Source organism: Aedes aegypti, chromosome 1 (genome assembly GCF_002204515.2).
Source record: "Aedes aegypti strain LVP_AGWG chromosome 1, AaegL5.0 Primary Assembly, whole genome shotgun sequence".
Taxonomy (NCBI): Eukaryota; Metazoa; Arthropoda; class Insecta; order Diptera; family Culicidae; genus Aedes; species Aedes aegypti.
The window spans coordinates 74,252,934-74,397,112 of NC_035107.1; the positions used below are offsets into that span (position 1 = coordinate 74,252,934).

The 144,179-nt window shown below is 38.7% G+C and overlaps 2 protein-coding genes across 4 annotated transcripts; one reads left to right on the forward strand and one right to left on the reverse strand.

Moving 5' to 3' along the window:
- The first annotated feature begins 1,933 nt into the window (after nucleotides 1-1,933).
- LOC5569921 (cytoplasmic FMR1-interacting protein) lies at nucleotides 1,934-73,390 on the forward strand. 3 transcript variants are annotated; one of them, XM_021840084.1, is made up of 8 exons: nucleotides 1,934-1,983; nucleotides 3,086-3,395; nucleotides 20,076-20,990; nucleotides 32,383-33,156; nucleotides 48,386-49,765; nucleotides 59,872-60,110; nucleotides 60,179-60,326; nucleotides 73,083-73,390. In XM_021840084.1, exons 2-8 carry the CDS (start codon nucleotides 3,186-3,188, stop codon nucleotides 73,278-73,280), a joined length of 3,864 nt encoding a protein of 1,287 aa, XP_021695776.1. In that variant the 5' UTR covers nucleotides 1,934-1,983; nucleotides 3,086-3,185; the 3' UTR covers nucleotides 73,281-73,390. The 3 variants fall into 3 exon arrangements, with proteins under 3 accessions (XP_021695776.1, XP_021695785.1, XP_021695782.1); XM_021840093.1 differs by lacking the exon at nucleotides 1,934-1,983 and adding an exon at nucleotides 2,007-2,112; XM_021840090.1 differs by lacking the exon at nucleotides 1,934-1,983 and adding an exon at nucleotides 2,145-2,284.
- Nucleotides 73,391-79,341: 5,951 nt separating this feature from the next.
- Nucleotides 79,342-114,749, reverse strand: LOC5569920 (cytochrome P450 4c3). The gene is made up of 5 exons (XM_021840095.1): nucleotides 114,114-114,749; nucleotides 90,043-90,158; nucleotides 80,817-81,096; nucleotides 80,691-80,760; nucleotides 79,342-80,627 (listed from the first exon to the last, which is right to left on the reverse strand). Exons 1-5 carry the CDS (start codon nucleotides 114,334-114,336, stop codon nucleotides 79,682-79,684), a joined length of 1,635 nt encoding a protein of 544 aa, XP_021695787.1. The 5' UTR covers nucleotides 114,337-114,749; the 3' UTR covers nucleotides 79,342-79,681.
- Nucleotides 114,750-144,179: the final 29,430 nt, after the last annotated feature.

Genomic DNA, 144,179 nt, shown 5'->3' on the forward strand with positions numbered 1-144,179 from the left:
TCCAATGTTTCAACATTGGATATTCTATGTAACTCATTGGTACTATACCAGGGAGGAAGCCTCAGAATCATTTTCAAAATTTTATTTTGAATTCTCTGCAGAGCTTTCTTCCTGGTATTAAAACAGCTAGTCCATATTGGTACAGCATACAACATGATTTTTGAAAGTTAAATTCTTATCTAGCATGAGCCCTACACAGAGACGGAATTCAACTCAATTTTGGGTTGTTTCAACGCAATTCCGCAGTTGAGCCCAATAACTCAATTTTGGCTAAATTTCCAAGGTCCCCACTAGGTATATAATATGCTCATTTAGACGAATATAACGTTATTTTAGTAAAACAATATATTTATTCAGTGCGTTCAATGTTGCATGAGATCTCTACACAGTCTTGATGGAACAGCCATGCAATTGCTAATTTTTAAAACATTCCAAATATTACAATTTTTATTTTTTCACTATCTGGCCACTATTTGCTGAATGGATTTGAATTAAGAAAATAATGACGGAGAACCATTCCAAATTGAGGTATTTTGTTGATCATATTCACTGAAATCTGTTCCTTAACCACGAATAATTTAAAAAAAACTAACTTATTGCTGTTCGTTTTATCACTCCAAACAAGAATTTTATCTTTTTTGTACATATTTAGCTGTAAACTTCTTTTAGGTTTTACCAATAGTAAAAGTATTACAATTCAAAGTTAACCTAAATATAGGAAAATAAATATAAACTGGGAAACAACATTCTGTAACTTCAACAGAGAAATAAGTTAGTTTAAACTGTTTCCCAAATGTTTTTTGAGCGCTACAGTATTTCAAACTGTTGTTTGTCAGATTATCCTGACGTTTTCAGTCAGTAATTAACTATCAAATAATATAAAACTTTGTTTTTAATTTCTGGATTTTAATGTTTCGTTTTAGCTCAATTGTTGTGGAAAACAAATACAAAATTTAAGGGGGGGGGGGGGTGCTTGATATGCTACGTATTTTCCAAGAGGGGGTATCAGCATTTGTGACTAAATGCTACGAGGGGGGAGGGGGGTATAAAAAATCAGTGAAAAAATGCTACGTCATTTATGGACGGTCCCAAAGGAAATTTCCATTGCGAAAAGATCCTGGACCGACCAAGAATCGAACCCAGACACCTTCAACATGGCTTTGCTGTGTAGCCGCGGACACTAAAATTTGTTTTTTCAATTTGTTTTTCAATTCGAATAATTTCAATCGATTCAATTTTTCATATATTTATTTACTTTAGACATATTTATAGAGCCTTCCTTAGCCAAGTGGTTAGAGTCCACGGCTTAAAAAAAAAGCCATGCTGAAAGGTTCTGGGTTCGATTCCCGGTCGGTCCAGGATCTTTTCGTAATCGAAATTTTCTCGACATCCCAGGGCATAGAGTATCTTCGTACCTGCCACACGATATACGAATGCGAAAATGGCAACTTTGGCATAGAAAGCTCATAATTAATAACTGTGGAAGTGTTCAGTGAACACTAAACTGATAAGTAGGCTCTGTCCTAGTGAGGACGTAATGCCAAAAAGAAGAAGAAAAAGGCATATCTATCAAAGGCAAAAGTTCTGTCACTTCGCCTTGTGCCGTCTTCTCCAGGAAATGTTAGACTCTGGAGTGTACTATTAGGGTAAGGATGCATATCAATGAAAAAATGCATTGTGGTCATTATGGCGCTTACATCGACCATGCAAACATAGGCAGTACAGCACAAACTTCGGCATGTTTTAAATATTCCATCTGATGGATATTCAGAACCACTCCAGCGACCAAGATGGTTCCAATCAGTGGAAAATAATAAAATTATTTTTGTAATAAATTTTCACCATTGCCACATTTTTGTCTGCTAGTGTACCGCACAGCGCCACCTCTCGTCGAGCATTTTCTTTCCACCAGTCTAGCATGCCATCCTCCGCCCTTGATAAATGTGTAAAATTTTCGAGTGGAGGGCGTAGATTCGTGTACAGGTAACTATTTTCTCCAAAAATTGCGTGAAATTTGTGAAAGTTCCCGTGAAAAATATCACCGCCGTGTAGTGCCAGTGCGCGAGTGTCCGCGGAGTGCAAAATTCGACCGGGATAGTGCCGATCCGGCCGGTAAAGTGCAAAACAAAATCACCTCCCGAAAGGGAACTTGCGGAGATTCGATTTGTCATCCATTTTTTCTCTGGCAGCGGCTCTCCCTTTCGCCGCTATCACCCACCACCCCCGCGTCTGCAACCAGGTGGGGTGGGTTTGTTTACGTCTGTTTTACGCCGACTGAGCGAAGGTAAACAAACATCTCTTCGTCATCCTCGTCGTAAAGCGAAGAAGAAAAGTGCAACGTTTCTACTCGGTAGCGCATTTTGTATGTAATGCAATCCAGCCTCGCGGTTCGTTTGTTTTTGGAATGTGATTCGCCTGGGTGTAGTTAGAGGGGAGACTCCCCCCTGGCCGAAGGAAATTAATATAAAATAAATTCCAAATAATACTAATAATATCAAAACAAATTCCTACATACATTTCTGACAAAATTCTTAGATTGATTTCTATGAAATCATGGATAGCATACTTACAGGATTCAGGGCAGAATTGGTAAAAAAAATCCTACCTGGATTCTGAAAAACTTCTGAGCACAATTCTCACAGCATCTTCGACAATATTATTTGAGAAGTGAATACCTATTTTCAATCTACAAAAAAAATGTTGCTTTTAGTTTAACCAACAATTTTCAAAATTATCATGCTGAAAAAATGCGACTCGTCCTACAATATGTATTGTATCTGCAATTTGGCACACGATTAAGAAAGGTTGGACTTTTTCGTTGTACGATGAAAATAATTCAAGTGTTACGTCTGTTTGTCTGTGGGAAAGTGTCATTTTGTGAGAAATTGGTGTACATAGCCCCTTCCCTGAAGAAAATCCCAGCTACGCCCATAGCGAGTCGCGTGCGTTGCTTCGAGGATGACTTCCGATGGTGGTTGCACACATGGTGGCGGTGGGGTCCGTAATTGATAATCGAGTCGTTTAGCTCTGATTACGTTCAGCTTCACTTCGAGGGGAGATTCATTCAATGTTTCGTTTTTTTCAGGTACATAGCGAGCAGAGTGGCTTTGCGAGATTGGAATCAAGCCCTACAGTAAATCTACTGTTACTGGTCGAGTTGGCAGAGTGGTGAGAGCCGAACGGAAATGGCGCAGGAGAAGATTACACTGGCCGATGCGCTTTCCAACGTGGAAGTGCTGGACGAGTTGCCTCTGCCGGATGAACAGCCCTGTATCGAAGCGCAACCGTGCTCGGTGGTTTATCAGGCAAATTTTGACACCAACTTTGAGGATCGGAATGGATTCGTCACGGGAATTGCCAAGTACATCGAGGAAGCGACGACCCATGCAAATTTGGTAAGATTTGTGGAATGATTAATATAAAATAGTAAATATAAAAAATCATCTTATACGAATCTCAAGTTACATTTTCCAAATTTGTTTATTTGAACCTTATGAAGCTACTGTGAAATTTAGAGCAAAATTCATTGACTCCAATGGACAGAAGTCACAGAACAGTTCTTTACATTACATTACTCCACAGACGAAATCTTTTGCCAATTATGTTTCTATTCTTCGATAGAGAATAGCAGCTTGGATTAGAAACATTCTGAAACTGAAATGAACCTAGGCAAAACATATGATAAAACGACTTGTAAACGAAGGACAATTTGAATCGTTTGCACCAAACAAAGGGGGGGGCATACTGATCAAGGCACTTGAAATCAGTGATGCCACATACACAGATTTATTTGTAATTACACAGGTGTTTTCCTGTTCTTACCGACAGATATCTGTGAGTTGTGTTTAATCCTTCGACCTTAAGGGGGCAGGATCCGTCATTGATTTCGGAATTTTCAAATGCAGTTTTTTCGTTCAAAATTGAGAAAACTTACATGAAAATTTGTTCACTGTATTCTATTCTCCAACCGAAACACAGTGAACACGTTTTCATCGATTAATTTTTAGTTCTGAACGGAAAAACTGCTTTTGAAGTTTCGATGATGACGATGATTACGATGACGGAGCGTTGATCGTTAACGCTTGCCCTTGCGGGGGCGAGTGATGAGGGCAGGACCAAACATGTCGCGCGTCGGTCGATCAGTAGTGAAAAAAGTGCCGCGAAAGTTATTGTACGGTCATCCATGCTCATGCTCATGCTCTTGCCTACAGATATCTGTGATCACAGATCACAGATTTTTGAGTTTAAAAAGATTTTTAAAATTTCAGGATATTTCACGAGTTTAGGACACGGTTTTGAAAGATATAAATCAGAAATGCCATTTCTCTGTTTAGTTTTTTCAAAAACTTAAATATTTTAATATTTTAGAAACTATTACGTACCTTCAACTTACTTTTAGAATAATAATTACAAATTAGAAATTGTTGACATGCCTAAAACAGTGCATTTGCAAAAATTCTTTTTGATGTGAAAAATAAAAAAAATATATATTTTTGCGTCACAGATTTTTACCAAGATTTTTGGAGGTTGACTTAAGATAAAAAAGATTTTTTTAGCCGAAAACACAGATGAGAGTCGGAAAAAATGTGGCAACACTGCTTGAAATTTATGATGTTAGATCAGAAATTCCTCTTGAAATTATCGCAAGGACTTTTCTTACAGAAGGCCTGCGTAATTCTCTCCAGCAGGTTCCAGGAAGTTTAATTTTAAGACGGATTCATGCTCTCAATTTCTCCAGCAAAGGGGGGTCCCGAGGTTACGCTTTCGCTTCGTAAGCGGAATGTCATGGGTTCGATTCCCAACCCCCCACACAAAAAACTCCGTCCAACCACCAGAAGACGCCGCACGAAGGACCATGTATTGGGGAACACATCCATCCTCCGTCAGTATCGGATGGTGACTGAGACACACTGGCCCTCTTTGTAGGCTGTTGCCTCAAACGACACGGAAACATGGCAAAATGAACCACCGCACACCAATGAACTACGGCTATATGGATGGGGACGTTCCGATATTGCGAAGTATCGATATTTGATTCCGCAAGAAATGTTGGGTGAAAAATATTTAAAACGTAAAAATAAGTAGTTTTTTAGAAGTCACTTGACATTAGCTGTAACGACGAATACAACCATGATAAATATCTTTACTTCTATAAAGTTAAAATTATTTTGCTACATTTGGCACGAATATCCGGTAAGTTGGGGGACAATCCATACAAAATACAAATTCTATACTTTTCACCACTAATTGAAATACAGATCGTTGAATTGTTTTTGTATTGTACAACAATACACGAATTGCTAATCAAGACAATACATGAACAATATATCGTATTGTATTTTCAAAATGTATGTATGAGAAAATATCTAGATTTGTATTGTTACGATACTTAACCACCCATACATTATATTGCAAAAATCTCATATAACATACAGTGAACTCACGTGGTCCTCTTTCGCAAGTGAACTGTTCAAAACAATATATTGTACTGTAATTGTATTGTCATTTCATAATATACTGTATTTGCAATATAGTGAATGGTACTGTTCCAATACTTTATATTGTTTTTGTATTGTATTTTTTATCCGGACAGTGCTTGATGAAGGCAGTTATAGCCTGTATGCGCTAAGTAAAGCTGAAAGTCAAAGACAGTTGATCAAATGGTGAGCACGTTTCATGCTCTTATTTCAAATCTGTTGTATATTTATGACTACACATTTTATCGTTACAACGGTGGGAATATTACGTAAATATGATTATTCAACAAACTATGGATTGTTCGTGAGTGTCGGCATAAACTCTTTTCTAGTAGTATATAACTTCTGAAACGACTCTTCAATTAGGTGTTTTTCAAAAAAGAACTATTCTTAACCACGATCAAACTAAGACTGAGACTTTAGGGCCCGTCCACAAATGACGTAGCATTTTTTCACTGATTTTTTACACCCCCCTCCCCCCTCGTAGCATTTCGTCACAAATGCCGATACCCCCCCTTAGAAAATACGTAGCATATCAAGCAGCCCCCCCCCCTTAGTTTTTTTAATTTGTTGGTTGGGCTAAAACGAAACATTAAAATCCAGAAATTCAAATTTTGATATTAATTTCTGACTGAAACGTCAGGATAATCTGACGAATGATAGTTTGATATACAGTTGCACTCAAAAATCATTTGGAAAACAGATTAAACTAACTTATTTCCTGTTTAAGTTACATAATTTTGATTCGCAGTTCAAATTTTATTTGATTAAATTTAAGTTAAATTTGATTTGTAGTACTTTGATATTGTTAAAACCTAACACAAGCTCGGATTGATAAATCTAACAGCAATAAGTAAGGTTTCAAAATATTTTAAAATATATTAAATATTGATGTATTAGAGGATTTTTTTTTCGCGGTTGAGTAGCAGATTTCAGTGAATATGATCAACAAAATACCTTAATTTGTAAGGGACCTCTGTAATTATTCGCTAAATTCAAATCCATTCAGCAAACTAGATAGAGAAAAAAAAACATTTGTAATATTTGAAACTAACGATGTTTAAACAATCAACTTAATTAGTATTTCAACTAAACTTCACCATCGTCACCTATACTGATATATTCTCGCATAAATTGAAGACAAACAAGTTCAAGTACGCTATCTTTATTGGGAGCATTTGTAAATAAATAGACTAAAGTGGGGCAAAAGTTCGACCTCAGTGGTATAATCAAAGTTTCCAGGAAAACAATAGCAGTTAAAACAAAACGAATACTATACAGTGAACCTTCAACATATTGGCTATATTTTTGCTGAACAAACTTGTGTCAAAATATTTACCCATTTTTAATTATAACAGTTTCAAAATTGATTGTCTTATTGGAACTTTTGCCCCACCGGTGGGGCAAGAGTTCGAATCTAGTGTGGGGCAAAAGTTCGCTGGCTAAAACACAAAATATCGATCCTTTTATGACAGGCATACTTTACACCAGCCGTAAACTTAAGTTTGACGAAAAATACACACTAAATTTTCATCATAAAACTGCCCAAAACTGGGTTAATTGTAATATACTCAAAAATAGCAGTTTTTCGCAAAACTAAGTGGAAACGTAAAATTTTGGTGACAGTTTTCACACGATCAGACAAATTTAACTAAATTTGAAGATAATATGTGGATTTTAGGTAATTTGCAAATTTTTCCGTGATTTTATACATGGGTCGAACTTTTGCCCCGCTGATTCGAACTTTTGCCCCATTATGGGCCAAATATTGTTTGCAAGCATTTAAGCAAAAACTAATACACCTCAAAGCAACCTTACGATAGGCCTAGAAACGCCCTTACATAAAATATTGAAAAAGATTTTATCTTCAATTGGTTCCATGCAACGAAAGTTTGACCAAAAATTACAATATTCACGTCGAAAAACAACAAATAGCCATAACTTTTCCAAATCTCATTTGATTTTTATGATATTTGGATTGAAAGTCTCTTACTTGAATAGCATTCCAACCACCATGACATTTATAAGATTTGTTTTGAATTGAGCTAGAAATCTTAAAAAGAAACTCTTACCCCACTCGAACTTTTACTCTACTGAAATAAATTTGTAATGAACAACCTAAAAGGAACTAAAATGCACGAAAATACTGAATATGATGGTAAAAGAGGATTCTAGTGGTCCTGGGAAGATAATCCAGATTATTATTATCCAGGCTGTTTCATCAAGATCATAGATATATCAAAACAAATTGTTGAGTTGACTGAGTGGAGATATCCTGTAACACTTAAACATCTTGTTTTACTATAATAACGTTAATATTTACCTAAATGGGCATATTGTATTCTTTTGAGGAAATAAAGCTCCAACAAAAAATGTGTAATAAAGTATAACAGTTAATTTTATGTCTTGTTAATAAATGAAAAAACATTATTTTCCAAGTCAATGAAGCGTTGATTTTTACTTAACTTATTAAACTTTTAATTTATAAATTTATAAATCAAATAATTTGGACAGGTATTTGTGCAATATAAAATTCACATAACTATTTAAAGCTTCATAAAATCTGCTTAATTGTTAGGAAAATTACAAATTGCTTAGATATTTTAGAATTTTATAATATTGATGCTTTGAATGTTTAAAATTTTAACTTAAGGTAAAAAATTCAGACAAAGAAAAAATTGTTTGTCAAATTTTCTACTCTTTTTCACGAAATTATTCAAAATGCTACGTCCACAAGTTGAGACCCCTCCCTCCCCCTCGTCACACATCGTCACAAATTCGAGAATCCCCCCCTCCCCCCTGAAATGCTACGTCATTTATGGACGACCCCATTATTCATATTTCCTACACCAAGTAACTTCATTGTATATTGATTATTTATTGCCCACCGGATGGCCGCATTCCGGGGAGTGCTGATATAGCTGGTCGTTACCAGAAAGCCAGGTTGTTACCGGCTGATGCAACCTTTGGTGCCGGGATGGTTTTGCTGATGTCGCTCGTCGGTGCTGCGCTCGACGTAGAACCGCTGACGTCGGTTCTAAGAGCCGGGGCCGTATTTGGTAAAGACGGCGATGTCTCCAGGGAATGGCGGATCCCTGCGTTAACTGCTCCCTCCTGAAGAACGGACCGTCCCGGTACGTTACTGGGTTGGCGCCTAAGCTGGCATTTAAGATGGCTTTTGAATAGGCAGACTGTTAACATTAAAACAATACTGATTATTGCTGTGAATGATCCAAAATATGAAATTAAATGATTTTTATGTAGAGTATGAAGTTGATGCCGAGTTTGAAGGTTAATTTCCTCCAACTTTTGAAGAGTGACGTTCGCATGTATCGTTTTACTTATTATTTCTAACCCGTTTAGCGGGATTAATAGAGCTGGTTGCTTCCTAGTGTACTCTGCATCGGTAAACGACTGATCGTTAATTTTAATTGAACAATTTCGGAAGAATATTAGCGTTGTTCCCGAAATATTCTTGTTCGATAGTCCACAATTGGAAGTGATTAGGTAGCTCTCATTACTGTTGACAATTATATAATTGTCGGTGATTCGCTTAACTTGCTGTTTTAACGTCGCTTCAAAGAAATCGCAATGACTCGATACTCCTTTGAGAATTTTTGGATAACATGAATCTTTGGATACATCCTTAACTTGGTTTTGTTACATACAACAATCTGACCTACTTTATAGCATTTGCCAGTTATTAGGTATGATTGTCTGTCATTGTAGTGTACTTCAGTTGCTGGTAATCTGAGCACTTTCCCTCCCTTGGTGAATGGCTCTAAAAGATGATGCTCCAGTATACCTTCAGTTAACCTTGGTATATGTACGGTAAATACAATTTTTAGGTGTTTGTGTATAACTACAATTTCTAGGTATTCTACTACTTCATCGAATGTTTCGGTTATTGCATTTTCTTTTCTTAATAGTTCAGAGGCTTCAATAATTTCTCCAGTTGATAAAATATCCGTAGATATTATTTTTGACCTAGCTGATTGAATCGCTTCGAACATATTTCTAATGTGATTCTCAATGAAGTCCAAATTTAAATTCAAATTGAAAATTTCTTTTAGAATTTTTACTTCATTTGAATAATCTTTTCCCATTAGCATATCCTGTCTGAACTTAATGAAGTTTTTCGTTATAATGTTTTGCTGATCGTCTATTGTCTTGATAATGCGGTTGAGTTTATCTTGGATTTTGTTATTTATTCTAATTTGTTCATTATTTTCTGAAGTTAAGTTATAATTTCGTTCAATCAAATAATCTAATTGAGTATTATTTTTTTCAAGATCATTGCTATCTGGATTCCCTGTAATAATTTTAATTAAACTACCTATTCCGTTGAATAATCCTCTTTTTTGTCTTTTTATATGGATTCTCCTATATTAAAAATTTTTAGATCGTTGATTACAATTTTTATTCTGTTAATAATATGTTCTATAGGTGACAAATCAACTACATGGAATATCTTATGTGAGCCTATTCTTATTTGTCCAAATCCTAATTGTAATGTTATTACTCCTGGATTGTTTGACAAGTCGTGAAGCTGGATACTTTCTGAAGTTCTTGAAGGGGTTATAAACGTAATTACGAGAAGATCATCGGAACAACGGGTTTCATCATTTTGTTTGGACCTGAAAATTATTGTAAATTAGTGTTTTCTCTTTATTTTGATTTTGGATTTATGAAGTTTAATATTTTTTACGTCTATTATTGTTTTGTGTCGATTTGTTTGGACTTTTGTTTTCTTGAATTTTGGTTTGGTTTCTTAATTCCCTGAATTGTATTGAACACTTCAACGCCTTTCTCAAAGATGGGTGCCTCTTCTCTTGATCTGTTATGGTTTGTTTTTTTCCGCTGTTTTCTTAAGTTGGGTACTGATTTCATCAAGAATGTTTTCTCTATTTTCAAACAATTTTTCTATATTAGGTGGTAGTTCTTCATGTTCTCTTTGACCAAAAAGGACTTCAAATGGTTTATGATTATGGGCCGAATGTATAGTTTTATTATAAAGAGCAAGAGCTATTCTGTATATTTCCTTTTTGCTCAAATCATCGTATCTGTTTTGAATACATCGAAAAATTTCACTCAATGGCGAGTGGAATCTTTCGACAATTCCATTGGTTTCACTGTGGTTTGATGGTGTGAATTCAATTTCTGTACCCATTCTTTGTAACAAAGATCTAATTTCGATGGACCTAAGAGCTGGCTCATTGTCACAAATTATTTTTCTAGGATTACTATAGAGAGATAGTAACTTCATGAGACCTGCTCTTACGTCTGGTATTGATCGAGACTTTATTGCTATTATCATGCCAAAACGTGTAAATTTATCAACGGCCGTTAGAAAGAGATCTGGTTGGGATATAAGGATGTCAATATGGATAGTATCAAATGGTTTGGTAGGAATCTCCGGGGTAGGGTCAGGCGGGGCAAGATGAGCACCCTAAGGATAAGCGCGATTTAAGCCTACTTAAACGTTATTATTTTGAAAAAATTGGTTACCATCCTTATCTTTTACATTATTACTTTGACCTCCAACCATTAAAAGTTTTAAAAAGTGATAAATAGTTTTCCAAATAACACTTTAAAAAATAGCTTTTTTTATCATCGGTCAAAAAAACTGCGGGGCAAGATGGGCACCCCCATAAAAAGATGCAATTTACTAAAAAAAACTATTATTTTTCAATGCTTGCAACATCCCAAGATATTATCTTTAATATCTGATAATATTTATCTTCAACTAGCTTAGTTTTTAAAACTTTTATCAGAAAATAAATAACTTTTCATAAATTGTCAAGATTTTACTTAAAAAACAATTAAATTTGTTGTTTGTTTGTATATTTCTTAGAAAAATTGTTTTGTGCAAAGAAGATACCGTAAGTCAAGCTCACAGCTAAATATGGTTCTATAATTTTACACTTTTACTCAATTTTGAACATGGTGCTCATCTTGCCCCAAGGGTGTAAATTTATTAATATAATCAAAACAATTGAAATATTTTTTAAATTTGATAGAAAGTTTTGCTCTTGATTATCTACAGAAGATTATTCTATAACTATACGGCCAAAAACGTATGAATTAATTTGCTTACGCAACAAAAATATCACTTTTAAATGAACAAATCTTATATGAAAAGGTAATTTTTTAGACTTCTATGTATTTTGGACAATATTTACGTTGTGCTGTTGATTTTTTAGCTGAAATTTATGGCCATCATATCAATTTAATGATATTCATCAGAACCCCAAATAATGTACAGTCGAAGCTCGTTATAGCGACATCGCAAGGGACCGTCGGTATACGGAGATGTCGCTATAAAATCGTCGTTATAAAGAAGTTGGATGTCGTTATGGAGCATGGAGGAATAAAACGATCATGATATGTACTAAAATAGCTAAACGAATGTCGTTATATTGAGTGACTATTGAATATAACCCTAATGTCGCAATATAGAACGGTCGAAAAAGAGAAATGTCGCTATAAAAGTTGAAATTAGTATGGAAATTTGAAGGGACCATCGGAAATGTCGTTATAGAGAGATTTGTCGCTATAAAAGTTGTCGTTATAACGAGCTTCGACTGTATTGAAAAAAAATCGGTAGGAACGACACAAACTAGGGGTGCCCATCTTGCCCCGGGTGCTCATCTTGCCCCACATTCCCCTATGGAATTTAATTTTATAGGGATGGCGTTCATATTTATTTTCCAAGCACGTTTCGCACATATTCACGTAACTTTGAATCTGGCACTTCATGTTTGGAAAATAATATTTGTTAATCATTTGTTGGTGATTTTCTTGTGCTCCTCGGTGAGCGCGGTTGTGTATTTCCTCTATTTTGTCGTTTTGTTCCTCGGGCGTACGCAGATCAATCAGCATTTTTTGCAAAATTTTTACATTGAAAGTGCGGCATCTACTAAAGTAGTTCCGGTAAACTATTTGTAAGCTATTGATGATGGATTCATCACAAAGAATGCCGTTAGATTTCTTGGGAACCATGTTTAAGGTACCGCGGGGCAAGTGGGTAAATGGGGTAAGTGAAAACAATTGATATATTTTACTGAATATGTGAATTAACGTTTTAAACTCATGCGTAAACCTTTGAGGTCATTGAGAACATTACGATAGATAAGATATTTCTGAGATTTTTCAGCCATTATTGCATAATAGAGTGAAAAATTGTTAACCTGTCAACTGTTACTCCGTAACAAGTTGGCGGCGTACAATCTTATTTTAATATTTTCAGTGGAAAAAAGTTGCGGAAAATAATTTCCTGTACCACTTCTTAGTTGCCCTCTGTGACAGTTTCAAACTGCAATAAAAAAAGTTTTAGAATTAATTCGACGTTGACCTAAAAATAACTAAATTTAAACACCGTCAATTTTCTTATCAGGTGGGGCAAGTGAAAAGTTTATCATTAGAGAGTGAATTTGTGCTTTCTCTTTAAGTAGCCATAAGTAAACATGGTTCGCAATTATCATAGAAAAACATAACGTGCTGATAATTCAAGAAACACTATACTCAAGCGTCAAAAGCTATTAGAAATCATGGAAATTCTCTAAAAGATGTTGCCAAACATTACAATATCAATATGTCTACTTCGGGCAGCCAATTAAAAGGAAGACGTTGACTGAAAAGTTGCAATATTAGAGAACACACGGATATCTCGTGGAATGTCTATGTAAAGCTAGTTCAAAACATAAACATGGGGTATTGGTCTATCCACATTTAAAAGATTGTAAATACTTATTTGATGGATTCCGGTCCAAGAAATTATGTCTTCCGAAGAGTTATCCGACGTCATATTCGATTTTCTTAAAAACAAATAACGAGCGGTGGAAATTCTACAGATCAGAAATGCAATTGCTGTCCCATGATGTGAGAACTAACATTGGAATTGTTGCAGTTATAATGTTGTCGAATCATTTCAACTAACATGACTGAACAGAAGAAAATTGAAGTGAAAAGAATAACATTTTCTTTGTTTACATGTTACTTATGTTATTGTTCATTGGGAAGCCTTAACAAGTGTTAAAGCTAATAGAAATCATGAATATAACTGTTTGTTTTTGAATTTATTGTTTAAAACGGTAAACTTTTCACTTGCCCCACTTTTGGGGCAAGTGAAAAATAAGGAGACGTTTTTCAAAAACTTTTTCTGTATTTCTTTCTTTAATTTTTCATAAAAATCAATTTTAGCATGCTGCTTATATATGGTGGGAGTCAAGCTAAAAAATATACACAACCTCATTTGTTTCAATTTAGAGTCTCTAGAATTTGAAGAATCTCAACTATGCGAATTCCATTACCCACTTGCCCCACGGTACCTTAGTTTGAAAATATCCAAGAGTTTTACGAGTGAGAAGTCCGTCCTGGTTATGGTCCTCCTGTGGATATTCGGAAAAACTTGTTCGTAGGTTAGTGAATCTGGGTAATACAAAAAAAAAATAATTTGATTTTTGAAGAAATTTATTGGATTTTCCGGCATATAAATAAAATTCGTATCATCTGTGTCTGCGGAGTTACACGATGCTGAATCTGACTCTGAACTCTCTTCCTGTTCATTAGCATTTAGTTCATTGTTATTTATCCGAGATCGACCGTCAGCTACGACGTTTTGTCTACCTGGACGATACTTTACTTCATAATCGTATTCCTCCAGTTGCAGCCTCATCCGTATCATTTTGTCGTTCGGATCTTTCAACGAAAAGATATAGGTGAGAGGTTTATGGTCCGTATAAAGTGTGAACTTTCGGCCATATAAATACGGTCGGAAGTATTTGCATCCCCAGGCGATAGCCGTGAGTTCTTTTTCAATTACAGAATATGAAATCTCCGTCTTTGTTAAAGTTCGCGAGGCAAAGGCTACTGGTCTATCTTGACCAACAGGCCCTTGGGAGAGAACCGCGCCAATTGCAAATTTACTGGCGTCGGTTGTTAAAATAAAGGGTTTAGAAAAATCTGGGTACTGCAAGACATGACTGCTAGTTACAATTATTTTACATTTATTAAATGCATCGATAAACTTATCGGTATGTGTAATTTGAACTCCTTTCTTCGGCTGTTCTGTTAAAGGTTTTGTTATTCTTGCAAAATCCCTAATGAAACGGCGATAATAACCTATTGTACCGAGGAAACCTCGAAGTTCGGTTTCCGTTTTTGGGATAGGCCAGTTTTTTATAGTATCAATCTTATCCGGGTTGGGTTTTACGCCTTCTGGTGTCACCACGTGTCCTAGAAAGGCTACTTCTTTGCACAAGAACTCAGATTTGTCAAGTTGGATTTTCAGATTAAATTTCTTTAAAGCTTCCAGCACTTTACCGAGATTGATAACATGTTCTTGTAGTGATGTGGAAAACACAATAATGTCGTCCATATACACTAAGCAAACAGTTCCAATTAGGTCTCGCAAGACGTTGTCAATAACTCGCTGGAACGTTGAAGGGGCATTTTTCAAGCCAAATGGCATTCTAATGAATTCATATTTGCCATGTTCAACCGTAAAAGCCGTTTTAGGAATATCTCTCGGATGAACCTCGATCTGGTGAAATCCAGAAGCGAGATCCAGAGTGGTAAAATAATTACATTTTCCTAATTTGTCTAGTACCTCCGTAATGTTTGGTATCGGGTATTTATCGTCAGTTGTTCAATTTTCGATAGTCGACGACGAGTCTCCATTTTCTCTGACCCGAGGCGTCTAATATTTTTGGTACGACCCAAATCGGGGAAGACCAAGGTGAACTAGATGGGCGAATTATTCCTTGTTGTAAAAGGTCCTGGATTTGTTTTTGAACTTCTTGTTTTAAAGCATAGGAATATCTATAGCTTTTAGCGTGAATTGGAATATCATCTTTAGTGTTGATTTTGTGTTTAATAGTATTGCCGAATGTTAACTTTTCTGATTTTAGATGAAACACTGATTTATAATTTGAAACGAGGTCGAATAGTTTCCTTTTTTCTTCTGTATTTAAGTGATCCGTCCTGAGCTGAGAAAGCAGTTCTCTAGCTTTAAAATTTGATTCCGTTTCCACTTCAGGTTCAGGTTTTCAAAGTTATTTAGTTCGACAGTAAGAGGTTCCTAAAGTTTAATTTCTAAAGAGGCGTTGCTAGTATTGCACACTAAAACATTTGCCTTGTAATCTTTTGATGTATAAAGTCCAGAAATTATTTTTGCATTTGGATCAATTTCTAAATCTTCTTCGATCAAAAAGTCTCCATTTTGGATAGATGAGTGTATGCTCATGATTTTGGTTTCATTTGCGTTAAAGTTCATGGTGCTTGACTCAGGGTATTTTCTGTACATTTTAATTGTGGTTGACGGAAGCTTAAGTTCATTAGTTGGGGTTAGAATTTCTGCTTTTAATTCTTGTAAGGATTGGTATTCGATCAATCCGTCGAAGAACGGATGAAACTCGAACACAAAAAATATCAAAGGTTTTGTCCCGAGTTGCGATGGGAAAAGGTTGAATTTGAGGAACCTATCAATAACATGTGTTCCGCTAATATTTCGAACTTTGTGTGGAGCGCTATATCTGCAGTATTGATTGTTTACGTGACGGGGTCTAATATAGTTTTGATTAGCTCCGGTATCTATTAGAAATTTGAGTGGACCTTTGGACGTATTAGTTTTAATAAACGGAATGAAATTATTTATAATAGTAATAAATTTAATATAGTAATTTCATAGTCCATATTCATATTCATATCATATTATTCATATGTTCATATTCATCGGACCGAATGAATTTGGAATGATTTTTCGATGTTTGGATTATTTCGAGTGTAGGAACTTTACACTTTTTAAGACAGTCCAGAGTAGAGTCACAGATAACAGATGTTTATGCTAGAACAAAAAATTTCTGAAAACCTGTGTAAATATTCAAATTGAAACTCCTTGCAATCACTAGCGCCGCCACAGCGTCTTACACAGTTTTACAATTGGACTTCAACGTCTGTTATCTGTGGTAGAGTGTGGTCTTTCGATTCCGTTGCATGCTCCTGTGAGGTGAGCGACGGAATCCAAGCCAATCGTGTACGGTTCGCGTTGTGCGAGTGCAAAAAGATATTCATGTTCAGTCGAGGGATTGCCTAACTGGTGAGCTCGTTTCATGCTTATGATAACACTTTAATTCCATCCAGACAACGTTACGTTTATGTATTTTTTTCAAACAAACTACGGTCCGTCACTACAAGTGTCGACATAAAATCTTATTCCTGTTTCATATAGTTTTTATATACACATACCTTTCATTTTCCTTCACCCTTTGTATAGTTCGACAACCTGAATATCGACGTATTCTTTTAATCTTCTACCAATATCTATCATTTCCACAGCGAGATAAAAATTTAAAACTAGTTCTTAGGAAGAGTCGTATTCTTCCTTCTTTCCAATGGATCGTATCACCGACCAAAGGTGACTCTCAGATCTTTTTCCTCCCTCACTAATCAACATCTTTCCCGTGGTGATTGTGGAGATGCAGAGGTATTCTCGGTCTCTAGAAGCAACAATCATTATACACTAACATTTCTTCCCCATCAAAACGGACGGCGCCGTTATTGATCAATATTAATATGAGATCTGCTAAAATGTGCACTTCGAGAGTTAGCGGAAAGTCCCATCCCTTATTCATTTGGATCGAAGTGCAATACTTACAAGTTCCGATCAATTACGGAGTAGCAACCATTAACATGTACCTACAGTCAGTCTATGTTATGCCATGATATACTACCAGTCATGCAGTAGCATCTTTGGGTTCAAAACAACCCCCCCGCGAAGTGACAGATAACGCAATTTTTACGTACCTACTTGCAATGTAAACAATGGGGCCGTCCACCGCTGCTGGCACGATTTTTCACTATGGCAGATCGGGATTTTGTTTCGTTCTTGATGGATGCATAACAACGAGTGGAATGATATGAAATAAGGGCGAGTTTGATATTTTATTCTCCTAATGACATAAATTCAATAAAAGCACCAAGTTTTTTCACCAAATTAACCAAACAGCACACCAATTTGTTCGGAAAAGATTATATGGCTTATAAGTTTTCGTTTTGCGGAAAATAAGTCCATGAGAAATGCTGATTAGGTATTTCGCAAAGTAATTAGTTTCGTTTTTTTATTGGTTCTGCGTTAAGACTGATTTTGTAAGTCGCATTGATGCTCTAAGGTGTCGGCCAGGGTAGACGCATCACGCGAAACGACGCGAAAATTGCACGGGAAGGAATAACAATTATTAATAATGAAATGTCAAACTCCAAAGGATTTTCGCGTCGCTTCGCGTGACGCGTCTACCCTGGCCGACACCTAAGAAGAAGGCGCGGGCCGAAATATTATAAATTACACTGGAAACTGCAGGGTGGGTATATGATTGCCAACTACGAACAAAGCTCGCCTAACAATCATCTCACACGCGGGCAAGTCTAAAACGCGGGCCAAGCTGGGCAGCAAATGCTGATGCTTTTGAACACTCAACCAACGGGATGTCTAACAGCGTTGTGAGCCACACTAACACACTAACAAAACATGAACGGTAAACGTACCTCGTTGCGTATACATGCAATAGTTATTTACATGCGCATGTTTATTTTTCTTCTCAAAATTAACACTTTTTTCGTTATGTATTTTGATATTCTTTTGGCAAAAGCTTCTAAAGTCATCATTCTTGCTATTCTTGCCGAAAGATAGGGAGTCGATACCGGTTATGGACCCTTTGCGTATTAAGGACCCCCTACAGAAAAACAATATCAACACTCAAAGCAACCTTATTCCTATGAAATTCACCGGGGGAACTTCATTTGCATTATTAGTCAGCAGTTTCAGGCAAAATTTTTAGTCTTAGGTGCATAAATACAGAAATTTAAACAGTTTTGTAAATTAAACCACGCAAGAGGGTCCATAATAAGCATTTCCAGATGGGTCCATAATTGGCACGTCGGCAGCGAGCCGGATAACATGGGAATCAAATGGAGGGTCCATAATAGGAAACGTCAAATTTGACCCGGTAGGGTCCATAATAGGCATAAGGACAACAGTTTTCCAAAGGAGTATTTCACGGGCTAAATCGAATGTTTTGTGTGCCTCAAAAGCGCAATATGAAGTAAATACATGGAACTTATTGAAAGGCTGCACAAATCGAATATCCATACAAGATATCATTGCAGAAAAGCGTCAAGAATGAATCTCAGCTGCTAAGGGGTCCATTACTAGCATCCTATTAAAAAAACAACTATCAAAAAATCGGAAGATTGCCGCTCCGAAGGCGCAACAAGAGCTACTCAATTGTATCGCATAAATTGTAAGTGGAAATTGGTGCATCTGGAAAAAGATATTATTTTCCTTTCAAATTCGTTTGTTTCTTTATAATACATTTTTGAAAGTCGAAAAGTTAAAACAAATGTTAGTTTCCTATAGCGACCCCTAGACGGCCACGATATTTGCAATATTTTTATTAACAGTACTTTTCCACAATATCTTTACCGAGTCGAACCAGCTATGTTAGATTGTTCCGCACAAAAATCGCTGATTGGAGCTAACCCAAGAGCAAACCTGCAATATTAAACGACCCAAGTCAAACGTCAGATCGATAGATCCCTACAAGAAAGTGAGCTAATGTGCACGTATAAAGCTAAATATAATTTCAAGCTGATAACTAGAGTCAATTTGCCATAAATCATTGATAATCATAAATACAGTCGACTCTCTTTTACTCGATATTCCGTATTTCTATATCGAGTTGGATAACCATAGTAAAAGTGGGTTATCATGGCTATCTCGATGGTCCCTTAGATTGCACTGGTTTTGTGTTCTATAACTCGATACCTCCCTAACTCGATGGTTCCTTCAACATCAAGCTATGAAGAGTTGACTGTATCTAATATGAAGAAACGCAGACAAATTTGCCTTGTTTTGGATGACCAAGTCTCGCATAATCTGGGATAACGCCCTGAAAGCCATTGGTAACCATGTGTGTAGCTCGTTGTTTCTGAGCAAATGAATGAATAAGCATCCTTACCAACACCACTGGCAGCTAGGGAATGATCATTTCTTCACCATAGCGTTGTTGAATAATGTGTAACTCCATTCAAATGCTCAGAAACAACGAGCTACACACATGGTTACCAATGGCTTTTAGGGCGAGATCAGAAGTTATGCGAGAAGTGTTTAAAAAATAATTTCAAAAGCAACCGACCGGTTATCCTAAGGAGCTTACAGCATTCGGACCACATCACATCTCTATTCAAACCCCACTAGCGAGCCATACAAAATCTTCCCGAGGACCGTACAAAACCTTCCCGAGGGTCACAGTTTGGTGGTTAAAATGATATTACAAATGCCAAACCAAAATTGAACTTTTTTTAATTTTCATCAAGCATAATTATAATTTACGCCCTATTTCGAGCACATTCCATGATTCCATCGAGTTTGACAGTACCACGGACCAAAATTTTGCGGTACATTGGCATTGTACTGCAGCTGTCATGATGCTCCCGGGTTGGTTCAAAAGAACAAATTTAGAAGGTGTAATTCAAGATTTTTGCAGTTTGATAACTATGGACCATCCCAAGAATCAGTTTAAACTTTCATCATCTTTTCAGAATCAACTGCTGGACGAAGGTCAGAAGCACGCGGTCATGCTGTACACCTGGAGATGTTGCTCTCGAGCGATCCCGCAGCCCAAATCCAACGAGCAACCGAATCGGGTGGAAATCTACGAAAAGACAGTGGAAGTGCTGGCACCGGAGGTCAAAAAGCTGCTCAATTTCATGTACTTCCAACGCAAGGCCATCGAGGCGTTTTCCGGCGAGGTCAAGCGATTGTGCCACGCCGAAAAGCGCAAGGATTTCGTCTCGGAGGCCTACCTTCTGACGTTGGGCAAGTTCATCAACATGTTTGCCGTGCTGGACGAGCTGAAGAACATGAAATCCAGCGTCAAGAACGATTACAGTACCTATCGGCGGGCGGCACAGTTTCTCAAAGTGATGAGCGACTCGCATACCCTGCAGGAATCGCAAAATTTGTCCATGTTCCTGGCCACGCAGAATAAGATCCGTGACACGGTCAAGGACACGCTGGAGAAGATCATGGGCTACGAGGAGCTGCTCTCGGATGTGGTCAACATTTGCGTGCACATGTACGAATCGAAGATGTACATGACCCCGGAGGAGAAACACATGCTCGTCAAGGTGATGGGTTTCGGATTGTTCTTGATGGATTCGGAAATCTGCAACATTAACAAGTTGGATACGAAGAAGAAGCTGCGGCTGGATAGAATCGATCGGATATTCAAGAATCTGGAGGTGGTGCCGCTGTTCGGCGATATGCAGATTGCCCCATTCAACTACATCAAGCGCAGTAAGCATTTCGATCCGAGCAAGTGGCCGCTGTCCAGCTCGCAGGCTATCAGTCCGCAGGCAGACTTGATGGTGCATTTGCCCACGATTCGGGAGGATCACGTCAAGTACATTTCGGAGCTGTCGCGGTATAGCAACGAAGTTACGACGACCTATAAGGTGAGTACCGTGAATTCGGGGAAATTGATTTACGTGTCACACGATATCATTTCTTACAAAAGGGACATCTATTGGATTAAGGACTCGGGAAAGATTTCCAGTGAAATCCAATTTACCGTTTGTCAGTGTACAATTTATTTAACCGTCCATGAATCTTTTGAGAGATCGAAAGACAAAAAGCGCGAAAAGCGGTTTGAACTTTATGGCGTGATCGAGTAGTCAGTTTAATGAAGGATTTTGTGGCAGACGGTTGTGCTGGTTTGAACTCAGTTCATGTATATTCGGCCGTATGTATATCATGGCGGAATCGGCCGAATGTGAAGTGTTTTGTAGATCCGGACACTACATTGGCGCAGACGGTAGGAGGCCTATCGGAACATTTTCTTTTATCTCGTCATTTTCATCCACCAGCCTACTCCATTGCCCTTCCGCCAGGGAACCTACTCTTTCTCTTTACAGTTTGGTTCGCTACTGGGCACTTGTATACTATTCATATACTATAGCTATTCATCCACAAATATCCACCACCAATCCAGCGCCCTCGGTAGTGAATATGGGTGATCTGGGGGCCAGGGACGCGCTATCGAGAGACCTTCCAACGCTCAGCGGCAATCCGGCGGAATGGCCTATGTTCCATAGTGTATTCTACACGTCCACAGAAGCATGCGTTTAGTGAAGTAGAAAACCTCGGCCGACTTCAACGCTGTCTAAAAGGCAATGCTTTGGAAGCAGTGCGTAGCCGTCTTTTTCTTCCGGGAATCGAACCCAGACACCTTCAGCATGGCTTTGCTTTGTAGCCGCGGACTCTAACCACTCGGCTAAGGAAGGCCCCTTCGCAAACCTTACAACTTCCGTATGGGCGTCCGGAGCAAATTATCTACTCACTACTAACAAAAGTTCGAGATTTTCCTGCACCAAAGGCTAATAACCTGAAGACGCTGGTGACGGTCGGCTTGGCAGTGCAGAATGGAATAGGAACTAAATTCAGCGGAATCTCACAGGGTCCGGTATCTCCCATTGAGTGTAGCGCAGAACCCCAAGAAGCCCAGTTGGGATGCGGAAGCAATGGTGAACGGAATCTCTTCAAATAGTATGCTGATGAAGGGACCGGACCTCGTTGAGCCGTTACCAACTGTTTTGTATGGATTTCGAGAACGGCAAGTGGCTCTTGAGGAAGTTCTGCAAGAAATGTAACATCAACTAAAGATACGCTTTGAGGACCGGCAAGCATAGCGTTTCCTATATCGAGAAACCCCAACTGAGAAGTCTACGGTATTCATCATGGATGTAGCTACGTTTGGTTCCACAAGTTCGCCATGCTTGGCGGAATATATTAAGAATAAGAACTTCAACGCAGGAGAGCATGCGGTAGACTACCCGAGAGTAGCCGAGGCCATCGAGCGTCGACATTACGTTGACGATTATCTCGACAGCTTCGACGATGAAGACGAAGCATGTCGTGTGGCGGAAGAGGTGAGGACAATCCATTCAAGAGGCGCTTTCAACATCCGGAACTGGTTGTCCATTTCTTCTGAGGTTCTGCGACGGATTGGGGCAGAAAGCGATTGCCGTCAGACAAAACCAGACAAACAGATAGAGCTCTTTGCATGCTGTGGGACCCCAGGTCGGACGTTTTCGTCTATGTAGCCGCATTGGATTTGTCGATAATTACTCGCTGCGTTATGAGTAAGTACGATCCACTGGGATTACTCTCCCATTTTCTTATCCACGGCTGCGTAATAATCCAGGATAGACGATACTGTTGGAGAGGAAATACAAGAACGCTGGAAACGGTGGACTGGACTGTTCGAGGATCTCAAGAAGGTCAGCCATCCGTGAGCGTATTTTCCTAACGTAGTTTCATCAGAAATAGAGGATATACAGCTCCACATTTTTGACGACGCCAATGAAACGGCTTATGCCTGCGTCGCTTTTTTTTCGGACGAAGATTCGTGGAAAGTTCCACACAGCGCTGTCGGTTCCAAGACTCGAACTTCAGGCGGCAATCATCGGTTGCAGGTTGTTGAAATCGCTTTGTGCAAGTCACAGTTTGCCCATCAATTGGAGGTTTATCTGGACTGACTCCAAGACGTTTCACACATGGATTGTGACCTGTAGAATTGGAGAAATTTTGTCCAAACCGAGTGCCGAAGAGTGGCTGTGGAAGTGGAGAAGAGGTCCAAGTCTCGATCCGGAAAGTCGCTGCTTTATTGGGCCGCAGTTGCTCAAAGAACAACAGGATCAACCCACAAATGTTGAAACGCCGGGAGAGCAGAATGCAAGGCTCTTGCAAGACATTCAGAACATTTCTTGGTCGAATGGAGCCGCATTTTTAAAATTCGAGAGAATGGCGTGCCATTGCCTACACTCATCGTTTGGTTGGCAACTTTCGTAGAAAACGGTTAGGACTGACTGGCACCGAATATTGGCCACCTTACACGAGAGGAGCTGAACAAAGTTCAGAACAGCCCGTGGCGTTAGGTTCAAGAGGACGTTTTTCTTGATGAAGTGGCTATGTTGAAGAAGACAGCTGATGACAATCGGTGAGTGAAACTGATGAAGACTGGATGAAATGGATGAACACGATGTGATCCGAATGGACTCTCGACTTTGCGCAGCTAAATTCCTTGCGTTCGACGTCCAGTTCCCGATTGTTCTATCAGAATACCATCCACTGACGAACGTTTTGTTGGATTGGTTTCACAGAAGCTATCTTCATGGAAACAACGAAACCATCGTCAATGAAGTGAAGCAGCGGTTCCACGTTCCATCGTTGAACACAGGTGCGAAGTTCTGTATGCATTGCAAATTGAAGAAAGCAAAGGTTTCTGTTTCTCTGTTCATTCGACCATTCGACCTTATAGCACTTTAACACATGCAGCAGGAATAGCTTCGGAAAACTGCTTCTTCTAGCTGTCTTGATCATTGTTACAGGGGACCAGTCTTAGCAGAGCGCAGAGGGTTCGCCCAGTCGTCCCTTGATCGACACGCCATAGATGCTATAATTCCAGTATAATCTGAAAGACAGTCGAAGTTAATGCATTCTAGTACTCGGCATCACAGTTCAATGCACGTCGAGTGGCCTTCATGTCGATGCACTTACGAGTTATATATTTCTCAGGAGTATGCACGTCGTAAAACAACTGCTTAGTAACGAAGAGCCTCTATAACTATTTGCACCTTATTATGCAGGTGTCTAGATATATGCGTGATCCGGGAGATTCTCGTTGAAAAATTGTATCATCACTTAAATTATACAGTCGCCTCTCCACATCTCGATATCGAAGGGAAATCGAGATAGGGAAAGATCGAGACAAAGAACAAATTTTTGATAAATACTAGATTGAAAAACACTCCGTTGTCAAGAAAGTAATACACAAACAGACGTTATTCTGCGCTCCTAATTTGTTTTGAATCCCAAAACTTTGGTCTAGTAACCTTCGATATTGGTCATATCGACATACGGAGAGAAAAATGAGAACAAAAAATTGGGGTGGGTAATGACTGTTACATTACCGCGGGGTTGACGTAGAACTACTATGGACACAACTTCGATCAATTTTGGGTCAGACTCTTACAAGAGTGCGGTAGCTTTTTGCAGGTGATAGGATGTTTGATGATAGGTGCTGTGATTGTGAGTATTCAATAAGGGAGATCTGTCATTTGGTTTGGAAGCTTTTTCAGAGTTTCGGATTTCAGATTTCAAAGTAAAACACTTTAACCCTCTAATACCCAAATTTTTATTTTCGATTTAAGTTTTATTTTTCGTTATCTAAAATCGTTCTAAACACGTTTTGGGCATTTATTTATTTTTATTCGCAAATTTTTTAATTTTTGTTTTTGATTTTTATAATTTTTATTTTTGAACATCCCTAGCTTTTTTCATTTTTTTTGAAGCCTTTTCTAGTTGTTGATTTTTGGCAATAATAAAAATTGTAATTGTTACGGTATTTTGAAAAATATTAAATTTTTAATTTTTTTTCGGGCGTATTTTATTTTCCGTGTAACTAACGGAAAAACAGGTTTGAAATGATTTTAATATCACCAGGCTCTTCGTTTGTGATAGGTTAATCGTAGAAAAATATAAAAGCTACGATTTTTTATATATCACGTTAAATGAAGCCCAGGCATTTGTAGGTTATATAAGAATGCAATTTTTCAAACAATTTGTAAAAATACAAAAAAGTTTCAAAACTCATGAAAAACTTTTCTTATATGCGTGTTATGAGTCAAGGTATAAGCCAAAAATAAAATCATTTAGATTTCCGAGCTACGAAAAAATACACAAAATTCCAAAGTGTACCCCGTCTAAAGGCGGGGTTGGGTATTAGAGGGTTAAAAAGGATTTGATTTGATTATGATGTTTGAATAAGAGTGAAGTTTGAGAATGAGTGTAATGAAAGATTATTATTAATTTGTCATGTGTATGAATTTGTAAGTATACTAGTTTTGTGTTGTTATTGATCGGAAGAATTTTTCAGAAATTAACTCTTTTTGAACTCATTTTGGTGGTCCTGAAAAGGACCATTTGTCGTTCTGTGGTGCCGAGAACCAGTGTTTGGGGTTCCAGGTATAATCCAGTGTTGTACCAGATGATTGAGTTTGTTTGTTTGGTCGTCGCTTCCTTGTGTTGTTTGGTTGGGTGAACGGTTTCAGTTCTGGCTCCAGCTATAGTTTGCCAAACTCCTCCAGTAGATTAGATGTTTGATAGCTCGGGTGCTTTGATCGTGATAATCGGTCTATGGTACGAAAAGTATGAACAATATCGACTGCACACTGCACTTATATTTTTAACTAGTTGTCCCGGCAAACTTCGTCTTGCCATCAAGTAGGCTGTTGAAAAACGTCATGAAACGTCCCGTACAAAACGACAGTTTCGTTCAATCCCGTTTTTCTGACTTTTTCGTTCAATATCCTGAGCTTTCCATATACACAAACACGTCGGAACACTTCAGGAACGTAACTATGGAAGAATTTTCAAAATCCGCTAGCCCGTTTTCAAGCCATTTCGTGACATACAAACAGCATTCCATTTTTATTTATATAGAAGATAAACATTAAATCGTACAAGAACCACCTAATGTGGTCGCTTCATTTGGACGAGTTGCCAACTTCAAATTTATGAAATAGACAAATTTAATATTTTCTTGTTTGAAAACGTCAATATTAAAGTAATCAAATAAATCAAAAATTGGCCATAAAATGCTACGTCATTTATGGACGCTGCTTTGGGAGAATTGCTGCCTTTGGCGTGATGGAACTTGAAAGAATTGGTAGAGTTTGTCAAAAATAGTCCTTGCAGTGAAGTAACCCGCGACAAACCAACATATACCAATATATATATATAGAAAGCGTTGTGTTTGGATGGGCATCTAATTCTTCCGAAAAGAGGTGCACTTTGCGTAAAAGGACCACGTGATTATTGAGCTGAAATCGAATTCAGGTTAACTTCTGCGTTCATGAGTCCTCTCATGGCGTAGTGGTAACGCGCCCCAACTAGAGATCGGGGAGTCGTGAGTTCGATTCTCACTGAGAAGACGTGTAACTTTTTCGCAAATCTTCACATCAATTTGTCCATCTAATCCAATTGCAAATTATATGTAATGTTTAGCTTTTCGGTAGTTGTTAAACTTCCACTCGGCTGGTTAGCCTTAAACCACGATTCATAATTAAAAACAAGTATATACCAATTGCTGATCCTTGCTTTTGTCATAGGCGTACACGACTTCGGGGAAAGTTCCACCTTGCGACTTATGAACAATAAAAGCACAGGCACTAACCACCAGAAACTGAATGCGTTTGCATTTGATTAGGGGCTGTCCATTAATTACGTAAGGGTTTATGGGGGGAGGGGGATCTGAGATTTCTTACGCGCCATACAATTTATTTTTAATTTTCATACAAAAAATCTTACCATGGGGGGAGGGGGGGCTGAAAAACCCCAAAAATTGTCTTACGTAATTAATGGACCGCCCCTTATGCCGCTCAATTTGATACTAAAATTGCTATAATTCTCTATACAGAAGTGAAATTGGAATTTCAAAACCAAGAGCGTTACGTTTGCATACGTTTATACTTTTTTGCTGGCTTAACGAAATTCCTTGATTAGCACCTCAATCGAAACACAAGGCAAGGTCATGTCGTTTACTTACTGAATCCCACATACCTGCCCAAATTTATAAATAGGGGTGCTAGAGAAAAGTTGACGTCATTTGCTTTTCACTCTCCGCTTGGATCGCATCTCAGCAGCTGGCTTGCTCTGATCGGGCATGCTTCTCAGGCACAGACATCGATAGCAAAGGACCCCCCGTTTGTCGTGCTTCGCTCAAATCAAACTGTCGTACGAGAGAGAGAGAGAGAAGATGCCGTCCGAAGCCATCACCGCTGTCGCCGCCAAGAAGAAGAGGAAGAGGAAGCAGTTCACATAGGAGAATGAGATGGTTGTGACCGCCATCGCAGTCCTAAACTGTGATTGTGGCTGGCATCCGAGAAGAAGGAGGAGAAAAAGAAGGCAGTTGCTAAGCAAAACCCCACCAAGTATCAAAGACCGCCGTGATGAAGAAGACCCCGAAGATGCCGCCACCGCAAACCTTATCGGGCGAGGAGGATTTCAACTAGTGCGCCAATCAAACAATGTGTCCGTGTGACTCGAATTCAACAATTCAATCGGCCCTTTTCAGAGCCAACAAATGTGTTCTAAAGAGTTATTTGTGCAATATTTTCTAATATGTTTACCACATGCTTGCTATAATCTCTTAATTCATCTCGTAGCATCATACAATATCTGATTTATTACAAATAATCAACAATACGATAATTTGAGGATGTTTCCGAGGACGCTGCTCTAGTGTCGTCGGGAAGCGATAACAGCATGATGCTCATCTTGTAGATCCCTTGCCAAGACATGAATTTCCTATAGCTTATTTCCTATTTAGGCGGCATCCATTTATTACGTAACGCTATAATTGAAAATTTTTGACCCCCTCTCTCCCCTCCGTAACGCTTTTTGTATGAAAATTTTTAATTTTTTGTATGAGCCGTAACGCTTGAGCCTACTCCCCCCTCCCTCTAGAGCGTTACGTAATTTGTGGACGGCGCCTTAGCCTATTTCTTGGCTTTCTGATCTGGGAAATAGACTATATGACAACCACAGGGATTAAGTCGAAATTTGGAAAGGTAGCTCAGTCTTGAGCAATTCCACATACCCGAAGATTGGGAGCTTTTCAGATCAGCCGATCATGAGGCTTCTTGTAGTGGTGCCTGACGGGATTGTATCTTAACTGTACCGATGCTGCAACTTCCACGAGGAGCTCTTACTAGCTCGAAAGTTAAAATGAAATGAACCGAATGAGCTTGAGCTTGATTGGCCGCCCGTGGATGCTACTCCAGTATCGCCAGATCAGCTGCACTTACACAAGGAACCAACCGAATGACTGCTTGGGACTAACAGGCATCCTCAGTGTATAAGTGCTGGTGATCTTCTAATTTTAGGCAACAATGGCACCTGCCACGTCAGAATGCAGACCAATGAGGGGAAGGGGGAGGAATTGATGATGCATTGAACTGGCTCCCACGTAGACCGTATATTCCACTGCATCTACGCCAGTTCATGCGGGAGTGTATGGATTGGGGGAAAGGCATGGCAGAGAGGTTTGCTTTTGTGGTTAGCAGACTGCCTATGTATCAGGCGTAAGTAAGGCGTGCGCGTGGAAGTAGGAAGCATTAGGGAAACGGTTTCTTGTCCGTCTCTGGTTCTAGCGTTTGCTACGAACTAGTTTGAGTGTGATATATTTAGAATGGAAGATAGAAGCAAGTGAGAGATATACAACTACAAAGTACGAGGAAAGGGACGGGCCTGGGATTGAACCTATGACCTTCTGCATATGAAGCAGAAGCGGTAGCCATCAGACCACCAACCCCGTCAAGTTAAAATGAAATGAACCGAATCAGTCGAAAGTAGTATGTTTTACACAATTTGAATAGCAGACGATGTTCCTTCCTTCCTTATTCTTCGCCTTCTTCTGATCGACCCATCTAGGACATAAGGTATATAAAGTTGATGTCTTGGTTAGGGATTCACATATCTTTGAAAATTCAAATATTTCGGATAAATTCTGATAAATATTCTGATTCGTAAAAGTTATGGAAATTGGAATTCGAAATTCAATACAAGCGTTAATATGAATGCTCTGCTTAATATAATGACATTTGCAATGCATTTCTTTATTGAAACTAACATGTAGAAACATTTCAGATCAATAGATGCTTATTACAACTGGTCAAGAATCAGTTTAGTGAACAGTATTAAAAATCTGTTGCAATTTTAATACATTTCACAATTTCCGTACTCTAGAATTTAGGAAGTGTTCCCCCATTACATGATAAATCAGCGATGCTGTTTGAAATGCCATACAATGCTGAGTACTATGACGTTATTACGATCCGACGGCGCTGCAGCGGCGTCCACGAGTAAATTCTCAAAATTCATGAGATTATGTGAGATAAATTATGTGAACCAAATCAAGTTTTGTACAATACCGCTAGATTAAGATCATGATAGATAAATCAGGAAATATTATTCTATAAACCCTTTTAAGAACGTTTGATGGCTTTCAAAGGGCCGATTGAGCTTGTATGCTGTCACAGATGAATAGCACTACGGGATGTTAACAGTTGATTGCCATGGTTAAGCAGGGAAACCCCAAGGATAGTGTATATGTGAATAAGTTCTCTGTTTGTACAACAAACCAGCTGAATATTTCATGGGTGCACAACAGCAACAGGGTAGCGGATCACAGGGATTGAGTTGAAATCTGGAAACGTAGCTCAATCTTTTAATCTTGAATTTCACAAACCAGATGCTGTATTGACAGCTTGAAGGTTAACAGCTCAGCAGCTTTCTAGCAGCGAGGTACTTATCGCTAAGCAAGTTCGGAGGAGCTCTTACCAGCTCGAAAGCGGAAATGGAATGAAACTGAATCCGACGAAGGAAATATGTTTTATAACCTTAGAATAGCAGATGATACTCCTCCCTTTTGTGCTCTTCGCTTTCTGATCGACCAATCTGGGAAATGGGTATGTGCCAATAATGGGTTCGGCTTAGAATTACTTGAAAATTGCGGAGAATGCTAATGCGTGAGAAATTGGTCGAACATGAACTGCTGGAAGGGTTGAAATTAACTAAATATTCAATACGAGCTATTGATAATCAATAGTTTTCTTCATTATGAAGGTATATTTCTGATCCATGGGTGCCAAAATTAATACACTTGTTCAATGAGAATTTCTTTTCAAAAGCAATCTAAATATGTCGCAATTTTGTTACATGTGATAATTTTTCTAATCAAAGTGTAACCATAAAATATGGAACATCAAAGACGCTGTTGGAAATGCCACTCTATTTTACAATCGTTGTGAAATGTTGAGCACTCACCCGACGGCACTGCAGCAGCGCCCGTGAATACAGTCACAAATTGTTGAGTCATAAATTATTCATGACAAATAAAATTTTGTATGAAGCTGTGAATTTGATTTAGGAATATAAGAAGTCATAAATAAAGTCGGAAATATTTCTCTTGTTACCTTTTCCACTAATTGTATGGCCCTAAAAAGGGCTGATGGCTTTGTTAGCATCGATGCTCTTACAGATGAATAACACTGCGGGATGTTATCAGTTGATTGTCAGGGTCAAACAGGAAATCCTCAAATCAAATGTATAAATTTGAGCAAGTTATTTACTTATACGACGAACCAGCTGAATTTTTCGTGGCGTGGATGGCGCACAACACCAACGGGTAGTGGATCACCGAGCTTAAGTCGAAATCTGGAAACTTTGCTCTCTCTTTAAATCTTGCTGATTTGATCACAAGTCCAAATCTTGAAGCGCAGGGTCAACAGCTCCTCGGCCGATGAAATTTGCGGCGCCGATGACGATGGCTGGGTGAACGCAAACGAGCGGTGAACCACAAAGCGAGAATGACTCGCCCGACCGTGTTCACAGTTCGACCGCAAATTCTCCTGTGGACTGCTTCCTCTTCCTCTTCTTGGCGGCGGCAGCGGTGATGGCTTTAGCTTCGGACGGCATCTTCTCTCGCTCGCTCGACAGTTTGATTTGAGCGAAGCAAGACAAACGGGGGCGTCCTTCGCTATCGATGTCTGTGCCTGAGAAGCACGCCCGGTCAGAGCAAGCCGATCTGTTGCCTGCTGAGATGCGAGCCAATCGGAGAGTGAAAAGCAAATGACGTCAAATTTTCTCTAGCACCCCTATTTATAGATTTGCTTGAAATCAATGTTCTTTTTTAAAACAGTTATAAAACTATTTGGACAGGTATGTGGGATTCAGTAAGTAAACGACATGAACCTTTGATGTCTTGTCTTTCGATTGAGGTGCTAATCAAGAAATTTCGTTAAGCCAGTGAAAAGTTATAAACGTTTAAAATATTTCATGCCAACGTAACGTAACGTTTTGAAATTCCAATTTCACTCCTGTATAGAGAAGAAAGACGTAGTTTTACGTCAAAAATCAACAGAAACACATCGAGATATGGAGATATCGAGATAAGGAGGATATCGAGATATAGGGAGTGAAAATGTATGCAGACTGAAGGGACTTATGAAATCATCGACATAGGGAGAGATATCGAGATGTAGAACATCGAGATGTGGAGAGTCGACTGTACTTACTTAATATTACTTTTGAACAGCGCATTCGACGGAGCGTATATGAAGGATTGAGACACATTTCAAGAAAAATGAAAAGCATCAAATTAGCTCTAAAATGTGCAGTGCACGGGCGGTCCTGCAAGCATTGTGGCTCCTGCAGATAAGATGCACTACGACATGAGAAATCACCACGAAAGCTCGTTGACCAGCTGAAATTGAACCTCCCTCAGGACGATCTTTCTGAATAGCTTCGCATTTTCCGTCACGTCTGTTTTAACTGTTAGGAGTTTATGCTTCATTCTAGAACCACTGTAGTGATTGTGCGTGGTTTAGTGACAACTAAGTTGCTTTTTCACCTATAGAGTACAGCGAATGCTGTTCTGTTATTAAGACTACATAGTTGAGTTAACCAGTTCCGATATAAAAAGTGATCCACAAAAGAATCAACAGCTTTTTGACAAATTAATAGTTTAGACATCACTAACTAGATGTTAAACAGGATTCATGATCAGAAACATTGGGCAACATAAAACATAGTCCAGTAAGTGTGAAAATAAATACAAAGGTTTGCCTTCAATCGCTACTTATTTAGCTTGCTTTGCCATTCAACCATTTGTCAATTCGACCTTTTGGCATAGATTCCTGTTATACGAGTATAGGCAGAAGGCTAATAAACTTGATGTTTGATTATTAGAAATCCAACATAAATTTTTTTGATTTCTTCTTTCAGGATAACGCAACGGATGCAGAAAACAAAGCTACAGCTGATCTAGCGCTAAGAGGCCTGCAGTTACTCTCCGAGTGGACATCGGTCGTCACGGAATTGTACTCGTGGAAGTTGCTGCACCCCACAGATCACCACCAGAACAAAGAATGCCCAGTAGAAGCCGAGGAGTACGAACGGGCCACCCGCTACAACTATTCCGATGACGAGAAGTTCGCCCTCATCGAGGTGATCGCCATGATCAAGGGCCTTCAGGTGCTGATGGCGCGAATCGAGACTGTCCTTTGCGAAGCAATCCGCCGCAGTATCTATGCCGAGTTGCAGGACTTTGTGCAGCTGATGTTGCGTGAACCGCTGCGAAAGGCGGTCAAGAACAAGAAAGACTTGATCCGATCGATCATCATGTCGGTGCGGGAAACGTGCGCCGATTGGCAAAAGGGAACGGAGCCTTCACAGGATCCGGCACTTAAGGGTAAGAAGGATCCGGACGGAGGATTCCCAATCAGTGTTCCGCGGTTGAATGTGGGCCCGTCGTCCACCCAGCTGTACATGGTGCGCACGATGTTGGAATCGTTGATCGCTGATAAGTCAGGAGGCAAGAGAACTCTACGGAAAGACATCGATGGAGCTTGTTTGCTGCAGATCGATGCTTTTCACAAGCTTTCGTTCTACTGGACGTTCCTGTTGAGCTTTAGCGAGACTCTGCAAAAGTGCTGCGACTTGTCTCAGCTATGGTACCGTGAATTCTACTTGGAGATGACCATGGGGCGTAAAGTCAATGTAAGTTCTGATTTGGGTAAGGGTAATAAGGGCCAATTCTATTTGTATACAGGGTGTTAGGTTCGTGAGTGCAGACATTTTAAGGGGTGATAGAGGACCATGTTAGATGAAAAAAATCGTTCTACGGATATGGTCAATTCTTAACTGTTACCGAGTTATTAAACATTTAATGTTTTAGGATATGTTTGTCTTTAAGTGGTTATAACTTTGGAATAGTTCAACGAATCTCAATTCTCTTACTTCCATTTGAAAGCTAATTAAATTTCCAATCTATTAACAACTTTACATCTAATGGGTTTTGCAAATAAATTCATTTTTAAGAGCAAATAAGTTCAAAGGTAGTGATTTTTCTCTTGTTTTTGTCAGTTTACTTTAAAAAATGCGTAATAAATTTCATGCTTGTCTTAAGCAAAGTTGTGTGCTTCAAGCTGCTCTACAATTCGTTCTTTGACACCAAACTGCTATCTCTACGCGTTCTCTTGCAATTTTGATTTGAACACGCCACTTTGGGTCATAAATTTTGGTCCGTAAACGCAACAGGTAACAGTTCATTTCACCCCACTGTGTTGCAAAACTTGACGCATTGTTTGCATCCGCGCACAGCACACTTGATCTCAGGTTTAGGCAACAACAGCTTGGCGCGTATGATTAAGCACACGCTGCTGTGCGTTCTTTTGCATGCTGTTTGAAACTCATTTTTGTCCGATGGAAATCAACTTTTCAAAATGTTGAAGGAGTGTAGTAAAACATTGATCGGTTTGTTATTTTTTTGTTGATGATTGATCTTAATGTTTCAAAGTACTGCATAATAGTATTGATGAAACAACATTCAACATACAGAAAATGTTTATCTGGTTGATTCATATCAGTTTATTTGAAGGCTCTGTGCAATGTTCCAAAGACTGCAAGGATGCTGCTAAACATTTGGAAGCAGTAACACGCTTACGATACTTAAAAGCTTTGAATGTATCCCAGTCCCAATTTTACTGTGAATCTAATTCAACTGTTAACGCCAGGAGTTAAATTGTTTAATGATTCATTCAAAAATAACCTAGAAACTTTGCTAGAAGTTTCCCCAGCCCCATTAACTATTCAAGAATATCTCGAGAAATTAATTCAGGGATGCATCCAGACATTTAAAAAAAAAGTGTCTACACCGACGAATTGTCAAATAAACTCTTCTATGAATTTTTCAGCTCTTCTTTAAGAAATTGTTCATGGTAACACTCACCAAATTTGTAGTGGAATTCGTTTAAAAGTGCTTACTAAATTCATCCTGATATTTACTAAGATATTCGTGTTGAAATTTATCTAGGGATTACATCAGGAATCTCTCAGGTTCTCTTATAAAAGCAGAATAATCGTCAACAAATTCAAAATGGATTTTCTCCAGATGTTTTTTGAGGAATACATGTAATTTTCAATTCAATTCTTCTCAAATTATCCAACAAATTCTTCATAGAGGTGCTGAAAAATGTTTGAAACAAGAAATCTCATGAGGATATCGATGAATGAGTTGATGCAAAAATTGAATTCCAGGAATCCTTGAAAAAATCTTCAATAGACTCGATGGAAAAATGTCTGATAATATTCCTTGAAGAACCACTCGAAGTTTGGTTAATTGTGTTTACTTTAAAGATCCATTCCTCCAGAATTGATCTGGAAATTCCTCCAGAGTTTCTCCAGGAATTTTTCTATACATTCTTTCGGAGTTCTTCCAGCTATTCTTCCGAAGTTCCTCTGGAGCTCCACCGGTAGTTTCTCAACAGTTCTTCCGAAAAAGTCTCTAGAGCTCCACCGAGAATTTGTTCTTCGGCAATTCCTTGGGACTTCATCCGGGTACTCTTAGGGAGTTTCTTCTGGAATTACTTCGAAGCTCCACTGATTCTTTTTTTCAAACGTTGCTTCCTAAATTCCTCTGGAATCCCTCCCACAATTTCTCCGGAGCTCCTCCAGGAACTGTACTGTAGTTCCTTTAGGAATTTACACGCGAGTTGCTTCAAGAATCTGGCAGCTTCTCCAGAAATTCTACCGCAGTTTCTCCAGGAATCCTGCCGGTTGTTCCTCCGAGAATTTTCCAAGAATATACCCGAGAGTTTTCATGGAAGGCCTCCAGGAATTCCTCCAAAACTTTCTTCAGGAGTTCTTCCACAAATTCCTTTGAGAGGTCCTCCAAGAATTTCTGAGGATTCTTTTCCCGGGAATTTCTTCAAAATTTTCATAGGGAGTTCCTTCAAGAATCCCTTGAGACCTCATTCTAAAATTCCTGAGTTCGTAGGAAGTCGCTATGAAGAAAATCCAATGAAATTCCCTGTAGAACTCTGGAGGAACTCCGGAGGATATGCTGGATGGAATTCAGAAGAATTACTGCAACAATTTTGGAAGAATTTCTTTAGCAACTCCGGAGGAATTACCGTTGAAGCTACGAAGGAATTATCGGAGGAACTCTGAAGGAGCCCTGGACAAATTCGTACATAACACTTAAGGAACTCCTTAGCCGAGTGGTTAGACTCCGCGGCTACAAAGCAAAGCCATGCTGAAGGTGTCTGGGTTCGATTCCCGGTCGGTCCAGGATCTTTTTGTAGTGGAAGTTTCCTTGACTTCCCTGGGCATAGAGTATCATCGTACTTGTCAAACGAGATACGAATGCGAAAATGGCAACTTTGGCAAAGAAAGCTCTCAGTTAATAACTGTGGAAGTACTCATAAGAACACTAAGCTAGTGAGGTCGTTAATGCCAAAAAGAAGAAGAAGACTTAAGGAACTCCGGAGGAATACCATGAGGAACTCTGGGATATTTCACGGAGAAAATCTAGGGGAATTTCCGGAGTAACTCTTGAGGAATTCCTAGCGGAATTCCGGAGGATTTCCGATAAATTACTGCACGAACTCTGGAAAATTCCTGGAGGAATTGCTTGAGGAACTCCGACAAAAATTCCATGAGGAACTCTGAAGAAATTCGTAGCGGACCTCCAAAAGAATTCCTGGAGGAATTGTGGAATATTTTCTAGAGAAACTTCGAAACAAAATCCTGAAGGAACTATGGAGGAAATCCTGGAGGAATCTGGCTGGGTTCGACTGTAACTCTTAATCGATCTGATATAACGGCTTCGCAGTCTTTCAGAAAATAAAACAAGGTTTATAACTTGCCCAACGTTTCAACCCGGGTTGGTGTCTTGGAACTTTGGAGATATTTCTGGAGGATCCTTGAAGAACTCCGAGGATTTTCTGGAGGAACTCCGAAAGAATTCCTAGATCCATAAAGGGATTCCCGGCAAAAAATTTGAAAGAATTCTTAGAGAAATTTCTAGAGAAACTACGATGGAACTCCTTGAGAAACTCTGTAAGAATTCCTGGAGAAAATCCGAAAGAATTCCTGGAGAAACTTGAAAGCCCGGAGTACTTTGAAAAATTCCCGGTGGAGCTCTGGGGGATTTCCAGAAGGAAGTCTGCAGGAATTGCTGGATGAATGCCCAAAACAGCTCTGAAGGAATTCCTGGAGGAACTCTTAAAAAAATCCTGGAGGAATTCCAGATGAGTTGCTGGAGGAACTGGTTGGTAAATGGCTGGGCATGGCGTACCATTGGTACCTCGCGTACCTGAAGGAATAAAATAGACCTCTTTGTGCGGTCCTTAGCCTCTTGCCCAGCAACTCCTATCCCTACCTCCTCGCGGTACTGGCCGGGGTACGAGTAACCAACCCCCGGTGGGAACTTTGGTCGTATGCTGACAGGGAAGGGGGGGTTTGCTTTTGCTTTTGCTTCTGCAAACCTGGAGCGTCTGTACTCCATGTTAGGAGCGGCTCACAACAGCGTCTGTTCCCCATGTCAGGGGCGGCTGATCATCGTCCGAGTGCCAGAGAAGGACTCTAAGCTAAACTGCGCACTATGGTCCTCCGAACATTTAGGGGGAATGGTCCTCCGGAAATCTAGGGGGTTGGTGTCAGGCCCTGCAAGCCAGCCGTAAAAAAATCAAGCAACGAATAATCAACGAGAGAATACGAACCGGGACAATCGGCGAAGACCACAGCGACGTAAAGGGACTAGCGATTGGAAGCTCGGTACGTGGAACTGTAAATCTCTCAACTTCATCGGGAGCACACGCATACTCGCCGACGTGCTGAAGGACCGTGGATTCGGCATCGTAGCGTTGCAGGAAGTGTGTTGGAAGGGATCAATGGTGCGAACGTTTAGAGGTAACCATACCATCTACCAGAGCTGCGGCAATACACATGAGCTGGGAACAGCTTTTATAGTGATGGGTGATATGCAGAGGCGCGTGATCGGGTGGTGGCCGATTAATGAGAGAATGTGCAAGTTGAGGATCAAAGGCCGGTTCTTCAACTTCAGCATAATAAACGTGCACAGCCCTCACTCCGGAAGCACTGATGATGATAAAGACGCTTTTTACGCGCAGCTTGAACGCGAGTACGACAGTTGCCCAAGCCACAACGTCAAAATCATCATAGGAGATCTAAACGCTCAGGTTGGCCAGGAGGAGGAATTCAGACCGACGATTGGAAAGTTCAGCGCCCACCGGCTGACGAATGAAAACGGCCTACGACTGATTGATTTTGCCGCCTCCAAGAATATGGCCATTCGTAGCACCTACTTCCAGCACAGCCTTCCGTACCGATACACCTGGAGATCACCACAGCAGACAGAATCGCAAATCGACCACGTTCTGATTGATGGTCGGCACTTCTCCGACATTATCGACGTCAGGACCTATCGTGGCGCTAACATCGACTCTGACCACTATCTATCAAACTGCGCCCAAAACTCTCCGTCGTTAACAACGTACGGTACCGACGGCCGCCCCGGTATGATCTAGAGCGGCTCAAGCAACCGGATGTCGCAGCGGCATACGCGCAGCAACTCGAGGCTGCATTACCGGAAGAGGGTGAGCTGGACGAAGCCCCTCTTGAGGACTGCTGGAGAACAGTAAAAGCAGCCATTGACGATGCAGCTGAGAGCAACGTCGGGTACGTGGGACGGAGTCGACGGAACGATTGGTTCGACGAGGAGTGCCAGGAGGTTTTGAAGGAGAAGAATGCAGCGCGGGCGGTCATGCTGCAGCAAGGGACCCGGCAGAACGTGGAACGCTATAAACGGAAACGGCAACAGCAGACCCGCCTCTTTCGGGAGAAAAAACGCCGCCTGGAGGAGACGGAGTGCGAGGAGATGGAACAGCTGTGCCGGTCTCAGGAAACGCGTAGGTTCTATCAGAAGCTCAACGCATCCCGCAACGGCTTCGTGCCGCGAGCCGAGATGTGCAGGGATAAGGATGGGAGCATTCTAACGGACGAGCGTGAGGTGATCGAAAGGTGGAAGCAGCACTTCGATGAGCACCTGAATGGTGCTGAGAGCTCAGGCAATGAAGGACGGGACAACGAAGGAAATGCCTTCGTCAGTACTGCGGAAGATGGAAACCAACCAGCCCCCACTTTAAGGGAGGTTAAGGATGCCATTCACCAGCTCAAGAACAATAAAGTTGCTGGTAAGGATGGTATCGGAGCTGAACTCATAAAAATGGGTCCGGAAAGGCTGGCCAGTTGTCTGCACCGGCTGATAGGCACAATCTGGGAAACAGAACAGCTACCGGAGGAGTGGAAGGAAGGGGTAATCTGCCCCATCTACAAGAAAGGCGACAAGTTAGACTGTGAGAACTTTCGAGCGATCACCATTCTAAATGCGGCCGACAAAGTATTATCCCAGATCATCTTCCGTCGTTTGTCACCCGTAGTAAACGAGTTCGTGGGAAGTTATCAAGCCGGCTTCGTTGACGGCCGATCGACAACGGATCAGATCTTTACTGTACGGCAAATCCTCCAAAAATGTCGTGAATACCAGGTCCCAACGCATCACCTTTTCATCGATTTCAAGGCGGCATACGACAGTATCGACCGCGTAGAGCTATGGAAAATCATGGACGAGAACAGCTTTCCCGGGAAGCTCACGAGACTGATAAGAGCGACGATGGAAGGTGTGCAAAATTGTGTGAAGGTTTCAGGCGAACACTCCAGTTCGTTTGGAACCCACCGGGGACTACGACAAGGTGATGGACTTTCGTGCCTGCTGTTCAATATTGCGCTAGAAGGTGTTATGCGGAGAGCCGGGCTTAACAGCCGGGGTACGATTTTTACGAGATCCAGTCAATTTGTTTGCTTCGCGGATGATATGGACATCGTCGGCCGAACATTTGAAAAGGTGGCAGACCTGTACACCCGCCTGAAACGCGAGGCAGCAAAAGTTGGACTGGTGGTGAATGCGGCCAAGACAAAGTACATGCTAGCTGGTGGGGCCGAGCGCGACAGGGCTCGCCTAGGTAGCAGTGTTACGATAGACGGGGATACGTTCGAGGTGGTCGACGAGTTCGTCTACCTTGGATCCTTGCTGACGGCTGACAATAACGTTAGCCGTGAAATACGGAGGCGCATCATCAGTGGAAGTCGGGCCTACTATGGCCTCCAGAAGAAGCTGCGGTCAAAAAAGATTCACGCCCGCACCAAATGTACCATGTACAAAACGCTCATAAGGCCGGTAGTCCTCTACGGGCATGAAACGTGGACGATGCTCGAGGAGGACCTGCAAGCACTTGGAGTCTTCGAACGTCGGGTGCTTAGGACGATTTTCGGCGGAGTGCAGGAGAACGGTGTGTGGCGGCGAAGGATGAACCACGAGCTCGCCCAACTCTACGGCGAACCCAGTATCCAGGAGGTGGCCAAAGCTGGAAGGATACGATGGGCAGGGCATGTTGCAAGAATGCCGGACAGCAACCCTGCAAAGATGGTGTTCGCTTCGGATCCGGTTGGTACAAGAAGGCGTGGAGCGCAGCGAGCTAGGTGGGCGGATCAAGTGCGTATCGATTTGGCGAGCGTGGGGCAGAACCGAGGATGGAGAGATGCGGCCACGAACCGAGTATTGTGGCGTGAAATTGTTGATTCAGTGTTATCTGTGTAGATGTTAACTAAATAAATGATGAAATTGCTGGAGGAACTCCGGACAAATTGCTGAAGGAACTCCAGAAGAATTGCTGGAGATCTGCTGAGGAATTTACGAGGGCAATCTGGAAAAAATCCTGGAAGAATTTCTGAAAATACTACGGAATAACTCCAAAAGGAGCTATGAAGGAAATCCAATGGAATTCCCTGTGGAGCTCTGGAGGATAAGCTGGATACAATCCAGAAGAAGTACTGGAAAAACTCCGGAGGAATTTCTGGAGCAACTCAGAAGGAATTATCGTTAAAGCTACGAAGGAATTCTCGGAGGAACTCTGAAGGAACCCTGGACAAGTTTCTAGAGAATCTCCAAAGCAAATCCCGGAGGAACTACGGAGCAATTCCTGTAGGAATTCGAAGGCGTTCTTATAGAAACTCCGGATGTGTTTCTTGAGGAACTGCGGAGGCGTTTCTAGAGGAATGGAGAAACTAAGGAGGAAATTCGGAAAAGTTAGCGTTGGAGCTCCAGAGGAACTTTTCAGGAATAACTGGATGAGGAATAGCTTGAGTACCTCCAAAGTATTTTCTTAAATAACTTTGGAAGAATTTCCAGTGGAGAATTTGTCGAGAAGTTGCTGATTGAAATCCAGATGAATTGCCTGAGGAAATGCGGAATAATTTTTGGAAGGATTTGAAAAAAATCCTGGAGGAACTCCGGAAGAACTTCACGAGGAACTCTTGAGGAATTCCGGGAAGGAAGTCTAGAGGAATTCCCAAAGAAACTCTTGAGACATTTCCTGAGAAATTCTGCAGAAATCCTCGAAGGGAATGTAGGGAATATTTTGAAGTAGCTTCAGAAGAATTCCTTGTGGAACTCTTTTGCATTTCCAAGGAATTATTTGAGGAACTCTGGATAATTCCTGGAGAAATTCCGAAAAAAGGAGGAACCACGGAAGAAATGCGAAGGAATTCCTTGTAGAGCTCCAAAAGAATTCCCGGAGGAATATTTGGAATTTCTCCAGAGGCATTTCTGAAGGAAATTCCTAAAGGAAATCTTCGGCGAGGAATATCTAGAGAAAATTCCCACAGAAATTCCTAGGAGAAATCCCTAGATGAATTTCCTGCAGCAAATCCTTGGAGGAAATTCTGGATGAATTTCTGTAGCTAATCTCCAGAGCTATTAATGGAGGGATTTCGGAGGAATTGATGTAAGAAATCCCCGAAGAAAATTATGAACAATATCTCTGGATGAAATTCCCGGATCAATTCTTGGAGGAAATACTTAGGTCTTAGACGAATTCTTGGAGGAAATCTCCGGAGGAATTCCTAGGGAAAAACCCCGGCGGAATTTCTGAAGATATCCCTGGAAAGTTTTCTGAAACAAATTCTGAAAGAAATACCCGGAGAAATCGCTATTGGGAATTCCCTGAGGAATTCGTTGAGAAAATCCCGGAGTAATTCTTGGAGGATATCTGATGCAAATCCCAAACATTTCCTGAAGGAAATCTCTGGAAAAATTCTCAGAAAAATCGCCGATATACCTTCTGAAGAGTGAGAATTCATCCACAGAGGAATTCCTAAAGAAAATCTCCGGATAAATTCTCTGAAAAAATGCCCGAAAGAATTTCTTGACAAAATCTTTTGAAGAAATTCCTGGATAAAATAACCGGAGTTTTTGGTGGAAATCAACGGAGGAATTCTTGGAAAAAAACTATGGTGCAAATCCCCAGCGAAATTTCTGGAGCAGATCCCGGATAAATTGACTGAAAAACTCCCAAAAAGAATTCCTATTGGAAAGCCCCTAAGAAATTCCTGGAGAAAATCCTCGGACAAATTCCTGGAGCACATTTTACACCGAGGAATTGTAAAATGAGGGATATTCTACAATAGATATACTACAAGATCAAATATTAGTCGAAGTGGTTTATGTTCCGAACAGAAAAATATTCTTAAACTGCTTGATTTGTTTTTGTTTTAAAGTTCCTTAATTCCTTTTTTCAGAAAAATGGAAGGTATTTTGTGAGCACCATTATGAATGCCACTACATCTATTTACAATTCCTGGTTATAGGCATGCAAGAATTGCTAGGAAAATATCTGGATTTATTTCTGAATTACTTTCTTAAGGCATTCTTGAAAAATTCATTGAGCTGAGGAAACTTCCAACATAATTTCCAGGTTATTTTCGAACGAATCATTAAAAAAAATAATGAAAAATTCCTGGCAAAATGTTTTAAAACATTTCTGTAAATATTCTTGGAAGAATTTTTTTTTAAATATCCTGGAAGTATCTTTGAACATAAAATCCATGATGAATTTTGAGATAAGTTAAGATGGATGCTAAAAACATTTATTATCATAAAATCCTTAGGGAAATTTTAAAAAACTTTTTTTGCAAAGCATGTCAATTTCACATTTGACACGAATCATGTTAATTTGCAGTACGTAACCATTTTTAAAGTGCACATCTCATTCAATGGCTAACGCAGTGAATGTGTAACAGGTAGAATAAATCTAGAAATGGATTTATAATATCGCAAAGACACTGTCAGCTATTCGCAGGAATTTCTTAGGGGCTTCTTTTGGGGACTTTTTCAGTGAATTTATCCGGGATCTACTCCAGAAATTTCGCTGGGGATTTGCACCAGAGATTTTTTCCAAGAATTCCTCCGGTGATTTCCACCAAAAACTCCGGTTATTTTATCCAGGAATTTCTTCAAAAGATTTTGTCAAGAAATTCTTTCGGGCATTATTTTAGAGAATTTATCCGGAGATTTCCCACAGAAATTTCTTCCGAAATTTCACTCAGGAATTTCTTCGGCAATTTCAACGATTTTTACGGGGATATCCCTCAAGAACTCATTCGGAGATTTTCTCCAGGAAATCCCCAGGAGATCTGTAATAGCAATTCCGCCGAGGATTCCTCCAGAAACTCGTCTGGCAATTTTCTCTATGAATTCCTCCGGGGATTCCCCCAAGAACTCTCCCGGGGATTTTCTCCAGCAATTTGTTTTTGGAATTCCTCCGGGGATTACCCCCAGGAATTGCTACGAGAGGTACCTCAAGTAGCACCTCCGGGGATTTCTTTCCGAAATTCCTCCTGGGATTTCCTCCAGAAATTCCTCCGGAAATTTTTTCCAAGAATTCCTCCGGAGATTTTCTTTAGGAATTCCTCTGTGGATGAATTTCACTCTCTCCAGGATTTTTCGGGGATTTTTCAAAGAATTTTTCCAGAGATTTCCTCCAGAAAATTTTTGGGATTTGCATCAGATATCCTCCAAGAATTACTCCGGGGTTTTCTCAACGAATTCCTCAAGGATTTCTCCGGGTATTTCTTTCAGAATTTGTTTCAGAAAACTTTCCAGGGATATCTTCAGAAATTCCGCCTGGGTTTTCCCCTAGGTATTCCCTTGGAGATTTCCTCCAAGAACTCGTCTAAAACCTAAGTATTTCCTCCAAGAATTGATCCGGGAATTTCATCCAGAGATTTTGTCCATAATTTTCTTCGGGGATTTCTTACATCAATTCCTCCGAAATCCCTCCATTAATAGCTCTGGAGATTAGATACAGAAATTCATCCAGAATTTCCTCCAAGGATTTGCTCCAGGAAATTCATCTAGGGATTTCTTCCAGGAATTTCTGTGGGAATTTTCTCTAGATATTCCTCGCCGAAGATTTCCTTCAGGAATTTCCTTCAGAAATGCCTCTGGAGAAATTCCAAATATTCCTCCGGGAATTCTTTTGGAGCTCTACAAGGAATTCCTTCGCATTTTTTCCGTGATTCCTCCTTTTTTCGGAATTTCTCCAGGAATTATCCAGAGTTCCTCAAATAATTCCTTGGAAATGCTCCAGAGTTCCACAAGGAATTCTTCTGAAGCTACTTCAAAAAATTCCCTACATTCCCTTCGAGGATTTCTGCAGAATTTCTCAGGAAATGTCTCAAGAGTTTCTTCGGGAATTCCTCTAGACTTCCTTCCCGGAATTCCTCAAGAGTTCCTCGTGAAGTTCTTCCGGAGTTCCTCCAGGATTTTTTCCAAATCCTTCCAAAAATTATTCCGCATTTCCTCAGGCAATTCCTTTGGATTTCAATCAGCAACTCCTCGGAAATTTCTCCGGATTTCCACTAGAAATTCTTCCAAAGTTATATCCTTTGGAGGTACTCTAGCTATTCCTCATCCAGTTATTCCTGAAAAGTTCCTCTGGAGCTCCAACGCTAACTCCTCCGAATTTCCTCCTTAGTTTCTCCAGAAATTCCTCTAGAAACGCCTCCGTAGTTCCTCAAGAAACACATCCGGAGTTTCTATAAGAACGCCTTCGAATTCCTACAGGAATTGCTCCGTAGTTCCTCCTGGATTTGCTTTGAAGATTCTCAAGGAACTTGTCCAGGGTTCCTTCAGAGTTCCTCCGAGAATTCCTTCGTAGCTTTAACGATAGTTCCTTCTGAGTTGCTCCAGAAATTCCTCCGGAGTTTTTCCAGTACTTCTTCTGGATTGTATCCAGCTTATCCTCCAGAGCTCCACAGGGAATTCCATTGGATTTCCTTCATAGCTCCTTTCGGAGTTATTCCGAAGTAGTTTCAGATATTATTCTAGGATTTTTTCCAGATTACTCTCGTAAATTCCTCAGCAGATCTCCAGCAGTTCTTCTAGAGTTCCTTCAGCAATTTGTCCGGAGTTCCTCCAACAATTCATCCGGAATTCCTCCAGGATTTTTTTAGGAGTTCCTCCAGGAATTCCTTCAGAGCTGTTTTGGGCATTCATCCAGCAATTCCTGCAGACTTCCTTCTGGAAATCCCCCAGAGCTCCACCGGGAATTTTTCAAAGTACTCCGGGCTTCCAAGTTTCTCCAGGAATTCTTTCGGATTTTCTCCAGGAATTCTCTCAGATTTTCTCAAGGAGTTCCATCGTAGTTTCTCTAGAAATTCCTCCAAGAATTCTTTCGAAATTTTTGCCGGGAATCCCTTTATGGATCTAGGAATTCTTTCGGAGTTCCTCCAGAAAATCCTCGGAGTTCTTCAAGGAGTTCCTTTGGAGATCCTTCAGAAATATCTCCAAAGTTCCAAGACACCAACCCCGGGTTGAAACGTTGGGCAAGTTATAAACCTTGTTTTATTTTCTGAAAGACTGCGAAGCCGTTATATCAGATCGATTAAGAGTTACAGTCGAACCCAGCCAGATTCCTCCAGGATTTCCTCCATAGTTCCTTCAGGATTTTGTTTCGAAGTTTCTCTAGAAAATATTCCACAATTCCTCCAGGAATTCTTTTGGAGGTCCGCTACGAATTTCTTCAGAGTTCCTCATGGAATTTTTGTCGGAGTTCCTCAAGCAATTCCTCCAGGAATTTTCCAGAGTTCGTGCAGTAATTTATCGGAAATCCTCCGGAATTCCGCTAGGAATTCCTCAAGAGTTACTCCGGAAATTCCCCTAGATTTTCTCCGTGAAATATCCCAGAGTTCCTCATGGTATTCCTCCGGAGTTCCTTAAGTCTTCTTCTTCTTTTTGGCATTAACGACCTCACTAGCTTAGTGTTCTTATGAGTACTTCCACAGTTATTAACTGAGAGCTTTCTTTGCCAAAGTTGCCATTTTCGCATTCGTATCTCGTTTGACAAGTACGATGATACTCTATGCCCAGGGAAGTCAAGGAAACTTCCACTACAAAAAGATCCTGGACCGACCGGGAATCGAACCCAGACACCTTCAGCATGGCTTTGCTTTGTAGCCGCGGAGTCTAACCACTCGGCTAAGGAGTTCCTTAAGTGTTATGTACGAATTTGTCCAGGGTTCCTTCAGAGTTCCTCCGATAATTCCTTCGTAGCTTCAACGGTAATTCCTCCGGAGTTGCTCAAGAAATTCTTCCAAAATTGTTGCAGTAATTCTTCTGAATTCCATCCAGCATATCCTCCGGAGTTCCTCCAGAGTTCTACAGGGAATTCCATTGGATTTTCTTCATAGCGACTTCCTACGAACTCAGGAATTTTAGGATGAGGTCTCAAGGGATTCTTGAAGGAACTCCCTATGAAAATTTTGAAGAAATTCCCGGGAAAGGAATCCTCAGAAATTCTTGGAGGACCTCTCAAAGGAATTTGTGGAAGAACTCCTGAAGAAAGTTTTGGAGGAATTCCTGGAGGCCTTCCATGAAAACTCTCGGGTATATTCTTGGAAAATTCTCGGAGGAACAACCGGCAGGATTCCTGGAGAAACTGCGGTAGAATTTCTGGAGAAGCTGCCAGATTCTTGAAGCAACTCGCGTGTAAATTCCTAAAGGAACTACAGTACAGTTCCTGGAGGAGCTCCGGAGAAATTGTGGGAGGGATTCCAGAGGAATTTAGGAAGCAACGTTTGAAAAAAAGAATCAGTGGAGCTTCGAAGTAATTCCAGAAGAAACTCCCTAAGAGTACCCGGATGAAGTCCCAAGGAATTGCCGAAGAACAAATTCTCGGTGGAGCTCTAGAGACTTTTTCGGAAGAACTGTTGAGAAACTACCGGTGGAGCTCCAGAGGAACTTCGGAAGAATAGCTGGAAGAACTCCGAAAGAATGTATAGAAAAATTCCTGGAGAAACTCTGGAGGAATTTCCAGATCAATTCTGGAGGAATGGATCTTTAAAGTAAACACAATTAACCAAACTTCGAGTGGTTCTTCAAGGAATATTATCAGACATTTTTCCATCGAGTCTATTGAAGATTTTTTCAAGGATTCCTGGAATTCAATTTTTGCATCAACTCATTCATCGATATCCTCATGAGATTTCTTGTTTCAAACATTTTTCAGCACCTCTATGAAGAATTTGTTGGATAATTTGAGAAGAATTGAATTGAAAATTACATGTATTCCTCAAAAAACATCTGGAGAAAATCCATTTTGAATTTGTTGACGATTATTCTGCTTTTATAAGAGAACCTGAGAGATTCCTGATGTAATCCCTAGATAAATTTCAACACGAATATCTTAGTAAATATCAGGATGAATTTAGTAAGCACTTTTAAACGAATTCCACTACAAATTTGGTGAGTGTTACCATGAACAATTTCTTAAAGAAGAGCTGAAAAATTCATAGAAGAGTTTATTTGACAATTCGTCGGTGTAGACACTTTTTTTTTAAATGTCTGGATGCATCCCTGAATTAATTTCTCGAGATATTCTTGAATAGTTAATGGGGCTGGGGAAACTTCTAGCAAAGTTTCTAGGTTATTTTTGAATGAATCATTAAACAATTTAACTCCTGGCGTTAACAGTTGAATTAGATTCACAGTAAAATTGGGACTGGGATACATTCAAAGCTTTTAAGTATCGTAAGCGTGTTACTGCTTCCAAATGTTTAGCAGCATCCTTGCAGTCTTTGGAACATTGCACAGAGCCTTCAAATAAACTGATATGAATCAACCAGATAAACATTTTCTGTATGTTGAATGTTGTTTCATCAATACTATTATGCAGTACTTTGAAACATTAAGATCAATCATCAACAAAAAAATAACAAACCGATCAATGTTTTACTTCACTCCTTCAACATTTTGAAAAGTTGATTTCCATCGGACAAAAATGAGTTTCAAACAGCATGCAAAAGAACGCACAGCAGCGTGTGCTTAATCATACGCGCCAAGCTGTTGTTGCCTAAACCTGAGATCAAGTGTGCTGTGCGCGGATGCAAACAATGCGTCAAGTTTTGCAACACAGTGGGGTGAAATGAACTGTTACCTGTTGCGTTTACGGACCAAAATTTATGACCCAAAGTGGCGTGTTCAAATCAAAATTGCAAGAGAACGCGTAGAGATAGCAGTTTGGTGTCAAAGAACGAATTGTAGAGCAGCTTGAAGCACACAACTTTGCTTAAGACAAGCATGAAATTTATTACGCATTTTTTAAAGTAAACTGACAAAAACAAGAGAAAAATCACTACCTTTGAACTTATTTGCTCTTAAAATTGAATTTATTTGCAAAACCCATTAGATGTAAAGTTGTTAGTAGATTGGAAATTTAATTAGCTTTCAAATGGAAGTGAGAGAATTGAGATTCGTTGAACTATTCCAAAGTTATAACCACTTAAAGACAAACATATCCTAAAACATTAAATGTTTAATAACTCGGTAACAGTTAAGAATTGACCATATCCGTAGAACGATTTTTTTCATCTAACATGGTCCTCTATCACCCCTTAAAATGTCTGCACTCACGAACCTAACACCCTGTATGTAAAGTTATGGGGATCCTTTCCTTAAGTGACCCATTTCGTCCACCCATCCTTACCATCTTTATGTATTCGAATGTAATGACCGCTTCTTTGCTTCCAGAAATGTACCGTTCGTCACCAGCACAACGAGGAGTGCAATGATCTCATCACGATGGAAAAACGCATCCAGTTCCCGATCGAGATGTCAATGCCCTGGATTCTAACCGATCACATTCTCCGCACGAAGGAGCCCTCCATGATGGAGTACGTGCTGTATCCGCTAGATCTCTACAACGATTCAGCCCTGTACGCTTTGACCATCTTCCGGAAGCAGTTCTTGTACGATGAAGTGGAGGCTGAAGTCAACCTGTGCTTCGATCAGTTCGTGTACAAACTGAGCGAACAGGTCTTCGCTCACTACAAGCAGCTGGCCGGAAGCATCTATCTGGACAAACGATTCCGCGTTGAATGCGAAGTGCTTGGTATCAACTTCCAATCTCACCCGAGGAACAATCGCTACGAGACTCTTCTCAAGCAGCGGCACGTTCAGTTACTCGGTCGCTCGATCGATTTGAACAAACTCATAACCCAGCGAATCAACGCCGATATGCAGAAGAGTTTGGAGTTGGCGATCTGCCGCTTCGAAGCCAGCGACATAACCGGAGTCGTCGAACTGGAAGCGCTGCTTGCAGTTAACAAGCTCTGCCACAAACTTCTCTCCCGATTCCTTGCCCTGGACGACTTTGACGCCATGCTGAAGGAAGCCAACCACAACGTTCTTGCCCCGTACGGCCGGATCACGCTGCATGTTTTTGTCGAACTGAATTACGATTTCCTCTCGAACTACTGTTACAATGCCGCCACAAATCGCTTCGTTCGCAGCAAGCTTCAAATCCCATTTTCCGGGGCCATCACTCGCGAGAAGGCTCCCGTCATGTCCCACTACTATCTGTGGGGCTCTAAACCCCTGAACGCGGCTTTCTCCACTCAGTATGGCCAGTACACGGGCTTCGTCGGGTCGTTCCACTTCCACGCCATGTGCCGGCTGCTGGGATACCAAGGAATCGCCGTCGTGATGGAGATCATCCTCAAGGACATCGTCAAACCGCTGATCCAGGGCAATTTGCTCCAGTTCACCAAAACTCTGATGTCCGCGATGCCAAAATCGTGCAAGCTTCCCCGGTGCGACTACGGATCGCCGGGAGTGCTCAGCTATTACCAGGCGCACCTGGTCGACATCGTGCAGTATCCGGATGCGAAAACCGAACTGTTTCAGCTGTTCCGTGAGTTGGGCAATTCGCTGCTGTTCTGTCTGTTGATCGAGCAGGCCCTTTCGCAGGAGGAGGTGTGCGATCTGCTGCACGCGGCACCATTCCAGAACATCTTGCCGAGACCGTACTGCAAGGAGGGCGAAAAACCGGAAACCAAGCAGAAGCGACTGGAGACGAAGTACTCATCGCTGCAGATTGTGCCGAACATCGAGAAGCTGGGAACGGCCAAGGTAGGTTGGGGTTGAGATTTTTATTGCGGGAAATCTGTTTTTAATACATTTCGACCTCTTTTTACGATCATGATAGACCGGAAGTTAAAATAGGTGTTGCATGATATGCAGTCTACCGATGCACACATGCTTATGTGTATCTGGCAACTCTGCTCAGACAAACTAAGCAGAAGTTTAATATTCCAAACTCACAACAAGACAGTGAAAATCGAATATTCGGCCATTTGGCCAAATGCCATCTGGTCTAATAATGAAACACAGTCAGGTTCTCAACAGTGCTAATGAGTTGGGTTCAGGAGTGTGCACCAAAAGTGCATTGAGGGTTGAAACGGATATTCTGTCACAGTACTTGGAAGTCGTAGAAAACCTTGAGGATCTGCAGCTTATCGTGTATTCAGCTGCAGTAGCTGTAGTTGAGACGTTGGGATTGCGAACGCGCCCGCAAAGAGAAGATGGCTCACAGAAACCCATATGAATGCGACGCCTTGAGAGCCGAATCGCCACACTGCGGTCAAAGGTTGGTCTATTAATACAGTACAAGCAGGGGAATCGGTCAACGAGATTAATTCGTCATGTTGCTGAAATTGTTAGACCCGCAGAGCTCCGAGATCTCAGAGAAGTCGACATTACTGAGATCCTCGACACCCATGTATAGCGGTTGAGTGCTCTTGCGAAACGATTGCGACATTATGGAGAATGTTCGAAGCGATAGGAACAAAACCGGATGTTCAACATAATCTAGAGGGAGTTCTACAACTGCATCTGAAATGACAAGGTCGATTTTGGCGAGGGACTTCCAGAGATTGGCGACGTTACACAATTTTGAACCAATTTATGGGAGAACCCCACCGAACACAACGGCGATGTGATGTGGTTAGCAGAAGGAGAGAGGCAATGTGATGGAATTGGAGACATGGCTGCGGTCGTGGTAACCGCTCAGGATATACGTGAAACTACCCGTTATACCAGGAATTGGGCTGCACCAGGACCTGATTTTATGCAAAATTTTTGGTATAAAAAACTCACAACGATCTATGGGCGGATGGCGGAATGCTTCAATACGGTACTAGGAGAAAACACGCAGCTACCGGAAGCTATCACCAGGGGTGTCACATTTCTTCTGCCAAAGGACCAAAACACAGCTGACCCAGTGAAGGACAGACCAAAAACGTGCCTTTCAAGTCTGTATAAAGTGCTATCGTCGGTAATAGCGAAGAGGGTTCAAGCCCAATGTGACGCCAACAACTTGACGACCGAGGAACAGAAATGATGTCGCAGAAACACGCAAGGCTGCAAAGATCATCGTCATCGTAGATGCAGTCATTGTAAAGCAAGCTACCCAAAAGCAAAGGAACCTGAGTATGGCGTACATCGAACACATCCCTACACATTACCGACGGTACAGCCACAGACAAACAGACGTCACACTCTCATCGATGTCCATCGACCACCTTTTTAACGGTCGATTTGAATAAATGGTAGGTGGCCAACTCACCACCCGCAGCGCTCGCGTCGTTTTTGTTCGTGTTTGACGTTTACACACTACCGCCACCTGTTGGCTGATCGGCCAAACACACCGATTTTAGCATTGGGCGTATATGTTCTCGCGACTATGATTTTTATCGAAATTTGTTCTAAGTGTTACGTCTGTTTCTCTGTGGTACAGCTGTGTTACGGTCCAGGACTCTCAGCATCAGGAGGGGGATTTTTCAAGGCGACACCTTCAATCCGCTGTGGTTTTGCCTGGCCATGAACCCCCTCAGCAAAGCACCCAACCAATGCAACTATGGCTACCAACTGAAAAGTGGGGAAAGGAATACAAAAGTTACCCACACCTTCTATATGAACGACCTGAAGCTATTTGCGGAATCAGTACACTGCCCATAACTGCATAACAGTCACATTCGACATTTTTGGCAAATTGGAGTTAATACCATGGAGAGTCATCAAATGATAAATACTTTCGATCAACTTACTGAAATCTGTGAGATTGTTTTAGAAAATTCGAAAAAAATACCAAGTTGTTTTGTCACATTGACAATTGTAACCGCATAACAGTCACATTGAGATTATACATGAGCCTCATAATGTAGTAGCAACGAAATTTCTATCAGAATTATTTTCTGACCATTCACCCAATATGCGATATGAGTTGTACAAAATTTCAGCCTCAAATAAGCTCTTTTGAATTCTCAATGATTTTTTGAAATTTTAGTTTCCTCCCATACTGCAGTGAAATGCAAACTTAGTATCCCATTTACTCAATGCCTACTTTTGTCGAATGTTACAAATATGCAGTTATGGGCAGTACAGAGGCTGCATCAGCTGTTGCAGCTAGTTACGACATTCAGTAACGACATCCGGATGGAGTTTGGTATTGCCGGTCAATTCAGGAGGAGATTCGGAATATGGTTGAAGGTGAAACATATAAATACCTCGGATTCCTGCAACTTAGAGGTATTCGTCACACGATGATCAAGAAGGAGCTGCAGGAAAAGTTCTTGTCACGTGTCAATTGTATTTTGAAGAACTTTCTGTCTGCCGGCAACAAGGTGAAGGCGATCGACACGCTTGCTGTGCCCCTGTTGACGTATAATTTCGGGGTGGTAAAGTGGACCAAGACTGACTTGGAGGCGATCGAACGAGCAGTACGAGTGGCGTTCACCAAGCATCGAATGCGCCCCCCAAAATCGTTCATTGAGAGAGTCACCCTGCCACGTGCAGCAGGAGGAAGAGGCATCACCGATATCCTGGCACTATGTGTCTTCCAGATCCAGCAGCTGCGGGCATATTTCGTAGAATGCCAGAACCGCCACGAAATTTACCGCACTGTATGCGAAGCTGACCACGGTTTCAGCGCCCTGCATCTGGCGCAGGAGGATTACCAGCTGAACTGCGACATCAAAACCGTCGATGAGATGATCGCATCGTGGAAGCAGAAGAAGTTGCATGGAACGCATCCCCCATCAACAGGAGCTCGAACACATCGATAAGGTGGTGTCAAACACGTGGCTGGTGCGGGGTGATCTCGAAGACGTAGAGGACCGCTGTAGGAAGTGCAATTCAGTAGGGGAGACTATCGAGCATGTCGTTGCTGGCAGTATAAGCTGGATCAGCCTACCTCGATCGTTACAACGAAGTTGCCAAGATTGTGCACTAACAGCTTGCTCTTAAGCACAACTTGGTGAATCGATTTGTATTTGTACTACTACAAGTACCTGCCTGACCTGGTTCTGGAAAATTGTTGCATAAAGCTGTACTGGGATCGCAAGATCACAACGGACGTCCTCATCCGTGCCAACCGCCCCGACATTGTAGTCTACGACAACAGGATGAAACGATATTCAATCAACGTTCTCTAACAAGATAGCAAAGTACCACGACTTGGCGGAGGAGTTGAAGCAGATGTGGCACCTAGAGGACGTCCGTATAGTTCCGGTAGTCCTCTCAGCAATCGGAATTGTCCCGAAATCTCTCCTAAGGTTCCTAGTCGAGCTGGAATTGAAGAAGGACCTACACATCATCCAATAAGCGGTGATTGTTGGAACCTGCAGCATAGTCAAACGGTTCCTGAACCAGCACAACTGAGAAGCTCATCCAGCAGACTCATTAGGATAAGTAAACCGATAAATGAGATCCACAGATCCAAATCCCCTTTGGCATACAGATTGCCCGGGGTAGGTGAAAGTTTCCAGCATTTTTTGCTGAGAAGTGCCAAAATTCTATAATAGTAATTAATAATAAAAACACCTTTAAATGGCTTATAACCATTTTCAAAATGTCTGTATTTTAAACGGCTTAAAATGACTCGAAATGACTTAAAATTACTAAAAATGGTCTAAAACGGCTTCAAATGACTAAACATTTAAAATAGAATTAAGATGGCTTAAGATGACCAAATTCAGCTTAAAATGACTTTAAACGGCTTGAAATTACAAAAACAGCCTAAAACAGCTTGAAATAGATTGAAACGGTTGAAAACGGCATAAGATGACTTAAAAATAGCGGTACTTTGGTGCTTGAGACAAAATCTTGTACCGCATGTTCCGCTATTAAATAGACAAAATTGATTTTATTTCAAGTTTAAACAAACGTTGTCGACAAAAATTCCTTACCGAATTATAAGGTCATGAACATTCTCACAGATCCCTGAACACGAATTTCGAACTTGGCAGATTATAACAAATATTTAGCAGATCTAGAGGCAGATAAGTAGCTTACACATTTCTAGACAAGATTTTGACTAAAACTTTACGAAAACCTTGGGCTTGATTCTATTAAAATGTTAGGCAGCTTTGTCACAAAATCTTCTCACACAATCTTCAAGGGATTTCCTACAGACATCTGAGAGAATACCTCTACATTTTTAAAAGGATTTTGAAATGGGTCTTGTTGAGGTTCTGACTGAATCCTAGGGACAATTTTCTTAGAATACTTCTCAGGGGCCTTCCTTAGCCGAGTGGTTAGAGTCCATGCTAAAGGTGTCTGGGTTCGATTCCCGGTTGGTCCAGAATTTTTTCGTAATGGAAATTTCCTTGACTTACCTGGGCATAGAGTATCATCGTACCTGCCACACGTTATACGAATGCGAAAATGGCAACTTTGGCAAAGAAAGCTCTCAGTTAATAACTGTGGAAGTACTCATAAGAACACTACGCTGAGAAGCCGGCTCTGTCCCAGTAAGGACGTTAAGGTGCAAGTAAAAATGAAGCAAATGTCAAAAATTAAAAAGCAGTTAAAGATTTCCTCCCGGAATCCGGGAATTTCTCTGTTAGAGATTTCTTGTAAGATCTTTCCAGAGATTTTAGCAGAAGATCCTCCGTAATAATCACTTTCGATATCTCAAAATCCTTATCAGCCCGAAGGTTAGTTTCTTCGGTTCATTAAGTCATTACTGTTGTTTGTACAACACTGTTGGAAAAACCTCGCTTTTCGCTCACAACAGCAGTGTGGTGGTTTTGACAGTGTCGAACCGCGAGACGATTATAGGTTAAGGATCTTGAGATACAGACAATTGAAGAAAAGTTGTTACTAGCGCCACCTAGCGGAAAAATTCTCAATCATATTTTTCATCGTCAGAGAGCCCTTGATCTGCTAAATAACTTTGCCGAACACACAAACCTTCTAGCTCATTTGGACGATGATATATTCGTTTCAGGCCAATTTTGGACCTCTCGTATCCAGGCTAGGAAAAGGAGAAGAGTCAGGGGGAATGTCTCACCCAAGAATTGTAAGACCGACTAACCGCATTTAGGGTAAATGATGGCTTCGGCACCCTGAGGGTATTTTCGGCAGCACTAACTTAACGTCCTTGTTTAAATTTATCTATGAAACAAGAGTTAACTTCAATGTACTCAACACATTCCTTGAACTATAATCTTCCATGTAAATCATATCTTTCACAAAAATATTATATAACATAGGTTTTATCATTAAATCAAATAAATGCTTACGAAATTATTGTCATTCGTGAGCTGCCGAATAAAACAACACAAGAACAGCTTACAAAAACTCACCACTTTTAAAGGTCCAATTCTCAGCTCCAATGCCAATTTTTTTACACAAGCTACGCACCGATCACTTATGCACTATTGAACTTTTGATTTGTAAGTAAAGCACTCGAAAATACTTAATTTTTATGCTTTGAATCACAAATTGAAATTAATGCACTTTGATTTCCTCGGCAATCAATTTTTATTACTGGACTAGGTTGCCAGAAAACCATATTCAATTGCGGTGTATTTATTATTCACGATTTAAATTCAAAGAAAAAATAGAACACAACTAATTAATTTATTGGAAATAGCCAACAAAGCATGCATTGGTAACAATTGAACCTTTTAATACTTTCTTATTAGTAGATTGTAGGGCATAATCTTCAATACACTGAGAAACATATACAATATACGTCTTTTAATAGTTGAACTATTTTGGCAACACTCCTGTTTTTCTAGGCAATCAGAGGATGATGTTTTTGTGTCAAGTCATAAGTGAATTGATTTGCAAAGGGCCTATTCTGATTTTCTTATACACTGAAAATAATAGGAACGCAAATCAATTTTACTGGCAAAGTTTGGATTTTGATCCGAATGGATCCAACAATGTTCATAAACCAGAAAAAAATCGTGGAATATTGAAAACAAATGTGCAAGTATCGTCGTTCGGGGCCAGATTTGGCCAAAAATGTGTAAGTCCTCATTTATTTTTGAACAAATTTCGCAATTTGACTTGATCTGTTCGGCTAAAAAAAATGTATTCTCATTGCAAACATATATTTCACGGTAGCCTCAGGCAGGCATCAAAATTATCAGATAGACGATGATGCTATCATCTATCTGATAGACAACTGATACTACCAGTTCAGCCAGATGATACTAACACTTCTTGTCCATCCTGATAGTATCACTGAGAGAATGGTTCCTATCAGAGATAGAAGATAGAGTGATAGTATCCCTATCCCAAAAAAATCTTATGATAATACTATCAGTACAACATCTCTAAAATAACAATGATAGAGGTTTTATCTTTATCAATTGATAAAAATAGAATAAAAATTGTTGGACGATTGGTATAGAAAATTAACTAAATTCCATATTTAGCAATCCAATGTGGCGGCTTCAGGAGTGTAAGAATTGTTGGAAACCCATGCAATATGGGTATTTTCGGAACGGGCACGATGAGGATATGACGAAAATCGATATTCGACGCCATTTTGAAATCCAATATGGCGGCCTCCGGATTAAAAATTAAAAACCCATGCAATATGGGCATTTTCCGAACGAGCGCGACGAGGGGATGACGAAAATCGATGCTCGATGCCATTTTGAAATCCAAGATGGCGGCATCTGGTCAAGGAAAATTGTTGAACCCCATGCAATATGGGTATTTTCGGAACGGGCACGACGAGGGGATGATGAACATCGTTATCCGACGCCATTTTGAAATCCAAGATGGCGGCATCTGGTCCAGGAAAATTGTTAGAAACCCATGCAATATGAGTATTTTCGGAACGGGCGCGACGAGAGAATGACAAAAATCGATATCCGACGCCATTTTGAAATCCAAGATGGCGGCCTCCGGTTTGGTAAAATCATTGAAAACCCATGCAATATGGGTATTTTTGGGACGGGCGCGACGAGGGGATGATGAAAATCGATGTTCGACGCCATTTTGAAATCCAAGATAACGGCCGCCGGATTAGAAAAATCATACCTCGATATAACGTAACCTCTTTATAACGTAACTCAATATAACATGAACAAAAACATGATTTATGAATGATACATGATTTCCGTCATACCCTCATCGTGTCCATTCCAAAAATACCCATATTGAATGGGTTTCAATGATTTTACTAAACTGGATGCTGCCATCTTGGATTTCAAAATGGCGTCGAACATCGATATCCGTCATCTTCTCGTCGCAACTGTTCCGAAAATACCCATATTGCATTGGTTTTCAACGATTTTCCTTAAACGGAGGCCGCCATCTTGGATTTCAAAATGGCGTCGCACATCGTTTTCCGTCATCACCTCGTCGCGCTCGTTTCGATAATATCCATGAGAACATACCTTGATTTATTTTTATTGGCTTTTTCCCATTATGCGCAAGATTTTGGTTTCAGTATTTGTATCAATGATAGGATAGATAGGGATAGCTATAGAATTTTGCAAATAGTATATTTTCCCCAAAGATAGATGATAAAGATATGCTTGATCCAACAGTGATAAAAAATGCTGATAGTATCTCCATTCGTCTATCAATTGATAGAGATAATATAGTCTATCTTATATTCATCATTTTTCAAGAAGTGATAGTATCCCCGTATCCCTATCACTACCCATAGTGATAGTATCATTTGATAGTATCAAAAGATAGACGTTATAATGGTAAATGAGAGGGATAAATTTGAAGCCTGTTACCTGGAATCGAACCAAGAACCTTGTGATCGATATGCTCGTGCGCACTCCCCTCGTCTATCGGGTTTATGGACAAAAGGTCGAAATTGATTTGCTTGGTGGAAAATTTTTCCTTCTTTGAAAAAAGATTTTCGAGTTTTTGTCTCCCCTTTTTTGTTCTTCAACCTTTTGTCCTTTCGATCTTTTGTCCTTTCGGCCTTTTGTCCTTTCGACCTTTGGTCTTTGGATCTTCTGTCCTTTCGACCTTTAGTCTTTGGATCTTCTGTCCTTTCGACCTTTTGTCATAGATTCTTAAGGCAAAATGTATGAATTTCTATAGTCCAGATCGCCGCATGTAGAATTGATACGCAATAAGAACAAATCAAGAGAACCGTGCCATTCCCTCCTCCGCAACGGTCCTTGTATGAAAAAGTAAATTTTGTGTTTGAGCCTACTCCCCCTAACCCTAGAGCGTTACGTAATTTGTGGACGGCGCCTTAGTCTGCACAAATTTAGTGGCGTTGTGTATTCAATATGACTCTCAGCTATTCTATTTATAGCTGCAATGCTGTTATCAGTGTAGTCTGTATTTTTCTGCATTCGCCATTTCAACGAGTAGAACATAATTAATGACGTTCAATTTCAGGCATTGTCAACAAATACGAAAAGTTACCAATACATAACCTAGTTTTTGTACATTTTTGGATTGCCGAAGAGATCAATTTTGTTGCCGACAATAATTGCATTGCCGATAAAAGAACAAGTGCCTCGTGACTTTGGTGAGGAAAAATAGACGATTTAGAGAACAAAATAGTGTGTTGTGCATAATAATTAATAAATTAAATGTGCTCAAGTGTAGTTCAGGGTTCTCCTGTTAATTGTTGTGCTTTGTTGTTGTGTATAATTGTCTTCCTAAAAGTTCAACTGCTTAGGCTGCCGACAATACGTAAGTTCCCCTACTTCAAACTTTATGTCAAATGAATTGAACTACTAGTCTCCGAGATGTGGCAATTTAAAATTTAAAGTTTCGTTTCAGGTTTTTAAAAGTTAATGGATTAAAATTGTTCAAATGGCTTAAACGGTTTAAAACGGCCTTCAAAATTGGCTTTCGACTAAAAACGGCTTAAACTGTGCATAAGGCGGCATCTAAAAATTACGTAACGCTCTAGGGGGAGGGGAGAGTATGCTCAAACGTTATGGTTCATACAAAAAATCGAAATTTTTTATACAAAAAGCGTTACGGACGGGGGGGGGGGGAGTTGTTCAAAAATTTTCAATTTTAGCGTTACGTAATAAATGGATGCTTCCTAAGGAATCAACTATAACAAACGTAACGTTTTATAGAGAAAATGTACATTTATGGTGCGCCCGTTCGATTTTGACAACTGTACCGTTCGCTCCCAACATGTAGGGCAACAATTGGGTTTATTCTACGAGTGGCGTGAGGTGAGAATTGTCGGACTCATATAGCGAGGTGACCATTCTCGATTCGAGTGAAGTGACTCGCCGTGTAAATCAAATGGAGGGTCACTTCACTCGAGTCGAGTATTGTCACCTCGCTATACGACATCGACTATTCTCACTTCACGCCACTCGTAGAATAAATTCAAGTAAGTTACACTTCACACCTACGCCGAATTTATAAATCCTATTCAAGTTAAGAAGTGTTTCCAGTTACTAACATTTTTAGTATCATGAATGGGGAACCGGAAAGACACGTAACGCTATTTAATGTTAGTTTATCAATAATGTCAGGATCGTCAGATCTAAAATATGTACACTTAATTTTACCTGTACAGTGTTGTCAGTCATATTTTTTTTATATATTTTTCACTTCGGAGGCCATAGATACCCTCTCTACTTTTCTGAACATTCAATTTTTCTATTTCGCTGCAGTTTTGATATATTGGTCATTTTTGAGGTTCTGGTCATTGTTGCCAATGTCAATAATTTTAAATCATTATCCTCGGTATTATCTCTGTGAGGCATAATCACAGCAAAAAAAAATACAAAAGTTTTTCTAATACCTATGCGTATTTGCTGTCTTGCAGTGGTTTTAAATCAAATTGAGGTAAACTTTTACTTATCCAAACAGTATTCCCAGCTAACTAATACATTTTAAGTACTTTATACGACTGAGTTTTTGATCGATAGAAAATGGTTGTAAACAGATATTAACGTGTATGTTACTTATTTCCCACCCAACAGCAAGCGATGATCGCCCGCGAAGGTGACCTCCTGACTCGGGAACGGCTATGCTGCGGACTCAGCATCTTCGAAGTCATCCTCGGCCGCGTCAAATCATTCCTGGACGATCCGGTGTGGGCTGGTCCTCCGCCGGTCAACGGCGTGATGCACATTGACGAGTGCTCCGAGTTCCACCGGCTTTGGTCGGCGCTTCAGTTCGTGTATTGCTTCCCGGTGGCCGGAACCGAGTATACCGTGGAGTGAGTATAGATGGAGAAGATGAGTGTTCCAAGGACATTCGAGTTCAACGCATGCTTTTATTTTATAGAGAACTGTTCGGAGAGGGACTTCACTGGGCCGGTTGTGCAATCATTGTTCTTCTGAATCAACAGCGAAAGTTCGAAGCGCTGGACTTCTGCTATCACATTTTACGCGTGCAACGCGTCGACGGCAAGGACGATACCGTGAAGGGAATTGTAAGTATCGGTGTAATTCTGGTTGAAACCAGGCCGCCATCGGAACAATTCAATTCTTTGTCCATTTTTTGTCGTTGTTCGAGAGAATATGCTAAAACGAGATCCTTATTGGTTCAGCCAAATTGGTGAAAACTTCGTAACAGTTTGCGAAAATACTCAATTTTTATCAATCGTAAGGGTTCACATGGGAAACTTGGTGGCATCGTATAGAGGGAAAATTGTGTTCTTGCGTTGACGGAAAAACCAACCTCATTTCACCCCAAAAGCATCGATAACACTGTTCGACAAAAAAAAAATTTTGGCTGGATCAGGGACGCGGTTATATGGGTCTTGAAGTGCAAGAAAAGTGTAGAAAGAGGCCGTTTTCAAAGCTTGAAAATTTTGCATTTTTCATCAAAAAAAAGCGTAATAAGCAAAATATCAATATATTTTCAAATTCAATTATACAACCATTGAATTAGTCAAACCAATATTTTTTAGCCCTAGATCGCTTCAGGGAAACGTGCACCATTTCAGAAGAATATTGGCATCATTTTTATATATGAATTTGGAATGTTAACGATCATTAAACAAGGATATGAGGTTGTGCACCATATAAATACTACTTATTTTTTCTTTTCCACACATCTGGTTCATTATATAATAATTATTATAGGTTCAAGAAGACGCTTGATTAGTATTTAATTTTTTGCTCCATTTATAAAGCAATGAGCAATGCAATCCAGTAACATTTGATTTCAACAAGGATACGAATACGGAAAATTGATGTGTCTGTTATGTTTATATGGGCTGGTTGGTCTAATAAACTCTTGGCAGTAATACAAAATTAGGTTGGACACTGACATGTAAGTGGTCTTACATGAGCTAGTCGGTTGATCAGGAGCCGATGGCGAAGACTGTGAAAAATGTCATAATTATATTATTTGCGATTTCCAAAGATTTTTAAAGGTACTCATTAAGAATAGATTACCTATCGTGAGGTCCATTTGTTATCAGAATATCCCTAGAAATTACAGACTAACGTAAAATAGCAACCAATAATTCAGTAATCAACATTTCCACATTTTTTGTGACAACATTTGACAGCCACTCAGGCAGGCATGAGATCTTTTTGATTCAGTTTGTGCACAATACTAATCATTTGTGAAAACTGATTTAGTGGTAACATGCCTACTTCTTACTTGTAAGATGATACAATTTCTGGTTAAACCATTTCCGATTTTTTTGTTGGTTCTACATTTTATATATTTTTCGGCAATTTCAATCAAAATTTCAAATGGAGCGTTAGTTTCTTGTTCAATGGGATGTTTTCTTCAAATGAGTTTAGTTGTAAGCATATTGGAAACATAAAGAATTAAGGTTAATTTTAAACTCGTCTCCCATATAAGGACAAACGTGTCCATTTATGAGCCCCCATTCCCATATCCTCGAAACGAGTAAAATGCTTTTCAATTAAGTGAAGAAACAATTTATCCATACATTTGTGATAAACAATTTTGCGAAACTTCACGTAATTTCTATTTTTCTTTCTTTAAACAAGAAGACATAGAAAAACAAGTGTTTTACTAATTTTGAATATATCGCAATTATTTGTGAAATTCATTCCAAATCTCAAAACTGAAAGTTTGATTAAAATTGCCAAAAAACATGTGAAATTTAGAACCGAAAAATAAAAAAATATCGGAAATGGTTCAACCAGAAATTGTTTCATCTTACAAGTAAGAAGCAGGCATGTTACCACTTAACCAGTTTTCACAAATGATTAGTATTGTGCACAAACTGAATCAAATAAAGCTCATGCCTGCCTGAGTGGCTGTCGAGTGGTGTCATAACAAAGGTGAAATTGTTGATTACTGAATTGTTGGTTGCTATTTTACGTTAGTCTGTAATTTCTAGGGATATTCTGATAACAAATGGACCTCACGATAGGTAATCTATTTTTAATGAGTACGTATCAAAATCTTTGAAAATCGCATATAACAATATTGTCACATTGTTCATAGACTTCGCCATCGGTTCCTGATCAACCGACTAGCTCATGTAAGACCACTTACATGTCAGTGTCTAACCTAATTTTGTATTACTGCTAAGAGTTTATTGGAACAACCAGCCCATATAAATATAACAGACACATAATTTTTCCGTATTCGTATCCTTGTTGAAATCAAATGTTACTGGAATGCATTGCTCATTGCTTTATCTAATGGAGTAAAGAATAAAATCTTAATCAAGCTTCTTTTTGAACCTATAATAATTATCATATAATGAACCAGATGTGCGAAATAGAAAAACGTAGTATTTATATGGTGCACATCCTCACGTACTTGCTTAATGATCGTTAACATTCCAAATTCATGTACAAAATAGATGCCAATATTCTTCTGAAATGGTGCACGTTTCCCTGAAGTCATCCAGTGCTAAAAAATATTGATTTGACAAATTCAATGGTTGTATAATTGAATTTATAAAGATATTGATATTTTGCTTATTACACTTTTTGTGATTAAAAACGCCAAATTTTCAAGCTTTATCAAAAAATAATCCAGGGGTGCTGCAAATCATTTGAAAACGGCCTCTTTCTATACTTTTCTTGCACTTCAAGACCCATATAAACGCGTCCCTGATCCATCCAAAAATTTTTTTTTGTCGAACAGTGTAATTGATCAGGATTTCTTGTAGGAATTCTATCAGGAATCTTATCATAAATTCCTCCAAGGATTTCATCAGGAGTTTCTCTAGAGATTCCATCAGAAGTTCCTTCAGAGACTCCACCTGGAACTCCTCCAAGGATTACAACAGAAGTTCATTCTAGTGTAGAACTAGCCCTCGTGCGTTAAAATACACTCAAATAAAGATTTAAAAAAAAAAAAAAAAAAAAAGAAGTTCATTCAGGGATTACATCAAGAGTTCTTCTGGGGTTTACGTCAGGAGTTGTGTTATGGATTACATCAGTAGTTCCTCCAGGACTTGCGGGAAATGCAGCGGGAAATAGAACATTTTTCTACAGTAATTTTGGGTTGCCCTTAGCAACGGGTGTTTTGCAATTTTCAAGGCTATTTGCCTACAGTAGCGATAGGCGTGATTTTCACTGGCTTCGCTGACTGCGATTGGCTTTGTTTGGCTACTGTAGAATGAATTTCAGATTTTTTCCCAACTCTGATCAGGAGTTCCTTCAGAGATTATACCTGGAATTCCTCCAGAGATTATACTAGGAGTTTCTCAAGCGATGACATCAGGATATCATAAGGAGTTCGTTTAGGGATTCTATCAGGAGTTCCTTCAGAAATCTTATCATAAATTCCTTCAGGGATTTCATCAGGGGTTCCTCTGGATATTCCATCCGAAGTTTCTTCAGAGATTCCACCTGGAACTAGGGGTTACATCAAGAGTTCTTCTGGGGTTTACATCAGGAATTGTATTATAGATTTCATCAGAAGTTCCTCCAGGGCTTTTATTAGCAATTCGAGAGGGATTCGCGATAAGGGCCTATCTGACAAATCAATAACAATGAGAAAATAATCAATGAAATTCTCATGTGCAATTTTTAATCCCAATTGGAGAAAATATAGTCAAACTTTAACCTTTCCACTTTAATACACATTTCATAAACCTAGTTTTAAAATCCTCATCAATACCACACACATCTCCTACAGTTTCCCTAGCTATTTCGTACTAAAAAATATATTATAAGGTTTCGCCTTAAACGCACTCAAGGATGCCAGTATCGCCCAATGTTATGAGCCTGTAATCGATATTATTTTCAGTGTCGCCTATTACTTTTGCGCCGTGTTTACATTCTGGTTTCAATTAAGCCCGCCATGTACGCCTTGTTTATTTTTTGTTTGCAGTGTCGCCGTTTACTCTCGCCGTGTTTTGATTTCGATTTCAGATGCGCCCATCACTTTGATAAACAAAAACACAGGCGTAATCAATAAAGTGCGTGGTTTGGCATGAGGTGAAGTTTCGTCTTCTACAAATTTGCGTTTTTTGAATAGTTAAATTATCAATAGGGGAAATGTTCAAGTGCAGTGAATAGACAATCGAGCTACAATTTCAACGCTATATTTTCTTCAATTGTGTACATTTTGTCAGTTTCGCCTGATTCGCGAATCTTTCTAGAATTCCTTTAGATATTACACCTGGAGTTTCTCCAGGGATTCTATCAAAAGTGTCTCTAGGGGAAGGAGTTTCAGGAGTTTCCCTAAGTCCCCCCCTGGTAGAATCCCAGGAAGAATTTCCAGTGGAACCCCTAGTATAACCCATAGATTCCTGGAAAAATTCCAATGTAGAATAGTTAGAGGACACCACTAAAAGATTCTGGATACAATGTTTGGAGAAATTCCCAACCATTCCACAGTGGTCCAGATAGCAAGTTTACGCGGACATGAACTTTTCGACCTCATTTTGTGGTTTTAGAGTATAGGTTGCTTCCCAAAAGTGTCTCGAAATTAGTTGTACTACAATTCGTACGAAAGGGATTTTTTTTCTGCACTAATCGCAATAGTGTCCTATACGCCAACTTTTTAATGTTAATTGATAGCAAGTTGGTATATTCAGCAAAGTTGTAGCATATTTTAATACAAAAAACTTTGTAGAACAAACTTTTTCTCTATCTCATATACTTTCTGAGATAATAGACTTTTTATACCGTAAAGTACCCATATTTCGCGCGCGCTCCTAATTTCGCTCACTGACATTTTGAACATGTTTTGCGAAATAATGATTTGTTGACTAGTACTTTGAATGACCCTGCCCTTAGGTGATGGGATTGACGGTGATTTATCAAGTGATTGCATATTGTTGATATTGTGAAATATACTAATACTAATATATTGATCGCGAAAATAATCGTAATTATAACTTATAAAATGAAAGCTAGTCTAATAGTTTTAAATTCAATAATGACATGTGTTTCAATGCTTAAATATATTTTACACTTGATTTATCACACCTTCAGCATGAGTTTAGTTACTGTCGCATGATCTAACACCAGATAACTACGCGTAATGCTGGAGGGACCGGCAGGGCTCACTACCAGTCTCTACTAACACTCAAATCATTAACAAGACTGGGAAACCAACGATCACCTTCATCAGTAGCACTATTCCTAATAGTAGTATTAGTGCAATATACATAAATCTTTTTCAGTAGACCACGAGGCGCAAGAGTGGGTGCGGGTGGTCTCTGCGTCTCACAGGTCATTGAAAATAGACATTTATGTTAGGTTTACTAACAATGTAGTAATTATTACCTTAGTAATACCGTAAGGTGCCGTAATTCAGCGCATCGCCTAAATCCGCATATTTGGTCCAAAATTAATCGAAATTTAAGAAAAATTTTGAAATTTGTCCATACCACTATTTGTATATGCTGGTAATGCATAATAATTCCAATTAAAATTGTCATTAACAACAATTTACGATTTTTGAGAAATATTCCAAAATGTTCTGAATGACGGCATTTTACGGTATTGCGTTATTTAGTAAGGTAGGTTGTAGCGGTGTTAGAGATAGTTTAGTAATGTTACTGATATATGTATAATAATTAGAAAACTGATGGCACTGCTGTTACTGCAATGTTTCATTTTGAAACATCTTTCATAATATAATATAATATTGTTGAACAAAATGCTGTAATTAATAACTTATTTAATCCTCTACGCATTTTTGCACTACTTTGCATTTATCACACCAACACTGGCGACAATAGCGTTCTTTGGGTAGTATTTCTGTTATGTAGTAGTAACCTCTATCGTTTTTATTCTAACGATCATAACATAATTATCGTGAGCGTAGTAGTGGAAATAACATAGAAGTAGCTTTTGTATTTGTAATTAAGGTATCATGGAATTAGTTCCCTGTCCTTTGGTATGGGCGCGTTCTGCCAACTCGGTCAAGGCAGATTTCTTGTGTGAACAAGTTACAACATGGACGTTCTAAAATTCCAGAATGAAGTGTTGTGCATTTGAAGATGGGATGGATTCGCGTTCGTGCTTTACTGCTGCTTATCTATAAAGTTATATGCAATAACCGACCCTTAGCTTAACTATTTAAATTAACAGTTGCAAATAAATTAACCGTTTTGAGTTTACTAACATGTCGTCGCGTTAATTTTATCATAATGATCTTTTATCTACATCCGTCGAACCATTCTGAATGGCCGTTGTGAGAATATCACCAAGAACTTCTCACATGCAATAAAGCTGGATTGTCATACATTGAAACATCAAGGTTCTCGCTCTGTTGGATTAATTTTTTGTTGTTTATCATTAGTTTCAGGGATTGTTATCGTGGGAATCCAAAGAGCGAATTTTGTATGACTTCAATGTACGCCAATACTGCCATAAAGCATGTAATAATCACTAACATTCCTTCTCTCTTTATCCTTGTTTTCATATCTAACCCGCTTCGAGGAATAATTCATCGAAGAGGAAAGGCATCTCTTATCATGGCAGCGTAATGGCCGAGAAAACGTCGGTTGGCAGTCGCATCTCTTCATCCTCGGTTCTGCCCCAAGCTCGCCAAATCGATACGTACTTGATCCGCCCACCTAGCTTGCTGCACTCCACGCCTTTGTTAAGTATAAAGTTTCTGTAATCATTGAATACTAATTGAAAGGTAAATCAAATGAACTTATTATTTAACTAATAACAAATTTGTTCCACAGAGCGATTTACAAAACACCACACAAAATCCCTCCTTTCACATATCCTTAGGCAAAACACTTCACTACCGTTATATGTATGACTGATTCATGTTCTTTCGACCTTGCATCATTCATACGTGTAGGGGAAGTCTAGAGTAAAAGCAAAACTTAAAGAACCTTCTGGTCAAAGATGTTGCGTTGCCTACTTCCCAAACTCCAAAACCCCCGGTGTATTATGGAAGGTGTGAGTTTTTAAACTTATGCTGGAGACTTGGCCCCTGACCCCCTTGTACATCAATAAAATAAAAAAAAAAAATAAAATAGTACTTTGAATGACTCTACTTCAGCCATGGTTACATAGCATGCGATTATGTAGTCCAATATGTTTCAACAAATATGAATAAAATGACAGTGAGCGAAATTAGGCGCGTGCGCGAAATATGGTAGCATCACGGTATAAAAAAATGAAGAAAATCATTTTTTCCCTCATAAGTCATTTATTTACTTTTAGCAGCCTACTATGTTCTACAAAGTTTTTAGTACTATTATATTCTACAACTTTGGTGAATATACCACAGTTGTGTTTCTTCTGGTTTTCTTATTGTAGGAGATATTAATTTAAAATCATGCCGTATTACAGGCCAAATAACTCGCAAAGATGCACTTGAAAATGAACTTACCTGTCACACCGTGGCTCTACACCCCTTAAAGAGTATTTGAGTGAAATTTGGTGAATATATTATGTTTATATATATTTTTAAGACTATTTTCAATGACGGGTGATTTGCAATTAAACACATTATTTTTTTGACATGGTTACTATGACTGATTTCAATACGACTTAGTAATAATTACTGCTATACATAAATCAAAGACTCAAGATAAATAAATTGAATGCCTCTCAACTCTTGCAACATATTACCATTCATGACTTTTAATACGCCATGATTTTAAATTAAAATCTTTTTTGGGACGTTACGTCAGGAAGAAGAAGAAGACAATAAGAAAACAAGATGAAATACAACTGTGGTATATTCACCAAACATGTAGAATAAAGCAGTACCAAAAACTTTGTAGACCATAGTAGGCTGCTAAAATTTGTAAATAAATGACTTATGAGTGAAGAAATGATTTTCTTCATTTTTTATTCATATAAAAAGTCAATTATCTCAGAAAGTATAAGAGATAGAGAAAAAGTTTGTTCTACAAAGTTTTTTGTATTTGCTACAACTTTGCTGAACATACCAACTTGCTATCTATTAACATAAAAAAGTTGGCGTATACGACACTATTGCGATTAGTGCAGAAAAAAATCCCTTTCGTACGAATTGTAGTACAACTAATTTCGAGACACTTCTGGGAAGCAACCTATACAGTAATACCTCGATATAACGTAACTCGATTTTTATTTTCATTACGTTATATCGAGGTTACGTTATATCGAAGCAAAATTTTTTTTTCTGAATTTCGTACATCATGTATTGTTTGGTGAGAAAATGGGCCTAACACCGTTATTATTGAACTAGTAGGCATTTTCAGTTTATCTCACATATGTTTTTAACTTATTTTTCCGTATATATTTTTTATATTTTTCTTTTTGTTTTATTTTTTGCTTTTACCTTTTTATTGCAGTAATCCCTAATGAAATGTATTCAGGAAAAAACATTTAAGGAATCCTTGGAGAAACTATAAAAGAAATTCATAGATGAGATCTTTCAGAAATCTTTAAAAATGTTAATGTTGAGCAAACCATGAACATTTCTAGCAAGCAGTTATGGAATTTCAAGAATTTTGTTATGAAGAACTCGTGGTAAAACTCCCAAAGCAAATCTTTTTGTAATTTATGGACAGAATTTAAGAATGAATGACCCAAGAATTCTTTGAAAAATGTTTTTTTTTAAAAGAATCCATGAAGAAATCACTATCAAAATCAAGGACTATCTTCGAGTATTTTTTCAAGCAAAAGTTCCTGAACGAATACGTTGTGGAATTTTCGGTAGTATTTTAGGAGAAATTTCTGGGGGATCTCAGGAGGAGGATGCTCAGTTTTTGAAATCCCTGAATATATTTTTGTAATAAAAACTATGCATAGAAAAATTTCTAGACTTATCGTCTTCAAGAATTACTTGAAGAACCAAATGAAAAAGAATCATTGGAATCTTTCGAAATTCGTGATGAAATCAATGAAATTCAATAAAAGATTTCATTTCACATAGAATCCTTGAAGAACCTAAAGTAGAATATAGAATGGTTTCTGCATAAATATTTGTAAAATTTCTGCAGAAAATCATAATAAAATTGGTGGAGAAATGCCAAGAAAATTGTTCTTCAGGTTTTTGGACGAATACATGTACGGTTTTTTAAATAATTTGTAGAGCATTATAACTGGATTGTTCTTTAAAAGGGCCGCTGGAAGAATTCATGAAAATATAATTTTGTGGAGCAATCGACTGTAAATTTTAATTGTGGAATTTACGGCTAAGCAGTCTTGGAATGATTCAAACGAGTTTTGTTTCAACCCAACGTTTCGACACGGGGATCACAAACCATTCGAAACGTTGGGTTGAAACAAAACTCGTTTGAATCATTCCAAGACTGCTTAGCCGTAAATTCCACAAATGAAAAAATAATTTATAAATTTCTAGACTGCGGAAAAATATAAGGTATCATATGTGGAATTGTTTGAGGAATTCATAGTTGAATCCACTTTGTATCCTGGAGAAATTACACATGAATATCATGAAGGTTAACTTGTGGGATTTCTGGAATATCCATGTCGGAATTATTTTAAGAATAGGTTATAAGCTTTATACATGAATACCAGGAGAGTTTAAGATAAGCCCATGGAGCAATTATTAGCGGAATATCTGGAGGCATCCTCAGAATCCGTCGAGAAATTTCGATATCGATTTATGACTATATTCAGTGATGGTAAACGCTTAAATTGCTTTGATTTAGTATTGGTTGGTGTTTGAATCTTGAAAAATGTTTAAAGCAGTTCATAAACCATGTTTTTAATAAAAATTGTAATAATAAATGGGGTCAAAAAAAAGTTACGTTATATCGAGGTAAAAATTACGTTATATCGAGTTACGTTATAAAGAGGTTACGTTATATCGAGGTTACGTTATATCGAGGTATTGCTGTACTCTAAAACCACAAAATGACGTCGAAAAGTTCATGTCCGCCTAAACTTGCTATCTGGACCATTGTGCATTCCCATATCGATTACTGTTCAGAATTGTTTCCTGACAGATAGGGGAAGGGGTGGTAAAATGAACATCTTAAGGAAATAATCTTGTTTCTGATAGAAAAAACGGGAAGTTTGTATACTTCTATCGCACAACATCAAAAATAGGGATGTTATCTATAGCAGCAACATGCATTCAGACTAAAATAGCTAAATTTTCACATATTTTCATCGCTATCAAGAAGCGATGCAAATGTTCATTTTACCTGCACTATGTGGGTAAAATGAACAGCGGTTGGTGGCAAAACGAACACCATGCAAGAAACGTGAGCAAAGCAAATATTTCTGAAAATTTTCATTGCCCCACCGAAAACACATCCGTTAATGATTGTAACCCATTCAAAAATATTTCTAAAGGTATCAGATTTGACATCATATCAACGATATTCACCTCACTGAAAAACCTCAAGTCTTTCGAGCTGAGAGTTACGTCAGTTCTAATTTTCAAACGTGGTTTTCTTAAATCTTAGTTTTCGTTGATATTTTCACTTCAATTGACCTACGTATCAACTCGAACACTCAGATTTATGCTCTAGATCGTCCGTGCGTGATAAAAAATCATCGAAATTTGTTTTTTCTCGGTAAAAGGCACGGTGTTCATTTTACCTCCCCTGTTCATTTTACCACCACTTCCCCTACAACTCATAATTTTAGTGTTTTTACGGAATACTGCGTGCGAATTAATAAAGTTTCAAAGTTCTGCCCTTCCTTACTACTATTATTGCCCAAAAATCATATACATATTTCCTCTACAGCCACATATAAAATATATATTCGGATCACATATTCACTAGACTTGCCGAGATCATTCAAAATTAATATATAGTGTTGCTGCAACGAACTCTGACAGACGGTGAAAAGGTTTTATCAACATAAATCGGTTCAACCAAGCGGAGTCAATATAGGCCCAGGGTGGCCACCGAACCGGGAAAAACGGGAAAAGCGGGAAAAAGACGGGAATTTGATTCCACCGGGAAAAAGACGGGAAAAACCGGGAATTTGAGAAGATCACCGGGAAAATCGTTTTGAACGAACATCTTCAAGCTGTAATCTACAAAATTACCTCCAAAATAAATTATAGAAAGTAGTTATGTTTAATGACGTTCTCATGGCATCTACAATTTCGAAATAATTTCAAACATTAATTATTTGATTTCTACTATGCTACATCATATTTCTTAAAACTGCTTCACTCTTTTATAAGCCACGTTTCAAAATATTTTTTTTAATTTTTGTTCTCGCACTGTCAGTGCTAATATTTTTTGAACTTTTCTCTATTTTTTTTCACTTGACGTTTTGTATCAAAGTTTAATTACTTATTGTAGATTGGTTAGCACTCTTCTGTAATTGTTGGATACCACAACTAATCTGGAAAACGAGCCTTTATTTATAAAAGTTTTTAATATGTTACTTGTTATCTAGTCGACAAAAGTTTTGAATAAGGTCGCATTCACGATTTTAATAACGATCAAGCTGTTACAGCGCATATAAAATGTGTAGAATATTCATACAAAAAGCATTACGAGAGAGTGAATGGATGTCAAAAATGATAATTTTCGGTGTTATTAAAATTGTGAGTGAGCCCTATGTAAGTGCTTCTACATGTGCGGATTTGTTTCATCCATACCTTGAACTTATTTGCTTTAGAGAAGAAAATTTAAAGGTTTAAGAATTGAAATAATTTACATTACGTTAAAGAACTACTTGGGCATCTTGATGATTTACTTAGATAACTGGGGCTTTTGTCGGCCATATTATCTAAAATTCAGCATAAAGATGCGCTTAAGGTGATTATATACCAAAGCCAAACAATGAAATTTCAAGAGCACGAGTCTATTTGGTTCTCAACAGAGCTCTGAGCTGAAATTTTGATCGTTTTATCATCACCAGATCCATCAAATATTCAACGCGAACGGTTGTCAGGTTCTCTAGATCCTCAAACTTGAAGTTGAAAATTTTAAATTTGGCTTAAAGGGCTGTTGGTAAATATGGTTCAAATAGCATTCAAATTAAACTCCTGTCGTGTCAAGAATAGGATCTGTTTTAATAGCACAATTAACCATCTCTTTCCCATGATAGATAGCTTCAGGGCTTCATTGATTTTCGACGAACACGTGACAAATCGATTCAGATGAATACTATACCATGTCATAGTTTTCAGGATAAGATTCTATATAGATTGAAACAATCTAATAGTTAACTTATTGTTCCAATAGTGAAACTATTGATAAACAATCAAATTACTAAGAACAAATAAGTAAAAATTTTTGAACCGTTTTAAAAAAAAATATTGCAGTACATTTCATAGAAACGATATATAAAAAGTCTATTAAAGTCGTTGGAAAGAATGGATTAAAAACCGGGAAAATTAAGTAAAATATACCGGGAAAACCGGGAAAATAGCGGGAATTTCAAAATCGAAATTCGGTGGCCACCCTGTAGGCCTTTTCATGTGACAGATCCGTCTATGCATTTGTTTACATCGGTGGAGGACCGGTGCTAACACGAGCCTGTCATTTTAATAGAAGAACTGTCAAAGTGCTTCCCGATCAGCTGATTTGAGACGTCATGTGAATAGGCCTATTGGTCCAACCGTCTGAGCGTCTGTAGGCTGCATAAGATTCATCAAAAAGTGAGCATTTTGCGAACCATTTAGCTTGCTGGCTAACGCAGGATGCACCAATTTGCGTGTACCATAATGCTTCTCTTGTAGTTGTAGTATATTCTAGCGAACAATGACTAAAACAGTATTTCTAACGATATGTGCCGATGACGGCCTTGTTTCAACAAAAACTACCCATCGCCTCTTGATGAACTCGTTCAAAAATCCTTACCTAACTATCGTCAACTCTTTCCCGCAGAACTTGAAACGCATGGTCGACCGGATCCGGCGCTTCCAGGTGCTCAACTCGCAAATCTTTGCGATCCTGAACAAGTATCTGAAGAGCAACGACCTGGAGGGTTCCAATGTGGAGCACGTGCGGTGTTTCCCGCCGCCGCCGCATCCGACGGTCGTCCCGTCGCACTACCACGACCCGAACAAACTGCGGGCGCAGTAAGCATCCGCGATTCGTTCCCAGCTAGGTAGTAGTAGTAGTAGTACCACGTATATTCCAGTAAGCTAAATGACTAAGCTCCAATCCAATGAAAATCGAGTCTAATGCGAAAAGTTGTAGGCATTTTTTTTATTACGACGAAATTTTTTGCGTTTATTACGTTTTAGTTTTTATTTTATACGAATATTTATTTTCATATTGCAATTCATGTTAGGCGTGTAACCGATTGCGTTTAAAGTTTTTGTAGCGAACGAAAGCTAATTGTATCTAGAGTTATGTTTGATCCTTCGACCTTGACGCTTGCTCCTACGGGGGCCGGCGATGAGGGCAGGATCAAACATGTCGCGCGTCGGTCGAGTGAAAGTGAAAAAGTGGCGTGATCGTTTAGTTGTGTTTGATCCTTCGACCTTGACGCTTGCTCCTACGGGGGCCGGCGATGAGGGCAGGATCAAACATGACGCGCGTCGGTCGAGTGAAAGTGAAAAAGTGGCGTGATCGTTTAGTTATGTTTGATCCTTCGACCTTGACGCTTGCTCCTATGGGGGCCGGCGATGAAAGCAGGATCAAACATGTCGCGCGTCGGTCGAGTGAAAGTGAAAAAGTGGCGTGATCGTTTAGTTATGTTTGATCCTTCGACCTTGACGCTTGCTCCTACGGGGGCCGGCGATGAGGGCAGGATCAAACATGTCGCGCGATCGGTCGGGTAAAGTGAAAAAGTGGCGCGTTCGATTAGTTCTTTTTGATCTTTCGAAGTTGACACTTGCTCCTGGACAGTGCAGCAAGAAAGCCCGAGCAGTCGTCAGTTGTTTTCCCTCTCGGGTCGTGCGCCTATTTTCTCTGAGTGCTTTTATATAGCCGATCAAATGAGTGAAGCTGAAAGTGGATTGTTGCTGCTCAAGGATGACGGATCAATTGGTGAGCTCGTTTCATGCTACTATTTCTAATCTATAAAATATGTATGACTGCACCTTTAATCGTTACAACGGTGAGACGTAAATATGATTTTTCAACAAACTATGAAAGGTTCGTCACTGTGAGTGTCGACATAAATTCTGATTCATAAATTATTAATGTCTAATTTTTTTTTTCAAAACACCTTTTTCTTTTACCTTTATTTTTGTAATTAAAAAAAAAACTTTGAATGGTTCGACACTACGAGTGTAGACTTGCGAAAGGTTCACTTTATTCAACAAACTTTGAAAGGTTCGTCACGTCAAGTGTCGGCATAATTTTTCTCTACATAGATATTGTTCATATCAAATGAAAAAATAATATTTACATATAAGCATGTTTATATCTCACCAATAATTATTTATCATGGTCTAATCGCTTATCAAAGTGAATCCTGTGACCCAACGATCCTTCCCATTAACAAACATCCCTCCCAGTAACCTTTGTGGAGATGCAGAGGCAAACACGGTCTCCAAATAGCAAAGGTTACACACTAACATTCCTTCCCCCAATCCCACCTGACTGCAAGGACGTGGCCGGCGCCGTTATTGACCATGTATAAATAGAGGCACTGAATTATGCACACTGAAGAAGATTATGGCCAATCCCAGCCGATCTTCTAGTTGATTCTTTGTGCATTTTCACTGACTCCGGTCAATCACGGAATAGCAACCATTGATATGTGTAGTCAGTCTAAGCTAAGCTAAGCTAAGCGAACGAAAGCTAATTGTATCTAGTAGAACAAGCGCATGGTCTACAGAGATGAATATATTTGCTTTAATCTTCTTACAAATTATATCGAATGCAAGATTAGCATTAGATTAGCGGAAGCGAAATCGCATTTTGAATGCTTTATAAAGGACTTTCTCGAACCGGTAAGGTATTACAAACGTTGCGTCAAAAGACTATTTCCGTTTCGGGGTTGAAAGTAGCATTGGTGGGATCGACTGTCTTGTACCAATGAGATCGAATTAACGATACAATTTCCGCCATGCTTACATAACAGATGTTCTTCGAATACGGGAGTTTGAAATAACTAAACTTCCAGAAAAACAATCAGATATCCTCATCGTCGCAAAGACATCCGAAAGCACACCTGGATGCAACCAAATACACCACGTTTTGGTGGACGGCCGGCATTTCTCGGATGCCATCGATGTCAGGACCTCCAGAGGTGCGAATATCGACTCTGATCACTATCTCGTTGTCAGTAAAATTCGTGCACGGTTGTTTACCGTGGGAACACAAGAGCACAGCGACCGTTGCGTTTCAATATCCAGCACTTATCAACATAAGGTGTAGCAGTCGAGTACCGCCGGAAGCTTGATGAGCGGATAAGGGAAACCAACGTAGGCGACAACTTCAACAATCTGTGGGAGTCTATCAAGGATGCGATGAGCACAGCAGCGCGAGAGGTGATAGGTACTGCTCATAGACGACCCAGAAATGGTTGGTTTGATGAGGAGTGCCAGAATGTGACGAATGAGAAGAATGTTGCCAGAAGCCGGATGTTAGTGTATGGTTCCCGGTAGAATAGAGAGCGGTACAGGGAAGCTAGAGCAGCCGAGAAAAGATTTCACCTCAGAAAGAAAAAGCAGTGTGAAGAAGATATGATTACTGAGGTGCAAATCAATATGGAACAAAATGATATGCGGAGATTTAACAATGCCGTCAATGGTGTACGGAGAAAAACAGCGCCGTCTCTGTGCAGGAAGATGACGGTAAGGCGGCGTACCTGCTGATCTCATTCATCCATGACGATCTGCTGGATCTGGTGCGGGACAAGCAGACGTCCAAGGAGATTTGTAAGAGCCTTGAAATCGTCCACGCTAACGTCCCGTCTCGTCGCAAACGTTCGCTAGGAAGCAACTTGTGAAGCTGCGGATGGTGGGAGGGTCGTCCGTGTTAAAGATCGCCTGAAAACCTTCGAAGAGTTGATCCGGCAACTGAAGCTAGCTGGAGCGAAGTTTGATGGAAACGATATTGTGTCCCAGCTGTTTGCTACCCTTCTCGAGTCGTTCGATCCGTTAGTTACGGCGCTGGAAAATCTAGGTAAGGAAAATCTCAAGCTGGATGTTATTCGCGAGCGACTTCTTGCCGAGGAGCTCAAGAAAACTGACCGGGTAGCGAATTCCTACCAAGTGAAACCTGCAGCATATCACGGATCAAAGAAAAAGCCTGGTAAGTTCACCGGAAAGTACAACCGCTGCCAAAAAAAGGGGCACAAGGCCAAGGAATATCGTATGGAATTGAAGACGGATGGGCACGCTGAAGATAACGCTGCTTCGAGTGGTAAGGCGGTTGCATTACATGGCTGGAAGATACTCCTAAACGCAGGACGAGGGAGTGGTTTCTTTCAAGCTGGATTTCGGCGCTTCAGATGACCTTGTGAATGTCAAGCACTGTTTCACCGAACTGGTCAAGGTGTCATGAAGGAAGGTAACTCTAGCAGCCTGAAGGATGTCCTTTTCGTACCTGATCTGCGAGCGAACCTGCTATCTGTGAAGAAGATTGCAAAAGCGGATCTGGATGTTACATTCACGAAAAAGGAAGCAATCCGGAAGCACGGTCGTGACCTGATTACAAGATGTCCTATGCGGGGAGACTTTTACGAGCACGATATCCGCGTCGATACTGTGGCGGCCAACATGTATGGAGCTGTGAACGGTTATCTGTGGCATTGTCGACTGGCCCATTTTAGGAGCAAGAATTTGCAAGCACTTGCTAAGCATGATATGGTAACAGGTATTCCCGAGGAGCCAGGTAAATTGTCTGTGCTGCAAGAACTCTAGAACGAGTGCACTCCGATATGTGTGGTCCAATTATACCAGCGGCTTGGGATGATTCTCGGTATTTCATCACATTTATTGATGATTACACGCACTTCGAAGGAGCATATTCCATCAAGAAGTCCGAGGTGTTCCAGAGTACGAGGCCGAGAGTACGAGGCCATGGCTAGTGCTGTTCTGGGGCATTCTATTTCAAAGTTGACTGTCGACTAAGTACGCGAGTATTGCTCCAACGATCAGCGGGAATTCTACGTTTCCAAGGGGATACAAGTCGAGCCAACCGCAGCCTACACTCCACAGCAAAATGAGGTTTCCGAACGATTGTCCGGAAAAAGTGCGTTTTATGCTGATTGAAGCCAAAGTTCTTAAAAATCTGTGGATATAAGCAGCTCTAGCGGTGATACACTTGACGAACAGGAGTCCAACCAATGCGGTGTCAGGCTGGAAGACTCAGAAGGAAGATGTGAGCAAATTGCGTGTGTTCGGCTATAAAGCATTTGCTTGAGTGTCCACGGCAAAAAGAAAAACTGGACCCGAAAAGCAAGCCTGCTGTGATGATCGGCTACGTGCCGAACGCCTATCGCTTGTCAGACAAAGAGAAGAAGAAATTATTATCTCGCAAGTTGAAAGAATTTCTGGTTGGAAAAAATTCACTGGCTTGCAGTTCCATTCTACAGATAAAGTCTGAAATGTTGCTAATGTGCCATTCGACGGTTTGGCGTCCGGTGAAGTGTCCTGCTGGTTTGATTAGCGAAGGGGTTCCAGCAGAAGCCCGGAGTCGACTACAACATAATGTATTCCACCGTATCGAAGTTGGCCACGATACGTACCTGTTCTTGCTGTTGCAACCCACCGAAGGATGCACGTTCACCAACTCGATGTGAAGACCGCATTCCTGTACGGTGAGCTTGAAGAAGATGTCTACATGGCCATACCCGAAGAAGTCACGGCACCACGCCCAGTGGCACAGTCGAAATACGTTCCTAACGAAAAGTTTTTCGGACTGCAGTGGAAATCGAACCCACACTCCTTGACTCGATGCGGCGAAGTGTAAGTGACACTAACCGCACGGCCACGAAGCTCACAGATTTAAACGCTCAGGCTGGCCAGGAGGAGGAGTTCAGACCGACGATTGGAAAGTTCAGCGCACACCAGCTGCCGATCGGGAACGGCCTACGACTGATAGATTTCGCCGCCTCAAAGAATATGGCCATTCGTAGCACCTATTTCGAGCAAAGCCTCCCGTATCGGTACACCTGGAGGTCACCCCAGCAGATAGAATCGCAAATCGACCACGTCTGGAAGAGGTGGAATGCCAAAATGCCAAAACAGTTGCTGTACCGTTCTTAAGAAACGCGGAAGTTCTGCATCAGCTGATAGTCAAAATCTGGGAGACAGATCAACTACCGGAGGAGTGGAAGCAAGACGTTATATGTCTCATCTACAAAAAGGGCGACAAATTGAAACGTGAAAACTATCGTTGAATTACTGTCCTAAACGCCGCCTACAAAGTGATATCCCAGATTATCTTTCGTTATCTATCACCAATAGTAAATGAGTGTATGGGAAGCTAGCAAGCTGGTTTCGTCAACGGCCGCTCGACGACGCACCAAATTTTCACTGTACGGCAAATCCTTCAGAAATGTCGTCATAGGAGCAGTGTTACGATAGACGGGGATACTTTCGAGATGGTTAATGAGTTCGTCTACCTCGAATCCTTGTTAACGACTGAAGTTAGTTGTGAAATACGGAGACGCATCATCAGTGGAAGTCACGCCTTCTATGGGCTCCAGTAGAAGCTACGATCGAGGAAGATCATCAAATGTACCATGTACAAAACGCTAATAAGACCGGTGGTGGTCCTCTTTGGACATGTTGGAAGAGAACCTGCAAGCACTTGGATTGTTCGAACGAAGGATGCTTAGGACCATATTTGGCGGTGTGCAGGAGAACGGTGTGTGGCGGCGAAGAATTAATCACGAGCTTGCCAGGCTCTACGGCGAACCCTGTATACAGAAGGTGGCCAAAGCTGGAAGGGTGTGTTGGGCAGGGCATGTTGCATGACTACCGGACAACAACCCTGCAAGGATGGTGTTCGCGTCGAATCCGGTTGGTACAAGTAGGCGTGGAGCACAGCGAGCGAGGTTGCTTGATCAGGTGCAAGAGGTCTAGAGAACATGGGCCAAACTGAAGTTTGAGGGACACAGCCATTGACCGAGTAAATTGGCGTAACATCGTTAACGAGGTTTCATCAAACTAATAGGTGTAACATCAAGTGAATAAATAAAACAAATATAAGGACTTCGGACAGAACTTGATTCTCATTTCATATAACACCTTCTAAGATTAGTTCGACTGACTATTATTCCACTGGATGATTGGTTATCTAACTGACTTCGATCTTTATGGTACAAGTAGCAGCAATATGTAGTTCAAAAATCATTTCACCCTGGCTCGTAAGAGGCTGCTTTCTTCCTTCCATTCTCTTTCTCTCTCTCTCTTTCACTTTCATCATAGATTATCATTATCATTCATAACCAAAATATACAAAATCTATACACCGAAAATCATGTCATGAGAAACACAAAACGTATGAAGCCTAAGGATTAAAAATATATCGCTAATGATTATTAAAAAAAGAACAATACTCCTAATCGCTGTGTTTCACTCTCGCCGACTGATCTTTATCCGTAAGCCATCCTTGGGCCGCAGTATAAGTTCTCCCAGCAGAGTCAAATTTTCCCGCCGATCTACCGCCTCTATGCGGTACTTTCGCAGCACCGCCGAAATGACGGACTTTTCCTCCAGCACTGCAAACTTCTGTCCGATACAGTTCCGAGGACCGGCACTGAACGGGATGTACGCGTACGGATGCCGTCCGCGGCAATTCTCCGGCAGGAAGTTGTCCGGATTGAACTTATCCGGATTGGGGAACACGGCCGGGTCGCGGTGCAGCTGGTAGACCACTATCATCGCTGTCGTTCCGGCAGGGATGGTGTAGTCTTCGATTTGGACATCCTCGACCAGTTTCCGCGCGATCAACGGAACACTCGGGTACAGCCGGAGACCTTCCTTGATGCAACACTCCAGGTACTTCATGTCGTTGAGTTCCTTCATGGTGGGGAACCGATCCCGATCGCCGCCCATGATGTGATCGATCTCCTCGACGATACGATCCTGGATCGCCGGTTCCGCACCCAGTAGGAGCAAGATCCACGAAATGGCTGCCGAAGTTGTGTCGTGACCTTCGAACATGAACGTATCCACCTCTTCGCGAATGTCCTCGTTCGAGAGGACGGTTCCGTCCTGCGATGCCTCGATCAACAGATCCAAGAACGCCAATCGCTTCTTACGGCCGAACTCTTCGGCGTTGTTGTTACCGTCTAGGATATTTGCTTCGACCGCATTATTGGCATTGCCGTTGATCGTATTATTGTTGGATTGCTTCTGCTTCCGAATTTCTTCCTTGCGTTCGCGGATCACTCGGTTGGAGAATTCATGTAGGATCGATAGGCATCGCTGATGGTTACGGTAGTCTTCGGTACGCTTGAAGATGAAATCCGGCTGCAACCAGATCTTCTGCTGTCGGTTCTGGACGATGCTTCCGATTCTACAATTGAAGAAGGTATAATAAATTATCTATCAAGATTAAGATCATATCGCTACAACTTACTGATAAACAGCCTTAACGTAGTCTGAGTCGGAGTTCTTCTGAGCATGGATAAGCCGACCCATTGCAGTTTCTGAAATGGAAAACACCCATTAGCTTCACTCATTCTCTAGGAAACTTCAAGCTTACCACAAACGATATCCAGGGCGCACAGGGTCACGTACGGGAAGCAGTTGAAGCCTTCTTCGTTGCCCAGCTCACGCTGCAGGCGCTGGACCAGCACGGCACTCTGCTCCTGGAAGATGTCTACGAAATCGTCGAGGATTTTGAAGTGGAACGCCGGCGTAAGGATCTTCCGCCGGGGGTGCCACTTTTTGCCCTGGCTGGTGAGCAGGCCCGTTCCGAGCCAGGGTTTCAGGAACTCGTAGTCGTGACTCTTTTCGATGTGCCGCGGACTGCCGAGAATGGGCTGGAATTGAACAAAATGTATACGGTAAGTTGTTAATTTATATATCCATATATATAAAGTCGACAAACGTTTGACTGCGCATAACTTTGGAATGGATCATCCGATTTGTATTGGGTCTGTTATGTGCACTTAGATTTCATACAAAGAAGGTTTATAGGGTCCAAAACCTGTTGAATAATATGGGATAAGTGGTAATTCTTGATTTGTTTGTAAATTTTGTTTTGGTCTATCTCAAATTTAGAGACGGCGCTAGCCACTTGAATGTAAATATTCAAATTAAAATTTATAACTTTCAGTCAATTTGGAATATTTTAGCATCATTCTTTTCAATATTATATTTTGAAAAAAATTTGAACACCGAAATTATAAATTGTATTCTCCGATCGCAGCAGTGGACGTGAGCGCGAGTGGACGTGAAAAAATATTCGGCTGTCATTTTTTTGCGTAGTAAAAGTTTTCAAAAGAAATAATTTGGCCAGTGCTCTCTACATGAGTGTGATTTGTAGTGAATGGTGTTATCGGTGCAATTCAAGCTTTGAAGGACGAGAAGATCGATTTCCGGAGAAACAATGTGTTGTGGTGTGCTGTGGGGACGTTCGGTTTGGTAGTGAAATAATGCTACCTGAGCCTGACGATTGGCGTACGTGGTAATACGAACCACTGTTGGAAATGGATTGGTCATCTTACCAGCTATACCCAATTGGGAGATCCGGTGAGTTTGTTCCAAATTATTATCAGAATATTGCTAGCGATAGTTGAGTCTTGATAAGTGTCGCGGGAACGATTTTTTTTTTGTGTGATATGCGTCGTCGGTTCGGGATAAGGGATAATCATATGGTTCGCGTGTGGGAGGAAATATATTTTGAATTTACCACTATTTACACATTTTTTTTTGTTTTTTTTAGTTTAAACATAAAGATGCGCGTTTTATTTATTTTTTTATATATTTTTTAAGAATTGCTGCCATATCTTCAAAATAAGTAGAATACGTTTTTTTTGTTTCTAATGTTCAATTTCCGAATAGTTAAAAAAAAAACTAGATTTGTAGATCTTACGCGTAGCGATTGTTGTCTTCTATTATTTTCCTCCGATTTTCACGATGACCATTTAAAACGGAGAGTATTATGCGGAATCTTATTAACCTTATAAGGTACCGCGGGGCAAGTGGGTAAATGGGGTAAGTGAAAACAATTGATATATTTTACTGAATATGTGAATTAACGTTTTAAACTCATGCGTAAACCTTTGAGGCCATTGAGAACATTACGATAGGTAAGAGATTTCTGAGACTTTTAAGCCATTATTGCATAATAGAGCGAACAATTGTTAACCTGTCAACTGTTACTCCGTAACAAGTTGGCGGCGTACAATCTTATTTTAAATTTTTTAGTGGAAAAAAGTTGCGGAAAATAATTTTCTGTACCACTTCTTAGTTGTCCTCTGTGACAGTTTCAAACTGCAATGAAAAAAGTTTTAGAATAGGTAAGAGATTTCTGAGACTTTTAAGCCATTATTGCATAATAGAGCGAACAATTGTTAACCTGTCAACTGTTACTCCGTAACAAGTTGGCGGCGTACAATCTTATTTTAAATTTTTTAGTGGAAAAAAGTTGCGGAAAATAATTTTCTGTACCACTTCTTAGTTGTCCTCTGTGACAGTTTCAAACTGCAATGAAAAAAGTTTTAGAATTAATTCGACGTAGACCTAAAAATAACTAAATTTAAACACCGTCAATTTTCTTATCAGGTGGGGCAAGTGAAAAGTTTATCATTAGAGATTGAATTTGTGTTTTCTCTTTAAGTAGCCATAAGTAAACATGGTTCGTAATTATCATAGAAAAACATAACGTGCTAATAATTCAAGAAACACTATACTCAAGCAATATTAGAGAACACACTTTTGGGGCAAGTGAAAAGTAAAGAGACATTTTTCAAAAACTTTTTCTGTATTTTTTTCTTCAATTTTTCATAAAAATCAATTTCAGCATGCTGCTTATATTTGGTGGGAGTCATGCTAAAAAATATACACGACCACATTTGTTTCAATTCAAAGTCTCTAGAATTTGAAGAATCTCAACTATGCGAATTCCATTACCCACTTGCCCCACGGTACCTTATCTTAAATACGACAAATATCTTCTCTTTGATTGCCAGCATTCAAAAGATTAAATTCAAAACGCTTAAACAATAAATGCCATGGGTCTATCGCTAGCTTTCAAAGCGAATACCGTAAACCGGGGGCAAATTGATCACAATTTTACAACTTTTTGTTGTGTTATCCTTCAGAATTCAAATATTGTCAAATAAATCTCGACAAAACCAGTACTCCATTGATCTCTATTAGTTTATTATTAAAATGACACATTGGGGCGAAATTGATCACCATATCGCAAAGCAGATTTTAGAATCAAAAATTTCCCTGTCTACTAAATTAGGGTCTCCTGAATCTGAAAATAATGTCAAAATTCTTATAACTCGAGTATTTGATCGGTTTATTGCAAAATTAAACTTTGTAAATTTGCCCAATACGCCTAAATGTAGGCAATTTCCCTCGAAATTAGTACATTATTCGAGATTAAACGATTTTAGGAGCAAAAAACTATATTTGCTATGCTGTATGATATCAAAAATAAGTTCAGTAGTTTATACTTAAGCTTACACATCATTTTAAACACTCAAAGTTTACATGTAGGCATTGCACCAGTGGATTGTTTGGTATAGACATTTCCAACTGTATTTCTTACACCTTCAAAAACTGTGAATATTTCTATGCAAAACTGATCTTAATAAAAATCAAATAGTTCAAAATCATCATAAGACATCTATAAACTAGAAAACATGGAATATCTGTTGTGCCGATGAAACCTTCAGCATCCTTGGAAGGAAATGTTTTTGGTACCGACTTGATCAAATTCACCCCTGTGATCAATTTGCCCCCGGATTACGGTACTGACTTTTTTTCCTCTCCCAATCCCCACCTCCGTAGCACTTATGAGGGTGTCGCTGAGTCGGTGGCCTCTCATTAAGTAAGTGCTACATCAACCTTCCCTTCCCCTATCCCAAGTTACGGTGAAGATGGGCGTGGCCAGGAATAGCGATATTTATGGTTTTGGTCTTCTGGTTTAAGATTGGATCAAGGAATACTCCTCATCCTTGTTCTTGAGAGCAGTCTGAATGAGATTATCAAAAAGAAACATAAATGTGACTAGTATCCAATCCACGAAGTATACCGTCGTAACTATGCTAACGCTAACGCTAACGAAATTATAAGAAACTGATCTGACGAAAGTTAGAGTATGGATTAATGAAACAAAAAATATTTTTTCGAAAATTTTTCATGATACAGACGATAGTTTTTCCGCTATTTTTCCGACAATTTTCTCAATGGTGAAAAATTTCACGAGAAATGTTTTCCTTCTAATGTTTTTAATAAATTTCCTTTCGATTTCACTAAGAAACTTTTGTTCTACGATGCATAGTTCAAGAGATATGAATTTTCAAAGTTTGAGGTATATAGAGAAATCGAGAAAATTCATCTAGTGTTTTCCGGGAAAATAGGCCACTATATATTTTTTTGAATTTCACTTTTGGTCATTTATGTATCCACGAGCCTCTGGTGAAAATTTCATACAAATCGGAGAACCAAACCTGTCCGATAATAAAAAAAATCCCCTTTTATGAACTTCTCCATTAATTCCACGATAAATTTTACCTGGGATTCCTCATTAAGTGCCTCCATAACTCTTACATGGCATTTCTCCAGCATTTCACTAAAATATTATTGCTGCGGTTTAAGCATTTCTCTAATAATTTTTCAAATGAATTTTAAAAAATTTCCACGGAACCATCAAAACTTTATTCAAGGCTCCACGTGATTCCACACCAGTTAGTACCAGATACTATAAATTAAGAGTTGCGCAACTAGTGAAACCAAACCTACTTATCGTTTTGTCGAACCGTCTACCTATGGAGCAGGCCAGCAAAACAGATAGGAGTTATTTTCGAAGACGAAGAAGAACAATCATTCGACGAAGTCTGTTCGCGCAACTCTATGTATATAGACTCTGCCTAATATTACAGTTATTGCTCCGACAATTCATGAATACTTTTATAGGGATTCTGTCCGAATTGCACCAACGAATTTCTTCAAAATGTCTTGTAGAATATCCTTCGCGGATAACATTTTTCAGTTATCTTAGCAATTTATCACGAAAATTTAAAGATTTTTTTTATCAAAACTTTTGGAGTTCTTTCAGGAGATCCTTGTAGAAATTCATCAAGGCATACTTATAACTCACACAAGTTTCATTAGAGGATACTCTAGTACTTACATTTCTTTCGGAATTCCTCGTGGATTTTTTTTAACAATTTCCTCCAAAACAATCTGAAAAATTTTCTTGATATTTTCTTGGAGACATCCCTATAAGAACGACTGGAGAAAATCTTTAATGACTTCCATGAGCAATTATTAAAAAAATGAAGGAATTCCTGAAGAAATTTTGAATTTTTGAAGATGTTCTAATCGGGAATGTTGGAAGAAGTCCTAGAGAATGGGGTATTTTTTGGAGAACTTGAGACTTCATTGGAAAATGTCTGAACCGATCTTTGGAGTAATTCTTGATGGTGAGACTATCTACAATGAGACGAGCAGAAGTATTTGAAATTTTACGAGGAATCCCAAAGAAGTCTTAGAAATAATCTTATAGAAATGTCTGTTCAACTTAGAAATCGAACTCTCATTTCGTGGTTCCTGTTAGGTTTCTTTTTGTATTCATGATTTATGTATAGTCTCGTTTTGGTTCATATATTTTTTTCTTCAAACAAATAGTATCTAAAGTTCTTATTTGCGTTCCGTGACTAGGAATGAATGATTAGGAGGGTTTAAATAAAACCTAACCGCTAATGGAGCCTGTGAAGTACCAGTCCTCTGCAGTATGGTGCCCTTCCTGTGCTACACGCTATGTCTAAACCAGCAGATTATGAAGATCGAATGTACCTCGGATTTTTTCTCAGATTCAGAATTTGGTCTATAATTTGGTCGGGGTTCTGCTAAACCGCACCAAGTGCCATTTTTTCCAGATTGAGTTTCTTACACCAAAGAACTTAAATAATCATAACCTCTCTACCATAAAAATATCGAGTGATTTGAACAATCCCTTGTAATCTTAGATCACAAATTTTGTTTGGAAGGACACGTAAAACTGTAATTTTGTTCAGGCAGAGTGAACCATAAGCCAACGCACTTCATTAGAGGGAATTTATTTCTCAGATATAAAGCTATATTTTTTCAATTTCCTTCTATATTCTTACAATTTATCCATTCCAAGCAACTCATAGAGATAGAGGCCAGTGGCAATTGGGCAGCAATTGACTAATTAAAATTAAATATTGTTTTGGTGGTGTTGATCTATTTTCATGGAAATTTTATCCAGCCACACCGCACTAAGTACTGTTTATCTGAAAATCACATTCAGACATGAATTAAAGGCATTTACATGCAATAAATACTTGCATTTGTTTGTTATATAATATGTTTATCAATCAACACAGAATTTCTTACGCGTCATACAATTTATTTTTAATTTTCATACGAAAAATCTTACCATGGGGGGATGGGGGGGGGGTTGGTCTGGGTTGAAAAACGCCGAAAAATGTCTTACGTAATAAATGGACAGCCCCTATATGGTTTCGCATTATGCATTTTACACAGTGTATTCTGTGTTTTTTTGCATTTTTCGACATTCAATAGATTCGCTGTTGGTCTTTTAGGTGCTGAGATTACAAAAATCTTAATCCTGCCTAGTTTGAGTAGTGGCTACGGTTAGGATAGACCAATCTTCAGTCAGCAACGATGAATCTTTGCAGACTCATGCAAAATGGTATAGTCCAAGTGGCGCTAGTTCAAGAACCTTACTTTCGTAAAGGGAGCTTCTATCTAGGTAACCTTGTGAACCCAGTTTTTGCTACTTTCCTTAAACTTGAAATGGCAAACTCGCGCTCCATGTCCCGCGCATGAGTGCTCGTTAATAACGCAATTGGTGCTACACACATTTCTGAGTTAACTACCAGAGATGAATGAGCTGTCACAATCGATGTTTCTGTTGGTGACTTCAATAGAAAATACGTCTATTGTTCTGTACACATGATGAACCATCCCAACGTCGTACACTGCGTGAATCTATGACAAAAGGTCGAAAGACAAAAGGTCGAAAGGACAGAAGGTCGAAAGACAAAAGGTCGAAAGGACAAAAGGTCGAAGAACAAAACTGGAGGGACAAAAGGTCGAAAATTTATTTTCAAAGAAGGAAAAATTTCCCACCAAGCAAATCATTTTCGACCTTTTGTCCTTTCGACCTTTTGTCTTTCGACCTTTTGTCCTTTCGACGTTTTGTCTTTAGACCTTTTGTCCATAAAACCATATTCCTTGCCATGTTATTGAATATGTCATGTTTTGTTGGATCTTCGGTTTCTGGTTTGGAACTGTTGTCGAACCTATCGCAGGACGAGCACTGGATCACTGGATGCAGTCGATCTTTGGTCTATCAAAGCAAGTTTGAGAAGATTAGGCTGATTGCTATTAAAAGGTTGCTGGGTTTGAGTTGAGCGTGATTACCAGCAATACCAGCCTAGCGAATCCAAGGTTGGAAAGCGCTGGTGGAATGTTTATGTTCGTTGATGCGGGAATATTGGTATATCTCTTTTGGTTTGCTGTCTAACTCTACATCGTTTAATCCGAAGACTTTGTATTTCTTCTTCCAGCTTCCAGTGCGAGTCGATTCACGTTTCTCCTAGACACTCTTCTGTTCAAAATTCTGAAGCTAATGTAGTTTACTAAGCTGCAAATTTATTCGCGCTGATGTTCTCGAATCTCGAACCCCGAACGGCTGAAATTTTGGAATCTACTGGATCTATGTGCGGTACTACCAGGATCATCCACCTGACAATTTTCCGATCCCTATTCGAATCTGTGAACACTTTATCAATAGATCAACGAGAACACTTTATCAATAGATCAACCGGAAGCCAACCTTGTCCCTGAAGAAAAATCTACCAGCTTAAAGTCCAACGGATACAGAAAAAGTTACTCCAGATTAGTGATCCTTTATAGGATTTCTACTCCAGATGATCCCAAACAATCCCTGCCGAAATTAACAATCGCTTTGGTGAGTCAGTCAACCCATTCTGGGCTCATTACAGATAATCAAACCTATACAATGATTATTGTTGCAAAAAATCAGACATGTCTTAGCGCGGAAGAGTAATCTGTGTAATCCTCTCACTGTAATCGAACCATCAATCGAGTTTATTCTTCGAAGCGGATAGCGTTCAGTATCAAAGTAGCTTTGTTCTGTTTGATTTACACATTAACAACGTCGTTTTGTATCATACGAAGTAAGATCCACTTATCTCATCCGATCAGTCTTGTAAAATAACCCAAGATTATGGTTCATTGGAGACAGGTTACCCGCATAACAACAAAAAAAAGTGACTATCCTCTTAATTACTCGCGATTGCCTGTGCACCGTTCGTTCAATTGTCGAATAAAAAAAACGGGTCTTTCGAAGAGTGAGTAAACAGACTGAATGAAAACCAGATTTCGGCAATGTGGCAGCACTACGGTACTCGTTGACAAGCAATTGCGGTAATAACCGAAAACCATAAAAACAATATTTTTACGGCCAAGTTGAGGTAGGTTCGGGACGACAAAAAAAAAAAGTACGCGAGCTTAACTCCGAACCGATACGTACGATCGTTGCAGAGGTAATTGAACTTTTCAGTTGTACATTCTGCATCATTGCTTGGCGACGAGACGATACGTTTAGAGGTGAAGTTCATTACTTCAGGTTGGTAGATCGGTTAAAAAAAATCTTGACAGTGAAAAATAGCATTTCAACCAGTAAGATTGGCAAGTAATGTAGAAATGAATTACGACTGGGGCCTTCCTCGGCTTCTACTGAAATATTACTATTATTGCTTATGCTTACTAGTTTATTTTTGTCTGAGTGATGCGCGAAATTAACGAAATATTGAACCATGTGAGTTGATTCTTTCTTTACAGAGAAAAAATGTATCTAATTTCAGATTGCTATAAAATGTCATAGTTTTTATGATTAGTTTTAGCGCTCATCTGCACATCGTTCAGATGTTCAAAACTATTAACGATACAAACAAGTTTTGAAACTGTTTGAATATTCAAGGTGTTTTTAAAACCAGTTTTTTTAGTTGTTAATGTTGTAGCTGTGCCTTCCTACTCAGGTGGGATTGCAAAATGCGATCATCAATAATGTGTTTGTATTTTGCATTCAAAGGCTCTGCATTCGAAGACGAAACCAATGAGAGATGGTTTAATTTATGAGGATTTTTTTTCTAAATAAAATGTCTTCGTCGTCACTCAATCTTTGACTTTGACTTTATTTTATACCGTTTTGCTCGGCCTTGATGGCAACAGTATTTACATTGAAATAGATCATGGCCGCTTGAACTAAAGTACACTATCGCATGTATTGAAAATATTCAACATATTCTATTATTATTCCAATTCCGTTCTTACTGGGACAGAGCCTGCTTCTTAGCTTAGCGTTCAATGAGCATTTTCACAGTTATTAACTGAGAGCTATCTTTGCCAAAGTTGCCATTTTCGTATGGCAGGTACGATGATACTCTATGCCCATGGAAGTCAAGGAAATTTTCATTACGAAAAAATGCTGAATATACCAGGAATCGAACCCTGACCCATTCAGCATGGCTTTGCTTTGTAGCTGCGGACTCTAACCACTCGGCTAAGAAAGGCCCAGATTCGACTATTACTTGATGTATATAAATTCTCTTAATCTAATTATCTTAATTAATCTTATATTTGGTGAAGCATCAAATGAGGACATTCACTTGACGTCTGCTTCAAGATATCGAACCATCTTCACATGGCCACCCAAAACTGAAACTTACCTCCACTGCACTGGCTTTGGAGATCATCACGTATGGTATGGGGCCGTTCCACGCTCGGCTGAATCCTTGCTGACGTCCGTACAGCTTGCGAATCGAAATGATGCGGTTGAAGATTTCTGGGACATGGAGAAGAAAAAAAAACGGACGAAGGACAGATGCAGGTCATTTGAAATTGAAATTTTGTGTCGTAATAGGTTTGGTCAGCGTGATTCGACAGTTTCGCATATGTTACGTTGCACAAATACAGCGATTGTGAATTTTAATACCTTAATTTTGATTGATGTTATTTTCTTTGTCATTATTTGTAGCACATTGGTAATTATCAAATCGCGGAACTATTATATCAGGCTTCAGGTATCAGGAGGATGGCTCCAAAGGAACGTTCCTCATCAATTAGGGAATTTTTACCAACACCATACACTCTCGTGCAAAAGTTTAAAAACATACAACAATGTTTTGTCCATATCTCAGGGATTACACGTCTTATTAAAAATCTTCAAGACACATTCAAAAGGCAATGAGTTGATCTTACTTCGCACATTTTTTAAATTTTGTGTACTGAATTGTTAGTTGAAGTGGACATTTTACAAGAGATTTGAAAGCAGCCTAGCTTTCTAAATACGTGCTGTTGAAGTGTTCATTGTACTCTACACAGAGCAGCATATATCTCAGCCTGGAAAAAGGTGCAGTGTCTACCAAGTGATTTAAACTGATGCAGGCTTTACACACGAGAATGTACACCAACACCAGCTATACACATTTAAACAGACTTTATGAGTTCGGTAAACGAAATCACCGAAACCGATCTGTAATTCATAAAAATACTGTTGTATCGGTAAATGGCCAGCTTTTGACAGTGCGTCATTAACAAAATTACTGAATTTCGGTAAGCTGGGGTAAAAATTTACCGAACATTTTGTAAATGTACGACATTACCGAAGTCTGTAAAATAATATACTGGCAATTCGGTAATCAATGAGTTAGACTACCGACAGCTCAGTAATCTGGCCCAATCGAAACGTCAAAATAAAACTTTCGGTATTCACCTGTGGAGCTTGATTTATAGTTTTATGTAGCTACTCGCAAAACATTAATTATGAAGATTTAGTGTGGATGTTGTTTTCATACGGTAAGCTAAATAAAGTAAAATGTTAAGGTCATATTGTGTATACTATATGAAATCTTTTACAGCCCACGCTCACGTCCGCCTGCAACTTACCCGCTGCTTCTTAGCAGCACTACCTACACCAAGATGCCACGTTACAGCTTCATTTTCTGCATTTGATTGAATTTGGTAGCACTGGCATGTCCTCAAAAATTGCCAATCCAAGTGATAATAATGTTCTACAAGCTAATCGGTTAATAAAGTGTAGTGGAATAATCATATACGTTTGTTCTTCTTTGTTAGAAACAACCTTCCGGGAAAATATCACTGGTCTTATTTATCTTATTTGATTTATTCGCGAAGGAAGAAATCCTACACTAAGTTACAGATTTTTGGTAATCGATTACCGAATGTTCAGTAAATTTGACAGATTCCATCCCAATCGCAAATTACGGACCGTTCGGTAATCTTTTCATTTACCGAACCGGTTACCGACCGCTCAGCTGTTGCGATTTCGGTAAATATATTACCGACTTCGGTGATTTGTCCTAAGTGTGTGTGGGAGTACAATTCAGTAAACTGATGCAGAACTCCAAACAAAACAAGCTCAAAATTGATTTGTTTGCTCTGGAGCTTGCTTTGCAAAAGCTTCAGTAATAATTTTTGATGATATAGAGTAGCGTGGGTAGAACATTACTGTCAGGGTTAAGGGATTGTTTTAAAATTTTCACATAAACGTTTTGCGCTTTTGGGTCATTTTTTAATCTTAGAATTACATTGTCAGAAATCTATACAATTTTAGCACTAAAATCACTACATTAATGAGTGTTTGCCCTTTACACGCCTATATCATATTTGGTGGTAGGGTGATGTGCTAGTATCCATCGTATTAAGCATTGATCAGTGAGAACTGCAATTTTCCCAGTATTGCAGTGAATGATGCTGATACAAACCGATGCCAAACAATTCTTTCTCAAAACGGCTTTAGCATTGTACAATAACATTTTGATAAATCTTGATCTGTTTTTGGAAATAATGCAAAGAAAATGCACCTCATCGTATTCTCCATCCGTCGTATCGTTTTCGCTGCTTTGAATGTCCTCCAGCAGTCCTCAAGAGGGGCCCTATCGAGCTCGCCCTCATCCGGCAACGCTGCCTCAAGATACTGCGCGTACGCATTGGTGACATCCGGTTGTTTCAGCCGCTCGAGATTGTACCGGGGCGGGCGTCGGTACCGTACATTGTTGATGACGGATAGTTTTGGGCGCAGTTTCACCATCACCAGGTAGTGGTCGGAGTCAATGTTGGCGCCACGATAGGTTCTGACGTCGGTTATGTCGGAGAAGTGCCGTCCATCGGTCAAAACGTGGTCGATTTGCGATTCTGTCTGCTGAGGTGATCTCCAGGTGTACCGATACGGGAGGCTGTGCTGGAAATAGGTGCTACGAATGGCCATGTTCTTGGAGGCGGCAAAATCTATCAGTCGTAGGCCGTTCTCGTTCGTCAGCCGTTGGGCGCTGAACTTTCCAATCGTCGGTCTGAACTCCTCCTCCTGGCCAACCTGAGCGTTCAAATCTCCTATGATGATCTTGACGTCGTGGCTTGAGCAGCGGTCGTACTCGCGTTCGAGCTGCGCGTAAAATGCGTCCTTGTCATCATCAGTGCTTCTGGAGTGTGGGCTATGCACGTTGATTATGCTGAAGTTAAAGAATCGGCCTTTGATTCTTAACTTGCACATTCGTTCATTGATCGGCCACCACCCGATCACGCGCCTTTGCATATCACCCATCACTATGAAAGCTGTTCCCAGCTCGCGTGTGTTGCCGCAGCTCTGGTAGATGGTATGATTACCTCTAAACGTTCGCACCAATGCTCCTGTCCAGCACACCTCCTGTAGCGCTACGATGTCTAAACCGCGGGTCTTCAGTACATCGGAGAGTATGCGAGTACTTCCAATGAAGTTGAGAGATTTGCAGTTCCACGTACCGAGTTTCCAATCGCTAGTCCATTTTCGTCGCTGTGGTCTTTGCCGATTGTTCCGGTCCGTATTCTCTCGTTGACGTTCCTGTGCTGATGTGTTTTTACGGTTGACTTGCAGGGCCTGACACCAACCCCCTAGATTTCCGGAGGACCATTCCCCCTAAATGTTCGGAGGGCCATAGTGCGCAGTTTAGCTTAGAGTCCTTCTCTGGCACTCGGACGATGATCAGCCGCCCCTGACATGGGGAACAGACGCTGTTGTGAGCCGCTCCTAACGTGGAGTACAGACGCTCCAGGTTTGCAAAAGCAAATCCCCCCTTCCCTGTCAGCATACGACCAAAGTTCCCACCGGGGGTTGGTTACCCGATCTTCCCCAAGGTTACTCGAACCCCGGCCAGTACCACGAGGAGGTAGGGATAGGAGTTGCTGGGCAAGAGGCTAAGGACCGCACAAAGGGGTCTATTTTATTCCTGTACCTGCATTCTGGTACCAATGGTACGCCATGCCCAGCCATTTACCGCGCCCGGTTTTGGCGCGCCCGGTTTTGGCCAAGTGGTTAATTGAACTGAAGTTATTTATCAAAATACATTAGTTTCATTGCATTTTTGGTGTACAGGTGGACGAATCATAAAAGCTGTCACAAAATTACGTTTTGAAAATGAATCTATGTTGCATGTAAGTTGGAATAGTAAAAAAAAAAGTAAAAAAAGTAACATATGCTTCGCTAGTGTGGTGGCCAAAAACAAAAGAGGCCACAACACAAGCAAAACTATCAAAAGTACAACGTCATGTGTCCATCGCTATAACGGGAGCGATGCAAAGCACTCCGTCAAAAGCATTAGATGCTATTCTTCATTTGCTACCGTTGTACGAATTTGTACAATTAGAAGCGGAGAAGAGTTTTCTAAGGCTTAATAGATTAAATAAGTTCAAATCAGGTGATCTTGTTGGGCACTTGAATATTTCACAACACATCCATTGTGGGCCAGTGATGACTATGCATGAGGACTGGATGAAAACTGTGGACAATTCTGATATCCCTTACAATGTATGCGATACGACGCGTACGGATTGGGATGTTGGAGGTCCCAATGTTCGTCAAGGCTCCATAAAATTCTTCACAGATGGCTCAAAAATTGGAACACAAACTGGAGCAGGAATCTACGGCCCTGGGACAAACGTCTCCGTGGCGATGGGAAGCTATCCAACAGTTTTCCAAGCGGAGATTTTTGCCATACTAGAATGCGCTAATATTTGTCTTAAGAGAAAATACAGACATGCAAATATCTGTATTTTTTCTGATAGTCAAGCTGCGTTGAAGGCATTGGGCGCATATAAATGCTCATCAAGACTTGTCTGGGAATGCATTCTCTCATTGCGAAAGGTGTGCCAAGAAAACTCTGTATGTTTGTATTGGGTTCCGGGACACAATGGCATTGTAGGAAATGAAAAGGCACTTCTCGACTTCCCAGGGCATAGAGTATCTTCGTACCTGCCACACGATATACGCATGCAAAAATGGTCATTGGCATAGTAAGCTCTCAGTTAATAACTGTGGAAGTGCTCATAAGAACACTAAGCTGAGAAGTAGGCTCTGTCCCAGTGGGGACGTAACGCCAGAAAAGAAGAAGAAATTTGGACTGGAAATCCCAGTAAGGTTGTAGGTTTTCTTAACTCTATTTTGCCTGACTGGGAAAAGACGCGTCAAAGTGCTTAGGCTGTTCACTTGATTCAAAAAAAAAAAAAAGTTGGAATATCCGCCGTAGTGGAACATTTTAAGTTTGATACGACGAATAGTAGCTCTTACGACGAAGTAGAACGAAACCCTATGTCTGACACATACTTTTGGGAATTTGTAATTAGAAGACACAGTGTGTGTTTGTTTGACAATCTGAGACATGCATTTGCGAAAAAAATAGGCAAATTCAATGCGCCAGAGAGAAATGTCATTGAAAATGTTTGTTTACGTCTAAAATTCAATTTTTCGACCCAAAAATTAGCTCATAATCAATTAATTATTAAACTATTTTCCATTGGCATAATCATTTTGACCCTTTATTCTTGCGATACGCGTGATTTCACAACAAATTTAACCACAAACAAAGAATCCGGAAGTTTATAACCTATGTGGCCAAACACCAATTTTCCGATTTTATCCCACTAATCGTACAGTGCTGTTCTGAATAATAGCAGCGCATGTCGATTTTCATACAAAATGCTCAACTTTGGCATGCTGTAGTTTTGTTCCCTTTCAAGCAATCGAGTTGACATTTTCTCCACAGAACTACAAATATGCCCAATTTTGTAAACACAAAATTTCAAAATTTTCTAAGCCCCTGCCGGAAAGTGAGATACTAGGTGAAATTGTTCGAAAAAATAGCAGTTTTAAAAATTTGAATTTCTGCTTGACATTATAGTTTTAAATTGTATATCACTTACCATTGGAACAATCTCCTCCTACTTATCAAACCTACACCTATACCGAAAATGTTTAAAATATTTGTAGAAAAAAAAAATTAAAATGAAAAACTGCTATTTTTTGAAAAATTTCACCTAGTGTCTCACTTTTCGGCAGGGACTCAGAAAAAACTGAAATTTTGTAGTTACAAAATTGATCATATTTGTAGTTCTGTGGAGAAAATTTCAGCTCGATTGCTTGAAAGGGAACAAAACTACAGCATGTCAAAGTTGAGCATTTTGTATGAAAATCGACATGCGCTGCTATTATTTAGAACAGCACTGTACATGAGCACTGACCGGATCTGTACATTTTCGAAGGAAAAAAAGTTTATCATGTTTTTCAATGCTCTCTGATCGTCTTACAACATAAGTATTCCGAAAAAAAGTGAAATATGTGTGCTACTTCCTATGCCGCACACGGTGCGTTCTCAACCCAATAAGTTCCCCGAAGACACCTATCCGATTTGATGCCATTGCGGACTATTATTAGCGTATCCGCTCTTGTAAAATTTTTTGCGATAGTCTAGTGGTGAAAGACTGTTCTGAGGATTAGTTTTTCTGAAGTTAGGGAGTTGCATCTTATTAACAATTAACAATTGATGTATTTTTTATCCATTTCATTTTTTTTTTTAAATTCGTTCATTTGATTGCTCATCCGACTTCTGGTAGTTCTTCATACCGAGACCACTGACTCGCTTAATAAAGGAAGAACGTGATCGTGTCGGCTTCGTGGCCGTGCGATAAGTTTTACCAGGCATATAGCCGTATCGATCCAAGGAGTGTGGGTTCGATTCCCACTTCACTCCGGAAAGCTTTTCGTCAGCAACGTTTTCCAACTGTTCCACTAGTCGTTGCATCCTAGTCTAGTGTGGTGCTTCCTTCAAAGGACATAACCGTCCACTGGAAGCATTAACGTGTCTTTGAAGTGTCGCAAAAATATCGAAGGTATAGATAGCCCTGACCGTAGTCGCCTTAATGCCATAGAACGGGAAAAAACTCCATGGAACCCAACAAATTTGATTTTTTTACATTCTCTAGAAGCTTCTTCAGGGATTACTCTGGAAATTCTTCGCAATAAAAAAATGGCTTGCTCAATTTTCACCACCTAATTAAAAAAATTTCAATCTTGTCGCTCCCTTGCGACGCCTATAGGTGCATCATTTGCTTCTATAGACTCCCTTTATCTTTGAGTCGCATGACCGCTACAGCCATAAAACAAAAATAATACAAAACAATCACGGTCGAAACCTTCTCTTATTTGTTAGAATGTTTCAATGTTGGATATTCTATTTAACTCATTAGAACTATACCAGGGAGGGAGGGAGGTTCAGAATCATTTTCAAAATTTTATTTTTGATCCTCTGCAGGGCTCTTTCCCTGTTATTACAACAGTTAGTTTATATTGGTACAGCATACAACATGGTTAGCTTGAAAATTTGTCAAAGGTACACATCACTTGATGATTATTTTTCCATTCACTTCAAAGCAAATTCGACACTAGAGCTTGTTGTTACAAGTCATGCGAGTGAAAGAACGGCTTTCGCTGAATATTATCAAATAGGTGCTATCGAGATCTGTTCTGCACGTAACCGGTTCAAAACCACTTCCCAAACTTGATACACGTGCCTCCAACCGATGTTTTTTAAGGCAAATATCCAAAAGCTTCCAAGGTCAACCCACTATTCTGTCGCGTGAAAAACACAAACTCAACGGTGCGTGGCGTTTCGAATCCCTCGGCCGTAACTTGATTTTGGGAGCTCAACAAAAAACGACAGTCAACAGAAGGTTTTGGTGATTGGCCATAAAAATAGGTAAGCCATTAGTCAACACCGGCTGATGAAAGCAATCAAAAGTTGGGCTAAGGCTGCGCCGAAAACGAATCAAGTGCGGCGCGAATCTAAGCTACACGTGAGACAAGCTCTGATGTGATCTAATACCTCCACCCTTGGTCATCGAGCTACAGCAACCCAGATTTGGTTGGGAAACAATACTACCAGCTGTATACCACGCCGAAAAACGTTATATAGCTGACCAACACTTCGAAATCATTGTTCCGAGTGGACGAAAGGTCAGCTCTATTGTGGGTTCTCACCGTTGACTCATTCGGAGATCGTGGACCTTTCAAAACTATATCCTCTCAAACACCGAAAAAGTGTCGTCTTGAGTTTGACAAAGAATCACAATTGAAACATTGTCAGTCAGTGATCTTAATTTCTGTTCCGAGAGCAATCTCGTCGCCGTCATCGCACTAAAGGGTATTTGGATAATCTAGCTGGACAAAATCATATTGAGAAATGCTTCGCATTTCGTTTTCAATTTCTTTATCAGAAAAAGTTCAAACATTAAATTCATTTCTCATAACTAGGTGTTCTGTATTATGCAACACTATCACCAACATGGCTGGCCTGAAAATTTGTTTAAATATAAAAAGCTTGTTCTTAAGACAAAGTTTTGATTTTCTGTTAATAAGTGAATTAAGACTTTTTTATATCATTATTACATTTGGCTTGAATGCCCTCAATGTGATTTTTAAAAGTTTATTTTTTTTTTCTATTTTTAGCCCTTATTTCAAATAAAGAGTTTTTGGTTTATGCGAGAATATTAAAAGTTAAATTTTGAAAGCATTAGAAGAAATCTTATATTTTTGCAAGTATGAAGAAAAAATATCCAAACATTTTTGTAATCTACTACAGATGACACACAGGCTTCGTCCTTTGGCGGAGAGGCCTGTTTCATCCACAACAAAGATTTTTGTTAAAAGTCAGATGTCAAAATATTGTATACTATTGGTCCCAAAATGCTGCCTTGAGGAACACCAGCACTTACAGGAAGTCTTTCAGACTTGGAGTTCTGATAATTATCCTGAAGTGTACGATATGACAGATAACTTTGGATAATTCTAACTATGTTTGTTGGAAAATTGTAGTTTTTCAATTTCACAACCAAGCCTTCATGCCAAACACTGTCGAATGCTTTTTCTATATCTAGGAGAGCAAGACCAGTAGAATAGTCTTGAGATTTGGACTTTTGGTCAGCTAGATTCGCCAATACCCCTTAGTGCGCCATCGTCACGGCTAGTTGACTCACCGCAAACAAGTACGTTCAATTACGCTTAGCTTATTTTTATGAATGGCGTCTATTTGCTTCCACTCTTCTTCTGGTAGACAGACAGGTACAGGTACTTGTGGTTCAAAGAGAGCGGTAATGTGTGAAATTACCGTGGTTAAACGTGCAAACAATCCTCCGCGTCCGAAGTATGTGCAGTAAACATGGAAGTAATTTTCGGGGGAAGTAGTTAGCGAGATGAAGCGTAACCTTGACACTCACTACTGCAGGTGATTCCGAGTTGGAAGAAAGCAGGTTTGGAATACACCAAAGATCACAGTGGAGACTTTTGAGTTGACCCACATTTTCGGGGTCCACCGCTTTCGGACTGATGGAGTTTAGCAAACCTGCTGTGGCGGTGTTTAGTCGAATGGGTTGCATAACGATGTTGGTTCGTGTGATTAATTTTAGTCGTTGTGGAGATGTAGATTTGAAGGTTGCGTGTTAGTTTTCGTTTTGTGAGAGGAAACGCCAATGCATTGGGGTTTGGTCTCTTGTTTGAAAACTGTTCATTTTTGTATCTATTTTTCGTACTGCTGAAGATGGGTTAACTAATTTACTAAATTTATTAGATTCATAAACGAACCGAGGTTCAGCATTCAAGATACATTCATTTGAAATAAAGCTATACCCAAAGGTATTCGTCGGATTCCAATGGGGTACACAGCGTAACTGGGTGTCTCAAGGATCAAATTATGTGTCTTTTATAGATTAGGGGTTGCTGAATCTGATGTCGTTCTCAGAAATGTTTCACCACGGTATTCTAGATTACCTTATGAACCATAAAATTTTTGGAAACTGCAAGGGACATGGAGGTCCTTAATGTGTCTTTGGTATGATTCATTAAACTTTTTTTGTGATATAATCAACCAAGCATGCAAAATAGGACTTAAGCTTTACATTTCAGACATAATTTGATTGAAATTGTACAATTAAATTTAGATTAAATCCATTTTTACAACATGCTTGCAGTCTCCATACAAAATGCTTCGTTTCTCTTATATGACAAAATGCAATACTTTTCATAACCATCATGATTGCAAAATGATGATTTTTTTCAGTACGGGTCGTACATTTATCGAGGCTTGCCGAGAAGCATTAACCTATGATTGCTAATGTCGCTGCTGTTCGTGTTACCAACATCTAGTGTGCCACGTACTGACAGCGTGAGTACCGGGCATCAAAGTGTCAAATTAATTATAAAAACCAAAACAACGACATGGTGTTGAACAAACAATGAAAAACCAAAATTCAGGTAATAATAATTAAAATCAGTTTGGTGAGAACTACCGTTCTACTACTAATATTTCTATTGATAAATAAGACGAGTGCTGAAAAAATCGAGTTTGGCAACGAGTTGCATACAACTTGTTTTGCAATTACGAAAAAAGCCATAGGGTAGGTGTACCAGTTAAGGACATAGTGGTTCCCTATTTCGCTATACGTGATAACTTTAATGTCTTCAAATTTTGAAAAATGTTGTGTGTTGTAGAAGTTAGATTTAAGATATATCTTGATGTTAAAACATTCAAAAAGATTTAAGATGCGAAAGTTGTCAAAATTTCTCTTTTGGCGAATAGGGAACCACTATTGCCATAACTGGTACACTTTCCCTAGCTGGAATGTAGTTGGAGCATAAGCACATTTAAAAAAAAATCCTCATCAAGGTATCTAGAAGGGAAGTAGCTCAATCTGTCAGATTCCTCATTCAGCCATTTTGAAATAAGAAGTGACAGCTGGCGAGTTTGTTTTTGTTTTAAACTTATACCATCGTTTATACTTTCTAGGAATAAAGTCCAAACAATCATTAGTTTTGACGTGGTTTGCTTACCAGGCACATAGGCTGAGTAGTTTTTTTTTTAAATTCTACGGGGCACCCCCTAAATATGTGCCTTAGGGTAAGAAAATAGCTCTCTCAAAATTTCAACTCATTTGGTTGCTCCCCCAGCTGGCGCATTCAATTCAAAGTTTGTATGGAATATTCGCCTCAATTATATTGAAAATTGACCCTATGTCACTGTTTCGGCTCGTACACTAGTCAATCGCGTTCAATTGAGCCCAGAATGACAAATTCGCTAGTTGATACGCTAATGAACATAATTGCCGAAGGTTGTATCTGGGTTTAAGCTCATTTTCATTAAGCTTTCAGTTGTTGAAAGTTAGGCTTAGATCAGCACTCCGATCAACACTCAGATTTAGAGCATAAATCTGAGTGTTAGAGTTGATACGAAGTTCAATTGAAGTGAAAATATCAACGAAAACTAAGATGTTAGAAACCCACGTTTGAAACTTAGAACTGACGTAACTTTAAGCTCGGAATACTGGATGTTTTTCAGTGAGGTGAATATCGTTATGATATGATGTCAAATCTGATTCCTTTAGAATTCTTTTTCAATAGGTTACAATTATTGATGGATGTATTTTCGGTGGGGCTATGAAAGTTTTCAGAAATATTTGTTTTGCTCACGTTTTTTGCGTGGTGTTCATTTTACCACCAACCGCTGTTCATTTTACCCACATAGTGCAGGTAAAATGAACATTTGCATTGCTTTTTGATAGCTATGAAAACAGGTGAAAATTTAGCTATTTTAGCCTGAATCCATATTGCTACTATAGATTACTTCCCTATTTTTGATGTTGTGCGATAGAACTACACAAATTCCTCGTTTTTCTATCAGGTACAAGATGATTTCCTTAAGGTGTTCATTTTACCACCCCTTCCCCTATCAAGTAGTGTTTTTGACATTCTGGGTTCAATTGAACGCGATCAATAATTTTCCTGACTCAAACAGGAGATGATGTGCTGTTTCCTGTATGTTGGAGCTGAAAATCCCATATTAACTTCAATTCAATTGCGCCAGCTCATGGAACTACCAAATGAGCTGACACTTTCAGGAAGTTTTCCTCTTACGCTAAAGAATAATCCTGATGGGTGCCCCGTGGAATTATACAACTTTATTTTTCTCCCAGTCTACTGTACAGTCCATGCTTCGTCTTACATTGTTCTGAATGAAAACATCTTTCACTTACATATTTTCAACACCGGAATAAATGTATTTTTTAATAAAAACACACTAACACCGACACACAGGCGAATGAACGCAGAAGAAAATATTCACTTCACCGTGTTTGTTGTTGTCAGCAATCCCTAACAACTCCATAGAAACGGTAGAGTGAAAACCAATATAAACAAACTCGCCAGCCAGCTAGCTCGCCAGCTGTCACTTCCACCTTCCCCGCTGCCAACCACACCTCGCACCCACTGACTGCTTAGATTGCTAAACCTGTCATTATGAAAACCTTGATCCAGATGAACTTTCATGCGTAGCATAGCAACAGCTCAGTTTTCCTAAATCCGGTAGGCTGTGGAATGACTGTCACATATTTCCACATTTCCATAGGGCAAATGTACCATTAGTGGTGCACCTAAGGGAAAACTGCTAAAACATGGTGATAAAATCATGAATTATATGATTTTAGCGTATCAATCGCTAGATCTCAAATCCTTCTATCATTCAAATGTGTAAAAATCACGATTCATTTGAAATTTCCCTGCGAAAAGCCTTGCACCAACAATAGGAACACTGTTTAGTGGAGGTATGTTTTAAGAATGGTTCCTTTAGTGGCGCAAACCATTGATTTCTCATGGGACCCTCCACTATAGGTACTGATGCACCACTATAGGTGCAAAGGAGCAAAAAATTTAAGCAAAATAATTGTTTAAAATAGGTTTATGGTTAAATTTCATGAATATTTTTCGATAACTTGTATCATTTTCACATCGTACATCATAGAAAAATATCACATAGCCATAAAAAAGTGCGAAAGATGTCAAAACACACTACCTCCACTATTGGAGCTACCTCCACTAAGGGAGCGTTTGCCCTAGTCGATTTCATTTTCAATTACCGACCAGGTAAGATGCTGCAAACAATATTCTTACAAAATCGAAATTATTATTTTGTCCTGTATGAATCACCGCATAAACCTGCTGACTTTTTCGAGAGTGAATAAATAAACTCTACACCCACAAGACGATTCCACTCCAACTCAGAATCCATCACAGAACTAGCACCTGACTCTATATCCGTTGAACGATCCTCGACTCAATTCGGATATTCAAACGGATGTAGAACCAGAATCTAGTTGACTAAGTTATATAGATATTCAGAGCAAATCGATAAATTACATATAGAGCCAGTCAGATATCAATTTGACAACACCAAAAACAGTGCTGAAAAGTGCTACTTTTCGATACCGTTCTTCTTCTTTTTCTTGAGGACGTTAATCTCACTGGGACCAGAGCCTGCTTCTTAGCATAGTGTTCTTATGAGCACTTCCACAGTTATTAACTGAGAGCTTTCTATGCCAAACTTGCCATTTTTGTATTCGTATATCGTGTGGCAGGTTCGATGATACTCGATTGTCCAACATTTCCCCGAAAACCATTTCCCCGAATGATTTTTCTCCGAAGGGTTTTCTCCCGAAAACCATTTCCCCGAATGAACTGTTTCCCCGAATGTACTGTTTCCCCGAAAGCTTTTTCCAAACCCATTTTCATTTTTTCAACTATCAGCGTAACAAGAAATCACAATAAAAATGTATAAAATGTATAAGGTGGGCTTTGAAAGATTATCCAAGAGGTGAATAAATCTGATGCCTTATGTCGTTTGTCCGGACATAATTCTAAATGACATCTGGCTGAACGGGCAACGACTAAATTATGAAATAAGGTTTGACTGTTTGAAAACTGTTTGCAGGATTCAAAGGTATGGCTCAAAAGGGACATCTTGATCATCACCGCATAAGAAATTTAAAATAAAAAATGAGTCAATAAGTTTGTTTGGGACGTATCTGACAGATTAGCACATCGTTTCGAGGCTATTATTCGATCATTGTTTCCGTATTAGTAGTTTGTGTAACTTGTTTTCAATTTTATAAATTTCCCTTCTTTAAAACATAGGTCGTTCTTCCTTACTTTACTGCTCAAATAATCATTTACCTTAAAAAAAAAGTTGATAATTTTAAAGCTATGCTTTCCTTCTTTCAACCGTAGGGGCAGGTCTTTGAAGATTTGCTGTGTTTATATTCATAGTTAAATATATCAATAAAATTGAACAGAGCTACTGCAACTTCAACCAGATTTTTACTACTACAGTGGCGCAACCAAGGGGGGGTTTCGGGGGTCAACTCCCCCCCCCCAGAACTGAAAAAATAGAAGCCTCACCAAGCATATTTTCGAAAAAACATCGCTTCATATTATGCAACCACAGAGTAGGAACTTAGTTCGATTCGTATTACAACTGTGAATATTAAAGATTTTCACAGTTATATTCTTCCATATTGTTTTCTTAGATCCCTGTAGAGTTTGATGACAACAAAATTACCTGTGAATTGTTAGTGTAATAAAGCTGATAATTAACAATTTCTAGCCTTTTTAAATAAGCCTGATGCGTCAAAAGTTTGTCAAATCTTCATATATATTGGAACTTATTTTATTGATGCAGCGGCTGAAATAACAAAATTCTTCTTGTTGCCTAATTTGTACAATTTTGCGACTTTCAGAGCATATGAATCCTAAAAAAAAGCTATTCTTGATTTTTTAAAGATTATGAAAACAAAAATCTGTAAACGCTATTGAAGTAATTAGCATCCCCTGTTAGAAGCTTCAAAAATTTTAATTTTTAGAGTTTGTGTGGATCAGGCAAATAGAAATATTAGTAGTAGAACGCTAATGGCGTTGTTGTCACAAAATTGATTTTAATAATTATTGCCTTAAATTATGGGTTTTTATTGTTTGTTCAATACCATGTTGTTGTTTTGGTTTTGAAAATTAATCTGACACTTTGAAGCCCGGTACTCACGCTGTCAGTTCGTGGCAAACAGCAGCGACATTAGCATTCTTAGGTTAATGCTTCTACTATCAGGCATTACATTCTATTTTTGAGTAAATTAAGATAACAGGATGAACATCTCAAAAATGTTGAAAAAATGTTACTCGGATTTGTCCATTTGAAGAATAGATGCTTAAGCATCCTACTGCAAAGTCTTCAAAACACAAAGTACAATGGTTAATGGTTATTACACTCGAAGTCATTCTCATTGTTAAAAAACTCGATAACATATTTAAGGGAAAGCATACAAAAAGAGCGGTTGAATAGCTTCACGCTGATGTATTGTAATCTTTCTTAACTCGTTTCTACTATGCAAAGGATAAACACATTTGAATCTTTCAACTCATTTTTTTACTAACAAATATCTTCGCGAAAAGTATCTTAAAAATTGCAAAACCCCTCCCAGAACCAAATCTTGGTTGCGCTATTGCTCCTAGTAATTATATGCTATTCCTTTAAACGATTCTAATGTTTTGATCCAGCATTTTTAATGCTTTCGATCTATTCTTGACAAAGATATTTCATTCAATAGGCATGTTTTTTCTGTTGAAGTAGTGATTATTAGCATTTATTAACGTGCTCACTTTATTTTATGTTTTGGGATATTAGTTTGAGGCCATTTTCGGCGAAATGATTTCTAATGAAGAAATAAAACGATATTTATCTTAAAACTGATATTGATTGTCAGAAAATAAAAAAAGAGGCATAATGTTGCGTATTTTTAGAGGTATCTAGAAGGTGTTTAATTATGTAGGGCAAGATATAATAGATTCTTTCATTAGCCTACCGTACTAAAACTGGGCTTATTGTAGTAACAGTCTTCTATGTCACGCTAAGTGTTATGCAAGAATAATCGTTTACCTAATGAACATATGGCATAAAAACGTTTTAACGAATAATATATCTTGCGAAATATTGCGAAACAATTTGAAAGAACTGCCTATCATTAAAAGAAGGGAAAATTCAAATTTAAATATTATAATCTATTATAATTATTGGAACAGTATAAATTTAAAGAACAGCCAATAATTCTAAGAAGGCAAAACTCAGCCCAAAGTCCATTTGATCAAATGTCCATAAGCCTAACAGCCATAGGCCAAACATTCTGCTTACAATGAAACCACCTATCATGAGCTTGCTTTTTATACCATATTTTTTTTGGATTGTGAATAACTTTCAGTATTTAGCTAACATTCGGGGAAATGGTACATTCGGGAAAACAGTTTTCGGGGAAGTTGTTCAATCGAACCCTGACACCTTTAGCATGGCTTTGCTTTGTAGCCGCGGACTCTAACCACTCGGCTAAGGAAGCCACCTCCCCCCCTCCCCGGAACTTCTATGACCATGTTTCAAATGTCAAAGCTCTTCCTATGCTTAGAGATCTGATCTATATTCTAAAATATTCTAGTTTTCAGAGCAGTTATGCCCATTTAGTGACTTCAACAAACACTCGGTAGTATAGATTACTAAATCTTGGGTTTGCTTTCGTTACGTAATTTTTTTTTCTATCTTTATTAACGAGATTTCTAGCCCTGGGCTAGTTCATCTCGGGACCAACGGCTTTACTTCCTTTCCGAAGGAAGTCGTCACTGAATTTTTTTTAGTGACTATCTCGGGGATGGGATTCGATCCCAGGTCCTCGGCGTGAGAGGCGTGTGTTCTAACCACTACACCAGGTCCATCCCCCGTTACGTAAATTAAATTTACGTAAAAAATGACTCCGTTTAACTATGTATTTGGGTATTTTCTTAAATAGTACTGCAAATCAAGGGACCACACAAGTCGAATAAATTTCGATAAATATTCATCATTTCGGTGCAGTGTAGTGCATTGCAAAAACACATCGCACGCGATCGACGTTTCAATGTTGGGAGCGCGTGCTAAGATGATCCCCACCCGTGTCTACTCTGAAGATGTGCTGTGAATTTAAATTGATCGTATTCTGTCAAACAAAGCCGATCGATGAGCCAACGGGTGGTATAAGTTGCTTATGAAGATAATGCGTTTACCGACAGGTTCCGTCGCAGATGGGTAAATACCTTTTTCGAAGCCCTACCTCAGATTCCAATTACTTAAAATGTTTAATGCGGGAAATGCGGGTGAGTGGGTCTTAAGGTATTTGCGTTGAGATTTTTACATAAAACCTTCATGGCTTTTGGGCACTGTCTACAGGTTAAATGTTTCGCTCTGGCAGCCATGAATCGTAGAATATGATATCATCAGAAACAAAGAACGTATATATGCCGTATTCAGTATGGGATGGTACACAAATTATGTCACGCTAAATTTCAACTTTTTTGACCCCCTCCTCCCCTTCGTCACGTTTTTTTATGAGTTCTCCAAATTTTTTGTATGGCTTGTCACGCTTGGCTTGATCCCCTCCCCCCCTCGGAGCGTGACGTAATTTGTGCATGACCCCTATAGAATAGATAATATGCGTATCATATTACGCATATTACCACAGATAAAGACCCCCGAGGCAAGTGAGAATCCGGGGTAAGTGGGACCTTCCGTCATAGCTCATTTAGGAAAAGTTTTTCAAGGGGATAATCTTCTAGAAAGTTGAAGATACAATGATATGAAATGTTTTTAGTACAAAAAATATTGTTATTTTTATTACCAAGCGCTCCATGTAACAGATGTCAATTCAGTGCCAATTTCAAATTGCATGAGAAATTGTGACACGTTTCACGTTTTGCATCAGCTCGCAAAAATAATTGTGTTATAAATCGAATTACCATCAGTAAGCTACAGTTTTAAGTATTATTATAAGTAACTTATAATAAACAGAATTTATCTTTAGACCCGGGGTAAATGGGGTAAGGAGCACCTGAATCAAAACTTTTCCTACACGTTTCAAACATGTTTCTATAGAGTAGCACTAAAAAATTCAAACAGATGATTTTTTATCAAACAAGATCAATCTCAGGGAGAGAATTTCTATATATGTTTTATAGTCTTTGTTGGTCCTACCAAATCTGCCATGCGTAACCATAATAACAGAACATATTTACTTTTTCGTCAATTATTGAAAGATTACGTACTTTGTTGATGGCACCGAGCCGAGTTCGTTTGCCGTCTAAAGTGAGAAGTGAGCTCTAGAGCATACACGTAGAAAAATTTAGCTAGTTTGAAAAAACAAAAATTTTGGTAGGATTTCAAATCAATAATTTTGTTGTTTCTACATCTCTCGAAGACAGGATTTTGTTTCAAACAAAGCTTAAAAATAAGTTGTTTTTGTCTGAAACCATGATATTAATTCAAAATGACCAAGGTTTATTCCAAACTAAAATGTGTGTTAGAAGCTACAAAAAAGGTCTTTGATTTTTACATACATTAGGTTGTTTCGTATAGTTGTCAGCAAAGCATTTCAAACTGAAATATTAGATTGATTTAACAAACATCGCTTTGTACCGACATAGTACTAACAGAAAGTGTATAGGCAAGTTCTTTTGATTGTTTTTTTTTTCGTTTGTGATCCTTGCACCAATAAACTGGTAACAATCAGGGACGAAAAGCAGAGCAGCTTGAAAGGTAAAAGGTGTCACCATAAAGGAATAACAATCTTTAACACCAATTTGATTATGTCAGACATTTTCAACATACTACAGAACGTTCTTGAAAGGCCACCATATCTGTTGAAAATTGGCGTACACGTCTGTGGGTGTGTATGTTCAATACCTTTCCTCTTACATGCGATACCCGCGATACCGACTGACAGTAGCTGTCAAAATACATTGGGTGCTATGATCGTAATATTAGTGTGTGCGTGATGTGGCCGTCAGTCTTCCAATCGCCTCAAGTCAGTCAGTGTTAGATCTCCAGTGAAGTAAGTCGCATCCCCGGTAATTCTTCCACAGTGTTATGAGATGGCTGACAGACTCCCCATTTGTGATTGTTGAATATTTACAACGTCCGAGTTTTTTTTCATTTAAAAAAACGTATGTTGTTGAAGGAAACTAATATTTTGTTTGTGCAAAATTTGAACTGTAGTTTTGGTTGAATTTAACCAAGATTTGATTGTATTTACTAATATTTCTTCTCCGTGTAGACGAAACAAGTGATATGCGCGACCGGTCAATAGGCTTTTTCACAAGACGTTTCAAATCAGCTGATCTTGAAGCACTTTGACAGTTCTTCTATGGAAATGACAGCCCTGTCTTTCACTGGTCCTTCGCCGATGTAAACAAATGCGTAGACGGACCTGTCACATGAAAAGGCCTACTGCGGTGGAGGGCTGTTGATGCTGATGTGTTGTCAAACGAAAAATACCAAACTTAAACAAAAAAAAACTTGTAGGAAGAAAGTTGATGTGGAGTTTTAGTGGTTTTCTTTACAAATTCATTAGTTTTCCGTGTGAATATATATCACGAAAAAGAAGGAGGCAAGAATGGTAATTATCCGAAACGATTTATTCGTAAGTAATTATTGACTCGTGCGCTGGATCTGATACAACGCGCGGCTGTTGTAAAGTTTCCAAAAACGCGCATTTGCGGCGAATGCTACAGGAAAAGAACAACCGCGTTTGATGAATTTTTAGTTATATTATTCTCTTAAGAACTTAAATTCTCACAGCTCAGCGAATACTAAACCCCTCTACTAGCAGCTTCATTTTTAACCGCAAAAACAACTTTTCAGTATCTCGATATTTCTGTACCATTTTCTCATGAGTTCTCAAAAAACTCTTCTAGTATTAGAATCTGTGTCGATATTGATCATTGGACATCTAAATCCAGAGATATTTCAAAATTGGTTGGGGGACCGACGCGTAACCATAACCCACGTTAATTTTTTAGGCTACAGAATTTTTATCGTATTCGGATATTCACTCTTCAGATCAATATTTAGATGAGAGTATGTTGTGAAAAAATGATGCAATTTGGTGCAGCCGTATTTTAGTAATGAGCATTTAGGTTTCTGGTACCACGTCGGCCAAAAAAATTTTAAAATTTCAAAAAACATCATATCAAAATTTTCAGATATCTCCAAGAATACTTAACCAATTTGTATGATTTCAAGTCACAGATATATTCCGGAATCAGCTATAATGTGACCAGTATATCAAAGAGTTTTAAGAAAAATGCATCAGTGTGAACCCTTTGAGAAACAATTTAATTTGGAAACCTTGTTTCCTACATATGATTATTCCTACAAATGACCATTTTCGGGTCCACGGGACGGCACAAATTTATGATAAAGTGCCCAATTTGTATCTAATCATCTGCCAAGCTTATGGATACGCATTTTGTTTCATACCTACTGCTCGAGAATAGAAACGGTTTATTATCTAACAAATTGAAATTTCTGTCGTTGCAAATGAATAGAGATAATTTCGCATGACCCAAAATACTGTCTCATTTTACCCGCACAGGAAACTTTCCCATGTTCCTCTGGCCACTTCTAGAAACTAGATATGTGTACCAGTATACTGACAAAAAATTATTTGAATCCGTTAAAGTTTTCGCTGAGCGATGAGGGTTTTAGTATTTTTGCTTTCACTTAGGTCTATACGGGTTAAATCCTGAACCGGATTAGGGAATAATACTGTTCGTGATTCGAAAAGAAAAGTGTTCAGACATCGAGAGAATACTTTTCACTTTACAGGATTTGAAAAGAATATTGTTTAGCTGTTCTAGAATCAAAAAGAATGCTATTTAACATTTGAACAGAATCCCAATCATAAATTGAACAGAATCATTTTCATATTTCGACTATAATCCTGATTAATTTTCTATTATAGAACTGTTCGAAATTCGAAAAAAAAAAACTGATTGTGATTCGAGAAGAATTTTGTTCAGGATTCGGGTTTAATCTTGCTCATAATTTGAGAAAAAATTGATCGAACTCTGTTCAGATAAAAAAAAAACGGAAGAAAACTTTTCAGGATTTAAGAAGAATCCTTCCAAAATTCGAGAAGTTTCATATGTTGCATTCGAGAAGAATCTTGTTCGGGAATTGGTCAAAGTCTGAGAAGAATCTTGTTCAGCATGCGAGAAGAAATATGTTCAGAATTGGAGAAAAATCCTGTCCAAAATTGGAGAAGTTTCCTGTTCTGGATTCGAAAAGAATCATGTCCATGATTCAAGAAGAATTCTTCTCAGGATGGAAAAGATTCCCGTTAAATGATTCTAAGAGAATCCTCTTCAAAATTTGAAAAGTCCTCTGAGTAGGTTTCCAAAAAATCTTGTTACGGATTTAAGAAGAATCCTTTCGAAAAGAATTGTGTTCAGAATTCTAGGAGAATCCTGTGTTAGATTCGATAATCATTCTGTTTGTGACCCGTAAAAAATTTTGTTTAGGTTTCGGGTAGAATCTTATTCAGGATTTGGAAAAAACTCTTCTTAGGTTTCGAGAAGAATCCTTTTCAGAATTTGACCAGTGAAATGCTTAGGATTCGACTAGGATTTTGTTTAGAATGTGACGAAACCTGTTCAGGTTTTGAAATGATTGCAGCTCAGCGTTCGAGGATATTCTTGTTAAGGAATCAAGAAGAATCCTGTTTAGAATTCAGGAAGAATCTTGATCAGGATGCAAAACATGCGTTTTAAGATTTCTTCAGGATTTAAAAAGTTCAGAATTTGAGTAGAAGTCTTTGCAGGTTTCAAGAAGATTTATGTTCAGGATTAGGAAAGAGATCTGTTTAGGATGTTAAAAGGACCCTGCTCAAGGTTTAGAACGAAACCCTTTTCAGAATTTGAGAAGAGTGCTGCTCAGAATTCGAAAAAAGATCTTGTTTAGCATCTGAGAAAAATCTTGTTCAAGATAGGTGAAGTGTCTTGTTCAAGATTTGAGTTGAATTCTGTTCAAGTTATGAAAAGCATCTTGTTCAGTATTCGAGAGGAATCAGATTTATAGTCCGAGAAGTACTCTGATCAATGTTCGAGAACATCACATCTTGATTAAAGAGCAGTTTCTGTTTTCATCTAAATGAGCTCAAATTTTTAGAAAACACTCAGAATTTGATCTAGAATCGAATGAGTGGTGTGGAGCCAAAACGATTTTTTGAAACACCCCAATACTGTATGGGATTTGAAGGAATTATGTATCAAACTCGTAAATCCTGTAAATCCTTCTCAGGTTTTGAGCATAATCCTGTCCTGAACTTTATTGCAATGCTGCTCAGAATTCGTTTAGAATCCTGTATAGGATTCGATCAGAATCCTGTTTCAGATTCGATCAGAATTCTGTTTCAGACTCGATCAGAATCCTGTTCACGATTCTTTCAGAATTGCACTCAAAAGATCAGATTCATGGTTCGAGAAGTATTCTGATCAAGGTTCGAGAAATGTTCTTTTCATGATGGGACAATACTCCTTTTAAGCATTGGAGAGGAAGCCTGTTTCAAAATCGTGAAGAATTTTGTTCAAGAACTCTATTCAGGCTTCAAGACGAAACCTGTTCACGATTTGCAAATCATCATGTTCAAGGTTTGAGAAGAATCCTTCAGGATTGAAGAATAACTCTGCTGTGGACTTGAGAAGAAACTTGTTAACGATTCAAGAAGAATTATATTCACGATTCGCGAAGAATTCTGTTTTCCTGTTCACGATTCGAACATAAAGAATCAAGAGGTATCCTGCTGAAGGTGAATGCTGTATGGGATATGAAAGGATTCAAAGGAATTATGTATCAAATTTGGTTTTGAACGTAATCCTGTTTATGGATCGAACAAAATAATGCTCAGAATTGGTCCATAATCCTGTTCTGGATCCAAAAAAAAAATCTGTTCAGGATTCGGAAAGAATCCTGTTTAGCATTCGATAAGATCTTCTTTAGCATTCGCCAAGAATTCTGTTCATGATTGAAGAAGAATCCTGTTCAGAATTGAAGTAGAATCCTGTTTATAAGTAGAGAAGTGTCCTGTTCTCGATTCGAGAAGAATTATGTTTAATATTCGAAAAGAAACCTATTTAGGATTGGAAAAAAATCTATGCAGAATTCCGGATTACGTGTTACGACTTCCGGATTATGTGTTACGGATTCAAAAAGAATCCATTCAGAATTTGAGAAGAATTTCATTCAGAATTCTGGAAGAGGATTAAAATGAAAACCTGTTTAGGATTTGAGAATTATTTTGATCAAGATTCGAGAAATATACTCTGCAGGATTAGAGAGTAGTCCTTTTAAGCATTGCAGTGGAATTCTGTGTCGAGTCCGTTAAGAATTCTGTTTAAGATTCGAGAAGAATTTAAATCAGGACTTAAGACGAATTCTGTTTGAGAAGAATCCTTCAGGATTGAATAATAACTCTGCTGCGGATTTGACAAGAATCTTGCTAACGATTCGAGAAAAATCATGTTCACAATTCGCAAAGAAACCTGTTTCTTAACCCTTTCCAGGTTTTGACCGTAATCCTGTTCTGAATTTTACCACACTGTTGCCCAGAAATCGTCCAGAACCCTGTTTAGGATTCGTTCAGAGTCCTGTTCACGTTTCGATCTGTATTATACTCAGAATTGGGCCGTAATCCTGTTCAGGACCCTAAAAAAATCCTATTCAGGATTCTAGAAGAATACTTTTCAGGATTCTAGAAGAATCCTCTTCAGGACTCTAGAAGATTCTGGATTCTAGAAGAATCCTGTTCAGGATTCTAGGATGCTTTTAGATGGATTCTAGAAGAGTCCTGTTCAAAGTTGTAGAAAAATCCTGTTCAGGATTGTTGAAGTATCCTGTACAGGATTGTAGAAGAATTCCTGTTCTAGAAGAATCCTGTTCAAGATTGTAGAAGAATCTTGTTCAGGATTCTAGAAAAGTCCTGTTCAGGATTTTGGAAGAATCCCTTTCAGGATTCTAGAAAAATCCTATTCAGGATTACAGAAGAATTCTAGAAGAATTCTAGAAGAAACCTGTTCAGGATTCTAGAAGAAACCTGTTCCGGATTCTTGAAGAATCCTGTTCAAGATTCTAGAAGAATCCTGTTCAGGATTCTAGAAGAATCCTGTTCAGGATTCTAGAAGAATCCTGTTCAGGATTCTAGAAGAATCCTGTTCAGCATTCTAGAGGAATCCTGTTCAGGATTCTAGAAGATTCCTGTTAAAGATTGTAGAAGATTCCAGTTGAGGATTTTAGAAGATTGTACAGTATTGTATAATAATTCCTGTTCTAGAAGAATCCTGTTCAGGATTGTATCATGTTCAGGACCACAATGAATTAATTAAGGATAATCTTATGCAGAATTGTAGAAGATTTCGATACAGGATTCTAGAAGAATTTTAGAAAAAATCTAGAAAAAATATTTTAACATAATTTTCTTAAGGATTTCCCCAGGATTCAAATATTATTCTGTTGAGGACGTTAACCAATTTTTTCATGACCTTTGGACAACTAATCTTGTCCCGCCTAACTTAGGTGACATAAGAAATGTTTTTCTGCACATAAACCAGATTCGCTATTCACCTTTTTCCACATATTAGAATTAATTAGCATTTTGAATCGAAATCGCTGTCGAAACGCTATTCGCGATCTGCAAATGTTTTCGCCTGTTTTCTTCTGGTTTCTAAAACTCATCCATTTACATAAGCGCTCACCATCGTGATCCACGTTGATGTGGAGGCTGTTTCCGATCAGGGGCATACTGGCCGGCCCGGGAATCTTCTCGATCAGCTTCACCAGCCGGGCCCGCCGTTTGTTGTACACGTAGATGGCCCCGGCTATCATCGTCGCCAAGATTATGGTAATCGGAGAAAAATAGCTCAGCATTTTCGCCACTTTGGACAGCACGAAACTGCTCTTTACCGTTGCCTCAATCATGCTTGCCGACACTTTGTTTCCAAGATTTTTGAAAAATTACGAAGATCTGATTGACATTCGATTAACTAAGTGTAATTGTATGCGCTATTATCACAGCTACGCTTCGTTTCGTCGATGGTGACTTGGCCTATTAGAAATGTAAATCTTCTTCCGGATCTGCCACCACAATCACCGAACTACACTGCCTTAGGCTTATTGTAGGTGCTGCTCTAGATATTCACACATTCACTTGCGATCGCAACCAAAAAGTTTGAATTTTTGACGCGCGGTACTCCGTCGGTTTTGTAGTCTACCACGCGACAACGACAACAGGTCAAAATTCGTTCGTATTCGTTCAGATTTGGATGTCCAGGATCTACGCCTTTCGCGCGAGCGCGGCCGAAAGCTAAAATCAGACTAGCCCTGTCCCGTGCTACAAACATATCTTTATAACTTTGGACTGAGATGCCGCACCGGAGAAACAATGTCGCGGTGTGATTAAGTCGAGTTGCGTCCGTCGTCTTAGGTTTTCGATCGTCTCCGTTGTTGTCCTCACTCACTGCATGCGCGAAACGAGATCTCGTTCGCTTCCCCAAAAAACGTATCAACCCTTCGGGGCAGGGATTCTCAATTTTTGGGTTGAAATTTACCACGTTTTGGAAGGTGAGTCAGTGTCAAATGTGGCGTTAAAGGCTCCACTTAGATAAGAACTTTTAAGTCAATAGGTAGTAGCTATTTCTCAATTACAGCAAAGCAGAAAAACTTGAAGTCAAATGTGTAATAATTTTTTAAGATTTTCTATGGAAGGTCAGGAAAAGTTTATTATAAATGACTGGAAGGGACGTTGAGTTGTACACACATAGTTTCATTTCTCGCGCTCAGCTGTGCAAATCCCCGTTTATGAATTTCAACTACTTACCACATGGGAAAAAGGTTTCCATGCTTTTGGAAAAAGATAACCATCAGTAGTTCATGCAAAAGCAGTCATAGGGTCCCATCCGGAACCGATAATTGGTGACCATGTTCCCTAAATGACCGAACTGAAACCTGTTCAATATTTTATCAAATAGATCAATGTTCCATTGATTTTCAAAATTACATTCAAAAGTAATTTTTAAAGGAATGTCTCTTAAATATTTTAACAACCGTACCTTTTTAAAAGTCTTCCGGAATTATTCGAGGCATTATAGTCTAAGTAGATTCCAACAGGAATTATTCCATGAGATACTTGATGATTACAGAGGTTTTTCAAAAAGTCTTGGCTAAGGGTTTTCCTGAAATTTATTATTACAATGATTTCAGCAATTTATTTTGTTAACTTTATGAGAGTTGCTATGGGAAATAATACAGAAACTTCTTCCTAAGTTTCCTTTCAGTTATTATCCTGTTATTTTGTCTTGTTTTATTTTAGGACTAATATTTTTCCATTTTTTTAACAAGTGTTTCTTCAGCAACTTGTCCTGACATATCATTTCATATTTTTTTCAGAATTAAAATAAAACTGCCTGGAATTTGTTCTGCATATAATTGGGGACATACTCAGAGAAGAAAATTTCTCTACATGTTTCTTTCTGAATTCAAGTAAATGTTGCTTTAAAATTATTCTAATTCTTGAAGAAATTCCTGGGAATGCTTGAAATTGTTGTTGAGAAAATTCGTGAGTAAACTTTTGATGAAAATCAATAAAAGTAAAAGAAACTAAAAGAGTTTCTAAAAGAATGTTGAATAAAATTTTGAAAGAATTTTCGTGATCTGAGAGATGAGTTCAGACTACTGAAGTGGTTTCCTGATTTAATTCTTGAAGAATTAAAGAAGGAACCTCAGTATACACTCCTTTTTCAGAGGTATTTTTTCAGTAGGAAACTCCAGTAAAAAATCTTAAGACGTGACATTACAGAATCAGAAGAATCATCAGAAATAATGTTCAGAGAAATATTAGATTTTTAATTATGTAATAGGCATTGCATGATCATGAGCATGATTGATCGCCCGAAATTGCTAGGGGAAGACGCCTAAGAAAATTAATTGATGTGCCAAAATCAAGAATAAATTCATCCTTTTTCGATGTTTCATCGGTTTTTGAAGCATTGGGTATAATCAAAAATTATTACAGCATTTGTGAAAATTTATCTATTTTTTGACTTGAAAAAGAGATTAGAAATTACGACTATTTTTAGAGACGGTGTAAAAGCGATTTTCGTAATTTTTAATTGAGTCATACACCTTAGATGTATACCTATTATCACCTTGAGATCCCAAAACTTTAAAAAAATGTGTGAATTTGTCATGCATTTGTACAACATTGATTTCGTTTGACATGAATAACGATGTACAACGTAGTTACAACTTTTTAAATTTTTACTTCGGAAAAGTTGTTCAGTATCACAAGGGCTAACATTATTTGAGCCAAAAGTTTCGAAATTTTGTCATCAGGCGTCGCTAGTGAGCAAAGAATTTGTGTTTTGCGGATAGCTCAGTTGCCTGACCACTTAGAAAGATGGTGTCTTCGGCAAAGTGGTTCGGTATCACAAGGGCTAACATTATTTGAGGCAAATGTTTCGAAATTTTGTGATTAGGCGTCGCTAGTGAGCAGTGAACTTTTGTTTACGCATAGCTCAGTAGCCTGACCACTTAGAAAGATGGCGTCTTTGGCATGGTTTTCAGAATCACAAGGGCTAACATTATTTGAGCCGAAAATTTCGAAATTTTGCCACTAGGCGGCGCTAGTGAGCAAAGAATTTGTGTTTTGCGGATAGCTCAGTAGCCTGACCACTTAGAAAGATGGCGTCTTTGGCATGGTTTTCAGAATCACAAGGGCTAACAGTTTTTTAGCCGAAAATTTCGAAATTTTGTCATTAGGCGGCGCTAGTGAGCAAAGAATTTTTGTTTTGCGCATAGCTCAGTAGCCTGACAACTTAGAAAAATAGCGTCTTCGGAAAAGTTGCTCAGTATTACAAGGGCTAACATTATTTGAGCCGAAAATTTCGAAATTTTTCCACTAGGCGGCGCTAGTGAGCAAAGAATTTGTGATTTGCGCATAGTTCAGTAGCCTGACCACTTAGAAAGATGGCGTCTTCGGAAAAGTTGCTCAGTATCACAAGGACTAACATTATTTGAGCCGAAAGTTTCGAAATTTTGCCATTAGGTGTCGCTAGTGAGCAGGCATTGCAGAATTCGCTCTCATTTGAGCATGAAGCACGATCAAAGCAAGCGAAGAAAAATATCCCATCTGTTGCGGTCCACTATCGTCACTGTATCGCAAGATGTTACAAGTCTGATAAATGGACGCAGCGAGCGAGAGCCCCAAAGAGAGAGCGATGATAAAATCCATTTTTCTCGCTTGTTAACCGTTGGGGGTAGGTGTTTTTCTTTACTGGCACGATAGACAATCCACGAACTTCCAATAGAAATAGTGTGCCCCAGGCTTGGTGCATGTTTAGAGGGGTTTTATCATGCACTACTATACCCCCAATCTGATCAAAGTTGTAGCAGTATACGATAAACAATCTCTCATTATGTGCAGCATGTTATGGTAGTTACAGAGAGCGACACGTGAGAGATTCTCTCAATTTTTTCAGGATTCAATCCCTGATTTTGCGTATAGCTCAGTAGCCTGACCACTTAGAAAGATGGCGTCATCGGAAAAGTTGCTCAGTATTACAAGGGCTAAGGTACCGCGGGGCAAGTGGGAACGAAAAAAACGATAGTTCAAACAAATTGTTCAATAAAATTTTCAAATGTCAATATTTTTCAAATCCAACAACACAATCACGTTTTGGCAACATATTTGCTGGTGTGTGCATGAAACTAATCGAATAATTTCGAAATTATGAAAACCTTGGAAGAAAGTTTTAGAATGAGCCAATGGACGCAGTTACCTCGCTAAGCGGGGCAAGTGGGACACATCCAGTTTCATGCGTCAATCCACATCAGTAAGTCAACCATTGCAATAATAGGATTGATAAGTCATAGATTTTTAATTTTAAGTACATATTTGATGAACATAAGGGATCAACCATAAAATACGTTACGTTTTAGGAAGAAACCCTTTATTTAATAGTATGTCACCTCACATTTAATATTAACTGAAAATTCCTCAATAAAAGCGTAAAGAGGAATTAAACATGTTCAAAATATATCATTTATAAGTTGTTTATTAAAATGTAGCACATAAACATTCAATAATTGACGAAATTATAAATATGTTTTGTTATTATTTATATGCATGGCAGAAAACCACCTTATGGGATGGAATTGTTTTCCATCACTACTTAATTTGGTAGAAATAACAAATAAAGTTCAAATAACATAGAAAAGTAATCGATCTCATGATGTATTTCAAATTTCAGCTGTGTGTTTGTTCAATTTTGAAGTCGTATTTCAAAAATAAAAAAATAATTAAAAAATAAAGAATAATAACACTTTTCTTCTCCCTCTTATGCAATTACGTAATTTGAGGTTGATCTTTTTTGATAAAAATCACTTGTTTGAATGTTTTTGTTTTGATTGGTTTCACTTACCCCAGGTACAAATATATTATGGGGTAAGATAGACCATCGAAAATTTCATATGAAATGAAAACAAAATACTGGTTTATCGTTAGCAGCTTGTAATAATACTAAAAATTATAGCTTACTGATGGAAATTCGATTTAAAACACATTTATTTTTTGCGAGTCAATGTAAGACGTGAAACGTGTCACAATTTGTCATGCAAGTTGAAAATGGCGCTGAACTGACAACTGGTACATGAACCACATGGTAATAAAAACAACAATATGTTTAGTACTAAATACATTCCTTGTCATCGTATCTTCAACTTTCTAGAAGAATACCCCTCTGAAAAACTTTTCCTAGTTGAGCTATGACGAAACGTCCCACTTACCCCGGATTCGCACTTGCCCCGGGGTACCTTAACATTATTTGAGCCAAAAGTTTCGAAATTTTGCCACTAGGCGGCGCTAGTGAGCAAAGAATTTGTGTTTTGCGGATAGCTCAGTAGTCTGACCACTTAGAAAAATGGTGTCTTTGGCAAAGTTGTTCGGTATCACAAGGGCTAACATTATTTGAGCCGAAAACTTCGAAATTTTGTCACTAGGCGTCGCTAGTGAGCAAACAATTTTTGTTTGAGCATAACTCAGTAGCCTGACCACTTAGAAAGATGGCGTCTTCGGAAAAGTTGCTCAGTATCACAAGGACTAACATTCAGGTATCAGAAGGCCGGCTCCAAAGGCACGTTTCCCACCAGTTGGGAGATTTGTGCCATCGCTATATTTGAGCCTATTTCATCATCTACCCGATGGGAGAGGAAAGGGAAGGGAAAGATGGGAGGAAATAGTAATGAGGTCCCTTGAAGAGGGAAGATCGCATAAGCGAAATGAGAGCATGTAGTTTCAAACCACAATGGGTTCGAACAGCGCCCTAAAAAGGGCACTGCAAAGCGCATGAGCGTAAAGAGAGCCTATAGCTCATTACCACAGCGGGCTAAGAATAACAGAATGTCCTGAAGATTCAGGCTTCTGAATTCAGTTTCACTTAATAAGTGTTTAAAGTAATTGGAATCGCATTTGCGAAAAAAACTGGACAGTTACATATCAGGTGATACGAAGTTCCATAATCGAAGTCACAACTATCACACACAAATGAGTCAGCACGCTGAATATTTGCCATGTGATAGTTGAGTCGGCAGTGGCCGACGCTCTGACCAAGAGACTGCAATTCTGCTTTGACAGATTTGTTAAATACTTCGCCATCCTTGGAGATGGCTCAGTAATGTACAATTTTGTTTGACGACAAACTATTCCAATATTGCTTGTGCTGACTTGCCGTCCCAGAGTTTATCTGAAGCTTCACCCAGCACTTCGAAATTGGAATAGCCGGCTCAGGGCCAATGAGGTCATGCGATGCTCCATCGCGAGCTAGCTTATCAACCAATTCATTTCCAGTGATGGAAGAATGGCCAGGTACCCATACGAGGTTTAAAGAGTTGACCGAATTCAGTTCCTCAATTTGAGTTCGACATGCGATAAGAAGCTTCGACCTTGAGTTGGCCGAAGCGAGAGCTTTTATAGCAGCCTGACTATCTGAACAGAAGTATATGACTTTACCACTTGGGCTGTACCATTTTGCATGAGTCTACAAAGATTGATCGTTGCTGTTCTTTTGATCTGAGCTAACCTAACCGTAGCCATTACCCAAACTAAGCAGGATTAAGCTTTTTGCAATCTCAGCACGAAAAAGACCAGCAACGAAAAAAACAGATCGGTATCTATTTAAAGTCGCCAAAGGCGAAAGAGCATAGAATACACTGTGTAAAACGCATAATGCGAATCCATATAGGTGATAATTTTAATTAAATGTCAGCATATTCATAATCCCACCCTTATTAAGCCTCAGGATAGAGACTGAAGAAGGGCAGCCGATTATCTCGGAGAAAGACTAACTGCTCAGTATCACAAGGACTAACATTATTTGAGCCGAAAATTTCGAAATTTTGCCACTGCGCCGCCCAGTGAGCAAGAAATTTTTGTTTTGCGCATAGTTCAGTAGCCTGACCACTTAGAAAGATGGCGTCTTCGGTAACGTTGTACAAGGGTTAACATTATGTGATCCGAAAGTTTCGAGATTTTTTATATACTTAGAAATCGAGAGAAAACGTTTTTTTTTCGTATGATTGAATTATCGTTATAAAAAAAAATTATATAAGGTACCGTGGGGTAAGTGGATACAGAAAAATCAATAGTTAACTTCATTGTTATGTACAGCTAACGTGAATAATGTAATTCAAACTTTTTTCTGTGGATAACAAATGAGGGACTATCATACTTCAAATCGTCATTTATTTCTATTTTTCTAATTGTTATGTGTTGAGTATGAGAGACTTAAAAATTTGCGCCAAATGATCTACTTGTCCCACCATGGTGGGGTAAGTGGATCACCAATTAAAAAAATCTGTTCTCGAAACAAATGTGGTGTGATTATGTATAATAAAAATGATATTACTCTCGTTCTTGTTATTAGTGCTAGTAATGTTACATTGTAATACTTAAAAATTAAAAAAATACCTTTATTTAATCAAAATATAATAAAAAGTATGTATATATTAGTTAATACTAAATCTAACAAAAAAAAAAAACATTGACTCTAGAAACATTTGGGGAAAATTCATCCATTTATACGCATAAGTTAAACATAAGTATTGTTGGATTATTCCTAACGATATTTTCGAAAAACACTCTTAGTATAAAAATATTAGTTACTTTTACTTTGGAATAACAAACTGAAATCCTTCTATTTTATTTATGAACATATGTGTATCATCTGTCTAGAACAATTTATATGGTTTATATGTGGGCTTCGTAGCCGTACGGATAGTGTCACCGAGGCATTTAGCCGCATCGTGCTAAGAAGTGTGGGTTCGATTCCCGCCTCAGGTCGAAAAACTTTTCGAGAGGAATGTTTTCCGACTGTGCCACTGGGCGTTGCATGCTAGTCCGTTGTCTAGTGTGGTGCTTCCTTCAAAGGGCAAATAGCCCACTGGAAGCATTAACGTGTAGCGTCTTTTTAAATAAGGTACGATGCTAGGCATTCAATTGGAAAATTAGTATATTTTGCTCTTTTACAACTCAACTTAGATAAAACACGAAAAGTTTTGTGTAAATTTTGAAATTATTATTCTTTTATATACATTTTTTTATGCCAGAAAGGTTAAAAAAAAACTTTTAGGAGGATTAATTCAAATTTTCTATGGTCAATTTGACAAATTCAAGCTGGGAATGGTAGAAAATAAAGGGAAACAACATTTGCGGATATTAAAGCTTAATAAAATTCTCGTAAGCAGTCTGCCAATAAATCATAATAATTCTTGATCCACTTACCCCACCCCATTAAGAAGTAGGGGTAAGTGTACCATGTCCAATATATTTGTATTTATTTATAAAAATCACATATTTTTCATTGTGATTCATTCAATTAGAACTGAAGTGCTCACCATGTGTCGAAAAAAATAATAGAATTCGATTTAAGACAGAGATACAATGGACTTTTGATTGATGGAAAACAATTTTCAAATTAATTACTTTTTGCAGCTAACAAGTTTGCTTGTGTTAGTGTACGTGTAGTACCAGTTTTGCAATAGTATCAGTGTGGGCATAAGAAGATAACCTAAAACGAAGCAATGGTGCGAAAACATTCAACATATTCAAGTATTTATGCTTTATATTGACAAATGATCCACTTACCCCACTGATACACTTCCCCCCCTGTACCTTATTAAAAATATTCAAACAAGAGTGTCGTGTAACTAAAGAGACAAGGCCAGTCATACTTATCTCATCAAGATTGTTAGCGAATGGATCTCCCAATTTATTAGTAATGACTGACATTGCAACCTAACTTCATTTCTATCCAATCCATATCTTGGAAAATATGACGTTCATGCAATGACGAAATAAAAATAAACATACATATTTTTTTCATAGGTTCATATAAATAGCTAACGATCACACATTTGAGTAGTGAACGGATCCTCACTCTTTCTTATATCAAAAAAATGATGAAAAACTCTCCCAATCTTACAGGCTACAGAGCTATGCGCAAAACAAAATTGTTTTGCTCACTAGCGCTGCCTAGTGGCAGAATTTCAGAACTTTCGGCTCAAATGATGTTAGCCCTTGTGATACTGATCAACTTTTCCGAAGACGCCATCTTTCTAAGTGGTCAGGCTACTGAGCTATGCGCAAAATAAAAATTCCATGCTCACTAGCGCCGCCTGGTGGCGTAATTCCGTATCACAATGACCACCGTTACAATATGTTAAAAAATTTTGAATTCATATCCCTCATGATTCATATAGTGCAAATCAGAAAAAGTGTCCCTACCGGCCAAATTCTCAACTCAAAGGATGATCATCAACTTCTAAAGGTAGATCGTACTTAGCACTGAAACTTCGCCGAAGACAGTACAGTACTGTGCTATCTCTTTTGGCATACGAGCTATTCAAGAACACCCCCAAAGTGATGAAATCCCATAAGCCCTGGGTCTCCTATAACGCAGATTACTATAACGCCCCCCAACCATGTGTCTAATGGGAGACCTGACTGTAGTAATTATTTGAGTTTTTGTAGTACTTTTGAAAATTTGAAATTTCCTACTTTTTCTGGAACCTTATTTTTGTCGTGTAACTAACTGAAATTATTTCGATTCCACCAGGCTCTTCTTCTTAGGTTGATTGTGGAAAAATATAAAATGTAAAAATTTTACAAATTTTGTATCGCAAGCTAAATTAGGCCTAGACATTTGTATGTTATTAAATAATACAAACTTTCAAACGTTTTTCGAAAATACAAAAATGTTTCAAAAGTTATATAAAGCTTTCCTAATATGTCATGATATGCGTGTAAAATTAAAATAATTTTAAGAAACCACTAATTGAACTTTAACACGTCATTTCACTTTTGTAAAAAAAAAAAAAAAACAGGAATTACCATCAGCATATCTCGAGGGATTAATTGAGTAGTTTTTGGCAATCCCTTCAAAAAGTTTTACAATAAATTTTGGTGGCCGTCACTACTTATGTTTTATAAGGAACTAAACTAATTTTAAGCTTTCTGTTAGTGCACAAAGCCAAAATAAAATGTGCACTCTTTTTGGATGCTTCCTTCGCGAGTTTAGTGCCTTTGAAGTTTTAGTGCAATTTTTGGGATTGGATTCTAAACTGTTTCACCTTAATGCATGAGCATGAACATGAATGATCGGTAGTTTTTTTCGCAAACGCTACTTAAATTAATTTCATAGATACACTCCCGTGCATAAGTTTGGGTTCACCCCCTTAAAAACATGCAAAAGTGTTCAGTCCATATCTCTGTGATTACACGTCCAATTCAAACTCTCTAAGCCGCATTCGAAAGGCAAAGAGTTATTCTTACTTCGTATGTGTTTTTCCAAAAACATTCTTTGACCTTTGTATACTGAATTTGTACTTAAAGTTGTGACATTTTTCTGAAAACACACTGAAAAAAAATTACTAATTTCCTCAGCATTGGATCGACCAAAATTTTAAAACAAGGTGTCATTAGAATCGTGATCTTATATTCTTTGAAGAGCACTCATGAAATTCTTGCGGAAAAATCTGAAAAGTATTCAAAATCAATGAAACAGTCAGTCAAGTCATCGTGCAAAAGTTTGGGTTCACCCCTCAGTATGGTGTATCGTGCAAAAGTTTGGGTTCACCTGAACTTACTTAAATCTATGAAATCTCAAACCAATCGTGTACGGGCCATTATTTGCGCTCAAAAAAGCTTTAAACTATTAAAATCGGTTGAAAAATGGCAGAGATATTGATAAAAATGATGTGCGTGCGGCTCAGGTGAACCCAAACTTTTGCACGATTTGCATCATACTGAGGGGTGAACCCGAACTTTTGCACGATGACTTGACCGACTGTTTCATTGATTTTGAATACTTTACAGATTTTTTCGCCAAAATTTCGTTAGATCTCTTCAAAGAATATAAGATTACGGTTCTAATGACACTTTGGTTTACAATTTTGGTCGACCTAATGCTGAGGAAATTAGATATGATTTTTAAGTGTGTTTTTTGAAAAATGTAACAACTTTAAGTTAATATTTAGTATACAAAATTAAAAAAATGTTTTTGGAAAAATACATACGAAGTAAGAATAACTCTTTGCCTTTCGAATGCGGCTTAAAGAGTTTCAATTGGACGTGTAATCATAGAGATATGGACAGAACACTTTTGTATGTTTTTGAGGGGGTGAACCCAAACTTATGCACGGGACTGTATGTTTGCAAAAGTTGGATGGTAGCCATAAAATAACCTACACTGTTATTTACGGAGGATTTCAAAAGGATCTAACCTAAATTATCTGCATTGGTATCAATTTGTCATGTGTGCAGTTCGTTGTGGTCCAAGGCCAGAATGATGGAATGTATGGAAGTTGAAAAACTATAATAACCTTTCGCCATCAGCAACAGTTTGCAAGCTCAAACTCCAGGCTACAGAAGTTGCTAATCGAGGCGCAGTGGTGGCTACCAGGGACTGATTTTTCCGCAGATTCAACCGTAGCGCATCAACTGGTTTGCGTTTTTCGGAAATGTTAGCATCACGTAGCTATCTACCTGCTCGCTAGTTCAACTTTAGTTTAGTGCCGTCGAGTCGTCGTAGTTGTTTATTTACCGGTGTGTTGCATGCTGCGACTAAAGGGGTTCGTCGCTTACCTAGTATATAGGAACGCAAATCTTTCGATCTACAGCGGAACGGCAGCCAACGTTTGATGAGAGCGGTTCAGAGTTTTTGGGTGTTTGATTCGTTTTTCTCAATTTCGAAAAAAAAGATAGTGACTTGAAGGGGGAAGGTTGTTTGGTAAGAGAATGGGTTCGAACGCAACGGCTGTGACAAACAACGATGACGGTCAAATGGTTGGAAACGAGTTGGTCAAGTTTTGCAACATTAGGCAGCTCTACGACCACAAGTCGGTTGTTGTGATTTTTTTTTGAATGCTACTAACAGTTTTGATGAGCAGTTTTTTTTTGAGTGGTCACTTTGCGTTTCGATTTCAGTTAAGAGCCGAGAACTGTGTTGCCTTTAAGCAATGGTTTTGTTTATTTTATATGCTTTTGGAAATTCTTTCTTGGTTATTATCTTAGGGCTTTCTTTGCTAGTTGTCCATTTTTGCATGTAATTATCATGTGGCAGATACGAAGCTCATTTGGATTAACACTGAGACTGCACAAGCCCTTCAAAGTTTGTATGGGAATTACTAAGGAAAAAGCAAGAAATTCATTCAATCGGTCATAGTGTTTGCCTATGTGCTCTTGCGAGTTAGAGCTGCGCTGATACTGTTAAATACCTACATTCATCAGCTACAACTTTGCCCAAGACCGTATTCAAAACGGACGTCTCAGTAATTAGTTATTGATTTATATCCAATCGGAAATTCTTCAACAGTGCTCATTTATCTTCTGAACAGGCAACATTGCTGCATCTGGTGCAAAAAATAGCACACAAAAATTCATGGCTACTATGTTTTGCTGTATATATCCAGTGATCAATTGTTACCTATGGACCCATGCACGAGTTTACCGTGGTGCATCAATACCCGGACGCTTAAGGTGCCACAAATGTTCTTACTTCAATATGAGCGTGTTGTTTTAGAAAATTCTCGATATAATATTGCTCGATAGATTGCTTAAAGCCTGAACTTCATGGAAGTGATGAAATTTTTGATAAAAATCATGATTTTAACACAAAAATTAATCAAATATTGAAGCATGTCTTGTCTTTAAATCCGGACACCTAAGACAAATGATGGCTTTAATTCCGGACACTTTTGGATCGAAATCCGGACAAAGGTGTTATAGCATGGAATATCAATTAAATTTCAATGAAAATAATATCAACACGCAATTAAATAACAATCTTTAATAAACTTGATATCCACGATTGCCCGACAATGGCAAAACAAATAACAGGTTTGTAATAAAACTGATTTGATTACCTGAGCTGAAGCACACGTAGCTTGAACTGCATTCGATGCGGCTCGAACAGCTATTATTGAAGATAAATACATTTTATCCAATAATCAATTTCATTCTGAATACTCCATACACTATCCACAGTTGTTTTTCAAATTTTCACTTATTTTTTCTTTCAGGAATTTCTCTTTTACACAAGTAAAACGGGGGTCCGTTACGCGATGTCCGGATCTGAAAACACTGGCTCATATTCCCGGACAGTCTTTTTGCACACCGATAAATGTATATTTCCAATTTATTTAATAATAGTGGAGTCACCGAACTTCCTAAATATCTTCTTTTGAACAGTTTTGGATAAAAATTCTATAAAGATATATTTTACTAACTTTTACTTTAAACAAACGTTGTTCGCGCGTTCATGGATCGTTCAACTCGAGTTGAAGTTAAATCGCGACGAAATGACGTCCAACGTGAACAAATAATTTGTTTTTATTTTTATTAATTATTTAGCAGTGGTTACTAGATTAGAAATAAATGTAAAATGATCAGCATTGTTCATTTAAAGGGGGATGAACAAAACCAGACATATAAACACTCGATTTTAACTATAATTAATTAATATAATTAAAGTGTCCGGATATTGGTACCGTCCGGATTTTGATTCACCACGGTACTAATTTAACGTTTGAGCGGTGCCGGATTCACTTGTTGCCATGGTCACGTTGAACACACGGCACCGCTCAAACGTCAACGGGTGAACTCGTGTATTTTCGTTACGTCGAACGTCGAAAAATACAAAACAGTGTCAATTGAATGTCGTCTGACACGATGACATTTGCATAAATCATAAGTTTTGCATATATTTCAGATATTGGATCATAAACAACATGAATAGTTCGATCTTGCCTGTTATGTCGAATGTGACACACACACAGTGAAAGCAGAACAGAAACAAATAAAACCGTAACGATTCCTAGCGAAGCTATTGTGACCAGTGGCATTTAATTGGCATTTTTCTTTTCGACATTCGTTTGATCGCTTGTGTTGAGAATGTTTAAGGGAAGCGCTGCCAAATATCAGCGAAAACGTGTCGACTACCGTGATTGCTTACAACACTGGGGAGGACACTCAGAATTTGATCTAGAATCGAATGAGTGGTGTGGATCAAAAACGATTTTTTGAACCATTCTATTACTCTATGCCCTGAGAATAGAGCAAATTAAAACCCAAAAAGATCTTTGACCGAAGAGACCACAACCAGTGCTATTCAATGGGTTTCATCCCATTACCCCGAACGCCACTACCCCGAATGGGTCACTACCCCGAAAGCCATTACCTCGAATGGGTCATTACCCCGAACGCCACTACTCCGAATGAGCCATTACCCCGAATAGTATGAGATACAGTGAAGTATCTTGTTTTGCGGGCAAAACTGCGTCTCTGTTCTCTGTTATCCTCAATTAGTTAAGAAATAACCTAAGAATCCCTCGTTATGCGTCATCATTCCAAATCAGTCCAAACATTTTTCAGAATTCCAAACTATTCATCAATGAATCAAAAATAAGTATTGAGAAACAACTTAGAAATATATTGTCATATATATTGAGGTGTTCGGTAACCAAATCCCACTCGCTCTATGCGCGTGTGTTTAAATGAAATTGAGAAATATGAGTTGTGAAAAGCGTAAGGCAAATTTGATCGCAACATCGATCCAAATTCAACATGTCAAATCGATTGACCGATGTTTGCTCCTAAAATACGACCAAATGCAATTACGCACGATTTCTTAATTCTTTCCATTGAATAACGATTGAAATAAAATATTATATATGAAACACTTACAGGCTAATTCAAAACTAGGTTTATGATTTATCAAGTCATAAAAAAATATTTATCAATTTTTTCCTCTTGAATCGAAACAAAAAATCAAATGAAGAAAATTGATTCATTCGATTTTTTGTGCTCCCAGCATCGATAAAAAAAGGATTTTCGGAACATCTATTCAAAATCACCAACATTTTAAACTTCAAAATAATCTTATAGTGCTCTGTGAAGTTCAGAGCTTTTCATCCCTTTCTTATTATTCTCCAACATTCAAATATGTCCACAAATTCTCTCAGATTTCCTAAGCGTTTGCATATTTCAGAAATACTCAACGAAATCTGCTTTGAAAAATCAGAGCAAATTGAGGTTCAGAAATATCACATATTTCCAATATGTCCAGGCCATGTCCCAGAATAGCAAAGCATTCACCAACAATGCAAAAATAATCTGAGAGTTGTCTTTGGTTCTCAATTAATTCATTTTATGGTTCAACAATCTGATAATGATGGAGAATGAATGGACTTCCCCGCTATGTGGTTTCTTTCGATGGCAAAACGAAGTTTTTTGTGGAGGTGCTGAAAATTGAACCCATGATCACTAAAATTTTATGCAAAAGATATAAAAAAAGTTGCTCACATTTTGTTTGCCCACAAATTGTCATTGTTTTTTTTTCAATTTTTATCAAACGTTTTGCAATACTTCTTACAGTTTATTTGATACTATTGAAATGGAAAACTAGCCTAAATGATTTCAAAGCCATGTAGATCGAATTTTCGATCCACAAAATATAGTTCATATCTATGCTATATAGTTCGTCCGAGATAACAATTCTCAAAAACTCATATCTATGACTATAGAGAAATTGACTGAAAATTATGATATTTTGCCCCACTGTGACAGGCTACCAAGGTCGTTCAGCCTAAAATAAGTTATTTCAGTTCCTTGAGCAATTGTTATGTTAATGTCCACCCGATTATGGCATTCTTATATTTTCCGTTATTTGAAATACACGCGATTACAATACTCTCCATAGCGGTACTTGGATGAGCTCACTACTACCAAGAAAATTTGAATTTGAAAGCTGGCTGTGTTAATCTCAACGGAAAAGCCTCCAGTTTCGCCTTAATGAAAACTGTAATTAATGGCGCATGAAATTCGTCGGTAAAATGTTTATCATATATTTTCCCTTCTTTTATATGCCAGCTCTTCTTTCGAAATATCTTGTTGGCAACTATCTTCTTCTCATTCTTTCGGAGACGGTGCCTGTTTATCAGCTCAGTGAGCACTTTCGCAGTTGAAGGGTTCATTCATACATTTCTTAACGCCAAAAATTGCTATTTTTGACACCTACCCACCCGTTCGTACACAGCCTACTGTTTTCGAGTTTTTGGCAAAATTAGATTTTTTCACCGAATTCGATATTTCTCCTAAGAACCATGTCATATAATAGTTTTTACTGATAAACATATAACAAACACAAGCACTGGTGGGAAAATTTTAATAACATGATGCACAAAAATTTATAAATAATAAAAATTTTAAAAAATAGAGCAAGTTTTTTTCGGTCAGAGGAGTACCGTACATTCATCGTCTAGTAATCGATGATTCAAATTGATCGTACTACGCTTTTTTATAATAAAATAAAACTTTTTCACTGCGCCTGCCATCTTATGAACAATTTGATCAAGAAGCTCATCCCAATATAATATGGATGTTATGTGAGAACTACATTAGGTAATGGACCAGCTAGTACATATCATCCATAGTAGAATAGTCCATAGTCCATAGTCGAGATTTCCAAAAATTCAAATGGTCTTCGAAAAACTACACATGACTCCATTGAAGCTAGAAATAAAACAATCCGTTAAAAAATGCTAAAACGACAGCATTTTGAAATATTATCCATTTGCTGGTCGGATTTGGGTTAACCAAACATCTCAAGTGAATTTTTTTGTTTTACGAAGAACTTACAAGATTTTTTAAATCATCGACCATAAAACAGGGGCCTTCCTTAATCGAGTGATTAGAGTCCGCGGCTACAAAGCAAAGATATGCTGAAGTGTCTGGGTTCGATTTCCGGTCGGTCCATGATCTTTTCGTCATGGAAATTTCCTTCACTTCCCTGGGCATAGAGTATCATCGTAGTTGCCACACGATATATTAATGCCAAAACGGCAACTTTGGCGAAGAAAGCTCTCAGTTAATAACTGTGGAAGTGCTCGTAAGAACACTAAGCTGAGAAGCTGGCTCTGTCCCAATGAGGACGTTAATGCCAAGAAGAAAAATAGGAAGAAGAAGAAGGAGGAGGAGGAGAAGAAGAAGAAGGCCATAAAACAATGGTCAAGGTACTTCTATTAACATAGCATCTGCCAAAACCTCTTGTAGAGTAGAATGGCTAGAAAAGACAATGAAGTGTATAGTTTACAAGTGAAGTAATATGCACAATACCAAAAAAGCATGTAATTTAACGTCTTTTGGATGCACATAAAATAAGCGAGCTGAATGGCAAACATTTGTGCCTTCTTCTTCTTCTTCTTGGCATTAACGTCCCCACTGGGACAGAGCCGGCTACTCAGCGTAGTGTTCTAAGAGCACTTCCGCAGTTATTAACTGAGAGCTTTCTTTGCCAAAGTTGCCATTTTCGCATTCGTATATCGTGTGGTAAGTACGATGATACTCTATGCCTTGGAAAGTCAAGGAAATTTCCATTATGAAAAGATCCTGGACCGACCGGGAATCGAACCCAGACACTTTCAGCATGGCTTTGCTTTGTAGCCGCGGGCTCTAACCATACCCAACCCAATAGAAGGTTGTATGGAATCAAATTGCACTAATTTCTAATGAATGTAATTGTTTACTCAATGGGTTTTTTATATTGAAATTTTGGGTGTAATTTGTTCAATGTGTATTTGTTTACGCTAGCACTGAACCAAGTAATCATGTCAGATTTATCTGAAAACTCATATAGTTTTTTTCCATATAGTTTTTCACATAACGCTCATCAATTTATCACATAAACTTGTGCTATTTCATTTTAATCAGATTCATCTTTATCAGATGATACATTTCATGCAAATTGAAGATATGAACTATTGGATGTTGTCAATGAATGTTATGGTCAATTCAGATGACAAATATTAGTATTGCCAGTGATTTCTATATGATAGTATAATAAGTGTGTGATGATTTTATTTCAGTTTTTAGAAGAATTGACAATTTAATTATAATTAAAACACCGTTTATTAAATAAATCATTGATTACAATGGTAACCAATCACAATAATTCATATATGAGCAATTCTCGCTGAAACCAGGCCGCCATCGGCACCCATCGTTAGAATTCCAATTTTATGTCACTGATCGCTAGTTTTCGATAAAGCTTAAGGGTGGTCCTTTCTGTTTTCTCAAATTGGTGGACCCCTCGTACGCCAGCTAGCTGAACAGTTTGCGAAAAAAAACATTTTTTGATAAATCTTGGGTATTTCTTCACGGGATATGTCTCACAATTCGCTTGGAACACATAGCAAACTTAGTGGCATCGTATAGAGAAAGGATATAGCTTTCATTTAAACTTGAAAAAAATTTGGCGGCCATTTCGAATTTGGCCGCCATCTTGAATTTTGTTAAAAAAATCGATTTTTCACCATTAGCGCACCGCTAGATTTGAATTCTGAGATCACCATCAGAAAGCTGAGGAAAAATTGCGTAAGATAGGCTACAAAAACTAGGTGAGCAAAGGTATTTACCCTATGATATGAACGATTTTCTAAATCGTGTTCTACGATTTTGATGTGTATGGCGAGTGCAATCGATGCAAACATCATTTTGTGTACAACAAAGAAACAAGTTTTCAAACGTTAGTGTATTATTTGAGACAGATGAAGAATAGGAGTATTAATTTGAGTGAAAAAATCTGGCGGCCATCTTGGATTTTGACGCCATTTTGGTTTTAAGTAGTAGAATGAGTTTTCACCTTGTTAGCACTCAACATGTTGAAATTCAATGCTACCGTTACACTTATTCTTCTTCTTGTTCTTCTTTTTCCTCACGTTACGCCCCTACTGGAACAGAGCCAGCCCTTCAGCTTAACTAGTTTTAAAAACAAATTATCAAATAGGATTTTTTTAACGCTTATTTGCTACCTGAATGATTCTTCTGCATATCTTCGAGTTGTAAAATAGCATTATTTCTTTCATTTATTTGGTCTAAAACCATTGATACAAATGAACAATTAGTTGAACAGCTGAGATAACATAAGAAAGATAGAATCTGATTGTTTTTATTTCTAACGGAGGCCTTATAATTCAACATGATGAGCACTGAGATGATAAAAAATCATGCAACTGCTAAAAACCAAGATGGCGTCGAAAGCCAAGATGGCCGCCAGTTTTTCTAACCTCGAAATTATACACCTGCCTTTCGGCATTACGTCCACATGAGAACAAAACCTGCTTCGCATCATTCAATTTCGCTATTTTTCACATGCATGTTGGGCGGTACTAAAACGATACATACATAAGAAAATCAAGGATGTTTTTTGCTTCAAAATTCAAGACTTTCATTATAAATTAATGCACTTTCGTCAATGTTTTACGTTAGAACTACAGATATTACCACAAGGCTTACTAATGTCCCGACACGCAATCTATAAACTTCATACAATGAACAACAATCATAGGGTAAAAAAATGTTTGTTTAATACAATCAATGTTTTTTGACGAATTTCATTTATTGAATTTATTTATTCATTATTACTGAATTCAAAGATAATCGAAAAATTATTCTGTTGTCAGAAATCGCATTAAAAAAGAAAATTCCTGTTTAATAACCTGGATTTATAACTAATAAAGCTGAGTATCAGGCTCGGTTCCAGTAGGGACGTAACGTCAGTAAAATGAAGAATAATAAGAAGAAGAGTATACGTAACCTTTTTTTATTTGTAGCCTCTAAATTCGACATGCTGAGTGCTATCAAGGTGAAAAATTAATTCTACTACCTAAAATCAAAATGGCATCAAAATCCAAGATGGCTGCCAGATTTTTTCACTAAAATAATATTCTTATTCTTTACTCGACTCGAATAAAACACCAACGATTGAAAACTTGTTTCTTTGTTGTACAAAAAATGATGTTTGTATTGATTGCACTCGTCATATACGTCAAAATCGTATAACATGACTTAGAAAATCGTTCATTTGATAGGGTAAATACCATTGCTCATCTAGTTTCTGTAGCCCATCTTACGCAATTTTTCCTCAGCTTTCTGATGGTGAACTCAGAATTCGAAACTAGCGGTGCGCTAATGGTGAAAAATCGATTTTTCTAACAAAATTCAAGTTTAAATGAAAGCTATATCCTTTCTCTATACGATGTCACTAAGTTTGCTATGTGTTCCAAGCGAAATATGAGACATATCCCATGAAGAATTACCCAAGATTTATCTAAAAATGGGCTTTTTCGCAAACTGTTCAGCTAGCTGGCGTACGAGGGGTCCACCAATTTGAGAAAATAGAAAGGACCACCCTAAAGTTTTATCAAAAACTAGCGATCAGTGACATAAAATTGGAATTCTAACGATGGGTGCCGATGGCGGCCTGGTTTCAGCGAGAATTGCTCATATAAATAACCTCACAAACATCACATTTCATACGATTTTGAGCATTTCTGGGTGTTCTGAGCTTTATGTTCCTTTTGTTCTTGTTTCGCCATCTCCAGGTTACAATCAAAGAGTTCTGTAAACACAATTCCAAAATTCACTTACATTAATTTTATATTATGGATATTTTACTTACCCTTCTTTCACATTTTTCACATTTCGTTAACGTTATATCTCGGTTACAATTTAAAGCGACTTAGTTCTACCACAATGAAATTATGAGAACCAATCTCGCCATCATGAAAGTACGGATAAAATACGAAAACAATAAGACTGAATTTTCACATTGGCAAATCACATAACATGCATCAGATTACATACATGACTCTCGTTCATATACAATCCACAGTGTTGATAAATGAATGGTATGAAATATCATAATGATGTTTAAGTGTTCTTTGAATGCATATCAATGGATGCACATAAACTTAATCTGATTTCAATTATCGCAAGGGTATGTGAGGTTTTTAATAATTTCTATGATATTTCTTGGCTCAGTGCTGTATAAGTTTTGCTAGCAGATGCCCGGATAAAAAATACAATTCAAAAACAATATAACGTATTGTAACAATACTATTAAAAACATTGGAAATACAATACAGTATATTGTAAAATAACAATACATTTACAGTACAATATATGGTTTTGAGCAATTCACTGTATGGTATATGAGCTTTTGACAATATAATGTATGAGTTGTTAAGTATCGTAACAATACAAATTTCTATATTTTCTCTCTATTTTTTGTTTTTCATTGGCGTCAAAATTTAGCAGATAACCGTAAAATATATTGTTTTTTTATTGTTTTGAATGGCAATTTGTGTATTGTTCTACAATACACAAACAATTCAAGATGTGCAGTTTGATTGGTGGTGAAAAGAATAAAATTTGTATTTTTTGTGAATTGTTCCCAACTAACCGGATATTTTTGCCAACAGTAGCAAAAGAGTTTCAAGCATTAACCAAATTATTCATAACATGTTTTATTTTTCTCCCTGAAAGTTTGAACATGATTGGAACGTGCTAATTTCGCCAAATATTTGTGTGTGTCGCATTTTGATTCCGTACGCACTTTACAATTAACGAGTCCTGTAGAAAAATGGAACAGAATTTTGTTGAATTAGCTGATCGATAAACTCTGATGAATTTTTTACACCCCAATTAAAACTGAGGGCACCCTCAGTGCACAATATAGTTGACCAACCCGGCGACCCCTTTATTACCCTTAATGGCTATAATAAATGACTAATTTCACTAATAGTCTGAAACAAGTGCTGGCCTGATTGAAAGAAAATGCGTTCGCATTATCTGACCGTTCCGCATCAGTCACAGTTCAGGTCGCTGCGGTGAGCCCTTCAATGCAGGGCTTCAAGCCCCAGGGCCCATTACTGGCGTAATGCGGAGGTGCAATAAAGTTTGCAAAAATCCATCACAATTTACGTGCTGATTAACGCGTTCTGTTTACCCTTTTGCACCAGATAACGACGACAGCCAGTTGATGTTTTCCCTCTCTCTGATCAATCGATTGTGGATACAGTTCCAGCTCGTTAATTACCATAAATTACGATAATAAATTGCGGGTCCGGGTTGCGGTGTGGTGGGCCCAACGCTGTTACATCTTCTGCACTCTCATGTCACAGTGATGTCTCCCCGATTAAAGAGAACAGCAAAGAAATGAAGTCATAACGTAACCGCACTTATGTTTCTGCCCCGTTTAATGGGCCTTAATGTCAGTCATCGTCATAGCCCTCGGTTCGACGCTCACTCTGCCTCTGCGCTGGGATTCATCATCAGTCATAGTGAAAAGCGCGCGACGATTGATTGTGGTTTCTTTGAGGGCGAAGGGTTTCCTGGAGAGCAATGTCAAGGTCGTTGGGGCTGGCCTGTAGAGCTTTGAACATGGAACCGACCCAGCGAAATGAGTATGATTAAAACGAACCTCAAGTGGGTACAAATTCACTTTTCCATTTGAGTCGTGATTTTATTTCATTATCTCTTCATAATAAATTTAATTGAACGATGCATTGTAAGCGCTCCGACATTATTGGCTGGCGGCATCGAAGTGGAAGAATACCTTCGGTGCGAATGATATTGTGCGCCAATCTGTTGGCGGAAGTGCACTGCGAAACATTTATGTATGATTGACACGTGCATTCTTGAACATCTTAAACGAAAGGAGATGAACTCGCGATTTAAGTCTAGCCGCAAGAAGCGCGAGACACTGTGATGATATATGTCTTTGAGATTGGTTGTGAAATAATAACAGCTTGGAATGTATGGAATCAGACTTGATAGTACTGTTGATGAACTCCGTTGAACGTTCAGGCATTGATATATTAACTACGGCGAGAATCAGAGGAAGAATAAATACTTCCCTACGGAGTTCATTGCGATTCAACGATTATCTGGTCTTTTAATACCTAGGACTAATGGGTCCAGGATTGTTTTTCCCAGAGTCCACACCTCAATTTTGAGTTTACTTTACCCAAAATTAAGTATATCGATCATAAATGGATTTCTTACTAAGGAAACCTTCTGAAATTATTCCAGAGATTTCTCGGGAAAGTCCTGTTCTTTGACAAATTTCAAAAGGAAGATTACAAAGCATTCATCAATTATGTCTACTGCTGCTGAAAATTGCTAAAAAAATGTGTGGGCAATGCTGGAGAGATCTCCCGAGAAATTCCGGGAGGAATTTAATATGCAATCCGTTTTATTTTATCCATTTTAAGAGTTTATTCAGGAATTCCTGGAAGAGAAGTCTTTAAGATTTTTTAAAGCTTCTTTAGGATGAAAAACTGCTAAAAAAAACTTCAAGAGGAATTCTCGTAAGGTTTTCTGGATTTTTTCAGGAGTTTGCATTAAAAACTATCGTATCAACCTTACATAATTTTCTTGGAATAACTTTTAAATGAATCCTTTAAAAAATCAGTGGAAAGATAGTCTATGTATAAATTACCAGAGATAATTTCGTTAGATTTTTTAAAACAAATTATAGAGAAATTGAACTTAGCAAATCTCTGGGAGAATTGGTGAGAATCTCTAGAAAAAAATCTGAAGGAAACGTAGAGGATTTTTTTGAAGAAATTATAAAGTAAGAGCCTCTGAAGATTGTTCTGAAGCCAGAACATTTTGCACTCCGATTCATTGTAAGGAGAATAAGAAAAAAGGGACCTTAGAGACCTTTCATTCAAAATACAGACTTTTTAGAAACTTGACTAAAACTAGGACTAAGTCTCTGAAAAGAGACCGGCGGATTTGTAAGTATGACAAAAATGTGTATATTTAATAATTATAGACGGCTGTTGTTTACTGAATAGTTTGAAACCTTTATAATGACTTTTTCATTCTTTGTAGAATCTCTGTGGTTAAAACCAGACCACTCCAAGTTCTATTATAAAGTTCCCGTGTAGTCATCCATTCTCGGAGCTCCTGAGATAAGCTAGGTAAACAAATTACCTTCCACGTCGATCTTGCAATAAAGAACTCATCAACCCCTCCGTTGATTAATAACTTTAGAATATGCACCGTATCTCAACAAATGCCACGGAGGTGCCCGTCTTGATTACCGTGGTTCCATCCCACGAGTGCCCTCCCATTCATTATTACCGTGGCCAGCGTCTTTATTAGCCTCGAGAAGCGTCAATCGCTTAAAATGTCTCATTTTTTACAAACCGGCATCGTGATGGCAAAAACGACTACACGCCAAGATAATGTTCCGAGGCGTTACCAAACCGGCACCTTGCATGCTGGTGTCAAAAGGCTTTGGGATTGACTGATGCCCGGCGACCAAAACCATCTTATAGTGAACAGTATCTGAGTACAGAAGTGCTGAATGTGAAGTCAAGATCAAGTACAAAAGTACATCGTACCCTTCTGCGGTGAAAGCTTCGTGGTTTGCGACATACACAATGGGTGGTATGAATAAAAAGTAGTTGAGTTTACTACATATCCAGAAGTAAATGCGAAATGTAAAACACGAGTGAGACATTTGTGTTTGTTTGCGTTATTTTATTTTATTTAATTAAGGCGAAGTAGGCCGTCATTGAAATTGGTACGCTGCGTTGATGATTGTTGCTAATTCATCTCACGATTTCGAATCAAAGAATACCAGTTGGTTTTGCACTGACTCAGCTGAAAAAGTATCAGCATACTTTATGTATTTTAGCGCGTACAGTGATACTTTTTCAAGTCAATATTAACTAGCAAGACTGAGTTTTATCACTTTGAAATGCAAGCTGAAAAGTCATCATTGTTGCCAAAACGAATGACGGGCTACTTAGCCTTAAACCTTTGAAATATACTACAAACAACGTTTTAGTATGAATAAAGGTAGCATTCACTTAAGGTGAAGATGAATCGAAGCCAAACTTCAAATTTTCAAGAGCACGGATCTGGAGAACCAAACGTCCGTTTAAGCTGAAAACTTAATCAATTGGTCACTAGCTGGTAGTAACAAATCGATTAAGTTTTCAGCTCAAACGGATGTTTGACTCTCCAGATCCGTGCTCTTGAAAATTTGAAGTTTAAAAACTACTACTTGCTACTCATGGCTCGATATTGAGCTATTGAGTGGAATGTCTTGCATTTACATTCATTTGTCTTTACATTCCGGTAGTGTTAGATCAGGAATTACATCAGTGAATTTCCAATACCAAGAACACCAAATATCTGCAGTAAAATTTGATTAGAAAGAACAGAATTCGTTAAAAAAAGTAAAACACTGATGAATGTGTTAGAAATTTTAAACAGTAGTAAGTATTATTTACCCTTTAGGGTGAAGATGAATGGAAGCCAAAGTTCAAATTTTTAAGAGCACGGATCTGGAGAACCAAACTTCCGTTCAAGCTGAAAACTTAATCGATTGGTCACTAGCTAGATTTTCAGCTTAAACGGATGTTTGGTTCTCCAGATCCGTGCTCTTGAAAATTGGACCCTTTCGGCCTAATGGCCTACTCCCTTACACTACTACACGTGTGTAGTAAAAAACAATTATCGAAAGTACCCATGTACTACATGTTGGACTTAGTTTTCGAGTAGATGCTACAAGTAGTGAAGTTAACCGCGTTTTATTCTTACCACCCAACGGCTTCATGCTTCCTATACAGCCCAGTGTGGATCAGTGCGCTCATAATGTTCGCAAAATACCCCCGGGCAACTGTTCTCGCCGGTAATGTCGATAAATTACACACCCTATCGGACCCGTCCAGATGTTCCACCACCAATTAAACAAAAGAAACAGACCCAGAAATTAGCGGCACAGGATCTACCGGTTATTGCTTCCTCCGGACTTGTTCTGGAATCGGCTCTCCATCACACAAAATTCGAAAGGGAGCATTCCTATCAAGGACGCCGAACCTTGGTTTCGTCGTTCGACTGACTGCTCTGGATGTTGGGCAACATTTCGTAAATGAAGACAAACACGTCAGCTACTGGAAGCAACGCGGTGCTTGAGATGACAATGAGATTTTAATGATTCCAGCTTCGAAAGATGGATATAGGAATACATGAGTTAACAGTGGCCTTTTTTAGTCTTGTAGTAACGTCCGCAGATACAAAGCTATGCTGATGGTACCTGGGTTCGATTCCCGCTCGGTCCAGGATCTTTTTGTAATGAAAAAAAAAAATCCTTGACGTCCCTGGGCATTGCGTATTATCGTGCCTGGCACACGAAAAACGAATGCGAAAATAGCAATTTCGGCAGACAAGGCTTTCAATTAATAACTGTAAAAGTGCACTTAGAACACTAAGCTGAGAAGCAGGCTCTCGCTATGTTTTTTATTCTGATGTTTTACTAAATTATGTTATTTTCCTTCCTGATACTAACTAGTGCACATGAAAGCATACAAAAATTGAGCCTAGCTCAGTTTTATTTTTGGGACCATTCGTATTTCAGCACAGATTCATGATAAAATTGATGTGGAATAATACAAACACCACCTGATTTCAAATTCACGAATCGACTGAATTCGATACGTTTCATAAAAAATATGCAAAGCTTTTTGTAGCAGCAGCAGTGTAATATGTTTTTCTGGACAAAATAGCATAAATAACGCGGCTCCAGGATCTCTTCGCAATGTAAATTTCCATGAATTCACTGGACATAGGGTATCATCGTACCTGCCACACAATATACGAATGCAGAAATGGTAACTTTGGCAAAGAGAGTTCTTAGTTAATAACTAAATCGAGTCTATTACATGACACTGCACTATGGTCCAGGGATCAGTTTTACGCGGAAAGATGCATTTTGAGCTTTAGAATGAAACATTAGACAAAAACTGTCTTCTACAAAGTTGTTTGTATTAGTTAAGCCCTTTGTTTGGTGTTATTGAAAATTGGGGTGGACCACTTTTTCATAGAAATTGTGTAACTAACTTTCTTATTTGTAGAAATTATATTATACATGCTTCAGCAAAGTTATAGACCATTCAATTTCAAGCAACTTTGCCAAAAAAAGGTTTTTTGTATCTCTTAAATTGATCAATTTAGAGCTTTTTCCCTACGGTGACATAGGGTGGTCCGAACAAAACTGGTTTTCTGGCTCTAGAGTTTTCAATTCAAATTTCTCATCAAAGTAGTCTATAAAACACTTTTAGAGCTTTTAAAAATGCGTAATTTGGTGAGTGAAGATTCTCGCTATCTCCTTCCGTTTAGGAGTTATTGTTGTTTTTCTCTCAAAAACATGCTTACTTTGATTGTGAATATCTCTAATTGGGGCAATTATAAAAAATATCTTTTGACGGCGTTCAAAAGAAAAAATAAAGTTGTATATTATATCAAAAAATTACAGATGTGTTATTTTTGCATTTCTAATAAAACGTCTTGATAGTCAAATATTTTTTATCACAAAAACTTCAATAACTTTTGAACTAAAATAGATATCATCAATCTTTTTGCATGAAAATTTGCGTTTTGTTAAGTTTTAAAAGTCGTTCATAGACGACTTTGACAAGAAAATAATATTAAAAAAACTATTTTTGTTGTACCACCCTGCGATGATTAGGAAAAAATGCTCTAGATTGGTCAAATTTTGAGCTACAGAAAAACTTTTTTGGCAAAGTTGATCAAAATTTCAAGTTCTACTGCTTTGCTTAAGAGCATATACAAGTGTTTTTGCAAATAAAAAAGTTGATTATATGATATGTGTGATATTGTGGACCACCCTAGTTTTAAATAACACAGTATGAAAGCTTACATTTTTAGAAACAATTTTGTAGAAGATCATTTTTGTCTAAAATTTCATTTTCATGCTCAAAATGCAAAATAATAAAAAAATACATACTATGAAAATCTTCAAAATAGTTTTAGAGCCCTATCTTTCTTATTTCAGATTTCTCGTCAAAGAGGACTATGAACAACTTTAAGAACTTAACAAAAGGGGATTTTTTTTATTATCGGACAATTTGGGCCGAAGGTTCTCCGATTTGCATGAAATTTTCACCAGAGGTAGAGCTCGTGGATACATGACCAAAAGTGAAATTTAAAAAAAATATAGTGGCCTATTTTCCCGGAAAACTCTAGATGAATTTTCACGATTTCTCTATATACCTCAAACTTTGAAAATTCATATCTCCTGAACTATGCATCGTAGAACAAAAGTTTTTTTTATTAAAATCGAAAGGAAATTTTCTCAGCAATCTAAATAAAAAATAAAAAGAAAAACATTTCTCGAAAAATTTTTCACCATGGAGAAAATTGTCGGAAAAATAGCGAAAAAACTATCGTCTGTATCATGAAAAATTTTCAAAAAAATAGTTTTTGTTTCATCAATCCATACTCTAACTTTCGTCTATAGACGTCAAAGTGGTATCTTTTACCGTTTAGGCGACAGAACTGAAAAACCAATGACCACCCGCACGCTTCCCATAGAAAAATGTGTTCTATTGTGGGCCTCATAACCGTGCGCTAACGGCGGCAGTAATTTACACGTATTGTAAGTGTAACGCAGTAAACCATCCTTTCATTTCCAGTCAGAAGAAACTTTTCGTCAATCGGAGCACTCTCCTTTGGTCTATTGGGTGTTTTGTATGTCCTTTATTCGTAACCTTTACTATTGAGACCAACGGTCTTTAATTGAAAACGATCCTAACATTTAATAATATAGGTAATAGGAACTGACCCTCAGCAAGCATGGGAAAATTCACTCACTCACCCGAACGCCACCGATGAAAAATAGCAAACAATCTGCTGCTATCGAACATTCAGTGATAGCTGAACCGTCTTAGGCGGAGTGTAGCATGAAAGCGTCGAAACCGATTGTGTAAAAGCGACAATCGGAAGGAACGCGAAGAGTAGCGAATACCAATAGGGGGACTGGGGGTAGTTTGCCCACGTTAAGGAGAACAGCGGTTTTAGATGTGAAAAACATTATTTTATGATCTTTTTTAATTATGGTTGGATAGACAAACATGTTTTCTACCAAATAGTAGAAACAGCTATCCATTGTAACTTTTCTGGGGTTTATAAATTAATTTTGAAAAAATGCTTGCCTAACTGCATATGTATTGTTTTGCGGGGTAAAACGCCCCGCTTGAGTTCGGCGTTAGCCATGCTGTAAATGAACGCACACAATCATGCTTGCATATGGGTTGCATACATCCGAGTGTTTGTTCAGATGTTATTGTTCAATAATAGTATACATGCTGATGCAAAAAATCTACATTTATAAGGTTCCAATTTGTGCGTAACCTCAACGCGGCATTACGATTGATAGAATTTGAATTCAAACGGCTGTTTTAGTGTTATGAAATAGGGGTGGGCGTTTTGCCCCCAGAGTTGATTAAAGTTTAGGTCCTTCAATAAGCTTTTTGAGGGCAAATTTAACATATGTTTTGCACGTAATACAAACTATGACAGTGCACAAGTTGGCTGTTGGCAATAGTTTTAGAAATTTGGTTCTTTATCGACCTAAAAAATGACATTGAAAATCGCACAAAATTGCAACGAAACAGCGAAAAACGTTTTTATCGATATGGTTGAGAAAAACACATAAAAATATATTGGGAAAGGCATTTTTATCCATTTTCTATGATCTAGGATAAAAAAAAGCGTTCTAAAACACATCGTTCGTCCAAATCTATGGTGGCGCGTTTTGCCCCCTATGGGCATATTACCCCCAGTTCCCCTACACTTGTATCTGCGAGGCACGAGTAGCATCCATTCGCCGAATGCATTGAACTGACTGAGAGGATTCCTACTCACTGAATCATTCCGTGGTGTGGACTGCCAGTCAGTGAACGCTCATTAGCACTCAAACCCGAATGCCATTCGAACGGAATCAGAATGTAAACAATCATTCCTGGACAAACATTTCAAAAGGGCACATCGACATTGGTGAACATTGGCTTTGCAAGCCGCTGTTGAACCCAATTCAACTCGATCACGCTCACCAATACCACTATCAGGAAGAGCTAACACCAATCTTTCTGATAGTGGGGTTAGTTTGCGTGGGCGGGCTAAAAAGGGCTCAACAGCAACGTTTCTGAAAAAAGCTCAAGACCTCTTGGGCCCTTTTCAAATGTTTGTCCTTTGTCCGAATTTCGGTATTGCATTCGACTGATCAGATGCCGTTTTTTGTTTCGCTAAGTGCTCGCCGAAGAAACAGAATGGGCACTGGAAATTGAAACGTTCGGCTTGGTAAAAAAACGGCTTTTTCGCTCCCGACTGGAAGCGAGTGAGGGAAACACAATAACTGAGTAGGTGTTTCCCATGCTTGACCCTCAGTGCTATTTTTAATTTTCTTGCTTTTTTCAAATTTTGTTCAATTTATCAAATGATTAGATAATTAACTAAAAGCGTGCGAATCAATTCTCAGTTTTGTTTTCTATACAAAGTGATATATTTGATGTAAATTCTGATTGTTCCTTGGAAGAATATAGTATAGTATTTG

Coding starts and splice junctions, on each gene's coding strand:
- LOC5569920 (XM_021840095.1), bottom strand. CDS start 114,336: ATGATTGAGGCAACGGTAAAGAGCAGTTTCGTGCTGTCCAAAGTGGCG. Junction 81,097..90,042: donor CCAAAGCCAGTGCAGTGGAG/GTAAGTTTCAGT, acceptor GTTCAATTCCAG/CCCATTCTCGGCAGTCCGCG. Junction 80,628..80,690: donor TACGTTAAGGCTGTTTATCA/GTAAGTTGTAGC, acceptor CTTCAATTGTAG/AATCGGAAGCATCGTCCAGA.
- LOC5569921 (XM_021840084.1), top strand. CDS start 3,186: ATGGCGCAGGAGAAGATTACACTGGCCGATGCGCTTTCCAACGTGGAA. Junction 3,396..20,075: donor CGACGACCCATGCAAATTTG/GTAAGATTTGTG, acceptor TCATCTTTTCAG/AATCAACTGCTGGACGAAGG. Junction 20,991..32,382: donor AAGTTACGACGACCTATAAG/GTGAGTACCGTG, acceptor TTCTTCTTTCAG/GATAACGCAACGGATGCAGA.